The sequence below is a fragment of the Pipistrellus kuhlii genome, unplaced genomic scaffold (genome assembly GCF_014108245.1).
Source record: "Pipistrellus kuhlii isolate mPipKuh1 unplaced genomic scaffold, mPipKuh1.p scaffold_m20_p_5, whole genome shotgun sequence".
Lineage (NCBI taxonomy): Eukaryota > Metazoa > Chordata > Mammalia > Chiroptera > Vespertilionidae > Pipistrellus > Pipistrellus kuhlii.
This window is the reverse complement of record NW_023425551.1, coordinates 66,005,236-66,149,414: the sequence shown is the minus strand read 5'-3', so window position 1 is coordinate 66,149,414 and position 144,179 is coordinate 66,005,236. Positions and strand designations below refer to the sequence as shown.

Genomic DNA, 144,179 nt, shown 5'->3' with positions numbered 1-144,179 from the left:
AAATACCAAGGAATACAATTGCTAGAACATATGGTAAAATTGTATATTTAATCTTATAAGAAACTGACAAACTCTTTAAAAATGGCTGTACCATTTTGCATTCCCACCAACACTGAGAGTTCCTGTTGCTTCATATCCTCTCTGTTGCCAGTGTTCTGTATTTTAATAGGTGTGTAGTAATATGTCATTGTTGTTTTAATATGTATTTCCCTGATGACATATGATATAGAACATCTTTTTAAAAAATATATGTTTTGATTTATCTCAGAGAGACAAAGGAAGAGAGAGAGATAGAAACATCAACGATGAAAGAGAAACATTGATCAACTGCCTCCTGCATGCTCCCTACTTAAATCTTGGGCATGTTCCCCGACTGGGAATCAAACCAGGGATCTCCTGGTGCATGGGATGATGCCCAACCAGTTGAGCCACACTGGCTGGGCTGGAGCATCTGTTTATGTTCTTTTATAAGGGACCGGGCCAGGGTTGCACCAGCCAGCTGGCGCAGCCAACAACAGGACGTCCTCGGAAGATAGAAGGATATCTGGTGGGCGCACAGGCAGAGGGGAGCACCTTGGTCAGTTGGGGAATGTATCTTATCTTTTGCAAGGGCAGGCCATTTGCTTCAAACTTTGGAAAAAAAAAACTTCTGACAATATATTCAGAAAAAATGTCCAAACAGGAGAGGCCAAGGTAGTGTATCCTAACAGTTAGAGCATTGTCCTGTGCAGCAACTCTAAGGATGTCTAGGAGGCAAAGGATTGATGTTTCTCTCTCATATCAGTGTCTCACTCTCTTGTCTCTGTCTCTGTCTCTCTCCCTTTCCCCTTCCTCTCCCTCTAAAATCAATACATATACCTTTAGATGAGGATTAAAAAAAAAATAAAAGAAAGAAAAGATTAAACTAACCATAAACCTTTCCAGGGAAGTTTTATGAATATGAAGATGGAAAGGTCACTTGCATCTGCATAAACAAACAATATCACAATCTTTCTTATCTCCTGTTCTTCTAGGAACATATTTGAATGATCCGTCTGATCAAATGACGGCTTACTTCTCGAGGCTCTTTGTAACAGTCATCTCAAATTCTCTCCTTGCTGTGTCCACCACTTCTAAAATATATCATGATCTTCATGCAACTCTAATCAAGCCTCTGCAATGAAAGACCTGCCTTCTACCTAACTCCCAGACCTCATCCATACCCAGCGTCATCACCCTCGGAGCTCCAGGACTCGGTCATCATAGAACACTCTCCTCTTCCCTTATTGTGGTAAAAATGCACTCAGCTTTGTCTTATTACTAGGTGTTTCTCTCATATTCTCTGAAAGCCACTGTTTGATAGGGGAAAAAAGTGCTTTTAAATGTAACTGTCAAGTAGGCTTCCTTAGAAACATGGTATTTAATAAAGACTCAGAGAAAGGAGTTTCACCCCTGGGATTTGGGGGAAGGGAAGAGTATTCCAGGCAGAGAGATCAGGGCCAGAGCAAAGGCCCCAATGGGTGGCAGCCCTGCTCTGTCTCCAGCAGAGTGAGCACGGGGAGGGGTGAAAGACAGGGTAAAAGATACGTGTGTGCTTGAGTGAGGGATATATGCACATGCATGCATGCATGCGTGTGTGCCTCTGTGTGTGTGTGTGTGTGTGTGTGTGTGAGAGAGAGAGAGAGAGAGAGAGAGAGAGAGAGAGAGAGAGAGAGAGAGAAAGAATGTGTGGTTATGGAGAGGCCAGTCCTGTGAGTCTTGTGGTCAAGTATATGTTTATTTGTATTATCCTAAAATTATGCCTGAAAATAGTTTAGCCTTTTCCGGAGATTACTAGACTCAGGGATCTTTGTGTTTGCATTCCTCCCAGTATTTTGTCCCATTTCCCACAGGCTGAAGCTCCTTTAGAATCCCCATTTCCACCCCCACCAATCCCTCATTCTCTTTCTCCATTTTCTCAGTCCCGTCCCCAAGGTCATAGCAGTTCTGTCGCTTGGGATGTACTCACAGAGGATGAGAAGTAACTTTAATATGAAGAAAATGGTCAGAGTGAGGTTCATGATGCAGGACTGTGGAAGGGATGTGACCTAGCATCCTTGGTTATAGATGACAGGAACTAACTGACAAGCTACACTTCTCTGAACCAGGACAATTTCATTAACTTCAGAGGAATGAAGACCGATGAAGCAATAGATGAAAAGTAGAGAGCTAGCTCATATGGAATTAAATGTTTTTGAAAAAGCTCACAGAGAAATAAATCTGAAATGAAAGGAGGATGGGCAGCAGTTGAAAAGGACAGCAGGGCGAAACATTTTTTTGAAAAGGTGATTTAATCATGTCTAAAGTAAAATAAAAAGAGGCAGATGATCAACAGTTTGGAAAATTAGAACGAAAGGATCTAGTCTTAGGTGATGATTAAAAACTCCTTTTTGACTGATAGATTCATTTTGGTCCAGTGAAATCCTAAGAGGGTCACTGTCATTTCTAAATATGCTGACCTGGAGCATCTCCAATTTGGGTAACACAAGGCTCAGCCCAGAAAGTCCAAGGGGGAGAAGCCTAAAAAATGATGCAAATTAATTAACTGTCAACAAGATCCACAAAGGTTCCAGGCAGAAAAGCTAATCCTATATCATCAAAGGCTAATATGCAAATTGTCCCCTGGATCAGGAATTCAACCAGGAGTTTGACCAGGGGGTGGCTCTAGCCCACTCACTGCCCAAGGCCCCTCCCCCAGCCAGCCTTGCCTGTGATCGGCCTCCCACCCCATCAGGGGTGGGGCCAGCTGGCCAACCTTCTGCATCCCCTCCTCCTGGCCAGCCTGGCTTGACTGGCCCCAATTGGGGCAGGCTGGCCAGACCCTACCAGTGCATGAATTTGTGCACCAGGCCTCTAGTTATATAGATAAAAAGGCAGTACCATCCAGAAGAAAAGATTATTTTCTTTTTTAAAAATATATCTTATTGATTTTTTTACAGAGTGGAAGGGACAGGGATAGAGAGTTAGAAACATCAATCAGATGCCTCCTGCACACCTCCCACTGCGGATGCACCCACAACCAAGGCACATGCCCTTGACCGGAATCGAACCTGGGACCCTTCAATCCGCAGGCTGACACTCTATCTACTGAGCCAAACTGGTTAGGAACAAAAGAAAAGATTCTTTTTTTTTTTTTTTAAGATTTTTTTTTTTTTTTTTTAGTACATTTTATTGATTTTTCACAGAGAGGAAGGGAGAGAGATAGAGAGCTAGAAACATCCGTGAGAGAGAAACATCGACCAGCCGCCTCCTGCACACCCCCCACCGGGGATGTGCCCGCAACCAAGGTACATGCCCTTGACCAGAATCGAACCCGGGACCCTTCAGTCCACCGACCGACGCTCCACCACTGAGCCAAACCGGTTTCGGCAAGAAAAGATTCTTAACATCATCCTCTATATATATCATATCACATGTATCAACATATTTGGAAATATAGCTAAAGCCTTTGGTACATTAAAACTTAGCAGATTCCTTTTGCCTTATTTAAATATATATCTCTATCTATCTATCTATCTATCTATCTATCATCTATATTTAATTTCAGAAAGGAAAGGAGAGAGAGAGATAGAAACATTAGTGATAAAATAGAATCATTGATTGGCTGCCTCCTGCAGGCCCCTCACTGAGGAATCAAACCCATAACCTGGGCATGTGCCCTGACCATGAAATGAACCATGATCTCCTGGTTCCTATGTCGGTGCTCAATCACTGAGCCATACCAGCTGGGACCTCTTGCTTTAAAAGAACAGAAAAAAGATCGGTAGTTCATAAATACTGTAAAACAACAACAGTGTGAAGAATGGAATGCATCTAAGGACTATACACAATGTGGTCCTGTGTGCCTGCCTAGACAAATGGCCCTTTCTGTGTTCCTCTGTCAGGAACACAGACATGGCTCTCCCACAGCATGAGCCACATTATACTGACTGGCTTATTCACATGCTCGTTTCCCTAATCAGAGTGTAAAGTCAAAGTCAATAGCTATCTTACGATGTATTTATCAGTGCCTAGCACAGTGCCAGATACACAGTAGGCAGCCATAAAACAGGATGAACTGAAGTGAGCAATACTGAAAGAGGTAGGGAAATGCTTCTCTTTGGTCTTCTCTTGAACCAACATGATTATTACCCTACAGATTAGAAGCACTTATATAAAAATAAACTTGCACCCATTATGTTTATCTTTCTGCTCTTCTTGGAGTTAATTGATTCTGATGCAGGAAACCTAAAAATATGGAGGCGTTCTAATGTCTGTTAAGCATAAAAAATACATTCCAGACATAATGAGCAGAATGGGCCACTGAACTTTGGATAGCAAAATAATTAACGGTCAGCGAGGCAGTCTACAAATATTTATTGAGGGTCTACTATGTGCTGTTCTCAGTACTAGGGACACTGTGACAAGATAAATCAACTTAATGAACTAATGTCCTTAATTGCAGATTATACAAGCTGTGAAAAGAAAAACAGGATAAAATGTGACTTGAAGTTAGAGGCTACTTTACTCGTGTGTCGTAGGTTTCTTGACAAACTGACATTTGGCTGAGACCCAGAAGAGTTGGCAGTGGCATGAGGATTGTGAAAAGAGCATTCCAAGGGAAAGACTCAACAATTAGAAAGCCCCTGGAGAGTTTGAGGGATTGCAGGAGGCCAGTATGGCTGAAGAATAGTAGGTGAGCACAAAATAGGGTTCCTACTTCCTCGGTGATTTGGGAAAAGAAGGCAGAGTCAAGTCATAAATCATGCTAAGAATTTGTATATTATGAACACATACTCAGAAACCCATTGGAAGGGTAGTGGTTGATTTAGCAAATATTTAGAAAACATCTCTTAGATTGCCATCCGAGGGAGGGGCTGTCAGGAGGGCAAGAATAGAAGCAGGAAGAGAGGACACTGGAGAGGAAGTTCATGAAGCCTAGAGAAGAAAGAGTTTGCAGAGGAGGGGGTGTCCAGTGTTGCCAAGTGTTGTTGACTGGCCCAGTAAGATAAGGACAAAGAATAGAACACTGGCTTTGGCAAGAATTAGGTCATTGGTGACCTCAATAAGAGCCATTTAGTAGAGGCGTGGGTATGGAAAGCTGACTGGAGTGGACTGAGAGAAAAAGGGAATGAGGATGTGAATAAAGCAACTACCATCAACTCTTTTGAGTTGAGTGGAGTCCAGGGAAGTGCCTAGATTAAATTTAAGATTCATAACGAAGAACTTACTTTTATCACGCTTTGATGGGAGCCAATTACCTCAAACCATATTGAAAAAGATAGCTACGTTACAATATTATCTAATTCTGAGATTGCCAATAACTGGCTCTGTAATACTGGCAGTCAGCACTTGGACAAGGAGATCAAGCTACCGAGAGAGTCATCTTCAGTTTCTCTGACTCCTTCAAGGAAGCATCAGGACAGAGAAGTAAAGACCAAGTTCTGAGAGTAGGTTTGGGGAAGATACTCCCCTGCACTCAGACCTCTTAGCAAAGCTTCAGGGCAGGCTTGGAGAGTGATAGAAATGGCTTGGCCCTGAAGCGGTGATAAGGGGGTGACCTTAATGATGTCAGTGAAATCTTTATCTGGTAGAGAGTAAAGAAGACAACACCATGTCTTTTTTACCTGAAATGCCCGAGAGAGCTAGAAAGGGACATTGAAAAATATTTTTTTTGTTAGGATTATGGGCTTATGTACATGGTGAGAAATTTCAATTAATAACCAGTATAGTGGTTTACAAAAATCAGGGTTTCAGACATAGGCTGAAATTAGAAGGCAGTATTTTTCTGGAAAAGTACTTTTAGAATAGGCAGGGCCCACTTCATGGGTCTGCAAGATTTGCTGTTGATAGGGCTAACCACTTGTTTTGATGCTTTGCTTTTGATTTCTTTAAATTCTTAACTTTTTAGCAAGATTCTCTGCATTTTCATTTTGCAATAAGCTCCATAAATTATTGCCTAGTAGAGGATAGGTTGGCAGTCATCTTTAAGGCAAGCATTTTGCTTCCAACTATAAATCAATTCTGACACATTTTAGTGTCTTGGAATGAGTTAAAGAAGGCAATAGCGCCGAAGCCGGTTTGGCTCAGTGATAGAGCGTCGGTCTGCGGACTGAAAGGTCCCAGGTTCGATTCCGGTCAAGGGCATGTACATTGGTTGCGGGCACATCCCCGGTAGGGGGTGTGCAAGAGGCAGCTGGTCGATGTTTCTTTCTCATTGACGTTTCTAGCTCTCTATCTCTCTCCCTTCCTCTCTGTAAAAATAAATAAAATAAAAAATAAAAAAATAATAAAATGTTTAAAAAAAAAAAAGAAGGCAATAGCAATGGGTTGGTGGTTAGTTACCTACAAGAGAGTGTGCATATGACTGTCAGCTGATTTCTCAACATAAACTTTGCAGGAGTGGTGAGAATATTTAAAGTGATAAATGGTAGGGACCTACAATCAAGATTACTCTACCCTGCAAAGCTCTCATTTAGAACTGAGGGTCAGAAAAGAAGCTCCAAAAAACAAGAAAAAGCTAAAGGAGTTCATCACCACCAAAGCAGTGTTACATGAAATGTTGAAGGGTATTTTAGAAGAAGAAAGAGAAGAAGGAGAAGGAGAAGGAAAAGGAGGAGAAGGAGAAGGAGAAGGAGAAGGAGGAGAAGAAGGAGAAGGAGGAGAAGGAGAAGGAGGAGAAGAAGAAGGAGAAGAAGGAGAAAGAGGAAGAAGATGAGAAGGAGAAGGAGAAGGAGAAGGGGAAGGAGAAGGAGAAGGAGAAGGAGAAATACCGGATCCAGCTCGTATCACGGGTCCTGAAGGTAGGGCTAGGAGGTTTAAGAGAAATAAAGACAAGAGAAAGCGGGGCTTCAGGAGGACTGCTAGTCCATGGTGAGACTGCAGCTGCTTTATTAGTTGCAGGCGTACATTTATGCGGCCTTTCTGGGTGTTTCTCCAAATGCCCCTTTCCCAGGACAAGGCCGCCCATCAGCTTTTTAAGGCATTCTTGGAAAAAGATACATAGAGCAGGCATCTGGCTAGATATCATTGAGAACAGCTTAGCTGAGAACATCCAGATAAGTCATGCATCACATGCACTCCCTAACAATGGGGCTATGGTCTGCCCTGTCCCTAGTTGACCCTGAAGGCTTAGGGGAGAGCAGGTAGGCATCCCTACCCTGTGCTCAATCCCCTGTAGGAGAGCAGGTAGGCGTCCCTACCCTATGCTCCATCCTTGACCTCGGGCCCCACGGAACACGGCTTCCCACAGAGGAGAAGAAAAAAAGGAGGAGAAGGAGGAGGAGAAGAAGAAGAAGAAGAAAAACAAGAACAGGAACAAGAAGAACAAGCTGAAACCAGTTTGGCTCAGTGGATAGAGCCTTGGCCTGAGAACTGAAAGGCCCCAGGTTCGATTCAGGTCAAGGGCATGTACCTTGTTTGCAGGCACATCAGTGGAGGGCGTGTAGGAGGCAGCTGATCAATGTTTCTAACTCTCTATCTCTCTTCCTTCCTCTCTGTAAACTATCAATAATATATATATATATATATATATATATATATATATATATATATATATATATATTTTTTTTTTTTTAAAGAGGAAAAAAAAGAACAAGAAAAAGAAGGAAAAAAAATGAATAAAATGGTAACACCCTCTTGGAAGACCTCTTCTTGTAACACCTCTCCCCACCCCTTGGTCCATTGCTTGAGGCTAACCAAGACTAAGTGTCTACTGGACTTCAGGCAGAGGTTGATCTCTGGAGGCTTTGAGTCTTTGCCTGATCTCCTTCTGGGCCTGGGGCTAGGAAAAGCAAACCCTGGTGCACATCTTGCTCCTTTCCAAAGGCACCTAGCCCCAGCAGAAGGAGTCACAATCTGTGGACTGCTGATAGCTTTGAACAGGGTACCAGTAAAAAACAAGATCTGACATTGTCCTGCACTAGAGATTGGGAGCCATAGCAGATCTACCTAATACAAACCCAAACACATAGCCAAAAATACCAATCCCCCAAATGGAAAAACAAGAGAATTTCCAAAAGAAGAGCTAAACAAAATAGAGATAAGAAATTTATCAGACATAGAGTTCATAATAATGATGGCAAGGATGCTCATCAGCATAAGAAAAAAAAAATACAGTAACTATGAAAAAATAACAGTCAGAAATAAAGAATGACATAGCACTAACAAAGAACACATTGGAAGAAATACACAGAAGATTAGAGGAAGCTGAAGATCAGATTAGTAGATTGGAAAATCAGAAAAAAAATCACTCTATCAGGCAACCAAAAAACTACTAGATTTCATAAATAAATTTGGCAATGTAGTAGGATACAAAATTAACACCCCAAAATTGATGGCTTTTTAATATACCAATAATGAATCCTCATTTGAAAAACAAACTAAACAAACAATTCCTTTTACCATTGCAACAAAAAAAGTTAAGATACTTAGAAATAAACTTAACCAATGAGGAAAAAGACTTGTATTTGGAAAACTATAGAACGTCGAAAAAAGAAATTGAGGAATATATAAAAAGTGAAGGTTATACCATGTTCATGGATTGGTAGATTTAACATAATTAAACTAAGGCAATCTACAGATTCAATGCAATCCCTATTCAAATATTTCACAGATCTAGAACAAATACTTCACAGATCTAGAAAAAATACTTAAAAAATTTATATGGGACCAGAGTAAGACCCTGAATATCTGCAGCAATCTTTTTTAAACTTTAAATTATTTATTGTTTAAAGTATTACATGTCTTCTCCTCCCCTGTCCCCCCAGCCACTCTCCCCAGCCCAGTCTGCAGCAATCTTGAGAAAGAAGAACAAAGTTGGAGGAATCACAATACCAGATATCAAGTACAAAGCCAACATAATAAAAACAGCCTCATACTGGCATAAGAACAGGCATATAGATCAATGAAACAGAACAGAAATCTCCAAAATAGACCCATTTATGCTCAATTAATATTTGACAAAGGAGGCAAGAACATGCAATGGAATCAAAACAGTCTCTTTAATAAATGGTGTTGGGAAAATTGGACAGAAACACGTAAAAAAAAAAAAAAAAAAAAATGAAACTAAATCACCAACTTAAACCATACACAAGAATTAACTCAAAATTAACTCCCATGTAAGTTGGGAAACAATAAAAATCTTAGAAGAAACCATCAGGCAGAAAAATCTCAGACACATCTCATAGCGATATGTTTATGGATACATCTATTAAGGCAAAGAAAATGGAGAAAATAAACAAATGGGACTACATCAAAATAAAAAATTTCTGCACAGCAAAAGGAACCATCAACAAAATGGAAAGGGAGCCCGTTGTATGGGAGAAACTATTTGGTAATGGTAATGTATAATACATATGATAAAGGGTCAATATCCAAAATATATAAGGAACTCATAAGGAACTTAACAAAGGAAGGGCAAACAATCCAATTAAAAAATGGGCAAAGAACCTAAATAGATACTTCTCCAGAGTGGACCTAAATAGACACTTCACCAAGAGACATGAAAAAATGCTCAAAGTCACTGTTCAGCAGAGAGATGCAAATTAAAACAACAATGAGTTATCACCTCACACCTGTCAGAATGGCTATCATTTAACAAATCAATAAATTACAAGTGTTGGTGAGGATGTGGAGAAAAGAGGACCCTATTACACTGCTAGTGGGAATGCAGACTGGTGCAGCCATTATGGAAAACATTATGGAGTTTCCTCAAAATTTAAATACAGAACAGCCATTTGAGCCAGTGATCCCACTTCTAGAAATATATCCTAATAAACACAAAAACCAAGCAGGAAGAGTGTATGCATCCCTATGTTCATAGCAATGCAATTTACAATAGGTAAGATCTGGAAACACCCCAAGTGCCCATCAGCAGATGAGTGAATAAAAAAGCCGTGATGAATTTACAACATGGAATGTTATGCAGCAGTAAAAAAAAAAAAAAAAAAAAAAAAAAAAAAGAAGGATCTCTTACCTTTTGAGAGACCTGGAGAGTATTATGCTAGGCAAAATAAGCCAGCCATAGAAAGATAAGTATCACATGATCTCACTCATATGTGAAATGTAAAGAACAAAATAAACTGATGAACAAAATAGATCCAGAGACACAGAAGCATGGAGCAGACTGTGGAATCTCAGAGGGTAGGAGGGGGGAGGTGGGTGGGTGGGTGGGAAGAGATCAACCAAAGAACTGGTCTGCATATATGCATAACCCATGGACACAGACAATAGGGTGATGAAGACCTGGGGCAGAGAGGGGGGAGGTGGAGAGCTAGAAGAAATTAATGTGGGAGGAAAGGGGACCTATGTAATATTTTCAACAATAAAGATTAAAAAGGCAAAAATAAAATATGGATAGATAGATAATACTACTGAAAATGCAGATACAGAAGTGCTTAGGTGCAACCTAGCATGTGTTTTCTTACATGTTGGAAGAGATCGGAAGTATGAGATTTCTAGGTGGTTAATGAGAGTTTAGTGTCACAAAAGACAGATTTCAAAGGCTCAGCACACTAGTTCATCTTTTTGCCTCCAAAGAACTACATTATATGAACTACATTATGTTGTTCTGACTTTACCTAAGTGTGGTTTTTTGTTATCTTGATAACATTTTATCTTGTTCTCTAAATAAACATTCTTTTAAGAGCCTACAATGCACAAGGCACTGCCCTAGGCAGTGGGCACACAGATTCACCTCAGAGCTGCCCTCACTGGCCCTAAGGCTCCTGTGAGGGAGACGGCTCATCACATAACTAACTTGTCATGAAGCCGAAATTCAAGAGGCAAGAAGAAACTACAGGGATTTGAGACTTAAACTGGAGGTCTGGGAAGGCCACCTGATTGTGTAGATTAAAGATGGCTTCAAATTCTTCGCCCTTCCCTCCAGAGATGGGGGTCTATCCTCCCCCTGAATCTAGCCTGGTCCTGTGTCTTGTTCTGACCAATGCAGTGCTCTGGAAGTAAGTCCCTGTAACTGCTGAGGCTGGGCCCTAAGAGATCTGTAGTTTCTATTTTTTTTTAAGATTTATATCTTTTTAAATATATATATATATATTTTGCCGAAACGGTTTGGCTCAGTGGATAGAGTGTCCGTCTGCGGACTGAAAGATCCCAGGTTTGATTCCGGTCAAGGGCATGTACCTTGGTTGTGGGCACATCCCCAGTAGGGGGTGTGCAAGAGGCAGCTGATGGATGATTCTCTCTCATCGATGTTTCTAACTCTCTATCCCTCTCTCTTTTCCTCTCTGTAAAAATTAATAAAAAAATATTTAATATATATATATATATATATATATATATTTTATTGATTTTTTACAGAGAGGAAGGGAGAGAGATAATTAGAAACATCGATGAGAGAAAAACATAGATCAACTGCCCCTGCACACCCCCTTCTGGGGATGTGCCAGCAACCAATGTGCATGCCCTTGACCAGAATTGAACCCAGGACTTTTCAGTCTGCAGGCTGATGTTCTATCCACTGAGCCAAACTAGTTTTGGCAATGCAGTTTCTATTTTTGTTTCTTGGAATGTTTTCCCCTGAAAGCCAGCTGTCATATAAGAAGTCTTACTGCATGAAGACCACCATGTTGTGAGGAAGCTCAAGTTAACATGTGGCCAGAGCAAGGCCACAAGGAGGAGCACCCAGGCACCAGCCATATGAGCAAAGCCTTCTTGGACCTTCCAGTCCAGCCATCAGGGGAATGAGGCTGAATCATCGACCCAAGCTAACCCCAAGCTGAGCTGCACCTGAATTCCTGTCTTATAGAATCACAAGCAAATAAAATCAATGCTGTTTTGAGCCACTATAATTTGGAAGTTTGTTATGTTGCTATAGCTAACCAAAACATGGAGGAAGTGATCTTTGAAACAGAAGTGATGTTTGAGCTCTAGCATATAAACAAGAACCCCAACACTGCACCATGCTAGTGGTTTTCCAATGGTGCTTTAGAGAACCATTTTTGGAACCCCCTAGGAAAAGTGGGGAGAGGAAAAAGAGTCCTGACAGTTCACAGTAGCAGGGGGTTGAGAGGCAGTGGATGAAGTAAAATTTACTCACACAATGGAGATTTGCTTTCTCTGAGATTCATGAGTGTAGTCATCATGGGATGAATCTGAAATCAAAGGGATTTGAGAGTTGCTCAGGAGGGAATAAATAAACATACTACAAAGCGTTCTCTGGTTTTGTGTCACCACCCTATCTATACACTTGAAAGCTACTCATACTTTTTATTATGTCTCCTGATCTCTGGCATTTGTCTCTTCAACTCATATTCCCTGGTGCTGCTACCTGGCCACCCCAGAAGCCCGACTGCAGGGGACAGGCTGTTATACCCACAGGGAAGAATCTCCTGGAAGGCCTGAACCTCTGCTTCTATTGCATCAGCAGCCACAACACCTGCAGGGCTCAAATCCCTCCAGAAAGAAGGGCCTCACAGGTGTGGTGGCTTGTGAAACCACTTACTAGCCAGACCTTCTCTCTCCATCTTTCTCAGGAAGGGGACCTATGATGAGAGGAGAGGGCGGACAGTCTCTGTACGAGTAGTAACCGCATCTACATCACGCACTTGCTGTGTCCCATGTAAATATCACAACCACCCCATGAAAAAGGAGGTATTATCCCTGTGACATAGATATTCAACCTGAGGCTCAGAAACTGTAGGAGCTTTGTCCACATTGCCACTGCTAGTATGTGTGTGAAGGGAGGGAAAGGGGGGACCCTTTGAAGAGGGAGAGGACTTCCCACTTGGGCTCTAAGTCACTGGACAAGCGAGGCCTGAGTTCCTGGGCAGCCTCTCTGGTGGTGGACACACATATTCTTCCGAATAAGGTCTTTGTTTAGGGAATGCTAGTACTTGAAATTCTGCTGTCTTGGCACAAATAGCCTTTTCTGAAATGATAAATCTATTTATTGATGGAAGTTGTCCATTTATAACTAGCACATGTTTTGCATGCGGCAATGAGCACAGAAGTCTTCATTATGAGTCAGGAGGCATAGCTCCACTTCCTATATGAGCTGGAACTCTGTGACAAATTGCTATAGTATTCACAATTTTCAGACCTCAATTTCTGTCTCCTTCACTGGACTGAGAATAATAATTCAAGGGCAGGGAATGTTCTGGTCCTTATCATATATTTAGCATCTAGGTCAGGGCCCCAAAATGCTTGAGGGTGGAAAGAAACAGGAAAGAGAAGAAATAAGGAAGGGATATATCCCCATGTGACACCAGTCATGGGGTCAGCGATGTGAATTAAAACAATTGACAGGATTTGTTGAGAAGAGAGATCCGTCTGGGTGGCCAGCTTTTGAGGAGGAAGTGGGAGCTGTATCAAGGGCCTCTTTTGCCTAAAGGGCACAGAAAGTGAAAATGCTGGGTATGGATAATCCACTGTCTTAGCAACTTTCCCCTGCCCTTGTTCCTCTCAGAGCAACTGATATCACAAGAGGCCAAGGGGCCGGAGCGACAGGATGGCTAGCAGTGACAGCGAGACCTGGCGGCTCCCTTTTCAGTACCCTGGTGCAGAGCAGCAAGAGTGGAGAGCTCAGGGAGCCCCTCACACCAATGTGAAATTGCAACTCGTTTTGTGCCACCAGCTATAAGTTCTTTGGTGCCCTCCATGCTTTTGACCTTAGCAGAACCAACTGCCATTTTAGGACTGAAACTGGCATGGTCAACGGCAGAGGGCACATGAGTCAGCTAATAAGCTCTCCAATTCCACTTCTTGCAGACTGCTTCAGTTTTGAAGGAGAAGGCATTATTTTTAGAATTCCCCCTTCCTTTCATCCTGTACCCGGAATGATGAACTCCTAGTGTCTCCCTTCACCTTAACCCATGTTTCCTCTCCAGCTGCTCCTGGGAAGCAACTGCTTTCGACCCAGAGAGGGCTCAGAGGTCTGCCTCCTCCTCCCTTCCCTCTCCATCTTCTCCCCTCACCCAGCCCTGCCACTGCAATCATCTTTATTATGTTTTTAAACTATATTTTTATTGATTTTAGAGAGGGAAAGAGATAGAAACATCAGTGATCAGAGAGAATCATTGATTGGCTGCCTCCTGCACACCACCTACTGGGGACCAAGCCAGCAACCCAGGCATGTGCCTTGACCGGGAATTGAACCATGAACTCCTGGTTCATAGGTCAATGGTCAACCACTGGGCCACACCAGCCAGGCTATATCATCTTTATCTGATCTTCAGGACCATGGCTTGTTTGGGAGGCAGTAACCTTGTGAGATAAACCTTTAATACTGTTTCAAGCTCAGTTTAACTCTTCTGGTATCTCAAAAGGCAACTTCTTTGGATCTTCAAAGAGATTATAGCATTTTTCAACTTATATCATTAAAATATGGCGTCTGGGGAAGAGATCAGGAAAGCACAAAGCTTGGCATTTAGGGAGTCTATTTAGAGCTTACACAGCCTTCCATCAAGTAGGCCAATGAAGTCACTGTTTATTTACAAACTAGAGGCCCAGTGCACAAAATTCATACACCAGGGAAGGGGGGTTTCCCTTCAGTCCAGCCTGTACCCTCTGGGCCCCTCAGGGAATGTCCAACTGCCATCCAGGACCGCTGGCTCCTAATTGCTCATCTGCATGTCTGCCTGATTACTCCTAATCAGTACTCTGCCTGCCTGCCCCTAACCATTCTGCCTGCCTGCCTAATTGCCCCTAACTGCTCTGCCTGCCTGATCATCCCTAACCACTCTGCCTGCCTGCCTCATTGTCCCTAACCACTTGCCTGCCTGCCTGCCTGCCTAATCGCCCCTAACTGCTCTGCCTGCTGGCCTGATCACTCCTATCACTCTGCCTGCCTGATAGCCCTAACTGCTTGCCTGCCTGCCTGATTGCCCCTAACCGTCTCTGCCTTTGCCCCCACCACAGTGGCTTTGTCTGGAAGAATGTCCAGAAGGTTGTTTGGCTGTCTGGTCTAATTAGCATATTATGCTTTTATAATTATAGACATACAAAATACTTTTAAAATGTAGCTGCATTCTATGTTGTTTTTGCTAAATTATCCTTTACTTCAAACATATTCAGACAAAAAAATTAAACATTTTTCCATTAACTTAAAATCTATGAGCCTCTTTCAGAGAAATTTCTTTAAGAAATTTGTAAATATTCACAGCTACTTGCATTTGGGGCTATTTGTGCCTAAAACAAAAGGACATGCTCTGTGTGAGTAGCACATAGTTCCTAATATTGTCTTATCTGATTAAATGTATTATTTGTGTGTTTTTAAAAAATATGTTGTTATGGTGACCAATAAAAGAGCCAAAATAAAGTGTTTGAGATGACATGCACAATCTAAAGTGAATTTGAACTTGCAAGGAAGAACGCATGCACTGGTGACCTGCCAAAATTGGGGGAAGTGCTTTTCAAGTTGTGCTGAGCCTCACTATGGTGACTCTTGAGATGTAATTATTAAAATTTTTAAATAAACATAACTTGTCCTTTAATTCCCTTGAGCAGGCTTTAAACAAAGCCTGAATCTGATAGGTAATCTTACTATGCCTTCTTTACAAAGTTCCAACTGGTCAAATCATAAAAAAGAATTTCTCGGTTTCTTAGGTATGGCTCAAGCAAATGACAATTGGTATCAGAGATCTAAAGTACATGGTGTCAGACTCTGAAACAGAAATGGTTCAGGCAGAGGCACATCTGGGTGGGGGGAGGGGAGGCAAGGGAGAGATTTCGCTCCTAGAACACAGTGTCCCCCCACAAATTGTTTTTTGTACAGTTTTTAAGGTCACATGTTGATACTACGGCTGTTAAGAGTTTGATGAAAAAAAGGTTGAGAAAGCCAAAGTCTGAAATACAGCGAGAAACTTGCGCAGTAAAAGTCTTAGGACATATAAAGAAGGTCATCGAAGCTCGGTGTCTCTTTTCTTTGCTCCCTCTCACGAAAAAATGTCTGTGCTCTTGTGTTAAAGACAAGGAAATAACTTATTGAGAATACATTCATCCTAGTGTACTGTGTGGATGAAGAGGATGTTGCGATAGTGTGTGACAGAATGTACTAGTTCCTTTGATCTCAAATGTCTCATATTGTCTTTTACTAAGCTTAAAACTTGTCTAAATAATCTCTCTCTCTCTCTCTCTCTCTCTCTCTCTCTCTCTCTCTCTCTCTCTCTCTCTCTCTCATACACACACACACACACACACACACACACACACATACACACCCCTCCCCAAGCCTTTAACTTTTAGTAAACACCCAATAAACCTGATCTGCTTGAAATGGTTCTTTCAGTTGTTCCCACTATATACCTTCATGAGCTGGCCCCTAGCCTGTCTGCATCCATCCACCTTCTCCCTCCCTGCCTCCCTCCTGACACCTCCATCATACCAACTTGGAGGTCCTTGGACCTGTCTTGTCCCTCTTTGCACCAAAAGCCATTGCTTTTCCTGTTCTCTTTACCTCCATCTCTGCCTAACCCTGACACATCCTTCCGCATTCAGCTCAGATGCCTCCTCCTCCTCAGAACTTTCCTGAGGATCTCTTTGCTCAAATCAGGATTGGTCCCTCCCCGGTGCATTTCCACCCTGCTGTCCAGGTCACCATCTGGCATTACACTGAATTAAAACCCTTTGTCTTTTTCTATTTACTATTTTTTTTTTTATCATAGCTCATAGCATGGTCCATAAAAGTGTCCAATGTATATTTGATTAATAAATCATTTAATCAGAGTTTGTTTCTAATCTTGTTTCAGCCCACATTCACTTGCTCCACTTGTGTGCATATTGGGTCAGGACAGATAAATCTTAGTTTGCTTAACTACTAAGAATGTTTTCCTGAGAGTGGTTTGGCAGCCTGAAAATTAGTGAAGGATGGAACAATGGTTACTGAACAGACTGCCTTAGATTATATTCTGTGAACCATTTATTTAACCTATGAATGCTTTCAATTATTTTTGGGGTGATAACAATAATGACTAAAAATAATGAAGATTACATTTATTATGGATGTCTGTTAAAACACTTCTTTTTGGTTCCAACTGCTATAATTGTAACTCCAAATTTTATCTTCATCTGCCCTGTCCCCCCCAACTCTCTCCCTCTCCCTTGAACCCCCTCTCTCTCCTACAGCCACCTTAGCAGGTTTTATCTTTCTCCATTCCCTTAAGGCCAATGTCACCCATTTCCAAACTCACAATGGGTCTTGTAAAGGGAAGCTATGGCCAATGATGGCAAGGAGATGCACTCAGTTGCTAGATGAGGCTCCCCTTTGACTTCTTCATTCAAACTAAGAAACCAAGTTGAAATTTCATCTAGGAAGCAACATTTGGAATGTTCTCTCAACACCATGAAGCCCATCACACCCAGTGACAGGGATCTGTGTCAAGCACAATGTCAGTTCTTCAAGTCAGCTGGCAGAGAGAAGAGTTATATTAGAAAGATCATCGCGGGAAGCTTGTTTATACCCTCTCTGAAATAATGAGTACAGTGAACTTCTGAACTGGAGAGTTCAAGTGCCTAATTTTTGCTGTCACTTGGAAAGAATTACTCTTGAAAAAATTCCATGTAATTTATTGAACGCCACAAAATTATTTGTTGTACTTTTGAACTGCTTTGGTAAATACTAGATAAAATGTCTTAATGGAGCTTGAAAGTCTAATTAGTCACATTAAAAATGCATGTCTTGCCTAGCTGGTTTGGCTCAGTGGATAGAGCATCGACTGCGACTCAAGGGTCCCAGATTCAATTCCAGTCAAGGGCACATGCCCAGGTTGCAGGCTAAGTCCCCAGTGGGATGTGTGTGGAGTCAACCAATCAATGATTGTCTCTCATCATTGATGTTTTTCTCTTTCCCTCTTCCTTCCTCCCTAAAATTAATAAAAAATATATTTTTAAAAATGCATGTCTCAATATCAAACATAGTTTGCACTTTCAAATGGACATGAAACCCAGCAATTTTGTTAGGACATTTCCCCAGCAATTTTGTGTTTCAAAAATAAGCTTATGGATCTGGAATGAAATCTTCCACAGGTCATGAAGAAGAGCATTGAAGCAAGAGACAAGATTCAGTTTCAGTTTCAATTCTGCCTCTGTGACCCCGGGCAAGTCACTTCAGCCTGAACTTGGCATCTCACAGTTACCAAATAAAGGAGTTGAACTTTTTGTTGTGTTATTAATCCTCAACCGAGGATATTTTTCCATTGGCTTTGAGAGAGAGTGGAAGGGATGGGGAGAGACACGGAGAGAAAAACATCAATGTGAGAGAGACATATCTATTGGTTGCCTTTAACACGTGCCCTGACCAGGACCAGGGACCTAGCCTGCAACTGAGTATGTGCCCTTTACTGGAATGAAACCCAGGACTCTTCAGTCTACAGACTGACGCTCTATCCACTGAGCCAAACTGGTCAGGGCAGGAGTTAAACTTTTGGTCCCTTAACATCTGTGATTATCTGGGTTGGATGATTCCATAGCCACTTAAAGGCAGCCAAATGTTTTTGGTGACACCAACTACCATTTAAGCAAACAGCCCTTTCTTGCCTTAATGGGGAAGGAGGTTATACACATGTCCTGCTTGCTTACATCCCAGAGAATACAGATGAATTCCAGTCAGCAGCCACCAGCCAGCCCACATGTCCACAGTCTGCTTTAGGTCCTCAGGCGAGAGGCTTTTGGAGGCAGCTGGGTTATGCCAGTGGTTGGCAAACCACGGTTCTCGAGCCACATGCGGCTCTTTGGCCTCTTGAGTGTGGCTCTTCCACAAAATACCACATGCGGGTGCACACATACAATGCAATTGAAACTTTGTGGCCCATGCGCAGAAGTCAGTTTTCGGCCTGGGTGAGTCTGTTGTGAAGTAGTGGCGTTAGAACACTCAAGGGGCCAAAGAGCCGCATGTCGCTCTCAAGCCTCGGTTTGCCGACCATTGGGTTATGCCACGCGACCCAAACTGGCAAAGTGGGAGAGCGGTCAGATGTGCCAATACTTACGTAACCCAGCCTGGGGCAGGAGCATGGGGCAAGGGCACACAGTTCTAGGGAAAGTCTCACTCAGGTGGGCCATGATCCACCTGCCCCTGCCTCTTTTTTCTGCCTTTCCCCACTCCCCTCGGGGTCTTTTCTCCTTCTCACTAGTGCAGCTGGCTTCTTGCTGGCTCCCCTGTAGAAGCTAGAGTACCTTGCACCACCTCAGCCCTTCTCCTGCACAGTCCTTGTTGCAGGACCTTGATTTGGCTGAAGAGTGCTCCCAGCCTTAAGGAGAAACCTGCCTGGTGCGAGCCAGTCACTGGCTCTCATGCTCCCGCCGCCCTCTCGGTGATTGGTGTAGAAATGGGCATGTGCTGCAGAGCTGGTCAGTGGCAGGAAGCCCACTGAAAGGTTTCTGGGGAAACACACACTGTGTGCTCGCAGTGCCTCCAATGCCACAGCTGTCTTTGAAAACCAGAAAGAGAAGCAGGAGGCTGGGTGAGCCTGGCTGGGAAGGGACCCGAGATATGCCCCCGTCCTTGGTGAGTCAGCCACGGCGCCTGATAAACCCTGGAACCGGATTCTCTAGCTCTTGAAATTTTGTGATGCGAGATAATTTTTTTCCTACCGTTTGAGCCGGAAGTCCACAGCAGCTGAATACGGCACCTGGGGGTCCACGGGAGAGGCGAGGAGGAAGCCCCTGGGCCTCAGGATTACAGGGCCTGGTTCCAAATCCCAGACCTCCACCTGGGGGTTGTTGCAGAGGATGAACTTCCTCTGGAATTTAGTGACTGAAAACAGCAAACACCACCATGCACCACCTCTCATTTCTGGGGGCTGCACATTTGCTCAGACGGACGTTTCGGGCTTGGATTCTCCCTGTGAGCTGGCACACAGGTGTGGGCTGGGCTGCCGTCAGGGAGGCGTGGCGGGGCTGGTGGGTCTGCCTTGCAGGTGCTCCTTCCACCTGGGCTTCTCCACAGGCTGCTCTGTTCTAAATAAAGGTTTTATTATTATTTAGGTAAGACAAGCCAACGGATCAGGAGAGGACCACCAATGAAAAGGTTGTTACCCTCACTGATCCCAAGGCCACACGGGGAAGCATCAGGTGGTCAGGAGGCAGAGGGAGCAGGAAACAATTTGGGTAAGAGCCTCTGCTGTTTCTTCATTAAGAAGGGTCGGGGCCGAAACTGGTTTGGCTCAATGGATAGAGCGTCAGCTTGGGGACTGAAAGGTCCCGGGTTCGATTCTGGTCAAGGGCATGTACCTTGGTTACGGGCACATCCCCAGTAGGGGGAGTGCAGGAGGCAGCTGATCGATGATTCTCATCGATGTCTCTAACTCTCGATTCATCTCTCTTCCTCTCTCTACAAAATCAATAAAATATATTAAAAAAAAAAAAAAAGAAGGGTCGGGGGCATGGGGCATGGGGCACGGTGAGCAGGCGTAGGGGTTGGGTAGTTTGAATAATGTCCGTGGGCTCTGCAGCCCAGTTATCTGGCCTGGCCCTAGTTATCTGGCTCCTGGCCATGGGCTGATCCGGGCAGGGTGGCTGGTGGGGCTCTGAGAGGGAGAGTAGACGGTAGGAGCTCAGTCTCAGCATTCACGTGCTGGACTCCTGAGGATCCCATGCGGTGTGTTCAGGTGCTAAACCCACCACAGCACAGGTGCAGGGCCCAGAAGGAATGGAAAGGCCCTCGGCAATAGTATTTCTGTTGCCTGCTAATGGGTGTCACATGCCAAGGCCAAGCTCTGGGCTAGGATGCGTGTCCTTCTGCAGGGCTTCCGAGGAGCTTATCATGAGTAGGTGCGCCAGGACGTTCCCGGGCAGGGGCAGCTGTGCTGCCTGCCAAGCAGAGCTTTCAGAACCTTTCCTGGAGTATCTCCCCAGACTCAGTTCCATGGGACTTCTTTCTCCTGCACAAATGAATAAAGATGCTTAATTTTATTTTATTTTATTTTTGTTAAATATATTTTATTGATTTTTTACAGAGAGGAAGGGAGAGAGATAGAGAGCTAGAAACATCGATGAAAGTGAAACATTGACCAGCTGCCTCTTGCACACCCCCTACCGGGGATGTGTCCACAACCAATGTACATGCCCTTGACCGGAATCAAACCTGGGACCTTTCAGTCCGCAGACCGATGCTCTACCACTGAGCTAAACCGGCTTCGGCAAGATGCTTTATTTTGAATCATCAATGTCATTTTATTTATTTCAAAATTTTTTTTAATTACAGTTTACATTCAATATTATTCTGTATGAGTAGCTCCATGAGACTTTTGCCAGGAAACCATGGTCTGTTCAGTATCAACGATCAGTATGGTTCCTGAGCCCCTTACGTGGGCAACGCAAGTATGCTCTCTGAGAGTCAACGGGCTGGTCTAGTTATTTTTTGAGGAAGGAAGTGAGCATGGGAGCAGCTGGTGAGTCAGGACATGGGGGGCGGTGCCTGCCTGCTGTTGGGTAACAGCGTGAACTTGACAAGCCCTCGGCCTCCCCTGAGTTTCCCATTCTCGTTTGCAGAATGAGGCTGGTAGGTCATCAGGCTGCATCCCTACGGACTAACAGCCTGCAACTTCTCAGCTCCTAGAAGCAATAAGAAGGGTTGTCTGAGTAAATCTTTGCTAATGGAAAGCAAACAAAGGAAATAAAAAAGGATGTTTAAGACTTTTTAAAAAAGCTTTTAGAAGTCAAGAACAGTCTTAAGAGGAAAAATATCTTAATGAATATGGAGGATGGGAAATATGGGATTGTATTAATTTCCTCCGGCTGCCTTAACAAAACACCACAAACATGGTGGCTTTAAAAAAAACAAAAACACGTAGTATGTTAAGTTGTGGAGGCCAGAGATCCAACATGGGTCTCATCGGGCTCAACCAAGGAGTCAGCAAGCAAGCCGAATTTATTCTGGAGGTTCCAGGGAAGAATCTACAATACTTGCTTGCCTTTTCTAATTTCTTTTCTTCAAAAAAAAAAATTGTTATTGATTGATTTTAGCAAGGGAGAGAGTGAGTGTGTGAGAGAGGAAATTCAGTTTGTTGTTCTACTAATTCATGTGTTCACCGGCTGCTTCTTGTATGTGCCCTGACCAGGGATTGAACCCAGAACCTTAGTGTATCAGGACAAAGCTCTAACCAACTGAGAGACTCAGCCAAGAATGCCTTTCCCAATTTCTAATGGCCACACATTCCTTGGCTCACAATTCCCTTCCTCTGCTTTACAAACCAGTAACATTGCATCTCACTGACTTTCCTTCCCTGTCATTTCTACCTCTCTGACCACAGCTGGGAAAGGTTCTCCCTCCTTGGGTTGTTTAAAAAAAAAAATAACCCAAGGATATTTTTTCCTTTGATTTTTTTTTTTTTTTTTTTTTTTTTTTTTAGAGATAGTGGAAGGGAGGGAAGAATAAACAGAGAGAGAGAAAGAAATATCAATGTGAAAGAGACACATCAATTGGTTGCCTCCTGCAAGGGGCTTGAATCTGCAACCCAGGTACATGCCCTTGACCCAGGAATTGAACCCATAACCCTTCAGTGTGCAGGTCGATGCTCTAATCATTGAGCAACACTGCCATGGCAGTCCTCCCTTTTAAAAAAAAATCTTTATTTCTGAAAGTATTACATATGTCCCATTTTTTTTTTCACCCATTGACCCCTTCTAGCCCACCTCTGCCTCCCACCCCAGGCCTTCAGCATCCTATTGTCTGCCCATTTGTGTGCATATACGCACACAAATTTCTTTGGTTGTTCTCTTCCCATCCACCTACCCTCCCCTGTCTTCCTCCTGAGGTTCCACAGTTTGTTCCATGCTTCTGTCTCTGGATCTATTTTGTTTATCAGTTTATTTTGTTCATTAGATTCTATATATGAGTGAGATCCTGTGATACTTATCTTTCTCTGACTGGCTTATTTCGCTTAGCATGATACTCTCCAAATCCATCCATGCTGTTGCAAATGGTAAGAGTTTTTCTTTTTTACAGCTGCATAGTATTCCATTGCGGAAAAGTACCATAGCTTTTTTATCCTCTCACCTGCTGATGGGCACTTGGTCTGTTTCCAAATCTTAGCTATTGTAAATTGCACTGTGAGGTCCTCCCTTTTTAAGGAAGCACGTGGTGAGGTTGGGGCCACCCAAATAATCCAGGATTACTCCCCCTCTCAAGGGTCTTAATTTAACTACATCTACAGGGTCCCCTTTGCCATGTAAAGCAGCATATTTACAAATATGGCGATAACACTGGGAGTGGGGGCATCATCCTGTTACCATATGATGAACTCTGTTCTTAAAACAAGTGCAGGTGTAATGTAAGATATGTACACGTATAATAATTTAATGAAAAAATAAAATAAAAAAGTGCAGGTGTGCCTTAGCCGGCTTGGCTCAGTAGATAGAGCGTCGACCTGCGGACTGAAGAGTCATGAATTTGATTCCGGTAAAGGGCATATGCCTGGGTTGTGGGCTCAGTCCCTGTAGAGGGTGTGCAGGAGGCAGCCAATCAATGATTCTCTCTCATCATTGATTCTCTCTCTGTCTCCAGCTCTCCCTTTCTCTCTGAAATCAATTATTGAATAAATCATATTTAAAAATAAATAAATAAAAATAAGTGCAGGTGTGGAGAAACGAAAGGATGTGATGAAAAATTGAAATTAGCCTTAATAATTCATGAGGTACAAGAAGGTAGAGAGGGTGGATATGGAAAAAAAAAAAAATCTAAGAAAGGAGATAAGTTACAACAAAAATAGCACAATACTAGTTAACAGTGCTAGAAGCACATTGATCCTTTGCAAAGAGCAGAGGCTGACTAGGGTGTTTGTTGTTGGTTTTTCTGTTATATATCAGACCTTCTCAAAACCAAACTAAAAATGTAATGCACACCATTTAAAAAGCAAGATTGTATTAGCATCGACTAAGTTGGTCCTGTAGGGCCTCTCTCCTCATTTGGGGGTGGAAGGTGATGGTGGGAGCCTGATTCCTTGCAGAGCCCCAGAAGATGTGGCAGGAATGGAGGGCACCCTCGCCTGTTTGATGGCTCCTGGTTGAAGAGCAAAAAGAACAGGGCATTTGTATCCTTGCCGAGAGTGGGCTTGGGTCCAGGAGAGGCCGGAGCATCCGTCCCAGGGCCAGTAACGCAGAAGAACCTGACCAAGGTACAGGGGTCCAAGCGAGTGCACCCTGAACTGTCGCAGCCTCAGCACTCTCTCTGCATTTTGAACCAGATAGAGTTTTGCTGTGGGGAGCTGTCCCATGCATGGTGGACAGGTTAGCAGCATCCCTGCCCTCTCCCCACCTGATGCCAGTAGCATCCCTTCCCCCTTGTGACAAACACAATGTCCCTTGAGGTGAGGGGCAAAATCGTCCCGGTTGAAAACCGCTGGGAATCCCTGAGCCAGCAGGTGGAGCCCAGGAGCCTGCAGAGAATCTCTGCAGCAAGGGCAGGACAGGAGGGACCCTTTTGTGGGGCCTTTTGCTGGAGCTCTGGGCTGGCAGGGAGCCAGCAGGATGGGCGGGCCCGTTTGCCTACTGGCCTCTGACTTGGCTGTGGCAGCCAGCCTCCAGGTCAGCAGAACTCAGGCACAGTTCGTTCAGGGCTTGCACCCTGTCTATTGTCCAGTTGTTATGCAAGGCTCTGGAAGGCAGCTCACCTGGGTAGGTGATATGCTTGTTTGCAGGATCAACAGCTTGGGTCCTATATCTTGTTCCACTTCATCTAGGTTTACTGCCAGCGCTGAACACTGATTTGCAGAGGAGGGAGGAAAGACATGCCTCCACCAGCCTATACAGGCCGGTGTATGCAAATTAGACAAAGGGCATGCCTGGTGGATGAATTAGAAAAGGTGTCCCTGCCGGTGGGGTTCAGGGGTGTGTGGTCAGGGTGCGGGGCTAGGAGAGCAGAGGGCACTCACCTGCAGTCCTGGCCCCGCTCAGCTGGGCGCTGTGAGCATCTTGCACATCAGGGGAGACAGAGGCTTCCACCTGCAAACCTTGGGGGTCAGAGGTGCCACTGGAGAGCCTCAAGCTGGGAGAGGTCCTCAGCTTTCTCACCAGCGAAGTTTCCATTTCAATACAACACGTGGTCAGAAACAAAGGCAGCAAGTTCGGTAGGAATGAGTAGGAGGTGGTTTAGCGAATTCCAAGGGAGGAAGAGACAAAATGGATAGCTAGGAGAGGCCGTGCTGAGCTGCCTCGGTGTGACTGGCTGGAGAAGCCTGTGTATGCATTTACAACTTGAGGATCTAGGTGGTGAGGCGGGTGCAGGGATAAACAAGAGAGCTGCACTCCGGAGAGGGAGGGCGGACCTCTGAGAGTGTTCCCATTTCCAGCACCAATGGTCCCAGCCAGCCGGGGCTCCCGTTCAGGACATGCTGCTCCCCAAGGCAAGTCCTGATTTGCTGCGTGCTTTCCCGTGGACTTTCTCCGGTGATGCGGGAACACCAGCGATGCTGACCCTCTTCCCAGGTGGCTTGGATGTCATCCTGCCAAGGGATAGAGAATGAGATTCCAAATCAAGAAAACTCCCATTAGGCTCTGGCCCCAGCTCAGTGGGTTAGAGTGCTGTCCTGATGCACCAAGGTTACGGTTTAATCTCTGGTCAGGGCACATACAAGAATCAACCAATGATGAACAACATAGACTGATGAAAAAGAACAGACACAGAGATAAGGAGCCATGGGTCAGACTGTTGTACCTCAGAGGGAGGGTGGGGATAAAAGGGAGAGATCAACCAAAGGACTTGTGTGCACACATATGAGCCTAACCAGTGGTCAAGGACAATAGGGGTTGGGGGCATGAGTGGGGAGGAGTGGGGGATTGGAATGGGGGGTTGAGGACAAATATGTGATACCTTAATCAATAAAGAAATTTAAAAAAAAGAATCAACCAATGAATGCATAAATCCATTAGTTGTTCCACTAACACGTCTCTCTCTCTCTCTCTCTCTCTCTCTCTCTCTCTCTCAAATCAATAAAACAAACAAACAAACAAACAAAAACTCTCATGAAGTGCAGGCGTTCCCTGTTACAGATGGAGACTCTGCAGCAGCAGCCGCCCCTGACATTTGCAGGCCTGGGCAAGAGTATGAATGGAGGCCCATATTCTGATGTCCAATATCCAAATATAATTTCCTCATCCTTGTACTTGGGTAAATATATATATCTTCATAGCAACAAAGCTGGGGGGAAAAGTGAAAGCTATGGCTTTATGTAACTGAAAGTTGGCAAAAATTTTGAAATAACTGGATTTCACTATTATTGTATGTTTGTGGGGCATTCTATTAACTGGATGACATGTTTAAATGAGTAATGAAATAAATACCTACACAATTCATGTATAATTATATACTTATCCATAAAATTAATGTTCCTTGTCCTGTTTTAATTTCAGCAAAATCACTACTTATGTTGTTATATTTTCACAACCATTGGGTCCTATTGATGTTAAGGCCAAACAAGATTACCCTTCTTAAATCTTATTTTAATTTTTTAAATTTCAGTTTGGAGAAATACTGTTCTGTAGAGGCAGCAGTAGTTGAAATTATCAATAATATTATTTAAAAATATTTTTTATTGATTTCATAGAGGAAGGAAGAGGAAGAGGGAGATTGAAACATCAGTGATGAGGGAGAACCATGGCTTGGGTGCCTCCTGCATATTGAACAGACCCTTTGGTCCACAGGCCAGCCATCCATCCACTGAGCCAAACCGGCTAGGGCTCAATAAAATTCTTAAAGTAAAACTTTAATTTGGGGAAAAGGACCATGAATTTTATATATCAGACATTGTAATTAGATCTCATAGGACATACTGCCATCACAGACACTGTTACAAATATTTTAATTTCATCCTAAATCACTATAATGTATATCAAGATCTTCAAAATCTCTTCACACTATATTTTTAAAAAATCTAGTTCCACATAGTATTGTAATGAGGTGATGTCATGTTTCATGCGTATTATGTGTGTACCTACACATACAAAAATTTAAGAGAACCATGAGCCCTGGCCAGTGTAGCTCAGTTGGTTGGACATCATCTTGTGCACTGAAAGGTTGCTGGTTCGATTCCTAGTCAGGGCACATCTCTGGGTTTTGAGCTTGATCCCTGGTGGGATGGAGTGAGGGGGCATGCAGGAGGCAGCCAATCCATGTTTTGCTTTTACATAGAAATTTTTCTCTCTCTCCTCCCTCTCTCTCAAAAATTTAATTAAAAAAAATTTTTTTTTAAATCTGACAAAAAAAGGGGGGGGGGGGAGGACATGAACTGTTGTAAATACTGTGGTAATTCATGAATAATTCCAAACCATACATTGGAACTTGAAGAGAAACCAGAATCTATTGCCTACAGGCGGGGGATGGGGGGTGGGTTTGGAGCACTAATTCTCTCCTCCCTCCCAGGAGCTTCAGCTGCCACAGCCCCCTCCCTCTCCAAGGAGGTGTCTATACTTCATGTCAGCTCTAGCACACCCTTCACACCTTGGTTACCTTTTGTTTAGAGAACACAGGGCAAAAGGCAGAGGAGTCCTTGGAACCTGAAAGATGTTAGTCGCTGCAGATGGACACTCAGGGCTGCAAGCTGCGTGTGCACGAGGGCCTTCTAAAGTGGGCCCAGGACCCCTGTGCCGTCTGCAGCCAGTTCTGCACTGTTGATCAAATAAGCATGTATATAGTGCGTAGTCTGTGGGTGAATGGCGTCCCCCCAACAGATACGCCCAGCTCCTAATCCCCAGAACCTGTGAGTGTGACCTTGTTTGGAAAAGGGGTCTTTGCAATTGTGTTACATTAGGAATCTTGAGTAAAGGTCGTTCTGGATCATTCGGGTGGGCCCTAAATACAATGACAAGTGTCCTTTTGAGAGATGGAGGAGAGACAAAGCGAGAAGTGGAGAAGGCCGTGGGAATGCGGAGGCAGAGAGTGGAGTTCTGTAGCCACAAACCAAGGAATGCCGGCCGCCTCGGAGGCTGGAAGAGGCAAGAACAGAGCCTTCAGAGGGAGCACTGCCTGTTGACACCTTGATTTCAGACTTCCGGTCCCCAGAACTGTGACAGAATCCATTTCTGTTGCTCTAAGCCACCAAATTTGGGGTCATTTGTGATGTCAGCCTTGGGAAACCAGGGCCAATTACAATAATTAGTCATAATGTTAAACACTTATTGAACATGACTATGTGCCAGGCACCCTGCAAAGCCCTTTTGATAAGTAGTATCTTCTTTAAACCTCACAACAGCCTCATGAGCGAGGTACTGTTCTTATCCCCGTTTTATGGGTGAGCAAAGTGTGGTTCAAACAAGCCACGTCGCTTACCCCAGGCCATGGCTAGGAAGCTGGAATTTGAACTCAGGTCTGCCTGACTCGAAGATCTCCTTTAAGCACCAGAAGCCTTCTGCCCAGTTATGCACCCAGCTCCACAGAGACCAACTCCATGTTGGTGGTTTCTAGCTGTTACATGTTCTTTGTCCCCTTTACTTAAAAAGAGGCCCACTTCTTTCAGCAACTTCTCTCCTGGTCTTAAGCAGTTTCCACCACCTCTGAAGTGAGATATGTTACAATCGGACATTCCTCTGACTGACTCAGTAGGTCCGGGGAACACGTTTCTGTCGGAAGGAACATTTTTGGCACACACAATCACACATTCTTCTTCACGTCTGCTCGGCCTCTGGGCCATTTGGTCTTATTTGCAGATGTTGTCAAGATGAGTCAGAAATCTAGAGAAACTGTGTCCTTGGGGAAGGACAGCGGTCAGGATGGGGTTTCGCTTCTGCGGATTTTGAATTTGTGTAAAGACTAACTCACTGTCCTGGGAGAAAGAGAAGGAAACGTTTGTTTTCTCAAGACTTAAAATCCATTCTCTGAGCTCACTATGTTATCAGAACATCAACTGGATGCTGGCGATGGCCCTATCTCTTGGAGATTAGAAGGGCTTGGTCTATTAATATATATATATATATATATATATATTTCAGAGAGGACGGAAAAGAGAGAGAGAACTAGAAACATCAATGATGAAAGAGAATCATTGATCAGCTGCGTCTTGCATGCCCCACACTGGGGGTCAAGCAAGGAACCTGGTCATGTGCCCTGACTGGAACCTCCCAGTTCATAGGTCAGCACTCAACCACTGAACCTTGCCAGCTGGACTATTTATTTATAATCTTACCCCCAATTACAGCTGACATTCAATATTATAATAGTTTCAGGTGTATAGTACAGTGGTTAGACATTATATAACTTAGAAGTGATCTTCCCATAAGTCTAGTGCCCACCTGGCACAGTATATAGCTATTATAATATTATTGACAATATTCCCCAGGTTATACTTTACATGCTCTGACTATTCTGTAACTTCTTAATCTACAAGGGCTTGTTCTTATCTGCTGACAAGCCCCAATACTCTGTGTGTGGGTTGGGGTCTAGGCTGGATGTATTGGTTACTTCTATTTTTCTAGCCTTTAATTTTTTTTCTTTCAAACAAAAACTAACCCATTTTACAGGTGGAAACATTGAGCCTTGGTGAATCGGAAGGGTTTTCTTCAGGAGAGCTCACCGGGCAGACTTCATTACAAATGCCGTGCCTGCCGCTCAAAGCACCAGTCCAATGAGTGGAAATCAGGGCTGTTACACAATGAGTTTGGAGGCTACTTTTAAAGCAAGTCACGTGTCCCTCCTGTTGCTCTGACCCAAATATGACACAGGAATTCAAAGTTGCTCACAAAGAAGTCCAGAATCGGTCGGGAGGCCCTCCAGGCAACTCGGTTGATTACGGGGCTGCAAGCCTCATTTTCTCAACCACAGTGAGGCTGCTTCACTCGGGACTCCTGTGCTGTTCCAGTTGGGGCACTGCCCGCTGACCTGAGGCAAGTGCCAGGCCTGGGACTGACCCGAGGGCATTGTTCTCTCTGTCCCCAGGCTTCCAGAGCAGGAGAGAGATGTGGATCTCACCTCACTCACAAAGAGGGCTGTGTACTGTGCTGGCCAATGACAGTGAGCAAGGTTGGAAACCAGGACCAAAAGCATCTTCTTTTCTCTTCGGGCCTGAAGGGGAAGGTGCAGGACGGCGGGGCTGCTGCCAGTCCTCAAGGCGGCCCGGGGCTGAGAAGGGTTAGTGCAGGCAGAAGGCTGGCCTCGTAAAGTGGAAGTTTGCCCCAATTTCGCTGTTTCCTGTCCACAGTCCAGGGGCCCTTGGAGCTCCCCATCTCATTTCTCTAAACCAAAACCTGCTCCTGGGATCTTTCACTCACATCAAGAATGGACAAATCTCTTTTTCCGGGAGCCTTTGCATCTTGAAGACTTACAGGAGAAGTAATGGGTCTCTGTGCATGCTCAAATGCCAGCAAAGTTAGGTGAGAGGGGTGGGATGGGACCTGCCCTCAGGGGCAAGGATGCCAGGGGCCGGGCAGGAAAGTTCGGGGGGAAAGCAGGCTGGGCATTTCAGAAAGAGGCAGAGTCATGGAGGCAGGCTTAGTGGCGGGTGAGGGAAGCACTGGAGTTAAGGAGGCAGCAAGCAGAAAACTCTGAACTGAAAACTCATGTTGGAAGTTATCTGCCTTTTCCCTCAAGTGAAAGATTCAAGAAAAGGAAGTATGTATGCAAAACACACTTATACTTCCAGCCATCCAGCCACCATCCATCCACCCACCCAAATGAAATTTTAATGATCATATTCCTACTACCAGAGAGATAGCTAGGAACAAGACTCTAACGTTTCTCTGTGCGTAGAACCATGGAACTTTCTATTTGACTAGTGAATGAGGCTAACAAGAAATATATACCGCCCTGACTGGTTTGGCTCAGTGGATAGAGCATCGGCCTGCGGACTGGGGTGTCCAGGTTCAATTCCTTGGTTGTGGGCACATCCCAGTAGGGGGTGTGCAGGAGGCAGCTGATCGATGTTTCTCTCTCATCGATGTTTCTAACTCTCTATCCCTCTTTTATCCTCTCTGGAAAAAAAAATCAATAAAAAATATATTTTTAAAAGAAATATATATCTTCATGTGGTTGTTGGTTTTCTGGAAAAAAGAAAAAAGAAAAGAAACAGGGTAAGGAGATAAAAGAGCAGAGTGTGAAAGCGAAAGGCCGTTGGGGTGGGGAGTGTGTGGATGAGGTGATTAGGAAGGACTTCCCAGGCAGGGCTCACAGATTTAGCAAATAAAAATATGGGGCCCAGGTGAATTTGAGTTCCAGATAAACGACGAATACATTTTCAATATTTGTGTGTTCCAGGCAATATTTGGAACACATAGGTACTAAAAACTGTCACTTATCTGGAATTCAAATATCACTGGTGCTCTGACCTGGTCCTGGGACTCCTGTGGGCTCCCCCTCCTCCTGGAAGCGAGGGGCAGCGTGTTCCAGGAGCGGGGGCGGAACGTGCCACGCTTCCCAGGCAGAAAGAGCTTGGCTTGTTCAGGAAGAGCCTTGTGTGGCTGCATTAGAGGGAGGCGGGAGGGCATAGTTATGACCCCACAGAGGTGGGTAGTGGCTAGATCACGTGAGGCCCCAGGCCAGTGTTGAGAGTTTGCTTTTTATTCTGCCCCGGGGAACTTATGGCGCACCTGCACTACAATCACTCATTTCCATGAATATTCTAGTTTAGTATTGGCTCCCCCAAAGCAGGTACCATTAACGTTGCTTTAAGACCAGACGAGGATGGGCGGGTAGGGGCCCCTGCCCTGGGGGGATATGAACAGTGTTTCCTCTAAATTCACCTGATCTTTCTCATCTCCTTCCACTTGACTCACTGTTATCTTCTGTTTTCCTAGCACTGGACAGAGCCATTTTCATTGTACCAAAAGAAACGAGCTTACAATGCTTCTGGGAGAGGAGACTTAGGGATTCCAATTCTTACTAGTGTGTAAATGACTAGCAGGCAGTATTTTTCAAAGTGAAGAAGAAGAAGAGAGCACGTGGGTCAAGGGAAGATGGGACAATTAAAAAAGGGAAATTTGGGGTGCTGATGCCAAGTGTTGGCAACTTGAGGAGTTTGCCTAGCTGTGACCCTAAAGCTGAATGTTGGCTCAACAAAAAAACCGTCCTCCCCCATTTCTGTGTTGAGATAGCCAGGAATCTCTCATGGAAGAGAGATTCAGAACCAGGCTGGCTGCAAAATGATACTGCCAGATGGCAGAGCAGTCAAAATATTTAGCTGCAAAGCCCACGCAGTGTTTGGGAAGAGGCTGAACTTGCGTTCCCGCCGCAGACCTCAGCGGGCTCCTTTCTGATAACGTTTGGCTCCTGTGCCATCGCCCCCGTGACTCACAGTGACTCACTGCTCATCTCCAGCAGTTTGCTCCTTGCAAGGATTCATCTGTCAGAAGCAGTCTGCCCTCAGCTTTCTGGTAAAAGATCCCCTATGTCAAAAAGAGCCTTGACTGTATTTCTGAGAGAACGCCCTACCTTACTTTCCATGCAATGTGGGGGTCTTTGGACCCAATACTAATCCTGTTATAGGTGGGGGAACTGACCGAGAAGGGGCTGCCTCACTCAGGTTCCAAGGGGCAGAGCATGAACTTGGACCTTTGACTTGTTAATTCATTTCAAAATTATTTGCCCGGCCGGTGTGGCTCAGTGGTTGAGCGTCAGCCTATGAACCAGGAGGTCATGGTTTGATTCTGTCAGGGCACATGCCTGGGTTTTGGGCTAAATCCCCAATATGGAGACTGCAAGTGGCAGTCAATCAATGATTCTCTCTCATCATTGATGTTTCTCTCTCCCTCTCTCCCTTTGAGTGTGAAATCAATAAAAATATATTTTAAAAATTATTTAATGACTTGTGCAAGACCCCACGGCTACTTGCTTCCCTCTAAAATGAAAATATTTCCTATAAAAGCATTGTTTAGAAACCAGGAGCAGCAGTATCTACAAGGGGAAAAGGTTCCTCACATTTTTTGAAAAGAACTCATGAAAGGGAGATTGAACCACTGGATAATTTTGATCCTTTCAAAAAAGTTAACTCCCCTCCCCACTATATAAAATAATGTTTATTGCAGAAACTTTGGAAAAGTTAGAATAACACAAAAGGGAATATAGAAGTCACCTGTAATTCTTCCACTGATATAACTGCTGTTGACATTTTGATATGTTTCCTTCCTTCCTATCTTTTTCAGACATATATGAACATGTTTTAACAGACTGGGGAAAAAATGTGGTATGAATAGATTGACAACTTGCTTTTCCATGTAACGGTGTTTCCATTTTCTCACATCAGTAAAAGTTTCCATGGCATGTTTGATCCACAGCATACTGTCTGTTAACCTAAATGTAAAAGGCCAAAGGGGAAGGCCACATGCAGCTGAGATATTCCAGGAAGCATTGACTCAAGCAGGAGCCCAAGTCCTGTTCCAATGAGGAGACAGGGGCAGGGTGCTGATGGGAAAGGGAAGGGGAATAAGAATATCAGTAGAAGGAAGGCATTTCTATAGTTGCAGATAAGCCAACACAGTGACGCTAATTCTAAAGAATGTTTTACATTTTCCTGTCTAGTAGTCATCAGTCCAGTAGTCAAAATATCTGCTTTCGTGCTATCCTTGCAAACCCTGTCCAAAGGTTATTTTGTCATTTTTAACATTCCTAAATTTTCAGGCCTAAGATGTGCAAGGCGGTTCCTCGGGCTGGCAGCTCTGGCTCCGTTATCAAGTGGCTCCATGTGCATGATTGTTCACATATCCTGTGAATGATGGCCCAATGGACTTCAACCACTGGGACTTTCCAGTTGTTACCAATGTTTCAATGGTAAACACCACCACACTGGGTGTGCTTTGTGATGCTTCTAAGTGAGTTGTCTGGGCCTTGGTTTGAGGAAAATTAAAAGTAGGGGAAGAAACAGAAAAAGTGCATGGGCATTGGTGTGACTTGTCTGTGGAAGGGAGAGGGGTGAGGCTGTGATTTCAAGCGTCTCCTCTGCAAAGGTTGCTTCCTCCCACTGTGCTCTCACTCTGTTCCTCTCCCTGGGCTCCATTGTGAAAGCTTTCTTAGAATCCTGCAACCAGTCAGATGTTTTCTTCTAAATCTGAATGGCACAGAGCGGCAGCATTTATACATTGCTCATCAGAGAACAGACTGCTCGTTAATCCTTAACATCGGTGGGATGTCACTGCTCACCATCATACCCTCCTTTCCGAAATACAGCTGGGTCCGCTTTTCTGAGACTACCGAGATGTCTTATTGATACACTCAGGGCTATTAAAAAACAGTGCCCTTCTTGTGTGTGACCACAATACAGCCTCCCCCTCCATGGGGAACACCATCTGGGAGGAGCAGCAGGACAGAGGCCCCTAGACTGGAAGGGCCCCGGGAGAGGTCCAGCAGAGGCGAGGGCGGCTGAATGCACTGAGCAATCGAGGGACAGGGAGGCAGACCTGAGGGGGTCTGGGGCCAGCCGTGGGAGGGCGATAGGTCATGGAAAGATGTAGGACATTATTTGTGATAAAGCAATTATCTAGAGGTGACCCCAAGGCGGGAGGGAAGCTAGTGGCCCCAAAGGGTCCATGCCCTTTCCCATGTACCGCTCACAACAAACTGGAAGTATTTAGGGCTTCGGGGTGAGTCTCTGGGTCCTATAAAATGGTCACACAGCTGCAGTCCCCCACTCTTGGAGGTTCTACAATTCAGATGAGCCGTTCTGGCTTCCTAGGTCTACTAGGATGAGACTTTTAATGGCAGCTGACTTTATCCCTGCCATACACCACCTCACATCACCATCAACTGTGATGTGGGGATCACTATCCTTTCTGCCATGAGATCTATATGTATTTTCTCCAATCCCAGAGAACCATGCTGAGTTTTAGGTGAGGAAATCTGACAAGGTCATACTGTGCTGTAGTCAGATTGGGATGCAGTAACAAAGTACCATAGACTACTGGCTTATAAAGCATGGACATTTCTTTCTCACAATTCTGGCTGAATCTGAGATCAGGTGCACGCATGCTCGGGTCCTGGTAGGGCTCTCTTCTGGGTTGCAGGCGTCTGACTCTCATTGAATCCTCACAGCAGCGATTGAGAGCTCCTGTGACTCATAAGGACCCTACTCCACCCTCCTGGCCTCCTCTAACCCTTATTACCTCCCCAAGCCCATCTTTTAATATCATCACATTGGGGGGCAGTGTTTCAACATATAAATTTGAAGGGGACACATACATTCAGTACAGGACACATGGTTATTAAGTGATGGTGGGGTTTAAACTCAGATCTAACTGGCTGGAAAACCTGTTTTCCTTGCACCAAATTATATAATCCTTTCTTAGGACTTCCATTCATTCATCAAAACATTTATGGATCAGCTGCTGGGCACACATTAGGGATGTAGACACAAATAAGAGGCAGTTCCTGCCCTCAAGTGTCTTAGCCTCGAGTGGGCTGCCTAGTCCTACTACATCTCCCAGAATGGCGTGAGGTTATAATGCAGACACACCCTCCCAACACACACACATTGTTTTAGACTTTCTGAAATGGAGATTTGCCTTATTCTCATGAAAGAACCTTGCCAGCTGTCAGGCAGGGTGTGCCATCGCCATGTATGAAAAGCATCCATTGACCTACTTGTCCTCGGTTGACATTAGTACTAACATTCACAATTGAATTTCACTTACATTTGGATCCTTGTCATTTTAAAAAATCATCTAAGAGATAACTCTATGATGACACGTTAACATGACAGGTTATGAATGTCCAGGCCTGCCCATCATGCATGGGCTGTGCAATCAAGGGTAGCAGCAATCGCCATGTCCCTGAGTGCCCACAGTCACCAGAGCCAAGTGCAGGACCCACTCATGCATGGCGAGGGGCTGTCCTTTGGGTGGAAAACAGTCTATACACAGCTTTCCGATGACTTTCTAGAGAAGATATGACACTTCCAATATCTTACTCAGTTCAAAAAGATGAACTAGCAACTTAAACACATTCGTGAAAATTCCAATGTCCTTTATGCCTCAAACTAATCACTAGGATTATTCTCACTGTTAGTATCCTGGTTGTTTCCTTTGGAATAGTTCCTAGATTTATAATTATTTTGTCTTTCAGAATGAGGTTATCTTTTCATTGTTGTTTCCCCAGCAACAGTTACCAGGACTCCTAGGGCAGAGGGCCGGAGCTCTGTGAACAGTACAGTGAGCAGCCAGTGGTCACATGGCCTTCCACATGACTGGCAACCTTAGCACTTCATGAGGGAGTACGCGAAGGCATGTGGTTGGCGGGACCGGGCCTTGATGGTTTGCTACAAATAGGCACTTGTCGGATTGGAAACATAGTCAAGGGGAAGGCATACAATTTGCCTTGATTAAAAAACACTGTCAAATTCACTGACCAGGGAAATCCATCTCTATGCCCATTTTTAGGGTGTTTTATGTTTTCCCTTCTTTATTAAATTTATTGGGGTGACATTGGTTAGTATGGTCATTCAGGATTCAGGAGTGGGTTTCTATGAATTTCATTGTGTTCCCACCACCCAGAGTCCAATCTTCTCCTGTCACCTGATATTAGGACCCCTTCCCCCTACCGTCTTCAACCACCGCACTGCTGCTTGGGTTCACGAGTTTCAGTTTTATATCCCACATGAGTGAAATCATATGGTTCTTAGCTTTTTCTGACTTATTTTACTTAGCATAATATTCTCAAGCTCCATCCATGTTATTGCAAATGGCAGTATTTTGTCCTTAATGCTAAGTAGTATTCCATTGTGTATATGCCCATTATGTGAACCAAGAATGCCAGTGGTGATATGTGATAACAAAGTGTTCCAAGTTTTCAGACTTCAGATGCCATGTGAGGAGGGATTTTCAGAAGGGCTGAGGCCCCCTTTGCACCTGCCTGTCGGGCAGAGGATTCCTGTCTATTCATAACTCAGACGTGAGTCCCACATCTTGGCAAGTCACCTTCTTGCTCCTCCTTAGCAGGAGGTGTTGTTAAGGATGAGTCTGCAAGGCATAATGACTACTTCCCCTGGGGACTCTGAGCAACGTTCTCCTCGTTTCATCAATGAGAACACCCAGATTTCACCCTCTTCCTCTTTACCTAGTTTTAAAAATAAGCACTTTCCCCATACACTCAATAGTTCAGTGACATGTGCTCGCACTGACTCAGCCTTCAGCTCCTTCACTCAGGCCTGCAATGCTGTTTCCCAAGCAACCTTCTGTCACCAACTACGGGAACCCAGACTGGCTTTGCAGGTTCAGATCAAGCCCATGGCCTTCACAGAGCTCTTCTTCGTACCTTGCTGGCAGAGTTCTCTCTCCTGGACCCTTCTAGTTGGCTTCTGTCCATTGCATGGCACTCGCCACAAACCATCCGGTGCTGAAGGTGCCTGTGGGCATGTTTGATCCCAATGTAGCAAAGGCTCCTGCGGGGACTGAAGTCGTTTCTCACAGACCCGGGTTTGCTCCATACATCTGGTTCCAAGGACTCTCCCAGGGGAGCAGGCACATTCTTCAAAGGTCTGGTCAACTCAAGAACATATATGGGCAACAGAGGGGACACTAAGCCCCGTTCAGGAGAGTCTGGATGATCTGGAAAAGGGGGTAACTGTGTGCTCAGACCTCTGCCTCCATTGCATCTTCCATTACTGGGCTCCTCTTTGCTTGTTCCTGCAGCTTCCAGTTGGGAGCACAACACATCTCCCATGACCTTGAACCACAAGCCCGGTACAGGCATCTCACACAAATTATGGCAAAAATCAGCCTAGGATCCTTCTCCCCTTGGGTGAGTGCCATAAGTAGATTGGAAGAGAGAGAAGACATCCTAATAATGTCAAGGATGACAGAAATGCATTTTAAATGTTCGGAATGAGAACTAGTGGCTGGTGAGAACAAAGGCAAACACCTTCTTCCCCATCAGACACTCTTTTCCAAATAAAGAGTGTGGAGAACAACCAGGTTAGCATCTGAAGTCTCAGGCTGAGGAGGGGACAATAGGAGGCATGTGTTTGAAAATGAGTTCAGAGTAAACACATCCAGACACGGAAACAACCTGTGGGTGGTGGCTGTATCGCTGTCGAAACTTGGGGAGAAATAATGAAAAGAAGACCAGAGACTGAAGACACCACCCTGTTTTCCAAAGGGGAAATGAAGTAGATTCTGGACACTCCAGAATGGTGAGTTAATGGTAAACTCTGGCCAAATCTAGAATATAGAGGGTGAGCATTTTGACTCCTAACGACTGCTGGTTTCTTTCCAGATCCTGATTCAACAAAGAAAGTGTCATACCAAGCTAACTTCCTTCCCTCTCTGATAGGATCGCTAGAGCAACCAGCCAAGGAAATACCAGTAAAACACTAGCAGAGAGTGCAGAGACCAGTGAGGTGGATCGAGCAGAACACAATCTTTAAGGTAACAGATAACACTTTCAATAGTTTACTCTGTGCTAGAGGAGATGATTCCAAGGGCTTTTTGTATCCTTTATCTATTTAATTCCCCATGATGTAGGTACTAACATTATTCTCATTTGGCTGACGAGAACACTGCGGCAAAGTAAAAGCAATGGGTCTCAAGGTCATACAGGTAGGATTCCAAAATCAGGCAATGTGACCCCCAGATCCCGCTTCTCACATCAGGCGATCCTGCCTTTCCACATGAATGGCAAGGCCGATAAAGAGGGGAAATGGGAATATCCCTTTTCCGTACAGGTGAGCGAACTTGCCCTCTCTCTTGCACACAGGAGAGGGAAAAGTGTGGGCGCACATCTTGCCTTTCTCTGCCCTCTTACCCACTCACTTCCCTGAGGGGAGGAGGGCGATGTTCTGTTTGCTAAGACTGGGAGAGGCCACTGAGCGCACACTCTCGGCATGGCAAGGTTATTGGGGCAGAATTTGGCTACAAGGGGAGCTTGTAGTTTAAGTGCGTCAATTCCAGGGCTGATAGTCAAAGTATTTTCATTACCAGTTCATCACCAGACCAGCAAGCAGAAGAGAGGCAGGACATGAACCACCGATGTGGCTGGTCCAGTCCTGGTAAGCTTATGCTAACAGGGCTGTGAGTCAGGGTACTTAGCCCTATTGTGATCTCAGCTTCATCAATCCAGTTGTCTCAGTAAGAGATGAGCTATCTTGATTTCCATTAGTTTGACTTCTATGTCCTGTTTTCTAAATTTGTTCTGGGCGTAAAGAGGGGAAAGACAGGATATGATTAATCATCACCAGCAAACCTCCAATTGTCCTTTGTACTTTTCAGATAATATCCCAAATACCAAGTGCAGTTTCTGATTTTAACCAGTTAACTGCCATGCGTCCAAAACAGAAACCATCCAGCGTGCATCTATAACACGCTTACGGAGTACAAAGGGTTAAAGGTGATGCTGACAAACTAAAAGCCACTCAGGAGCCTGGGTCAAGCCTACACAGGAGTCTGTGTGGTATGAAGTGGATAGAAGGAAGAGGGGCCCCTCATGTCATTACTCCCTCGGGGGACATGGATGGACATGGAGGTCCACAGTGGGGTGGGCTGGGAGGGGCCAGGATCTGGGACAAGAAATGGTCTTTGGCAAAGAAAGTGATACAACTTTGGGACCAAGATGGGACCTCAGTACTTTAGAGTAGGGGGTCAGCAAACCAGGTATACTATCTGGCTCTCTACACTAAAAACATGTGAAGCTCTGGTCTTGACTTAGGAAAGTAACTTTAAGTGTGAGGAGAGGGAGTGGGGAGAGAAGGAAGGAAGGAAGGAAAAAGGAGTATTCTCAGAGCCAGGACCTTTGTGGGAAAAGGCAGAGAGGAAGGAGTTAGGGAGGGACCACCACCATGTCTTTCTATGTGGCCATCCCTCCTCATCATGTGAGCTGGGCAACGTAACCTTTCACACCAAATTACTGACATCTATCTGTGTGAATTCTGAGAAGGTGAAAAAAGTGGTCTTTTCTCCAGGCTTTCATAATTGGCAGCACAAAAACAACGTAGAACGCAAACACAGGTAATCAAAAATGTTTTAATGATTAATGTTCGGACTTTTTGCAACAGTGTGGGAATATCCAGATGAGCTAAGCACACTTTGACAGCACACTACCGAATGTTATAGTTTCTGTTTGAAATATGTAAAGACTTTCGCAAACTAGTACCTAGGAGGACATACATTTACAAATATACACATTCTAGATTTGATCAGGTAAATGTAAACAGATGCTGTTGACTCCTTCCAAACAGAAAACCCACAAGACTAAGAGAACCATGTGGCTCCCTAAAATACGAATGTGCAAAATTAAAGCATGATATTTACATAAATACCAAACCAACAATTCATTTATACATTGTCAATGACTTTCTAAGATGGTCACAAGTGGTTCAAGTCTCAATGGAGAAGACTGAATCCCAACACCTTAAAATGACACACACAATATTCCATATCTGTTTGACCACTGCCCCCTCTCAGAAGTGAGACATGACTTTACAAGCACTCGATTCTTTTTAAACAAGCAGTTCTGAACAAACCTTAAGATTCCAAGCAGAAAAAAACAACAGGTGCTGTTAGATTTACATTAAACAAACGATCTCTAGCCAATTTCCCAGTTCTCTTGTGCTATAAATACCTGTTTAATTTCATCTTACATTTTTCTTTTTTTATGGAAGTCCTCCCCCCACCCCCTCTTTCTTTATTAATTTTGGTAAGCGAGGCACATTTTAAAAGGAAGTTTGTGTCAAAACAGATAGCGGTACAGAAATCAATCTGTGTCTGGACCCTGGCAGCCATTGCTCACCTGTGGGAGGCTGTCAAATGGCACACAATCAGTCCTCCCGCTGGAAAAGCTGATCTCCTGCTCTCAGCTTGAGTGGAAAGCAAAATGGGCTCTGTTTCCCACATGAAAACACTTAGCACTTCAGAAATGACACACGGCCTACTCATCCTACACACTTCCGAAAATCTTGAAGATAAAGAATATATATTTACGTTTCATCAAGGCTGCTTTAGCGCCCCCCTCCCCCTTTTTACATTATTAATAGTGGCACTCAAAATAAAAAAATAAGATCTGTTAAAAAGTTAAACTGACTGTTCCACTAGATTTGAGTCTGCCTGATTTAAAGCCAGTATTACAAAAGGTGCCGTTTCTGATTTCACACACACAAGTCACCTGAAAATGTGTCGCACGCTAATTTCATCAATCATGGTCTTTGATTTTTTTCTAATCAGAGCTATGGAAAATGAATCACAACTTGAAACGTATCCTAATTTAAACTAGTAAGCTTTGGGCCCTGCTTTTTAAATTTTAAGGCATGTGTGTTTCTCTACTGTAACATTGTACAAATTTACAATCACATGCATGATCTACAGTAAAAATAAAAACACAACAGTTTGGATTACAGTGTTTTCAAATTGTGAATCACAATTCAGCACCTATCATGTTATAACTAATAAGGCAACAGCAGTGTCATATACTACAATAACACTCCCTCCGCGGCGTGGCGCAGGGGTCGGCGAGAGCCCAGAAATGTTAAAAATCTTATGCCTACTTGTCTAAATCTGTATACATTTCCTAGGGGTTTTGAAGTGGTGAAAGAGGTCCTACGTGAATCACGCTATTGTAGGCTGGACTAGTTACAGCAGCTGTTAACGAGCATCGGGCACAACTCATACTGTGCTTACAATCAGACGACGTGGTGGGGAGGTTTGCAACTCTTCGACCTCAATCCTTCCGTTGCTTCCTCAGCTTCACATTGTTTTCCAGGGATGAAAAGCTGTTGGTGTGTCCGTTGGCGGCAGTCAGGGACCCGTTCTGGTGGTCCTTCAGGTGCTCTTTCCGCCGGGAGGCTCCCTGCTTGTTGTAAGTCTGAAAGACACAGGGCAGATAGCAGCATGTGTCCGTGCTATGCGAGGCCGGCACCCTAACATTAACCTCGTTCCCCTCCAGGTATGTGCGAACAAGGTACAGGGGAGCACGAGGAGGCGGAATCATGGCTGAGCTGCCAGGTGGCTGCTAGACACGACCAGGTGCTACTGCCCGGGCATCTGTGGCCTCTGCCCTTGCTCCTGATCTCCTGTGCCTGCCCTGGAACCAGATACTGCCTCCGGGAGCGGGTAATGGGAGGCAGGAGAACCGGCAGTGGCTGTAAAGTGGTCAGACTCCACCGGAGATAATTGGCCCTAAGTGGACCCCTCTGTGAGCAAGGACCTGCATTACCTCATGCCCTTGGAAATGAGCTGAGCTGCAAACGAGAAGTGGATGTGCAAGAAAACTGGGACAAAGGGCAGATTTCTATCTATAGCTGATGGACTGAGATGGAGATTTCTTCGGACATTTAATTCAGCGGCGAGGTTCAGAGCAGCGGGGCTGTGAGACTTCTGGCTGAAAATCACCTACCACGTGTCTGCCGCAGGTCTTAAGGGAAGCGACACAGGAACCTGCTGAACAGTTTTGCTTTCCCACATAAATCCCAAACCTCCCTTGCCCAAATCTAGAACTCGGGAAGTCCGGGACAGATTTAGCGTCTTCTACATTAGCAGGGACCCTCCGCTCCCAAAGGCAGGGGCTGCCCTGCCCCGTGACTGTTAGTGCCCACTGCCCAGAGTCTACCCGCCCCCCTTAGATAAACAGGCGACGGCCTCTGCTGATAAAGCCCACAGCCCCACTGCCACCGAGGAGGGAGACTTACCTGAATGTAGAAGTTTGTGAAGAGAGTAATCAGGGAAATCATGTATCCGATTTGGAAATATAACCAACCAAGAGGGAACGAACATGGCCAGATGACCCCGCAGGTGGTCTGGATGATTGTCAGCACAAACTGAATCTGGGGGGGAGAGAGGACACAGCTGAGCGTGGGGCACAGCCGTGGACACGGGGCCATGCCAGCCTGGCTCCTTCCCCTGCACCCCCCACTTGCCAATTACACTTATCTGCCTTTCTGTAGGGACCACAAACACGAAGCAGACATCAAACTCATCCCAAACTACCCAAACTACTGCCTTTCTGTCTTATGTACATTCTTCCTCCCCTCCAAGCTATTTAAACCACCTTTCCTGCAATTCAGAGGATAGTTAACAACACTGTCTCGTGTATTTGAAAGTTGCTCTGAGTACTTCTTAAAGTTCTCATCACAAGAAAAAAACCTTGTAACTACACAAGGTGAAAGATGTTAACTGGATACACTATCGTGATCATTTCATAAAACACACATATTATCAAATCATTATATGTCAAACTCGTGGCCTGTGGGCTGCATGTCTTGGTTATTTGGCCTGTGTTAGTCTTTGAGTTTGACATGCTTGCTGTACACCTTTAACGTATACAATATTTTATGTCTCAATGAAGCTGGAGACAAAAAGAAAATGTTAAAACAACAACAACCACCACCACCAAAACACACACGGAAACTTGAGGGACAAATAGAGAGTGATGCAGGTTGCTTCTTTAAGGGAGGAAGGAGTGGGGCGCATGCTTAAAGAAACCAGTGATGTCACTGCAGAATGTCCCATCCCGCTGGACACAATCCTATTCCTTGTCTCTGTTCCCTGTAGGTTTGAAGGCTGACAAGAAGATTTAAACTCTTATCAGGACACAATGGGAAGTCCATAGCATGTTTTTGATGAGTAAATCTTGAAAAGCATGTGCGAGTGCTTGGGAAACGGAGGCAGGAGTGTTTGAATGAAGTGTGGCTGCTGGAGGAGGCATCTTCAGGAGGAGTAACATAGAGGGCGAGGCTCTGCCCGCTGGATTTCGGGCCCAGCTACCGGTGTTCCTAAATAAAAGCTGGTTCCTTCTTTTTCTGCTTCTCCTTTTTAAGGTAAGAACTCTAGGCTGAGTCATAACTAGGAGAGGTGCTCAAAATAAACCTCAGCAAACTGCATGTGACCTTCTGCCCCAAAGGGCAGAGCCTCCTAGGAGGCCGCTTCCCGGATCCCGTTGGTTCTTTTACATTCTGCTTCTGCGGGCCTGCGGCTGTGTGGTGCACGCCAATCTCCTCCTCCTCCTCCTCCTCCTCCTCGCTGCTTAACGAGAAGATGAAGATGAGGAACAATTATCCCTCCTGGGGAGGGGGGCGGGGAGAGGAAGAGCTCACAAGGACTGCAGAGCCACCGGCAGGAGGTGATAATGAAATGCCACACACACCAAGGGCTCAGCTCTCTGATTTGTTTTCCCAGATTGTTATTTTTAAATACTGAAAAATCTCAGTTTTTGGAGGGATCTGAATCCGCTTGGTTTCTTCAGAAAATTGTTAACAGGCAGGGCTGCGGGTATAATGTCTAAGTCCACCCCCCTCCTCACCTCCCCCCAGCTAGTTATTGCTTCAGGGCCCCTTTCTGCAAAATGGGGGTATTAACGTGACATCAGACTACTGGAACAATCCATGCCAAACTGCTCACTTAGACTTAGTATGAGTGCCCGACGTAGTCGATTCCACAAATGGCAGCGTGTATCCTTAGTAGCGATAGTATTAATGATGAGATTGTGGAAGAATTCAGGAGGGGACAGGAATAGGGATCTATAAGATACTGACACTAGGGAAAGTTTGAGGAAAGGATGGTGAGAAATAAGCAGCAGGTGTGACAGCTGCTGGTGTCCTGGGCACAGCGAACCCAAGGAGGGGCTTCAGAGCACAGCGGGTGTCATTCTCACCCCAGGCGCTCCATCACCCAGGAGCTGCGGTCACCGCATCTGCCTTAGCAAATACCCTCGCTGCCTACTAAGCTGCAAGCACCCTGCATTGATGCCACTCCACGCTCCTTCTCAAACTCCTGGGAACACAGACAGCTTTCACTTTGGATTCTGGGTTACATTTAGAAAACACCTAGACACACACACACACACACACACACACACACACACACACACGCTTTGTGCACAAACTGAGAACACAGGACTGAACTTGAAGTCAGAAAATTAGCTTCTGGTCCTTATTATGCAACTCAACTAGCTGCACACCCGCTCTGCCTCATTTGTTTAATTGGAACCAATGAGGAAGGGTGGGAAAGGCATAGGGTGGGTGCTGTTAACATCAATCAGGCCAGGAAGGCAGCAAGAGCACAGGAAGAGCTCTGTGACCCCGGCAGGGAGTGCTGGGGACAGAGGGTCACTCACCAGCTGCCCCTGCGTGATGTACTTCTTCCACCAGAGGTACGGGCGCATGGAAGGGACAGAAGACAGACCGTAGTATGAGTACATGAGGACGTGGATGAAGCTGTTAAGTGTGGCACCAAAATAAGCTGCAGGGACAGAGAGGGTTTGGAGGAGAGGATGCATCAGTGTTTTATACATAACAAGCAATACAACAAAACCCAAGGTTCTTTTTAAATCTGGAAATCAGAGGATTCTGAACAGGGGCTAGCAAACACTGCAGCAGCACTCCTCAGAGGTGCAATCGGAATTCACCTTCCACGTGGCCGGGCAGCCGTCAGGGGCTCCAAGCCCAGGCTCAGCTGTCGCTTCCAGGTGAGCATCTAACAGCCGCCATGAAAGCACCTGCCCTGCTGAGATACCAGAAGGCTTTGCCGCCAGAGCCTCACCCACTGCCCACTGCCCACTGACTGCGGGAGCTGCTGCTCTCTGCGAGCCCAGGGCCCCAGGCTGCTGCGTTGAGGGCTGGGGAAGACAGTGAGGGCGCTGTGCTCAAAGCTGTCTGTCCCTGAACATGGCTGAGCGTTGTGGAGGCCTTTGAAGTCGCTTCCTAATTATTCCCCAGGACTGCAGCACTGAGGCCATATATTTTTATTGCTAACACAGATAAGAGTCTAGTTCCTTAGAGATGAAAGGCCCGCCTTTATCGCATGATTTTTAATTTCCAGTAGGATTCACTTTTTTTTTTTTGATTCTCTGTTCTCCTCCACAGCAGGAAACCAACAAAGCCGCCTGGCTTTTCCCTGTGCAGTCGGAGGTGAACAAAGCTGGAATCAGGAAATGAGTTTGTATCCCTGGCTAAGACAGCACCTGGCTGTGTGACCCTGGACAAGTCACATTCGTTCTCTGGTTGTTTCTCCTGGGCCAGCTTAAAATCTGTCATCCTGTAAGTTCTTTGAAAATGTAAAACACTCTTCAAAGGTAATGAGGTGCTGTTTCTGCGAGAGAGTTAAGTCAGTTAATCCTCAGCCACAGAGTATCGATGGTGAGAAAAGCAACAAGACTAGCGAGGGTTCTGTACCAACCCTCCTACCGTCTGTTTTCTCTTCAGCTGGAAGGAGCTGTATGTGGAAAGCCCTGTGTAGTCCTAAAATTCTATGACTGTGTGACTCTTGGTAAGCCGACTGAATTAAGGGCAGTGCTATCCCAGGAGGGAAAAAAAAAAAAAAAATGAGAATCGGCTTAAAGGTTCTCAGTCAAATCTGGCAGTGATGGATGACAGGAATTGGGACATTTGTGAGAACTCCCATGCTGAGCCCGAAGGTGACAACTTACTCTCTGACAGTAATAGGAGAGTCCCATCAAAAACTGTCCAAAGCCACCCACACCCTGCTCAACGTGTTTCATAGAATGTGAGGGTTCATGACATTAGAAAATGTGCGGATTCCCTGATGCAACGCATAGCAAAAGCTCTATTTCATAATCAGCCTTGCTCTCTGGCGCTCACTCCAAGGTGTGACTGCATCCTCCTGGCCTGCCCGCCAGTCAAACATCTTCCACGAGGCAGAGAGATACTAGAAATGACCTGGAACGGCAGCCCTGCTTGGCAGAGAACACTGTCCCTGTCTCTTAACATGCCCCAGGCTGGGGATTCATTATTTCGCTCCTCCTACCCAGATCAGCACAGACCATTCACTAAACCAGGAAAAGCTCCTGGCCGCGTACTGAGCACACAGGCCACACAGACTCTTGTGAGAAGCACCCCGGACACAACACTCGAGTGCTTGACCTAGAAATCTACGGAAACGGCTCCTTGTCTACGACCCTTCGGTTCAACCGGGAGTTTCTGCTCACACCTGTCCCCAAGCCCCCTCCACGTGAGACTCACAGTGGCCGCAGGGGACCCAGTTCATCACGAACCACCAGATGTTCAGCATGGAGGCGTGGTGGTAGACGTGCAGGACCGTGATCTGGTGGTTGTTCTTGCGCAGGATGAAGAAGAAGGTGTCCATGAACTCGATGAGTTTGGAGAAGTAGTACCACCAGAGGACACGGATAATCTAGGAGGAAGGCTGTCAGTGTTTCTCTGGGACATCTCCCCTGACACCTTTCCCGTCGCCCCAGAACCCCATGTTGGCTGGAAGAAGCCCGAGCGCCCTGCTGGCCCCTACAGACCTTTGGTTAAAGCCACTTGCCGGTCTCTCAGAAGTGGCTTTAACCAAAGAGCACGGCGTGGGCAGGTTTGAAGTAACGGCGGGGGAGGTTTTAAAAGGGCCACTGACACCCTTTAAGACTCAAAAACAGGAGGCTTCATAGTTCAAAACACTGGAGTTGGCCCGTTGTCTTTGGAGTCTGCAGAGCCATCGGGACCGAAAAGCCACCTGAGAGGGACTCCTGATTTCAGAGGCTGTTGTGGGGCGGGGGACAGGGCATGAAGCCAAGAAAAAAAGAAATTGGGACTTCCAGTGTCAGGTCCCCGCCCACTTGAGTGTCTAAGGAGGTGGAACCAGACTTTTATGTCAGAACAAACACGCAGTGAGGGAGTCAGGATCTGCCGGCCACCACGCAGAGGACGCTCAGAGGAATAGCCGTTATTCTATGATCTCATTTAGAGAAATAATGTATAACTATGGATAAATGCACGCATTTCCCCCCTGGAAAGTGTTAATAGGGCTTACTTTTACAGAGAAGGAAACTTTAGTATTCATTTTGTACCTTTACATGTTGTTCAAATTTCATTATTATGTGTACACGCTGCTTTTTAAGGGTCTCTTAAAAATGTCAACAGGGAAGACCTGGACAGTGAGGTTATAAGCTGTTTTGTCTTTTGTGCAATTTTTTTTTTTTAATTTGAAAAACGATTTAAAATAAAAAAAGACGGACAGTACCTTCATATCTGCTTCGCCCGCACTCCGTGTACCCTGACAGAAGAAGTTGTATTGGCCTTCCCATACTCCTGTCACTAACTAAAAAAAAAAAAAAGAAGAAGAAAAACCAATTACCAACACTATCAGAACATTAAAGCCCTAATCAATGAAAGTTCATTAGTTTCAGAATCACTGAAAATTGACCTTGGGCTGGCTGAGGCAAGTTTGCTCTGAGCAAAACACATAATGACAGGGGAGTGTGAATAAAGCTTAAGTTGAAACGACTTGAGCCTCGATTTCACAAGGGGTGGACGGGGTGAGAGGAGGAGGAGTGCACCCGGGAGCGCTCCTGGCTGCAGTTCTCCAAGCTGCTTCTCTGCGTCCAACCAGAGTCACCCCAAGGGCTTATTACCACACAGATCGCTGGCAGGGTTTCTGATCCAGCAGCAGGCCACCTGGGGCGGGCTCTAAGAATTCTGATTTCTAACAAGTGCTCGCACTTCGGGAACCACTGCTAGAAGTCTAGGGGTCATTTAGTTCAGCCTCATCATTATTTCCTGTGGCTGTGTCATCTGCTGGATCCATGCATTAGACCTCTACAGACTGAGGAAGCTGTGCCCATTCCTCAGAATTCACCTCAGCACAGTGGGCAAGCACCCCAGAATTGGGCTGCAAGCTCCAGTGGCAGCTCACTGTGGGGGGCCTCAGTGCCCTCTTGTGCACACAATGAGGACACCTGGCCTAGAGGAGACCCACAGACCCACTGCAGTGTTCCAGAGGAAAGGCCTGATTTGCCCACCCTGTGCATGTCCACTGTCCGCTACGTTCTACCAGGGGTCCTCAAACTTTTTAAAGTGGGGGCCAGATCACGGTCCCTCAGAGAGCTGGAGGGCCGGACTATATGAACTACTAATTCCTACTGTAACACCTCGGCTGTGCTCACTGCCCAAAAAACCTGGCGGGCCGGATCAGACTCCTCTGTGGGCCACATGTGGCCCTCAGGCCGTAGTTTGAAGACGCCTGTAAGACAAACACTCTTGAGATGCTCCTCTTTGTCCAGGTAAACTGCAGGTCCCTGCTTCCTCCTAAAGCCTAGGGCAGTGGTAGGCAAACTTTGGCTCTTGAGCCGCGGTTTGCCGCTCTGTTGACTAACGAGTTTGCCAACCACTGGGATAGGGGCTTAATCACAAGAAACAACAACAGCCTGTAATTATTGGAATCGAGAGTCTAGGTCAGTGGTCGGCAAACTTATTAGTCAACAGAGCGGCAAACCACGGCTCGTGAGTTGCATGGGGCTCTAGAGCCACAGTTTGCTGACCAGAGGGAAGAGATCTGAGGTGGCCTGCCTTGTGCCTGATCTCATCCCAGTGTCCAACCAAAGGACTGGCCCTGGTGCTCAAAGTGTGTCCCCCAGTCCGCTGCATAAGCATCACATGGGAACTTATAAGACACGCAAATTCCTGAGCCCACCCCAGACTTTCAGAATGAAAACTCTGGGGATGGACCATGAAGGCAGGGCCTTCAAGTCCTGGGTCACAGAACCTTTGAAAATATAATACTGTGGTTTGCCGAAACCGGTTTGGCTCAATGGATAGAGTGTCGGCTTGGGAACTGAAGGGACCCGGGTTCGATTCTGGTCAAGGGCATGTATCTTGGTTGTGGGCATATCCCCAGTAGGGGGTGTGCAGGAGGCAGCTGGTCGATGACTTTTTCTCATTGATGTTTCTAACTCTCTATCTCTCTCCCTTCCTCTCTGTACAAAATCAATAAAATATATTTAAAATAAACAAACAAACAAATAAATAAACAAATAAAAAAGTGCAGTTCCAAGCCAGCAGCAGCAGCATCACCCAGGAATTAGTTAGAAATCACAAGCCTCACACCACACTTCCTACTGAATCAGAAATTTCTAGGTGTGAAGCCCGGCGGTGCAGTAATAGGTTGGCTGCTTCCCATGTGATCGGATGCAATTAGGGGTAAGGACCACTAGGAGGAAGCTATAGTTCCCATTCTAGCTGCATAACTGGATCACCTGGGAGCTTGTAACAGTTGCTAACCTCTAGCCTCCTCCAGACCATTAAACTAGAGTTTTGAAGAGCCTTTTACACAGCTCTTGAGTTAATTCTGATGTGTAACTAGGACAACTGGTTTCGAGCTCCTTAACTTCAAATAAGAAAGGATTCACATCTCAGTGCCTTGAGAAAGATGCAACTGAGAACACAGGACTCCAGAGCCTCCCCCACAGGGAACAAAGGATTGCAAGGGTCTAGACACATTGCTAAACCTTCCCCAGTCTGACCTCAGAAGTAAATCCTGGCAGTGGGTGTACCTACTGAACCCCCTGCTTAGAATCTAACTGTTCTATTCACTTCTTTTTCGTGGCTTCCTTCTACTTTGTCATCTTCTATACACAAAAAAGCATTAAGGGCTAACACAGTTTTCCATGGACATAGGTCAACACAGAGATTTTAGGAAAGTCTGAAGCATGAGCCGACACAGGCCATTTGTATGGAAACTAGGACCACTGGTTTCGAGCTGGGAAGTCATCATTCTGTGATGGGAGCACTCGGATCAGGAGGCAGAAGAAGAGTGCCAGGGCCTGGAAAGCAACCTTCTCCATCCAGGCATCCCAGGACAGCTAGTCCTTGGTTGTTTTTTACTGTAAAAAAGGTTGGACTAAATATCTCTAAAGGTTCCGTTCCAATTTTCTACAATCTCTATGTTAAGATTTCTTCATCTGGTCTTTGAAAGACTAGCACCCACAAGGTAATTTATAAGAAGGTATATTATCTTTTTGATCTTATACCACTCTCTAAAGTTACGGCCAGATAAGCATACTACATTCAGCCCTATCAGAAGTCCCAGGAATCAAGATAAAAAGCCTGAGTCCAAAGTGCAGTTGGGAGAGGTTTTACAACTAAGGATAGAAAGAAGCAGCCACATCAAGACTGACAGGAGGGGCAGAGGCATCGAATGGGTTGGTCTCACACCTATGTGTGGTGGATAAAAATCAGGAGGGATAGCTTGGCTGCAGAGGTCCCCCCAGAGGAACAAGGGTCCCAGCCCCACAACAGTCCGTCCCCCCGGCCCCCCCCCCCCCCATCCCGAGGCTTCAGAGCTGGGAAGAGAAGTCCCCATAACTTTGGGATGTAAAAACCAGCAGGGATTGAGGCTGAGTGAGACGGAAGGCTTCTGGAGTCCCAGGCAGTTCCTCTTAAAGGACCTGCCCACGGACTTACTAAGACTCAACTCCCTCTGAGCTCCAGCTCTGGAGAGCAGCTTGAAAGGAACTGGAGACAGACAGGGAGGAAGTGAATTGTCTGGCTTCAGGGTGAGAAGCAGATGGGCAGCTTTTTCCCAGACAGAAGTGCAGATAGAGTCTGTTGCTCCTTTGCTGAGCTCTTTCCTCACAGAGCTGGTAGGCAGGCACCATTTCTGAGTCTCCAACCTGGCTCACACTGTTTGCCCACCCTGATGATTTGCTGAGACCCCACCCACCCAAGCTGTTTTCAGTGGCTTTTCCATACAAATGGCCTGTGTCGGCTCATGCTTCAGACTTTCCTAAAATCTCTCAAACAAGTATCTGGCCTTGGTGTGTCCAGGACCTCTTGCTAAGTGGCCACAGGCCCAGCACTAGCAGCAGCCAGCCTTGATTTGCAGCTAGGCCTCCCCTGCAAATCTGAGAAAAGTGGCAGCCATTTGCAGGACCCTCATATCTCTGTTCTTTTTCTCCTAGACTCGAAGGTACATCATGAGACTTGAGTCAGGAGAGCAGTGGGCAGCAGCACCTCATCCAGGCTTACTCCCTGAACCTATCTCCAAGGCCTCCCTTTTTCTATGTCTCTCTCCTACTGCCTCTTCTACCTTAACTTATTCCCTATAATCCCACTGACATCCCAACCTCAAGTGTGGACACACGTCATTTGAGGGGTCTGTTAACTCGAGCAGAAGGTACTCTCTGTCACATGCCTTCTTTTAAAATGTCTTTCACAAGGAATCCAGGTGGGGCTGCCTCAACTCTAAGCTAATTAACCTAAAATCCTATTTGCTCCCCTCATAAATGACAACAAATCTGCCTAAAACACCTGTTGAAGGCTAAAGAACTCAAACTTTGGTCTTGGGTGGTGAACCGAGCATAACGCAAGTACACAAACCAGAAGCTTCTCACCGGCCACCTCACTGCCGAGCACACCTCGCATCTACCTCAGAGGCTCCTGCAGGCATTCCACCAGGCTTCACTGCAACACTCCCTGGACCGATCACTGCTGCCCTCAAACCAGAGAATTCTGTCTCATAACCCACTGGTGACTCACCACGGACTTCAGAATGAAACCCTAAATCCTAGGCACAGTGTTCAGAAATACATGTTCTTCCACAGTGATCCTCCACGTTAATCCTTCTCCCTGGCCAACAGCAGGCCGGACCCACCTCCCTCCTCCAAGCCTGCCTCTCCTTAGCCATTGCACTGGACCAAGGGGAAGAGCGCAGGTGTGGGCACTAGCCAGAACAAGGCTAACTTCTCGCTGAGCTACTCCGTTTAGCTTGGGAAGATCTTTTAATCTCTTTGGGCCTCAGTTTCCTCACTGTTCAAAGAGGATAAAAATAATAGTCCCGCCTCTTAAGGCTGAGAAGTTAAGGGGATAGAGTGAGCAATGCTTCTCTTATCCCACCTGGAATGCAGGGTAAGCACAATCAATGTAAGCAACGACCTTTCCTTTCTTTCTTAAAAAAAAAAAAAAAAAAAAAAAAAAAAAAAAAAAAAAAAAAAATATATATATATATATATATATATATATATATATATATATATATATATTGATTTTTTACAGAGAGGAAGGGAGAGGGATAGAAAGTTAGAAACATTGATGAGAGAGAGATATTGATCAGCTGCCTCCTGCACACTACCCACTGGGGATGTGCCTGGAACCAAGGTACATGCCCTTGACCGGAATCGAACCTGGGACCTTTGAGTCCGCAGGCCGCCGACACTATCCACTGAGCCAAACCGGGTAGGGTGACCTTTCCTTTCTTCCTTTCAGCTGGGATGCTCTGCAACCACGAACCCCATCTGTAGCTCTCAAAATCCTTTCTACCCGTCAAAGTTCAGTTAAAACTATTTGCTTCCTGACTACTCCCTTCAGCCCTTCAGGCTGCTGTCCATTCTTCCTCCAAGCTCACTCTGCGTGACTCGTGCTTACTTGCTCACATGCTCCCTTTTAAGCTCTAGTTCATGGGTCTGTTTGAAGCAGCTGCGCAAGAGCTCAGCAGGGCCTGTGGCTCCAGCCTCCATGGAAGCCAGTGCAGCGCGGGCACTGTACACAGAGGTGCCCAACAAGTATTAGCGGACCTACTGGCAGCAGCTCCAGGTGCTGCTCTTGTCCCCCAGATCCAGGTCTCATGTTTAATTTATAGGAGGAAAAAAAAAAAAAGGTGCTGTTTTTGCTTTGCAAATGGAGGAACTGGAATACAAGAAAGTGTCTCAATGAGGTCTGAACGTGACAAATTTCTGAATTCTGTTCACAAGATGAAGACCAGTGGAAAGTTCAATTCTTAAGTATCTGTGGCTTCAGAAGGGTTAGAATAGCAACACCCGAGGACCAACCCCTGAGTTAAATTTTACTCATCTAAGAGTCTCAGAACATCCTCCATAAAGTGGCCGGTATAGGGTCCTCTCCCCCCATTCCCGTCAGAAGAAAACCACACAGTTCAGGGCTTTAAGACCCAGTGGTGACTCATGACTGTGAGTAACAGACCCCAGAGGCTTTCCCAAGCAAAGAGCTGGCCTTCCCTCCAGCCCTGAGAGCATCTCCAGACAACATCTCATCCCTCGGCCACTCTTTCCCTCCAGGGCCCAGGCCAGGCTTCTTTCCAAAGAGCTGCCTTGGTGGGTCCCTGGAAATTCACCGCAGGGGGGAGAGGGCCAGGAGACTGCACAAAGGTGAGGCTTCTGCACATCAGCTCAGAGAGGGCAGAACCGTGCTCCCATGGAAGAGGCCACAAGGAGCAGCTCCCACTACCTGCCCAGGTCCCTGGACACCGCTGACCACTCTGGGGGAGCACCCCACTCTCCCTGGCTTCTCCCAGGTAACTGAGATACACAGCATCAAACAAACCACATGTGCTCTCTCCTTCCTCGGAGTAAATAAAGCAAGCATGAATCAGGCCACAAGCATGCGGAGAGCTATGATTAACGCCCGGCGAGAAGCTTTCTTCTCTTTGTGAGAAACACTCGGTAACCAAAGGTGGTTTCAGGCACCTTGTCAATTAAAGGAGTTAGGCGGGTACCACAGCTGGGTCTGGGATGACGCAGTTCATGGAGTGAGTCATTTCTACTGCTGAGAGTTGACTTTTGTCAACGGACACCATATTTAACCACAAAGGAGGTATAACCTTTAGCATGATAGATATCCATTTCTATGGTACCTTCCGGAATGCTACCAAAGCAGCTCCAGGAACAAGGTCATTTGAGACACTTAAAAAATCAGCAGGAAAATGTCATCCTGGGTGGCCCTTATCAGTCATTCCCTACAACACCCCAAAATGTCAGAGCAGCAAGATAACTCCTTAGGTGATAAGGCTTGGTGAGCTGTGTGGGGATTATCCCCTACATTAGGGGTGTCGAACTCAATCAGAGAAGGGGCCAAAATCTAAAATCCAGCCTAAATCGCGGGCCGAATGGTTTACTGAATAGTCATAAACTGTCATTGTGATGGAAACGCAGCAGAGTGCAGTGATGACAGCTCGGTGCGGGCCACATTGCAAGGCCTGGCAGGACGGATTTGGCCCGCGGGCCTTGTGTTTGACACATGTGCCCTACACAGAAATGCAACAAGAGGCAACGAGACAATTCACACTGGAATTCAAATGTATCAAGGGACATTCCTAAGCAATACCACCATGTGTGTGGGGTTGACAACTGGTTTCTATGCGAACTTCCAAGTGTATATTTTTAGACCTAGTAGAAGCTGATGTTTTTATAAGGAAACGGAGGCAAGAAAGGGGTGGCCTGAAGTTAGACAGCTTCATGGAAGCACTGCTGGGACCAGCACCCAGGAATCCTGATTCTCAGCCCAGATGCAACGTCACACAGTGGTTCCTAGCTCCCTTGCTTTTCTCTGTCTGAATATGAACCCTTCATGCACACAATGTGGCTACTCCACCCATGAACAATTCTGTGGAAAAGTAGACCTTTAGCTGCATCTTTATCTTCAGCAGATGCTTGGTTTAAAATTAACCATCAGCTCCTCCAAAAATTAAATGTACCTATTCCCTCTAGGGTTTAGCTGGCCAATCTCGGCAGTGCCTATGGAAGAGGGTCAGGACAAAGGATGTGGTTTTGAATTTCAAACTGTTCATGTCCAGAGCATAGGATGCTCAGTAAGATAATTTTATACCAGTGACCTCCAAAAGTGTGTCACTCCCCTTATGGCGAGGAACACCACTGGGTTAAAGCTGAATGGAATAGTCTTGGTTAAGTCATAAGGAGAGGCTCTGTATACTGGAGAATTCTTTAGAACAAAGCACAAAGAAACAGCTTGTCTTCAAGCCCAACCTGGAACAGGTATGTCTGGCATCTCTCCCTGAACTCCAGGCCTGGCCCTCTTTGCTGGCAGTCCTTTCCTCCCTGCTCGGGCCTCCTGATAGGTGGTTTCAGGCAGGTTGCTTCCACATACACGGCAAGAAGCACTTATTTTATATTGCATGGGGGGTGGTAGTGGCTGGGGAGAGAAAAACCTCAAGCGGAGACTTAACTTTTTGAGGCAGAGCTGCCCAATGGTTTGGGTCCCAGGTCCACCCGGGAGCTTTCTCTCTGTAGAAACGGGGTAATAATAGTGCGATGAACATTAAATGAGTCAGCCCAGCACCTGGTCTGAGGCAGGCTTTATAGAAGTCTTTGCTAGGAGTCTAACCAAATGATAGCAAAATAGCTTTCAACACTCAACAGCCCATGACTAGGTTTGAAGTGGGACTGCTCCTTCCGTGGCCAGAAGCCTCAGCCAGAGCATCCTTTGAATAATTTAAAGAGAGACCTCCAGCCGGGACCGGTTTAGCTCAATGGATAGAGTGTCGGCTTGGGGACTGAAGGGACCCGGGTTCGATTCCGGTCAAGGGCATGTACCTTGGTTGCGGGCATATCCCCAGTAGGGGGTGTGCAAGAGGCAACTGATCGATGACTCTCTCTCATCGATGTTTCTAACTCTCTATCTCTCCCCCTTCCTCTCTGTACAAAATCAATAAAATATATTTAAAAAAATAAAAAAATAAAGAGAGACCTCCAGCCCAATGACAGGCTTTGCAGGCTGGGATTGCTTCTTCTGAGGGCTGAGGGTTTGCAGAGTGATGTGCTCCTGTTACAACAGCCGCACAGCTGTGTTACCACAGGTTTGCAGGGTCAGTTTAGAGGAGTCTGGATGGGCTTTGGACCAACCCTAAGCTGCTCTCTACGGGAAGGCATTCCTGACTGTTCCCCTGGGGGTGAGGGGTGAGGAGAAAGCTGTGGGGGCCACAACCTTCTTTCCATTCTCCCCGCGGGTATGGCATTCCCTCAGGGCAGACCCAGGCTCGAGAAGGGGCAAGCACAGTGGATTCTGCTACTCCCCGGGAGGGTTCTTTCTGAGCAAGAGATTTCAACTGTTACGGGAACTGCGAGTAGGAAGTATTTCAGGCAATGCTCAGGCCTCAGAAGTATTCATCTCACCAGATGTTTCAACTTTTCTGTACCTCTCTTACTTGGGAAAAAAGCAGAATAATAAACATCTTTTTCATAGGATTCTGGCAAACAAAATTAATTTTTTTTTTATAAAACTCAATAATCAATTTTGCAAGGTTTCTTCAGTGTTTTTCCAAATGTCATTTTCCCACAATAACGTATCTATTTTAGGAAAGCCTGAAGGGAAAGAAAAACAAGACCCTTCAGAATGTAATGTTTCCAGAGTAACTGCTCTGTGGTTCTGTCGCGGGTGCTCAAAGCCTGGGCACTGGGAGGAACTCCTGTCAGGTGCCTGGGGAGCTCCTTTCCCAGCATGCATCCCCAATTACAGAGGCTAGGAAGCAGAGGCAGAACACTCAGCCCCTCACACACTCAGCTTCTTTCATCTTGCCAATAATGCAGCATCAGAAATCTTCAAAAGGATCTCAGAAAACCCTGAAGTCTGGTCCTAGCAAGACGGCAAAAGGAACAAAAGCAAAACCAACTCCCCCACTGTTGACACAAACACAGAAATGCTATGTGAATCACCAAAAAACACCAACGGCATTGATGCCTAATTACAAGGTGATGTTTTCCCCCAAAAAAATTATTCTGTAAAGAGGAAGTTAGTCCTTTCAAAATCTTTCTTTTATTTCGGAGGACACATTTACCTGAGATGACCCCAGCAATTGCTAGTTTGAGATGCTTAACAGAATGCCCAACAAACCATTTTAAATGGTAAAGAAATTTAATGTCGATTTAATATTTATTACCAGAGGCATGGCATCACAAACATAGCTGAAAGAAACTTTTTTAAAGAGTATTTTTAAAAGCAATATAGCAATGGTTCAGTTTGGAGGTCACTGTCTTACATCTCTATCATGTAGAAAAACAATGTTTCATGTTATAGAATGAAAAAAGAATGAGAAATGAACTTTTAGAAAGAAAATATAGTCATTGAAACTAAAGATGAATGAAATAACAGATTAGACAATTGAAAGCATGAGTAAATTAGAAGAATGCAGAAGAGAGATAGAAAGCTACAAAAAAACACAAAAGAGAGGGCATGTGGAGTCTGAGTCCCACACGTGGAGCTGGAGGAGGCACTGGAGACGAAGGGAGAAAGGTGGCTAAGGAGAAGATGCTGAGTACTTTCCCAAATTAATGAAACACAATCTCAGACTTCAGGCACACAGCCCCGAATGAGGTAAATAAAAATAGGTGATTAAGCACACTATTTTACTTTTAAATGCAATTTTAAAATACCTGGAAAGAAAAAGATGACCTACAAATGTACAAAAATGAGACTGCAGCATAATTCTCTGGAAAGTGCTCAGGAAAAATGATTTAGAATTCTACACCCTGCTAAACACATAAATACAAAGCATAAATACAAACAAAATGATGTCAATTAGAAACTCATAGAATGTATCCTTTACAAAAAAAGAAATACTTCAAAAGGAAACTGAACCTCAAAGTAAAGAATGGACTTCACAGATCAATAGTCAGAGGGAAAAAAATCAGTAAGCATTGATTGTGATGATGATGGTTGGTTAGGACCTTAGGAAAAGGTCAAACTAAACACTTGCTAACGATAACATGGAGGATGGGGAATCAGAGATGAACTTTTCTAAGCTTCTAGTATTATTTAGGAAAATAAAATCACTTTAGACTTTATTAATTTAAGAATGCATGTTAAGGCCGGAACAGTGTTACGCAATGGTTAGAGCACTGGCCCACATACCAAAGGATCGCAGGTTCCATTCCCGGCCATGGGCACGTATCTGGGCTGTAGATTTGATTCCCAGCCCCAGTTGGAGTGCATGCAGGAGGCAACTGATCAGTGTCTACTCGCGCCCCCTCCTCCATTTTCCTTACACTCTCTCTCTCAAACAAACAAACAAAAGCAAAACAAAACAAAACAAAACAAAAAAACCATAAATCAATGGAAGAAACATTCTTGGTGAGGGTTAACAAAAATTAAAAAAATATGGGTAACTAATAGGATTAGATGAATAACTTTTAAATCAGTAAAATAAAAAATATATAAAATTCAAAAGGAAGCAAACCAAAAAAGGAACAAAGAAAATATGTACGCACACACACAAAAGACAGAAATTATTCCAAATAATTTATATGCTACATGAAAATGGACTAAATTTCCCCACTAAGTCAAGATACTGACAGAATGGGTCATTAAACTCCCATATGAGTATCTGGTAAAAACAAAACAAAACAATCACATTTGCACAAGGAGACATATCCAAGGATATTCAACATATCTTTTAATTGGAAACCTTATGTCCATTAAAAAAAAAAAATCAGATAAAATGGTATAAGAAATTCTAACACTGAAATAACAGAGAAGTTAAACCAAAAATATAAACCTTAAAATTCAACATGGATTGATCTCAAAATATGTCAAATGAAAAAAGTTATTTGAAAAAGAATATAAACAATATACCATTTATATAAATTAAAAAAACTATCTCAGAATATACTATATATTGTCATGTATACATACATATATAGAAAAAGCATAAAAATATACCCAGAGAAGAAACATATGAACTTTAGAAGAAAGATAAATGCATTTTGTAATGTTTTCTTTTACAGACAAAAAATTCAAACCAATAAGAAAATGTTAATATTTGTTAAGTGCATAGATTATCATTTATGTGATTTTATTTTCCATATTTTAAAGTAGTTCCAAAATTACAAATTAATGTGAAAATTACAAAGAGAAAGAAAGAATAAGTTTTGGATCTGTGCCAATCTAAATGCATAGCTGTCAATCACTGTTTTAAAATTACACTTTAAAAGCCTGAATGTGTGTGTGTCAGAGAATTCTCACAACAAACACTTCTAACTGCAAGGGAATAAACACATATAAATACTAAAAAAATAATCTTTTTGTAATCTGTGATTTGTCTTTGTTAGATAAAGTAAACTGTGGTTCTGGCATTTGCTTTCTTCTATCCCTGTGGTTGGCAAACTGCGGCTCGTGAGCCTCGGTTCGCCGGTCTATTGACTAATGAGTGTGCTGACCACTGCTCTATCCTAATGCTTAGGACACAGTAGGTGGACCATACCAACGAAGGAAGAAAAGATGTGGAATAAACATTGTCAGGACGGTCATCCTGCAAGCCTGTGATCTGTGTGAGAGGACTCTAATGGGCACACCCACCACAGCCTTTTAATGGAAAAATGTGTGTCACATTCCTTGGGAATGGGAAAGCAAACTACGTTGAAAAATCATGCCTGTAGCCAAGTCCCCTCACAGCTTCACAGAGGAAATGATCCTTGAATCATTCTCAAAAATGAATCGAGTTCTCAAAAATGAGATAGGGCTGTCAAACTGAGATGGGCCTAGGTCAGAAAGGAGGAGGGGGTTTTTAAGGGGTAGGGACCAAAGAATTAAAGAGGCCGGTGTTGGAAGGGGCAGGGGCAGTCGAGTAGAGCTGGGCATAATGGACAGGTTGCGAAAGCTCAGTGGTTCCTCCTAAGGAGAGGTTAGCAGGCAGTTCTCTCGGTTCAAAGTCATGTGGGCTGGGCAATACTAACCCCCACAGCTATGGAAGAGTCCCAGGATCAGTGCAGGGAGCAGGCTGAACAGGGACGGTCCCTCTTGGACTGTAACAAATCAAGCACTGAGTTTCCCTCTGCTTAGTGGTGAGGACGTGGCAAAGAGAAGACAGCAGACACACCAAAATGGTTCCACATCAGGATAGAGCGGATGCCTAAGTGGGAACCTCATGCTTGATATGTGTGCACAAAGGAGTCAGAAGTATCTCAGACAGCTTGCTGGGTGGGCCACGGGAAATGCAAGTGCTGCCTCGTAATTTGGAAAAGCCACAGTTCCCTACTGGGTAGGTGGGGATTCCCAATCAGAGTTTGGGACAAGGGGAAAGACAAGTAGATAGTTAAACAAACAAACACATATTTTATTCACATGAAATATGCCCTGACTCTCTGAGAATAGAAAGGAACACAAGGTTTTTATGTTTGCTACGGGGGAACTTTTACAAAGCTGAGTTAACGCAAACTAAGTTGTTGGTTTTTTTTTTATAACTTCAATTTTTATTTCTGAATAAGAAATAAGATCATTATTGATTGCATCTTAGACAACCCCTAATTTAACAAGTAAAAGCTAAAAGTCTTGCTATAAACTCCTATACTTTCAATCTAAAACATCTCGCTGTTCAAATATACTTCTAATCAGGGATCTATGACCTTTTTCCTGGAAATAAGCACTAAATTAATGAGATAAGTAAAAGTAATGCCACAATTCTCTTTTTAATTTTCTTCCTAACAAATGCATAAACTATAAACAAGTCTCCTTTCTACATTTTAAACTCAGTTACTCGATTTTAAAACTGTTATGTATTTACCTTGTTCTAGAAATTTTACAGTTTCTGTGATTACCCACCATTTCCTTTTTATCTCTTTTCTTTCAAGATTTCTCCTGGTCTGCTTTAGTGACAATCCTTTTTGTCTTAACCTAGAACTTGCAAAAGCAGCTGTGAGTTTACGCCACAGGATTAAATAAACAAAAATATCAATGACTAAACATTTATTTTTTAAATTCTTTACAGACCCAAATATGTAGATAAGCAAGAGGGTCAAGATTAACAATCATGACCATGTCAATTGTGTGGCCACAGGCAAATGACTCTAACTCTTGAGATACTTCTCTGAAACCAGGGCCCGCTGGGCTCCACGACCAGCTTATTCTGTTTTACAGCTCCCTGGCTGCCCTCCTGCTTTAGTAGTCCCTAGAATATAAGTACTAAGCACAAAAGGAAAAACCATAGCGAAAATGAAGTGAAAAAACCTGACAAACGATATGTTATAGTATTTCTGATGAGTTTATGTTAGTACAGAGGGGGGAAAAAGCCAAGTGTAACTATCGTTTACGTTGGAGTACCAGGGCTGATTTCAAACTAAGGCATATCTGATCTGGGTACAGTTTATAATCTTAATTTGATTTAAGAAATTATTGCTTCTCTATGTATTTTAAATTGTGAGTTAAATTGTTATATTCCGTCTCTGTATACTTCTTAAACCTCCATAGTCAATGCACAGGCACCACTCAATGCCTTCTATTGTGCTCATGAAGCTGTCAGAAGAAAATCTATACTTATTATAATGCTTCACTCATGTATACAAAGCAGCAATTTATGCAGCACTTCCCCACCCCCCCTCATCAAGAAGTGACCTGATTAAGAGAGGTTACACGATGAAGCTACTGCTCTATCGTAGGGTCAGAGAAACATTCAAGGCACCAGGTGCTTATGTTCTATAAGACTTAATAATCTTACATATTTATTTTCTCTAGACGATTGCTGTATGTAGTAAGAAACCCAGTGAGAGCTTTCTTAATGAAATAGCTTATGCATCTATCAATTATGAGGAAGTAAACGGTTCAGCCTAAAAAGCCTGCCAGCTGGCTGCGGTTGTGTCCCTGGGACCCAGAGATGTGCGGTGCTGGGGCCTGGAGTCCCTCCTGCGCATTGGCCCTGCCTCCAGGCCTACTATCTCCACCTTGCAGGCGAATTAAACTGCCTCTGTTCTAGAACAGGACAGAAACAAAGCAAACGAGGAGTTGCACGCATCTGACAGAGTCTCCAGCATAAAAGTAATGATAGTAGCAACTAGCGTTCTAGTCACAAAATCGTTACCATGGCTTATGAAATACGTGTGGGAGAACAAGACACAGACCTCCCACAGCTACAAAACCTTTGATGATCAAATGCAATGTTTCCCAATAGCTTATACACCCATATCCATTCTCATACACAGCCAGCCACACGCAGACAGGGAGACATCACGGCCTGAGGCTGACCCCAAATTTATTCTTTCTCTAAACACTAATTCTAAGATTTGTATTCAGCACTCCCTTCCTTTCCCCCTTTATTTTATTCACTACTCCTTGGAGAATTAAAGTCATAATAAAAGGTCAAAAATATGGACAGGACTGTTTAAAAGTGTCTGTTTTATGTATGGCTTAAATTCCCACCCCACAGATGTAGTAGTTCTGTGTTGTAAGCCTGAAAGGTGTAGTCCTTCCCCTAAAATTGGGCTATTGTGCTTACCACTGGAGGGCAGCCCTTCCCCCCTCCCCCCATCCTTCCCCAGCTTTTAAAGGCTGTATCGCTATACCTTGCAAAATAGGAAGGACATAGTATCGATTCTGGTTTGTCTTTCATTTTTATTTAAGCTACATTTGACTTTGAGATCATCAATGTGGTCTCCAACATTCCAGTTATATAGAAGAAATAATTAGGTCTGAATATATGCAGACCATTCAAACCTTAACACAGATCTCCTATCCACTCTTCTTAGCTTTTAAAAAATAACTTGTCAAATCTCAAGCCTGTTTACAGTTATCAGATCGGGGTGGAGGCTGACTTACCACAAACACAACCAAACGCTGGTAACACCCACTTCCTTCCTCCCCACCCCCAAACAAGAACCATCTATTAAATACTTATAATAAAATGCTCACAGATCTGTTTTTCACGTTCTGTTCATTTTCCACTCTGTATTCTGCTCACATAAGAGTAGTTCTGAAATATTTATTTTACTTCTAAATATAATAGGAAACATGAGAATCAATAGCAAAGGCTTCTATTTCACATATTCCAGAGGGCAAACAATGCTGGCATTTGAAATATCAATTTCAAACATACTCAAAGTGTACTAATGAACTTGCTCTCCCAGGTCCCCTACCACCTTCTTCATTTAGGAGCATAATTCAGGATAGCAATATGAGCAGAGTTAAGCTAGAGGAAGCCCGTGGTAACCTCAGACCTACCTCACAGAACATATAGAGAGACAGCAAGGTGAGCCCAAGGTTATACACCACTAAAATTTTTCGGCAAGCGAGCGGCTGCCTGTTCTTCATGTATTTGGGGCCCAGCCACACAATTAGTAAGTATATGGTGGAGCAGATGAAAGTAGGTATATAATTGTCCAGAAGAAACCATCCTTTTACTCTGGTATCTGAAAAATAATAAAGGTACAATAGTAAGTGATCACCACATTTTTCAAATATCAAAAAAAAAAATTTTTTTTTCTCTAACCACAACTTTATAATAGCTCCCTAATATGAATGTTCCTATTACCAACGGAGCAACAAGAGGAAGCGTTGGGTTTTCAGTCTGTGTCATCCAAGATGAAGCTCCCTGGTACATGTTCTGAACGACAATGTGTATGTTACTCATGATTTTTGCTAAGTAAAATGATAATTTAAAAAATCCTTTCCAAAACACCTTAAGAAGAAAAGAGAGAAAGCTAAATTGCCCATTAACTGGATTTATCAACCTGGTTTGTTAAATTATGCATGGGGTAATGAAACCCTAGACAAGGCAGTCTTTGAACTCCGAAGTCCTCCTTCTCAGCCAAGAGTCAGCAAGCCCTCCCAGCATGCAGACTCAGAGGCAGCGTGCCACTTAGCCAGCTTAATGACAGTCACTGATTCGACAGGCAGCATCTGCTGGGAGCGCAACGGTCACCAGCACAGGGCAGGATGGTTTTTTTTAAAGTGAGGGTGAAGCAGCAATGACCAGTAAGTGACTATTTAAGAGGTATTAAGGAACCATGTGAAGAGTAGAGGCTTAAGAAGACCTACATGGTTTCCAGGGAGCTAGTAGGTCTAGGAGAGAACTCCCTCGCTCCCACCCCCTTTCCTAGGCAGGAATGAGGAAGAAAAGAAAATTAGTTCTAAGTAGCTGCCAGCAGCAAGGTGACCACCTTTTCCTGGGGTGGGAGTCAACTCCCTGGAAGCCACATCCCCTAGGTGTTATATGTCTGCTGCAAGATTCAATTTCCTCTTCTGGCCGACTCCCAGAAAGCCACCTCTGCAGCCTGTTCCCCTTGGTATCCTGCCCTGGAGAGCCCCCAAATCTGGTGGCTTCTCCAAGGCTCCCTTCTCTGGAGCTCAGAAGCACACGCAGGTTTCACATCCTGGGTTTTCTGAGTCACAGCAGCTGAAAGGGACAGCCTCAGCTCCTTCTCTGACCTCCTGGCAACACCACCTTGCTCTTCTCTCCAGTGCTTTTCCCTTGACCCCATAGGACAAGCCTGTGTGTATTGGGAGGACCTACTGTCAGTCTGCTTTCCTGTAGATACCTTAAGTTCTCCCCCAGGTTTCCTGGCTTTTCTCCTCTACCCTCTCCCACTAGAGTTGGGCTAGTGTGGTAGAAGGGAAATGGCCGGCCCCAGTGAGCCCAGCAAGGGGATTCTTAACACCTTTGTTTTCAGCTGCCAATTCTGAGAAAACAAGTTCCCACTTAGCAACTAACATCAGATGTTTGCGTGTGCGTTATGTATCACAAACACAATAAGCGCACACACAGAAACCTCCCATTTCCTTTTACAGTACTTAAAGCTCTGTCTGCACCTTGCTTTTTAAGTGTTATAACAGATCTTCATCGTTTTATATTAGCAAGTATCCAACCTCCTTCCTCAGAGCCTGTACTTCCCGGGCGGCTGGGACCTGGCTAATCATGGTTATCCTCACCCACTCTCTGGTGACTGGTACAGACATGGGCATGTGAAGCGAAGATGGCCACTGAGCTTTGAGAAGATGACAGCTAGTGAGGGGCTCAAGGAAGGGATTCCTTGTTTGTAAACCCATGCGGATGAGATTTCTGACTCCTCTGTGCCATCCCACCACGACGGGTGGGGGACCTGAGCTGAGGATAGAGCTGCTGCTGTACTGAGAATGCAAAATAGAAAATGACAAGAACAGGGATTACTTAACAGAACTCAGCCCCTGAAATACTCAGGAGTTGATGATCTTATAATGCAAGCTAGTAAGTTTTATTATCATTTCAGCTAGTGAAAATGGAATTTTGGGGTCCCGTAACGCTGAAGTGGGGCATCGTCCCAACACAACATACAGGGGGATCTAACTCATTCTTTTCCGTGGGGCTGTACACAAATGTATTTAACCCGTCCCCTATGAATGGGCATCTAGGTTACCTCAGTTTTGACAAGCAATGCCATAAGGAGCATCCTGATGTTCATCTTTGCATAACTGATCAGGATTAGTTGTAGGATAAATTCTTAGGAGTCAAACAGCTGAGTAAAAGGGCATGCACATTTTATTTTCAATAGAAGACACAACTACCCTCCAGAGAGATTACACCAACTTAGACTCTCTCTCCACACCCTCACACTGTCACAAATGGCATCAAACATGATTTCATCTCTGCCATACGAATAAACTGCTTTATTCTGTGTTTTAAAACTGCAGTTTCCCTGTAAATTATTTATGTGAACCTAAAAAGTTCCTTTTTTATAGATCAGACACTGAGAAACATTTTTGATGACATTAAAGGAAGGCAATCGAGGAGCTGATTTACTTCCTAAGAGATAATAAAAGATGAAGAGATATGAGTGCAGTAAAATGTGAGTGCATGTGTATATATTTACTTGTTGATGTGACACAATGTGGCAGGGCATTAAAAAACCTGACAATCGTCAAAGGGAAAGAGTTTTAAACTCCTAGTGCAGTGTTTCCCAAACTTCTCTAATGGTGAGAATCACCTGGTGGAGTTGTTAAAATACAGATTCCTGAATCCCAACTTAGAAGTGCTAAACTAGAATTTTGGGAACATATAGGTAAAATTGTATACTTAACTAGACAGATTCCTGAATCCCAACTAAGAAGTGCTAAACTAGAATTTTGGGAACATATAGGTAAAATTGTATACTTAACTAGACAGATTCCTGAATCCCAACTAAGAAGTTCTAAACTAGAATTTTTGGGAACATATGTTCCCAAAAATTCTAGTTTAGAACTTCTTAGTTGGGATTCAGGAATCTGTATTTTAACAATTCCACCAGGTGAATTTCATCATGAGAGAAGTTTGCGAAACACTGTCCTAGTGCAATAGTGCATTATGGAAGCCAGTTTCAGCTGGAGACTCATAAGAATTGAGGAAAACATACAGGTGATAATGGTGAAATCTTGGCATTTTCAGGCTACAAGCCTGATAGCATAATTTGATCTCCTGCTAAAACAAGCAGAGGGTCACAAGAGCTATGTCTCTGCTCCAGCCCAGGAGGCGGCACCATTTCAGTAACCATCAGAGGAATTCTCCAAGCCCCTCGTTACCCAGGACAAGGCATTAGTCTTATCATAGAAAATGCTAATGTTTTCTAGAATATCATCACACAATATTTGCAAGTGGCTGTATCCAGGAAGGGGGGAAGGGTAGGGAGAAGAAAGGACGCAAAACCAAAAACCACCTTACCTCGGGGGCCTAGCAATGCCTTGAAATAGGTACTAAGTGATGCATCAAAATGTTCCATTTTAAAACCTATTAAGAAAAAAGAAAAAAGACATTGATTAAGCTCCACTCAAAATGTAGTATATTTCCTAAAAGAACAAATTTTCCAAGAATATGCTATAGACAAGGTTAAATTCCTTATGTGAAAATGTTTTTTTTTTTTAAACTCATAAAGGTAACTTATGTGTTAGTTCTAATTTGAAAATGAAAAGACACAACCCCGTGAATTCACTTTAGAAGTGCCGGACTAAACTCTCAGTTCCATAAAAACACCCCGTGAAGCTGAAATCTCAGTGGGGAGAAGAGTGAAACTGGAGGGGAAGGTGGCAGACAGGAGGGGATTCCCTTCCAGGCAAGAACAATGTGGAGTCAAGAGGACAAAGACAGGAAGTGCTGTATTAAAGGAAGGAATGCCACAGTGAAAAGGTGATTTTCTCTGCTTGCTACTTTTATTATTATTATTATTATTATTATTATTATTACTTTAGAATATATTTTTATTGTCTTTTTACAGAGAAGAAGAGAGAGGGATAGAGAGCTAGAACCATCAATGAGAGAGAAACATCGATCAGCTGCCTCCTGCACTGGATATGTGCCCTCAACCAAGGTTCATGCCCTTGACCGTAATCGAACCTGGGACCCTTGAGTCTGCAAGCTGATGCTCTATCCGTGAGCCAAACCAGTTAGGGCTAAATTTTTAATGTTATTGTAGCATATTTCTAGGTATGATGTACTCAGCTGTGATGTAAAATATATTCTTAAAGGGGGAGAGGGTGTCACAGAAAAAAAAAAAAGAAACTTAGAAAAATACTGTTATACTGAGAAGTAAATACAGTAAATCCTCACTTAACATCCTCAGTATGAACTATGGGAAAATGAAACCAATTTTTACCATAGGCTAATTGACAAAAACAAGAGTTACGTTCTCATGGCATCTCATCAACATTATAACGAAATTATTTTATCCGAGGACTTGCTGTATATATTACTTGTTTTCACTTAATAAAACATCTTGAGGATAGTATCAAATCAATAGTTACATCTCTAACTCCATCTTCCAAGATTTCATAATTCCCTTCATTTCCCCCTTATTCAAGATTGACATTTATAGGGCAGCTAAGCAACTTTTTATACACAAATTGTCTAGATTTTCTATATTAACTACAGGAGACATACATTTTCAACTTTCCTGGCCACGACTCTTACAGATAGAACCACAAACATTTTACCTTCCAAGAGCAAAGGCAAGCACCAGTTTTATCTAACCCAGCTGTTAATCATTTAATGCTACCCCTCTTCCTGGCTCAGCACACTGGAGCTTTGTGTGCTTTGGCTGATGTGAAGTTTCCTAATGGGCTATCTCCAGCCCAGCGGTGAGATAAGAGATAAGAGATAAGAGATAGGCGAAGCCACAAGGACACTGCAAGAGTAGCTACCAGGGTGCTGGTCAGGGAGGTGACCATGGCTAGAAACCAGCAAGCCACCACAGAGCCAGCAGTTAGGTATACTACCTTTGTCCCTCAACCGTTATACACCAGGCCACTAGGTCACTTCTGACATTTAAAAAATAAACTGCTCTTTAACATACTGCATCCCTAAGACCATTCTTACCTTGAGTCACATTCCTCCCCCAGACTGAACCTCTTCAAGGGACAAAATTCTAGAGCATCTTAAGAAGAATCTGTGAAACTTCACATTTCCTCAGCAGAATTTTTCTTAAAAACGTTTCCATGCTTAAATAAGAAATGTTTGATCTATTAAAGGCTGCTAGCAACACTGCCATTAAAAAAAAGATAACGGTATCTATGTTTTCATAATCTATTGAAAATCATCCAGAAAATGCAAATTTTGGAAGACATCCATCATGTTTTTGTGCAACTGAACTCACTCTGACACACAATTTAGCTTCGTCTGAGATGGAGTAGGCCCTGCATATGGAAGGCACAGAGTCCCCTGCACCTCAATCGAAAGCAAATAGAGACTGCTCAAGGAGGAACAAGGTCATAAACACCACAACTATTGGGAAACTAACTGCTGATGGACAAACTGTCTATCAGGGACAGACTTGCCGCCTTCCAAGACATTTCAAATCTAGACCCTGCTATGACTGGATGGGTATACCGCTTATTGGTACTCAGCGTGAAGGAGCTGAGAGCAGGCATACTAACCAGGCTGCAGGTGATGAAGTGGTTCAGTGCTGCCCTCTCATCAGACAATCTGGGTTTGAAACTTATTTTTCCACTTACTAGCAATGTGACTTTGGACACGTTATTTAAAAATGTATTTTATTGATTTAACACAGAGAGGAATTGAGAGGGACAGAGAGTTAGAAACATCGATGAGAGAGAATCATTGATCAGCTGCCTCTTGCACACCCCCTACTGGGGATTGGACACGTTATTTAACCTCCTAACTATAAAATGGGAGAAACACCTAATGCCTCTTAAGGTTAAGAAGGTCAAATAGTGCCCTTAGGGCAGTGCCTGGCGTGCAGGAAGCCCACCATAAAGGCTTCTTACTGTGTTTGCCACAGGCTCAACTCTGTGGCACTGCTGGCACTCTGTCCCTGGCCTGTCCATGAAATGCCACCAGCAAGCCCCAGTTCTTGTGATAACCCACAATGTCCACTTCAAGTCCTATCACCCCCAGGGGTACAGCAACAGAGGTGGAGGCATGCTAATACCTCGGAAAACATTCTCTAAACAGGAAAGACGGGGCTAAAATGAGCATGCAAATTAGATGCACACATACCAAACACCTAAGGTGTACATGATTGCCAAACCGGAAGAAACAGAAAGGAGCGTTCCTGGAGACCTCAAACAAACCAGACGTGCAAGATGCTGTGAGCCAAACACAAGATCCAGTTTGCTAAAGAGCAGCTGTTAGAATGATGCATATACATGTTTGATACCATGCTGTAAAAATAAGGTTTACGTAACAGTATCCTGGGATCTAGCACCGGAAGATCCCTGACAAGGGACAGACTTGCCGCCTTCCAAAACATTTCAAATCTAGTAGTAGGCCCACCAGTAAGCGGTATACCCATCCGGGGATCATAATGATTTTTAACTAAGAGGCCTTTCAGAGAGTGTGACCAGTTTTGGTTTCCATACAAGGTTTCCAGAAAAGCTGGAAACAGGAGCACAGAAATATTTAAAAATGATAAAAAACAGACCTGTAGTGTGGAGTTGGGGAGGAGGGAAAAACATGAGTAGACTTAAGAAAAAGGAAAGAAAGTGGTACAAATGCCCTGTCATTACCAGGACAATGCCCAGGACGAAGCTGAACTTGAGAAACTAGGCTAACATCACGGCCACAGAAAAACAGCTTGATGAAACATACGGCGAAATTTCAGTCCAAGTGTACTGAACCCAGCAGCAGGCTGCCAGAGTGTGGAACTTAGTACTGGGAGGCACTGAAGAGTTCTGTTACAACCATCTGTCCTGAATAATCCAGAACTAAACCCATCTCGAGCAGAGGCCCGTGGAAGCGGGTAGGCGCAGGAGACTCCTGTCTCTCTCAGAAGGAACATCACACAAAGCACACTCGAGAGGTGGTTGTCAGCAACAGCACATCTTCTCACACTGCGTTTCTCACCGCTGGAGAACTTTTCACAGTCAAACTTGGGAGCACATAAAATAGCCAGAGAGCCCGGCCAGTGTGGCTCAGTGGTTGTGGGCTGGATCCCCAGTAGGGGGCATGCAGGAGGCAAGCCGATGAATATTTCTCCCATCCTTGATGTTTTTATTCTCTCTCCCTCATTCTTCTTCTCTCTAAAAATCAATAAAAACGTAATTTTTAAAAAATCTAGTGAAACAGTCTCTGAAAAGACTTAAGTGGGAATATAGTTTTCAGAGAGAGAGTTGCTGAAACGTCTGTGTTGAAAGGAAGGAGGATGCACAGAGCTGGGCGTATTGACCAGCAGAGTCCTGATCCATGGCTCACAGGCCTGCTTCTGTGCTGGGCTCCGCCGTGTTAAAGGTTTTCCCCAAACTGTGCCCCTACCACGCCCACTGCCAACATGCACGGTAACCGTCTTAAACAGGTTTGTTTTTACACAAGTCACCAAGAGACATCAGCACCAAAGGTTTTCTTCCATCCTTCACTCCACACAATGCCTTTTCTGTCTAGTCAGCTACACACTTCCCACCCCTCGCTCCCGTGTGCACATTTCTTCATTCACATCACACACTTCCTGGGTGTCTCCTAGGTGCCAGGTGCCTTACTAAGGCCCGAGGGAACAAAGAGTCCAGGCTGGGGTGGAAACACACATACAAAAGGTTATGTAATGTAACTGACGGCAAGAAAAAATAAAGCAGGCTGAGGGGTTGGGCTCACAGAGTGGGAATTTACTTTGGATAAATTCTCGCAGTTAGAGAAGGTGACAACAGAGCAGGGACCTGATGCAGAGCGCGAGCACCTATCAGGAGAGGGACCGGTGGGTGGCATGGTCCCAAGGTCAGGGCTGCTTGGCATGTTCAAGGACCCCAGGCCAAGCCAGGGTTAGAGGGCAGGCTGCAACTTGGGAGGCCTGTCCCCCACTCTCTGCCAGGTGTCCCGACCTCGCTCAGAGGTGGTTCACAGGTAGCAATCACGCGGCAGTGTGACCTGCAGAGAGCATGTGGCCACAGGCCGGGAACAGAAAGACTGCCAACCCTTATCGGCTCACTGCCACCATCCCCTCTTGCTCAGGCTGCAGACTGCCTGACAGCACTGTGCCCTTTTCCTTCTCGTTTCCCTCGCTGAGCCTATCTGCTGTGCCATAGGAACAGCACAAAAGGTGTCAGCAAGTGAATTCTTCACTGCCAGGCTGGCCCGGCCCACCCCGCTGGGTGAATGAGGCACTTGCTGAGCGGCCTATGGGCTGAGCCACGCTGTTTTCTACTTTTCTAAAGGAATGGGGGAGGCACGGGGCCCTGCAAAACCCTTGATACTTTGCCTATTGATCCAGAATCATGGGAACAGCATGACCCACTTTGCACAAAATGTCAACCACACGCTGCAGCCTGCCTGCCTGCTACAGTGCTCAGCTCCCTAGCTGCACGGGGACCAGTGACATCACTTCTCAATAGCCTGTGTCGCACTCCAGGCAGCTCGGCGACCTGGGCCAAGTGGGAACACAGCTGCTCTGAGCAACTGTACCGGCAAGGACCAAGCCCAGGCGCTGGGACCAGGGCAGAGGAGCTGTGGTATGAAATGCAGCCGAAAGAATAAGCCATTCTGTGATCTGGCTGGTTCCCCACATGCAGACAGGAACAGGGGCGGTCAGCCCCTCGCAGGAACCAGATCATGCTGACACCAAGCCAAGCATGGCATTCCCACCTCATGCTAACACTAAGCCAAGTGTGGCGTCCCCATCTCTAACACCCACTCAACCTACGGGTCTTCCCAGCCCTGTACGTGGTGACAGGGAGTAATAGGATCCATTAAAAAAAAAAAAAAAAAAAGTTCAAATCACATCAGTATCCAAAAGCTATTAGCTCACTAGTTCAAGGGCGACACACAGAAAATGATGACTATGAAAACGGGATAAGGATAGAAAACAGAGACAGGTGAGTAAATGATAACTGATTTTAAAAGAATCCTCTTTTATGTACATTTTTCAAAAGCCACTTCACACTATCAAATTCAGGAGTGTTTTGGTAACTATGCAACTGTGCTATAATGGTGCCTCACTGTAAATCTCTCACTAAGAAAAGCCATTCATTGGGGTTGCTCATTCCCTATATTAAAAGAGGATATGAGTGAGAGTTCAACATACTGTCACCTAACTCACGTATTAGTACATGTGCTAGGAACTTGCCCCGGACACAGAACTAAGTATTTTAGGGCTGAGGTGAGCATCGGGCCTCAATTCAAAAGAAACAGTGGAACTACCACAGCAACGATACAGAGACCTGGAAATACTGACGCAAGCAGAACACAAAAGGGCAAAAACCAAAACCCCGAAGGGAGCAGTGCTCATGCGGAAAATCCACCTGTCTGTTAGTTAGCTCTCTGCGGGAGTGGCATGGCCAGGTGAATCATCTGCATGAGGTTAAGCAAGCATTAGTGTTCACTTTGATCCAATATCAAACGGAGTCTGCTGGGAGGCTTGTGGGGGGAAAAAGACACTGTAATAAGCTTTATAGCATTCCCTTCCCCCTTTCTTTCCATTTGGCTCCCAAAAGGGACAACAAAATGTGAGAGGATTGGGGGCAGGCACCAAAGGAAGAAGGTTGCTGGGGTTAATTAAGGAGAGACGGCATGGTCAGTTGCTTCTTAAGATCAAATTGAGCCGAAACCGGTTTTGCTCAGTGGTAGAGCGTCGGCCTGCGGACTGAGGGGTCCCGGGTTCGATTCCGGTCAAGGGCATGTACTTGGTTGCAGGCACATCCCCAGTGGGGTGTGTGCAGGAGGCAGCTGATTGATGATTCTCTCTCATGGATGTTCCTAGCTCTCTATCCCTCTCTCTTCCTCACTGTAAAAAATCAATAAAATATATTTTACAAAGGTGAAGTTGAGAGAATTATTATTTAAAATCTTTATTGCTGAAAGTATTACAAAGTTTTTTAAACTTAAACTATATAGGTAGGTACATTGTTATTAACCTAATTAGTGTACTTCTAAGCTGGCCTTTGCTTAAAACGTCCTCAGTCTAATTGAGGTTCACTCAAGGGGCCAAAGAGTCGCATGTGGCTCTCGAGCCTCGGTTTACCGACCACTGGGTTATGCATATATGCATTCAAGTTGTTTGGTTGATGTGGTCCTACCTACCCACCCACCCCTGCTTTCCCTCTGAGATTCCACAATCTGTTCCATGCCTCTGTGTCTCTGGATCTATTTTGCTTATCAGTTTATTTTGTTCATTAAATTACACATATGAGAGCATTGATACTTACCTTTTTGTGGCTGGTTTATTTTACTTAGCATAATTATCTCCAGGTCCCTTCATGGAGCAAAGGGTAAGGGATATTTTTTTTAATACTGCATAGTATTCCATGGTAAAATATATCACAGCTTTTTTATCCACTCATCTACTGATGGGCACTTGAAGTTGAGAATTATGATGGGAGCAACATATGAAGTTATCTGCCTTGATAAAAAGGCAATAATAGACTTACAAATCCAGGAAGCATAAAGAGTGCCAAACAAGAGGAACCCAAGGAGGCCCACACCAAGACACATCATAATTAAAATGCCAAGAGTTAAAGACAAAGAGAGAATCTTAAAAGCAAGAGGGAGTGCCCATACATGTCAGCTGACTTCTCAACAGAAACTTTGCAGACCAGAAGGGAGTGGTAAGAAAAATTCAGTGATGAATAGCAAGGACCTACAACCAAGATTACTCTACCCAGCAAAGCTATCATTTAGAATTGAAGGACAGATAAAGAGCTTCATAAACAAGAAAAAGCTACAGGCGTTCACCATCACCAAACCAGCATTACATGAAATTTTGAAGGGCATTCTTTAAGAGGAGGAGGAGGAGGAAGAGGAGAAAGAGAAGGAGGAGGAGGAGGAGAAAAAGAAAAGATAAAAAACATGAACAACAAAATGGCAATAAATACACATCTATCAACAATTGAATCTACAAATCAAAATAAATGAACAAGAAATCTAATGTACAAAATAAACTGATAAATAAAATAGAATCAGAGGCATGGAAATACGGAACAGACTGATGAATCTTAGAGGAAAGGGAGTTGCAGGTGGCAGGAAGAGATTAATAAAAATCGTATATGCATAACCTATGGGCACAGACAATAGGGTGATGAAGGCCTAGGGAAGGATGGGAACTAGGTGGAGGAGGTCAATGGGGCGGGGAAATGGGGGACATCTGTAATACTCTCAACAATAATGATTTAAAATAAATAAAAAATACAAAAAATGCTAATGCTAATCATTCTGGCCATTTATATCTGAAGCAGGAGAAAGCTACTTGGCAAATGATAAGTACTGGGATTTTAAGGTAAATCTGCTTTAAAGAATATCAAGATTAAAAAAGAACATTATGGCCGAAACCGGTTTGGCTCAGTGGTGGAGTGTTGGTCTGCGGAGTGAAAGGTCCCGGGTTCGATTCCGATCAAGGGCATGTACCTGGGTTGTGGGCACATCTCCAGTAGGGGGTGTGCAAGAGGCAGCTGATCAATGTTTCTCTCTCATCGATGTTTCTAGCTTTCTATCCCTCTCTTCCACTCTGTAAAAACTCAATAAAATATATTAAAAAAAAAAAGAACATTATAGTACAGAAAGTTAATTTCCTAATCCCACAAGTAGGCTATTTGCTGACTCCAAAGCTGAACAGTAGAGACCTTTCCATTTTTGCTGCTAAGGTAGTGGTAGTAAGGAGCAGTTAGTTTGCTTTGAGAGCTTCCTTCCTGAGAAATCAGTCAAGTCACGTTGCTTATGGTTTTAAAAATGTATTTACTGCAGACGTGTACCTACTGTTTAGCATAACTTTCTCATCACATCCTGTTTTATGAGTTTATGTTTTGAATTGTCGCAGTTCATCTAAAGATAAGTCAGCTGAGCTGGCCTTGCAAGTGACAAGAGGTCAGGATGAACTTTCCCTCCCTTTTCTGTCTTCTCCAACCATCCATCCTTTTCAACAGTCAGCTTGTGTTAAGCAGGCATGGGAACATTCTCCAGACTGGCTGCCAATAACACAAAAAATTAAATGGCACTTTAACTTGGCAGTCACAACAAGGCTTGAATTTAAAAGGGTTGTTCTAGGTTGGAGAAAATCAGCTCAGGGAGTGAAGGAAATGTTAAAACATAAAACACGGTCCTAAAGACCATAAGGGAAACATCTAAGGGTTGGCACTCTTTTAGCTATGGAACCACACTGACAACAGAATCCCTTTAGAATGTGGGCATTTAACCCGATGGCTCCAGATTAAATCTTGGGTGGAGAGAAGTACCTGCCACATCAACAGCGGTGTACGGTCATTCTGACACTCCGGAAATCTAGGCTTATTTTTCCCCCTCATAGAATTCTTGCTCCATTCTAAGGCCATAACAAACTCTTGTTAATAACGATTCCCTGATAAGAGTCATTTTCCCCGCAGCATAGATCATATATGTAGAGAAAGAACACATCCCTATTTGGGGCCTTAGATAAGTAACTGCAAAACTTGGGCACTGATAGGCACCATAACGTACTGCTACGGGATAGCTCCAAGGTCAAAGGAGGCCGACCAACCTCATTCTGGTATAAGGAACATGTGGGGGACATTTTTTAAATGTTGCAGTAAAAATAAGATTGGACAAGGTTAGAAGATCAGCCCCCACCTCCCACTCCTTGGTTGCACCAGTTAATTAAAAAGTCCTCCACGCTAGCGATGTGGAACTCTAACAATGATATTCTACTCCTGTCTATGACATAATCGGTAAGGGCATTTTACAAGGGTGAAGAAACATCAAAAGAAAAACACACACACACCCTTTAAACATTCCAAAGAATGCTTTATGCTTTCCCTACTCAGAAAGAGGGAGATATATTTTTCTACTTTGGAAGGTAATACATAAATATATGTGGTCTAAGAACTCAGATGTAGATAATTTTTCAGCAGCGGGAAGAGGCAGAGTAATATGATATTAAAGCTGTATTCTTGGGGAATTCTCACAGCCAAAGAACAGAATGTACCATCGAATTCAAAATTCTTCCTCCAGTTCTCAGCAGGGGGAGAACCCACACCCCCATTCCCTTAACCAAGAGAGGGGCTCACTGTAGAAAACTACTCCTGTAGAATTTCATTGCCTTAAAGATGATGGCCTAATTTTCATCTGAAACAAGAACAAGAGAAGCCATAATGACTTTGCTCGGGTTGAAGCACACTGTCGTTTGGGGGGAAAAAACAACAACAATGTTAATCCACACACAGAATGCTCCTTGCTGGTGGATGAAGGCCAGCTTGCCACAGATGGACTTAGATCTCAGCTCTCACAAACAGCCTGCTGACAGTAACTAATTAATCCCGGTGAGACAAGGCAAAAGGTCCACCGAGTGCTGGCATCGTGTCATCGCCTTGACTTGTTTTATTTCTATGCTCCCCCGACATCCTCCGAGTCACTGCCCTTCACTCTATCAGTCATGCGAAAGGCAGTGACTCACTAAATTACCAAAGACCTTATGAGTGCCTACTATGTGCCAGGCAATGTACTGCTCATTAGAAAAATGACAATGACAGGGACAGACATGACCTACAGAAAGCAGTAAAACCTGTGGGTCACTCTCTTTTGGGTAGCAGTGGTTAGGAGCATATACTCTAGACTCTAGAGCAAAGGTCCTCAGCCTTTTTAATGCCACGACCCTTTAATACAGTTCCTCATGTTGTGGTGACCCCTAACCTGACGGGTTCGTATCCCTGGTCCACAACTTACTATAAGTGTAACAACCTCAGGAAGTTACTTTGCCTTTTCCTGCCCTAATTTACTCACCTGAAAAATAAGTAATGAAGTACCTTCCTCATGTGATTAAATGAGTTGATGGATGTAAAATACGTAGACTAGGGCATGACACACAATAATTGCTGCAAGCATATTTATTCCTATAACTATCATCATTACAAAGGTCTTTGACATTGACCAGCTTCCCATCCATCCAGTGATTATGGAAGAGTTTTTTGCTAAGCATTAATCTGAGTTCACTGGAAAATCCACGGGCAATGAAACTTGCCCACCCCCACACCTCACAGTTGTTATTCTCTACTTTGGATGGAGTCATACAGTAATACTTGTGAATCCGGGATTTTTTTTAAGAGTCACTGAATACATTCCTCTAGAACAGCGATTTTCAACCCTTTTCATCTCATAGCACACGGAACCAATTACTAAAATTCTGTGGCACCCCAAAAGATATATTTCCTATCTATCAAACAACATGTTACCACATATAACCAGCTATTTGGTGTTGGCTGTGGTCATTTTTTAATTTGGCAATCTAGGGAACAGAGGTCAGTGCCCCTGACTAGTCAGATATTGCATGCTTTAAAATTCTTGCAGCATTATCGGTTGAAAATCAGTACTCAAGAACATGACGGAGATGCTGGTCATTGACTTCTTTGTGAGTAGAGGAGAAGATCAGTGTTCAAACCAGGACGGTTATCTGATATGGCTTTTTTATACTCCCAGCACCTAACACATAGTAGATGGCCAATGAGTTTATTCACTTACTGCAGTTGGAGAGGTGGCCGAGTTGACAAAGGTCACAGAGCGTGTCACAGAGCATGGACAGAGACAAAGTTTGAGCCCAGGTCTCCTACTCTATGACCTACCGTTCTTAAAACACCCCATTTGTGGCTTCCCAAGAAAGCATCTTCACACCGTTATCATTAGGAGGATGGTGACAATATGTATTAGTAGTGTTTGAATTCATACAGTTCTTTTTTGGGGGGTGCCCTTGACCGGAATTGAACCTGGGGATCCTTTGTTCCGAAGGCCACCGCTCTGTCCATTGAGCCAAACTGCCTTAGGCGAGTTCATTCAGCTTTAACCATGAAGTAACTTAATTTTAATTGACACTATCAAGGTAAAAAAAAGAGCAAAGCCCAATTGCATTCACCTTGGTAATAGAGGCCTTAGAAATTAAGACCTATATGGGAAGACGGCGGAAAAGGGTGGCAATCCATCTTGGCCTCATTTTCTCATGCCCATCATCACTTCCATTATCTCAACCAGTGATAAAATTATAGGCTTATTTTTTAAGTGTCATAATTATCAGTTATGCTGTAATTATCTACTCATTTGTTCACAATCCCCATTAAGCTCTAAGCAATTCTTCTAGGGCAAAACCTCTGATGTTCCCATTTGTATCTCCACAGAGCCTGGATCCAGGCCTGGCAGGGTGCCAATTACTGGTTGGAACCACGAATGAATGAGTGTAAGAATGCATGCCTTCGTGCCTTTCAGCTTCATATCTGTCAGCAACTCAACTCACCGAGGCGCTTCAAACAACAGATTTCTAGAAATTCTGATTCAACAGTATGGAGCCTGAGACATCTGTCTTTTTGCAAAGTTCCTTGGGTAAAGCAGATGAGCGGCCTTCTTTGGGAACCACTGCTGTAGATGTAAATTTCACTTTGGGACTCGAATAAAAATCCCCTGCAGCTCTTGAAGCTATGTCACTTGGACAGTAATCATATACTGATAGCACTACACCCCCAGAGTCTAGACTGGGTTGGTGGTCAAGGATAAAATATTCTTGCCAAAACCGGTTTGGCTCAGTGGTAGAGCGTCGGTCTGTGGACTGAAAGGTCCCAGGTTCGATTCCGGTCAAGGGCATGTACCTTGGTTGCGGGCACACTCCCAGTAGGGGGTGTGCAAGAGGCAGCTGGTTGATGATTCTCTCTCATCGATGTTTCTAACTCTCTATCCCTCTCTTCCTATCTGTAAAAAATCAATAAAATATATTTAAAAAAAAAAAAGGATAAAATATTCCATTCCTACAAATTTGGTTATAATTCCCTGTTTGTGTTAACTCCACTATCATTTCCTTTCAAAACATCTCTCAAACTGAAATAAAGCCCCATTAAGTTAGAGACCAGTTCTCCTATCTATCAACACCATGTTACATCACACATACCAAGTATACCCAGTATGCATGAAGCAGTGCAAGCTCTTTCTCCATTCTGGAATGTTGTTGGAAAGAATACCATGTCGCGGCAGGAGAGATCCCTAACAGGCCGCTTCCAAAACCAGGTGTCAGTGGCCACTTTTGCAACAGCTGAGTGAGGGCGGGGAACATATCTGTCTTGTTCCCTGTGCTCCCCAGCAGCTGTTCTTAGCACACAGGAGGAACTGAATTAAATCCATATGTGAGGTGTCACTTCCGGAAATCATGGCACACACGTGGCCACAGCCAACTGGACATACTGGTACTCCTTGGAAGGAGATAAGGTGAGCAATGGGCAGAAATCTGGACACTGGCTGAGATGTGGACTCTGGCTCAGGCCTTTTTATCATCAGTTCCAAACTGAGCCACTTTCTACTAGCTTCACTACCTGGATTAGAGGACCAAGGTTTCAACTGAATTTGGTATCTGTGGAAGCCAGCCTCTAAGCTGGTCCCCAGTGATCCTCTCCTATACTGAACCAGAGTTGCGTGAGCAACCAACAGAGTATAGCAAAGGATGGTATCTCCCTTCTGGGATCAGGTTATAAAAGACACTGTGGTCCTAACCGGGTTGGCTCAGTGGATAGAACATCGGCCTACGAACTGAAAGGTCCCAGGTTCGATTCCAATCAAGGGCATGTATCTTGGTTGCAGGCACATCCCCAGCAGGTGTGCAGGAGGCAGCTGGTTGATGTTTCTCTCACCAATGTTTCTAACTCTCTATTCTTCTCCCCTCCTCTCTATAAAAAAATCAGTAAAATGTTTTTTTGGTTTTTTTTGTTGTTTTTTTTTTAAGACACTGTGACTTGCATCTTGGTCAGCAGTATGTTTCTCCGTTTCTCAGATCATGAGCTCTGGGGGAAGCCAGCTGCCCTGTTGTGATCGGCCCTTTAAGAAGGCCCTGTGCCAATGACCCCCTGAGTGAACCTAGAAGCTTCAGGTGACCTCGGCCACAACTGCAACCTCAATAAGGACCCCGAGCCAGAACCACCGTGCAAAACCTCTCTGGACTTCCTCACCCCAGAGCCTGTGTGACAATAAATGTTTACTGTTTTAAGCTGCTAAAATTTTGCAGTAATCTGTTACTCAGCCATGGATTACAGACTTAGAAACTAATGAGGTCAGTGGGGGTGGGGAAAGAGGTTCTTAAAACTCAAGTTTCCTTTCCCTTGTTAGCTTTCCTTTTGGTTACTGCACATAATCAAGGCACCAATTAGAAGCATGGCCCTAAAAAAATAAATGTTCCCTTTTTGATTTAATTGAAACTGAGAAGGAAATAAAAAGTATAGAATTTGGTTATGAAAACAACTCAACATATTACTGACCCGAAGCTTAACAGACAAGGGAGCTAACATTTATCATCTATTGTATACCTAGCTTTTCAAAGGCTCACTAAGGAATTATTCTCATTTTATAGATGAGGAAACTGAAGTGGAGATTTTAAGTAACTTGGTCTAACAACAAACAAATGGAGCCATTGAGTTACCTGCAGGTTTATATCACATATAAACTAACCGTCTTGGTTTATTGGAATTTGGGAGTTTCCCAGGATGTGAAAAATCAAGGAAAATAAAAAATCAGGAAAGTCCCAGGGACACTGGTTACCCTACAACATCCAAATATTGTACTCTTTAAAAATCACCACACAGTTGATTTTTTTTAAAGCACATTTTAAAGCTATCATTTTGGCAGTTTATCATCCGCAATCAATTTTGAAATGTCACCTATGAAAATGAAAACCACAAGCTTTTCTAGTCTTTATCTCACAAATATCCAAGAAAAACTTTCTTGGTTTTCTTTGAAAGAGCAAAACAATTGCTGTTGTTATGACACAAACTAGCACGAACATTTTTCTGTGTAAGAGACTCTGCAAACTTCTGTTTTAAAACAGCGATCCAGTGACAAAGCACAGACAGGTACGCCCCCTGGGCCTCCACTGCTGGCCTGCCCAGCACAGCTGGCTCCAAGGGCTGCAGCCCATCGGGCGGGCTCCCTGCAGAACTGCACACCATGTCAAAGGCTCCCGCAGGAGGAGCAGCCAGATGCACAATCTTCTACAGAAGCCTAGAGACAGCCAGCTAAAGCCACCGGGATCTCCAACATTAGCATGCACAAGTGGCCTTCATACCTGCTAGGTCAGGAAGGCCAACTATCAGCAAGCTGGCGCAACCCAGAGAGCTCTGGCCCTTTCTCTTTTAAAAAGACCCACACAGCCGAGATCGGTTTGGCTCAGTGGATAGAGCGTCGGCTTGGGGACTGAAAGGTCCCGGGTTCGATTCCGGTCAAGGGCATGTACCTTGGTTGCGGGCATATCCCCAGTGGGGGGTGTAAAAGAGGCAGCTGATCGATGACTCTCTCTCATTGATGTTTCTAACTCTCTATCTCTCTCCCTTCCTCTCTGTACAAAATCAATAAAATATATTTTAAAAAAATAAAATAAAATAAAAAGACCCACACAATACCCACCAGGATGGTGATAATCATGAGGACAGACAACAACAACTGTTGGCAAGGATATGGAGGGATTGGAATGCTCATACATTGCTGGTGGGATTGCCAAATGACACACGTGCCAGGGGAAACAGTTTGGCTGGTCCTCTAAAAGTAAAACAAAGCTGGAGGATGGAGGTGGGAAAGGGTATAGGAGGGATCAATGGTGATGGGGAAAAATAAACTTTGCCAAAAAGTGAAAACGAACCAACTATCTATCAACCGATGGGTGAACAAACAAAATGTAGTGCATCTATACAATGGAATGTTATTCAGCCACAAAAAGGAATGAAGTATGGCTATAGGCTACGACATGCACAAACCTTGAAAAGATTATGCTAAGTAAACAAAGCCAGTCACAAAAAGCACACATTATATGATTCCATTTATATGAAATGTCCATAACAGGCTGATCCACACAGACAGCAAGTACATTAGTGGTTGCCCAGGGCTGGGGGGAGGGGCGATGGGAATTAACTACTGACGTGTATGGAATTTTGAGGTAATGAAAGTGTTCTGAAATTAGATCCACTTAAAACATTTAAAAATAAACTTTAAAAATGGAAAAGTACTTTTTAAAAGGCTAAAATACTGCATGCTGAAGTCCACTTCTAGAAATTCTTATACTAAGAAGATAAAAAGCAGATGCGCAATAAAAATTGACCTATAAGATTGTCATCAGGGATACAACAGCTGGAAAATGGTGGTGGTGGTGGGGCACCTTTAAATAGTTATCTAAAAGTTATCTGCTAAAATACATTATGGTATTAGGTATAGGCATGCACTTAAATATTATCATTAAAGTTGTTGGGCATTTATTCCAGAGAAATGTTCACACAAACACTTGTACATAAATGCTCATAGCAGCTTTATTTGTAATAGCCCCAAACTGGAAACAACAAAGATGTTCACCAACAATGATGACTAAACTGTGGTACATCCATACCACGGAACATGGTTCAGTAATGAAATGAACACACTACTATACACTTAATAACATGGATGAATCTCCTGAGAATTATGCTGAGTGAAAGAAGCCAATCCATTTATATAATAGGCCCAATGCACAAAGATTCATGCAAGAATAGGCCTTCCTTCCTCTGGCTGCCGGCACCACCTTCACTCTGGCTGGAGCCGCCTTTCTGCCTTTGCTGGGGCCCAAAGCTGCTTTTCCCTTTTCCGCCATCCCACACTGCCCAGAGGCCTGGAGTGACTGGGGCAGTGCCGATGCCTGCGTCCTGCCCCTGGCCACTCAGTGCCTGTGCATGCAAATTAACCAGCCAGCTTTGTTGGGTTAATTTGCATAGTCACTCCTGATTGGCTGGTGGGCGTCACAAAGGTATGGTCAATTTGCATCTTTCTCTTTTATTAGTATAGATTAGAGGCCCAGTGCATGGATTCGTGCACATTGAAAGGAATTTAATTAGAAGAAATATTTTAGAGGCCGGAGAGGGACTGTGGGAGGTTGGCTCCAGGGCATGTCTGGCCCGTCTCGCCCAGTCCCGATCAGCCAGAACCTAGCAGCAAGCCAAGCTACAGGTTGAAGTGTCTGCCCCCTCAGTCAGTGAGCATTATAGCGACTGGTTGAACAGTCAAACAAACGGTCAGACACTTAGCATATCAGGCTTTTATTATATAGGATAACATTTTTGAAAAGGTAAAATTATAGAGATGGAGAAGAGATTAATGTTTGCCAGGGTTAATGATGGCATGAAGGCAGGAGGAAAGTAGATGTGGCTATATATGGGCACATGGGATGATAGAACACTCTGTATCTTGTATCTCAGCTGTAACAATGTCCACATTCTAGTGGTGATATCAAACTGCGGTCTGCAGAATGTTACCATCAGGAGAAACTAGGCCAGGGTGCTAGGGATCTCTGTATTATTTCTCACTACTGCTTATGAATCTAGATACAGGGGTCTTCAAACTACGGCCCGCGGGCCACATGCGGCCCGCAGAGGAGTCTGATCCGGCCCGCCAGGTTTTTTCGGCAGTGAGCGCAGCCGAGGTGTTAGAGTAGGAATTAGTAGTTCATATAGTCCGGCCCTCCAGCTCTCTGAGGGACCGTGATCTGGCCCCCACTTTAAAAAGTTTGAGGACCCCTGCTAGAATTATCTCAAAATGAGAAGTTACATTAAAAAAAAAACTACAAAATTGAGGAAATCAAATCAATGATCACAAATAAGCCTTTGATTTTTAAAAAATTCAACTACCAGTCCCCCCTCTCCCCCCCCCCCCCCCCCGACCCAATGACACATGGTTGTGATTTTGGGGCATCTGTAAATATTGTAAAGGAAGTAGGTTGAGGCTGGAAAGGAACAATCTAAACTATGAGTCCATTCATGAAACATTAACTCTTCCTTCACCTACATGTTGGTGTTTTCACTGCTTACATTTTCACTGCCACCTAGATTCCCAGTAAACAGTTATCCAGACAAGTCAGGTGATGGGGAATATGTTTTGATCCATTTAATGTTCTGATTCACTTCAAGGGATCATATATCTTACACAGGCCAGTCTTCATAGAACAAAACAAAAAAAAAATCATTAAATATATCAAATAACATCTTTCTGAATAAAATTTGATCTTTGATGATTTGGAGATATTTTGGGATCTTGAAGGGTTTCAGTGTCAGAATTATGAATGCCAAGACCTATTTTACAGAACGGTGGATGAGTAGGCATAGATAATTGAGATAAATCTGTAAATCTGTGTTTTTATGCTTTAAATCATAAGTTCCTGCAATCAGTTGTTCCCTTGCCACTTTCCATTCTCATAAATGACATGTAGAAAACTTTAGGTAAAGAATACTGGGTTGTGAGATTTGAGATTTTTTTAATTGAATTTACTGGGGGTGACATTGGTTAATAAAATTATATAGGTTTCATGTGTACAATTCTATAATGCATTTTGTTCACCACACGAGATGTTTTTGATAACAAAAATATTAATAAAAGCTATTTGCACTATAAAATATAAAAACTGTGCTTTCTTCTATCCTTTGGGTCATTTTCTTGTCAATCTGCTGGGACAACCACACACAGTGGTTGAAGCAGCATTTTTGTGATATGGAGGGGTCCTGTCGTTGTGGGACCAATGTGTCTGCAGTGGCCTTTGCTGCCTGTCAGCACGAAGGAACCCCTCAGCTCCCACGGCTCTGCAGACGACAGTGGACACTTTCCAGAAAAGGCTGAGATGATGACTTCTGTAACCCTTGCTGGGAATGGCCCAGCAAGATTAGATCTCCTCTGAGCAAAGCTTTTTCTTCTTTTCACCAAGTGCCACTTTCAACAAATGTGCCACTGTGTTTAACCCCCTGACAACTACTAAAAGTGAAATATGGTGAATTAGGCCCTAAGGTGATTACATTTTAGTGGAACTGCAAGTATTTTAGCAAGTCATATTCATGTAATTGAATATTCTGACTGGCAAATAACAAGATTTTCCCTTCGTTTCGATTCTCCCCAAGTACCAATATTCAACTCCAAGCTGTCAGGAAAGCCGTCTTGCTGTAACAAAGTGAAGAAAGGGAAGCCAGGGATCAAATTAACATGAAGCCAATTAGCTGCCTACCTATAGCCAGAACACCAAGGGAGAGACAGGTCCCAAAATGAAAATGAAGGACATAGTTAAGAGACAAAAAGAAAATTAACTACTTGTGTATAGGCCTTGTAAAAATTTTTTCTTGGAGAAGTCAATCAGGTGAAAATCTTAGGGAAGAGTTAGGTTGTAAATGGCATATATCATTGTTTAACAACATGCTTTTACTGAGCAAAAAGTTTACTTAAGGCATTATGGGAGGTCGTCATGCAGATGGAATCCATAATTTTTAAAATAATTTTTTAAATGTTATTTATTGATTTGGGAGAGAGGAAGGGAAAGAAAGATCAATTTTTGTTCTACTTATTCCTTGGTTGATTCTTTTTTTAAAAATATATTTTATTGATTTTTTACAGAGAGGGAGAGAGATAGAGAGCTAGAAATATTGATGAGAGTAACATCTAACATCAACCTACTGGGGATGTGCCCACAACCAAGGTATATGCCCTTGACAGGAATCGAACCTGGGACCTTTCAGTCCACAGACCGACGCTCTACCACTGAGCCAAACCGGGTTTGGCCCTTGGTTGATTCTTGTTTGTGCCCTGATCAGGAATCAAGCCCATAACCCTGGCATATCAGGACAACACTCTAACCCATTGAGCCATCCAGCCAGGGTCGGAATCCATATTTTTAGCTCATTTCAGAACACAGAAATGCAGCACAAATCCGTAACAGCTCAACACACATCCCCCCTCTGAAAAGTAAGAATGTTTTATTGGTGGGGGACGGAAACAGACACAAAATGACACAACCTATCCTATTTCGATTTGGAAAAGCTTCCTATGCAGAAGCAAAATGAAAACAACTACTTGAAGAAAATTAATGTGACTACATGTTTAAAGTATATTATGGTTTTTCTGAATATATATGCCACCAGGTGAGAGAAGGGAAGGGAGAGTGTCTTAAGTCAGCTCAGACTGCATTACCAAAATACCATGGACTGGGTGGTTTCAACAGAAATTTATTTCTCACAGTTCTGGAGGCTGGGAAGTCCAAGATAAGGTGCCAGCAGATTCAGCTCCTTGTGAGGGCTCTCTTCCTGACTTGAAGACAGCCACCTTCTTACTATATCCTCAACCTCATGAGAGCCCCATTTTCATGACCTTATCTAAACCTAATTGCCTCCCGAAGGCCTCACCTCCAGATACCATCACACTGGGGTCAGGGTTTCAACATACGAATTTGGGATGTATAAACATTTGGTCCATAACAGAGAGGTAGTTCTCCATTTAAGATATAAAGGGAATGAATCACTGTTTATAGTCTAGAGAAAATTGCTACTTTTTAAAAACCTTGTCTGTAAAGTGAATCATTTTCATTCATTCATTCAAATTATCAAAACACATAATCTGTACTTTACAAAAGGGTTGTGTTTCCAGATGTTACTGTGTAAACTAGTCATCTGGCCTTTGGAAAATTCTGTTTTCTGACTCTGTTTCTATAGAAATTGTTACATTAGTTCTTAGCCTCTTGGGGATTCTACACTAATTGTAAAAATTGATTAAAACGAAAGAGATCTCTCTATCCCCAAATGACAAAGAGGACGGATTAAAACTGACATTTAGAGTCCCCAAAATTCTAGAGTCCCTCAGTCCTCGAATTAAGAACTATATCTACATGTGGTTAGATCTCCAGGTGAGCCCTAAACTACTTAATTCATAATGAAGTGGTACCTATGGGATTACAGATTCTCATTCTTTATACGAGAAAACAGAATCTACTGTATATATAATTTGGGCTACACTCACCTGAGCTCTGATAGAACTCTGTAATATAATCTTTGGTTTGCTGCTAAACCTGTATAGACCTCAGTTTCCTGGTCTGTAATCATGTGCATAATAATGCCTACACCATATATCAATAGAGTTGTGATGAAGATTAAAAGTGTGTCTATAGCCGAACCCGGTTTGGCTCAGTGGTAGAGTGCCGGTCTGCGGACTGAAAAGTCCCAGGTTCAATTCCGGTCAAGGGCATGTACATTGGTTGCGGGCACATCCCCGGTGGGGGTGTGCAGGAGGCAGCTGGTTGATGTTTCTCTCTCATCAATGTTTCTAGCTCTCTATCTCTCTCCCTTCCTCTCTGTAAAAAAAAATCAATAAAATATATTAAAAAAAATAAATGTGTGTCTATAACATACCTAGCACCATGCATAAGCACCTCAATTCACAGTTGCTCTTTTTCAAATTATCATCAGCACCTATCAGCAACTGTTTGTGGTTTAATCCACTGTGGTAGGTGCTGGGGCACTGAAATCCATAAGACAGCCTAGCAAGAGAGAGAGAAGTGATAAAGGACTACAACAAAGTGAGGTGCTTTGACAAAGTATGTACAGGGGAAATGGGGGATAAAAAAGAACAATCTATTTTACATAGGGACATAATAATGTTTGAGTTAAGGCTGGCCAGTGGGGCGGGGCTGGACAGGAGAGAAAAATGTTGGAGAAGTGGGTAAGGGCCCTAGTGTTCAATTTTAAACAGGGGAGGGGCCTCAGAGTGGGATGTAGGGGAAGCCAGAGAGAAAGTGTGAACCAGATCCAGTCCGAGAACTATTGCAGCAGCCCACATGCAAGATGGAGAACATCTTTAAGGCTATGGCAAAGGAGGGGTGGGCCAGGTGAGGGACAGAAGTCCAAGCTCCTGGCTTCTCACTCTGCATCCTGGAGAGGATGCTATTTGATGAATCAGGGAACACAGGGGCAAGCGGGCTGGAATAAGGGAACAAAGAAAGTTCAGAGTCTAGAAACGAACTGTTCTGCTATTAATCTTATCAATTATAGATGTTACACAATTTCATATATGCCTGTTGAATTAGGAGGTAGGCCATATGTTTTGAACTAGACGCCCAGTGCACGAATTTGTGCACCACTGGGGTCCTTTGACCTGGCCTGTGGGATCAGGCCAAAACCAGCTTTCTGACATTCCCTGAGGGGTCCTAGATTGTGAGAGGGTACAGGCTATGCCAAGGGACCCCCACAGGTGCACAACTTGGGCCAGAGATGGATATGGAAGGTTGGTCAGCTGGGAAGGGGCTAGGGGAGGGCTCCAGGGTGTGTCTGGCCCATCTTGCTCAGTCCAATCGATCAGCTGGACCCCAGCAGCAAGCTAACCTACAAGTCAGAGCATCTGCCCCCTGGTGATCAGTGCATGTTATAGCTAGCAGTTGAGTAATCTTAGCATATCATTAGCATATTATACTTTGATTGGTTGAATGGACAACCAGTTGACCGGACACTTAGCATATTAGGCTTTTATTATATAGGATTATTAGTGTGAAAATTAGTAAAAATTCACTGTATTGACATGCTCACTTATAGGGGGAATTTGTTAAATATAAGAAGTTCAAGCCTAAGCTGGGACCTAAGCCACATATTTATTTAGGACTTATATACTCTTGTTGTCCTAAGAAAACATGAAGCCAGCTATGCTCTACCATGAATTACATATTTAGAGGGGTTGAATTATTAACAAATTCCTATTTCCCTTCACTAAATGGGCTGCTAATGGCTGAGTGTTACAGGGAAGCTCTCCAAAGACATTCTATCAGATTAATATCTCTCCAAGAGAATATAAAAACCGTTTAGAACCTCATCTAACCCATTTTAAATAATGATTAAAAATTTTTAAAACCTTTTCTTTGAAGATCATAATGGTTATAATAATAACTAACACTCAGTCCTTAATATGTGCCAGTAGTCTTTCTGCTATAAATTTACAAGGATAATCTTGCTTAATACTCATGCCAGTCCTGCTACACGTCCCGTTTTCACACATAAGTACACCGAGGCAGAGAGCAACTAAGTCACTTATCCAAGGTCACACCAATGGCATGCAGAGTGGCCCACAGCCTGCTCTTTAAACCACTACACCTACTTGCTTTCCCAAGTTACCCTAAAATTTTTTTAAAAAGATGTCTATTACAAAAAAATCTAGAAAGTAGAGAAAAGCTTTTGTTACATTTTCTCTCTCTCTCTCTCTCTCTCTCTCTCTCTCTCTCTCTCTCTCTCTCTCTCTCTCTTTCTTTCTTTTCTTTTTTTCCCCAGAGAGAAAGGGAGAGGAAAAGAGAGAGAGAAAGAAACATCAATGAGGAGAGGGAATAACTGGTAGGTTGTCTCATGCATGCCCCCCTACTCGGGATCGAGCCTGGAACCCAGGCATGTGCCCTAACCAGGAATCAAACCATGACTTCCTGGTTCATAGGTTGATACTCAACCACTAAACCATACAGGCTGGGCTGTGAGTTTCATTTTAAAGTAAAAGCAACCAAGAATGCGGCAGAATCCACATTCCCCCTTCTACTATGCACAAGCAGAGTGATCTCGGGCAAGTTAAGAAAACCTCAGTCTCCGCCTCACCTTGAAATGGGAATGACAATAATTTGAGTTCTGGAGCAATAATTATAAAAATGCTTTAATTATTCCCCCATTACTAGTCATTTAATCTGTTTCCAAGATTTTACTATCCTAATAATAAAAGGGTTATATGCAAATTGACCCTAATGGTGGAACAACCAGAACAACTGCTTGACCAGTCACTATGAGGAGAGCTGACCACCTCTTGGTCCCTTTCCCCAGCCAGCAGGCTCCCATTGCCTGATGGTGAACAGGGAGCCAGGGGTAGATGACGGATGATGCAGGTGGCACCAGACCAAGGCCCTCACCCCACCATGCCCCATACATAGAGGGCAACCTGCAGCCGGAGCGGGGCCAGTGAGAGGGGAGACCTCTTGGTTCCTCCCTCCGGCCGGCAGACTCTGATCACCCAATGATGAATGGGGAACTGGGTGGTAGTGGGGGCCGAGCAGCTGGGGAAGATGGCTCTGATCTCAGGCCAGGCCTAGGGACTGTACCCATGCACGAATTTTGTGTGTCGGGCCTCTAGATCTTAAATAATACTGCAATGAACATCTTTGCATACAAAACTTTAGCTGTGTATTAAATTATTTCTTTGGGTGAGATTCCCAGAAAATGGGCAATTAGGTCAAAGGGTCTTAATATATACTGTGAGATTTCCTTTGACAACATTTTTACCTACTAATGTTCCCACCAGCAGGGCCTACACAAGCAACAAATATAACTGCACCGTGACCAGGATTATGTAATCTCATGAAGGAAAAAAAAACGTTTTCCTCCCATTTAGTTTAATATAAAATGCTCTTTGAGTATGTATATTAAAAATACAAATCATACAGAAATCCCAATGACTGAATAAATAAACACTGCCCTTTGCACTCCGAACCATTCTGGACATTGGCTACCAGCTACTCGACGCTACTTTGCGGCGGAAACATGCGTTGAAATAACTCAATTCCCCGTAATCACTAATAAACTGCAACGTCCCCTGAGAGGGGACATCCGAGTGGTGATATGCTAGAATTCCGATGTCCCCTGAGAGGGGACAGCGGAGTGCAAAGGGCTGAATATATACACAGAAAATCTGTATAAATACAGGGTTAATATTCAAGATTTATAAAGAACTCATACAACTCAACACCAAAAAAATATCAAACAATCCAATTTAAAAATGGGCAGAAGGCCTGAATAGACACTTCTCCAAAGAGGATATACAAATATGGCCAATGGAAAAGATGCTCAACATCACTAATCATTAGAGAGATGCAAATTAAAACCACAATGAGGTATCACCTCACACTTGTCAGAATGATTATCGTCAATAAATCAAAGAAAGTTGGCAAGGATGTAAACCAAAGGGAACCCTCGTGCACTGTTCATGGGGATGCAGACTGGTGAGCCACTATGGAAAACAGTATGGAGAGGTCACAGAAAATTAAAAATGGAACTGCCTTATGAACCTACTTCTGGGTACATATCTTGAGAAACCCAAAACACTATTTTGAAAAGATATATGTATCCCTATGTTCATTATAGCATTATTTACAACAACCAATATATGGAAACAACCCAAATGCCCATCAACAGGCAACTGGATAAGGAAGTTATGGTACATATATACAATGAAATATTACTCAGCCATAAAGAAGAAATGAAATTTTACCATTTGCCACAACAGCGATAGACCTTGAGAGTATGATGCTAAATGAAATAAGTCAGAGAAAGATAAATACCATATGGTTTCAATTATATGTAGAAGTTGGGGGGTTAGAGGAGTAGGTGAAAAAGGTAAAGTGATTGAAAAGTACAGACTTGTAGTTACAAAACAGTCACAGGGACGTAAAGTTCAGCATTGGGAGTACAGTCAATAATACGATAATAACTATGTATGCTGTCAGGTGAGTACTTGAATTTTGGGGGAGGGATCACTTTGTAAATGATATAATTGTCTAACCAGTATGCTACACACCTGAAACTGATATTTGTGGCAAATGCATGGAACAGAAAAATGAGTAATAAATTCTGTGTATCTTCCACTTTCTAAAGGATTAATTTATGAATATAAGCTGGTATTTGTTAACTGATCACTTATATTAAGAGCATTTTTTTCACTTGGGTTATTAGTATAGGTGTACCCCAGTTTTAAAAAGTTTGTGTTCTGCCGAAACTGGTTTGGCTCAGTGGATAGAGCATCAGTCTGTGGACTGAAAGGTCCCGGGTTCAATTCTGGTCAAGGGCATGTACCTTGGTTGAAGACACATCCCCAGTAGGGGGTGTGCAAGAGGCAGCTGATCGATGATTCTCTCTCATTGATGTTTCTAACTCTCTATCCCTCTCTCTTCCTCTCTGTAAAATATCAATAAAAAATATTTTTTTAAAAAAGTTTGCATTCTGTCACTTGGCTTTAAAGTACATCTATTTCAGTAATCGGGAGAAATCTGAAGAGGAGTTACATTTTTATGAAGAAAAGTAAAGTGAAGTGAAAATCGTGTTCAGGTTTGTTTTGCGGCGAAAGGAGCCACACTCAGCATCTCAGCATCAAGGCGCAGAAGCTTTGCTCTTTGTCTGTGAGCATCTGTGCTGTGTCTCAATTCACTTTGTGCATCTGTTAGCAAGATGTGTCCTATGGCATCAGGGAAGCCTAAGAGAGCTCGTAAGGGTGTTATGTTTAGCGTAAAACTGGACATAATTAATTGTTTCCATGATGGTGAATGAAATAAAGACATTGTGTGTGCTTTGAATTTTGGGTCTGGGAACAAAAAACAAAAAAAAATTTTTTTTTCTTCTCATATAAATCAGTGATTGCTTCTTTGCTCCACCCCATCTCAGCCTACCAAAGGTTTCATAGGAATGCTTCACTTTCGGATATCGAGGGAAACCTGTAAATGGAACTGCCTGCATTCCACAAAAATCCCCCCTCCAACCAAGGAACTAAGTGTAGTTACCAATTTTTAAATACTTAACAGAAGCATTACATTTTACATAAATAATAATGGTCCTTGAGAGCAAGTATGGATTTTCAAATGCACAGTTCAAGCATTTGCTAAGTACCTATTTTGTGTAGGGTCATGGGCTGTTTTTTAAAACACCGAATCTACAAACCCAACCACAAACAAGCCCTGAAAAGTAAATTCAATTCTATTAAAAGAGGCTCTGAAAACCGACTTTAAAAAAAAAAAAATGTTTTATGACTTTTAGAACTTGAAGTAAGAAGACTCTTTCAGTTGGTTTTTTTTAACTGTGTACATAATATTTTGCAGAAGATAGGTCAGTTTTGCTAGTCAATAGCCAAGTCAGCCATATTTGGTTTATGTCGTTAGTATAATTGTCAATAAAGCATCATAAAACAGCTTGATTTTTCCAATCCCATGTGGACGCACTGAGTCATTAGAAAAATATCTGACTTGTTCACAGAGAAATTTTATATGTATTTCACAGGACCCACAAATGAGAAATCCCAGAGTCCCCTTGCCTGCTCAGTGACATAGGACCCAGCAGCTTACTTTAGAATCAACCAACTCCCACGTGGGTCATAAAAATCTTCATGATGACAAGTGGCCCACTGTCCATAAATTAAGTCACACAGAGAGGGATCCAGTAGCACAATGTTAGGCAGCACTGGGATAAGCTACCCAAGGTCTAATAGGATGAAATGGCATTAACTCTGGCCTAACTGTTCCAGCATCAAACAAATCTCACATCATTATATAGCAGGATACCACACTAATGAGTTAAGAGGGTTTCATTATGAAACCATGGTATTCTTCCTTTACGGAGTCCCCAGCTTCAAGATAACCTCATTCAAAATAGAAAGCACAGCTATAATAATAATCATAACAACAACTAACAATGAACACTTAGTATGTGCTAAAGCATCATATTATGTACTTCACATACACTATTTATTCTTCTTGGGAACCCTGTAAAGAGTTATTTTTTCCACTTCATGGAGGAAATAAAGGCTCACATACTAGAAGTTACTGCAGACAATCACTCGGCCTGTACTTGGGGATTCAAACCCTGGCTGCCTAGCCCCAAAGCCTGGTGCTCTAATCGCCTCTTGTAGTGAAATTACACTAAGTTTAACTTTGCTAGGAAAAAAAAAAAAAGTGAAGCAAACTAGCAACCTACAAATACCTGTAATACACTTCTGAGTCCTAAGTAATCATCTCAGGTTTCCTGAGAAACAAGTTATGCCCCAGGCAACCTAACACCAAGACATCATACAACATAGAGTGCCAGTGAGTCAATGGTTGCCAGTGGTTACAGTGCCTATGTGACACACACGTGACTCGGTCTTTCTTCCCCACTCAAACGAACCATTACATAGACTTTGGTGTCCTGTAAATAGCATACATGAGGCCATATTAATTCTCAGGTAGCAGGCCTGCTAAGAAATTGACATAAAAGCAAATAACAGTGATAAAGTGATTTCAGTGAGGCTGACTGAAAAACACCTCAGTGGGAAACTTCTGGTTTGCATGTACTGGAGGATAACATGATATGGGGTGAGAACTATGTCTACTGTGTCCGGTACCGGTCAATTTCCAGAGCCAGGAGAGAATAATGAGTTTTCTCAGACCCCCTGAAATCATGGATATGCAAATATAATAAAATCAGTTATAGGTCTGTCTCTCAATATTAACTATATAATTTTATATAATTAAAATACACAATTTAAAAAAACACGGGTAGGTAAAATTAAAAAATATATTTTTTAAATGGGCCTCTGGTAATGAGTTGGGATAACTATCTAGTTTAGATCAAAACAAAAAGATGAGGAATAAGCTATCATTAAAAATAAGAATTTCCCCATCTCCAAAGAGGATCACAAAGGAGAAGTATTTGCTTGAGGTGTGACTTAAGGCAGAACATTCAGAAATGTGCAAAGGCTAGAAAAGGCCTGAGGCTCACTGCCTAAATAAGTCCCATGCCTATTCAATGACTGGAGGGTCAGATTAACCCGAGGCCAAGGACCTTTTTGGACACTGATAACCCTATGCCACGTAGACTGAAAAAGGTAGAAAAGCACTGTGTTAAAGGTCAGCCAGTCTCCTGACTTTGCCCCACTCTCCAGGCCTACTTTCTAATGGGAAAATCCTACCCGATGGTTAGGTTTTCTCAGTAGTCAACTCACAACTTATTCTCCAAAATGCCATTTGTTCCAACTTCTCATGTTTAGATGTCCGATCCAAGGGCAATTTATGGATAGATACGGCATTATTCTTCAATGTAAAACACAAATTGTGGGTTATGATACCCATTTCTATATCACAAGTCAAATTATGACACTTATCCAAATGCTGTTTAAGTTGCCCATATCTTATCTATCATTTATGGGAAATTACAAAGATAACGAGCCATCTGTAGATATTTATGCATGTCAACCACTTACAAGCACTCTTCAGGTGGAGTGGACTGGACCTGAGAGTGTCTGTAATTGTCTAATATAATTGGAATCACATATACTAGTATGTAGTGTGGACAAAAAAGGAGTCTCATGGAAGGTAACCTCACAAGGTGACCTAATCATACATTTCTATCTGAGCAAGCTATAGTGGGTAGTCATGCCCCAGGCATGCCTTCTTCAGTAACAGGCTTCTTTGCTTTAAGCAAACCCTGTCTGTTGTTCCTGTGCATCTGGGTGGTTGACACAACTTTGAAATAACCACCATCAAGAGCACATAATCTTGTTAACTGTTTGGGCTCAAATAAAACTCTTACAAAAATTCTTTACAGGTTTGGACGTTATCTCTGTTAACAACAGAAAGTTACCAATACCATAATAGCGCCCAGTAAAAGTGAGGGGGAGCCAAAGGGACGAGGGGCTGTGGAGGGAGGAAGAGATGTGGAGCTGGGACATCCAAAGACTTCCCCAGAGGAGTGGGGCTTGAACTGAAACTAAAGGACTAGTGGAAAAGGGGAGGCTAAGGAGTGCAGGAAGGGTATTCCAAATCCTCAGGTGGAGGTGGGAGTCATCTGCCATGCTCTCTGAAGAACTGAGATCCTGGGTAGGTGGGCCTGCAGAATGTTTCAAATTCTCGCTTAACTTTATCAAGAAACCATATAATCTATTGGCACATGATTACCATTGCACTTTCACTAGAAAACCAAATCAGCAATGATCTGAAGCACAATAAAACACATGAAAACTCTGCAAATATTTGTTAAATGAATTGATTCTGAGCAGTGACGGGAAAGACTTTGCACAAGTGACATTTAGCCAGGTTATTAAGGATTTTACAAGGCGGAATGTTGATGAGTATTTCAAGCTGAAGGTACAGCATTAAAAAAGTCTTGAAGGCGCCAAAACTGGTTTGGCTCAGTGGATAGAGCGTGGGCCTGAGAACTGAAAGGTCCCCGGTTCGATTCTGGTCAAAGGCATGTGCCTTGGTTGCAGGCACATCCCCAGTAGGGGGTGTGCAAGAGGCAACTGATTGATGTTTTTCTCTCATTGATGTTTCTAGCTCTCTATCCCTCTCTCTTCCTCTCTGAAAAAACTCAATAAAATATATTTAAAAACAAAAAAGTCTTGAAGGCATGAAAAGATACAGCAAGGAACCAGAGCAACACAGTCATCTCAGTCTGTTGATGCTGTCTCCCAAGCACCTTATAAATATCCACTTCTTGGGGAGAAACCAAGATGGCAGCATAGGTAAACATCTAAACTGCTGCCTCGCCCAATTTCAAAACTACAACTAAAAGACAAAACAGACATCATCCAGAACCACAGAAAGGCTGGCTGAGTGGAAATTCTACGACTAGAAGGAAAGAGAAAAGCACACTGAGACTCAGAGGAGCTGCAGAAGACAAAGGTACAGAGGTGCGTGTGCAGAGAAGACTGGCAACTGAGTGCACGGCTGGCTTTCTCAAGCAGGAGGGAGATAAAAGCTCCTGCCTGCGCTGAATTCCAATTCTGGGGGAGACTCTGGGGACCCAGACTTATTTGGGGAGAAACTGGACTGTCTGGCAGCAGGCAGAACTCGAGGGCTGCTTTCTCTCAGAGGTGCTTGCAGCAATTACCACAGGACACTGATATACAAGGGCCTATCATGGCAGGGCTGACAGGAAACCAATGCTGTCTGCTCTGCCCTGAGACTCTGCCCCATCCAACCTGAGCACAGAAGTTCTCCCAGCATAGACACAGCTGATCCTCACAGCCAATTGGCCTAGAGTTCAATTCCTCCCAGTGATACCAACAACCATCAAGGCTTAACTACAATAAGACTGTACACACAGCCCACAAAGGGGTGCACCAAGAGTGTTCACCTCAGGTAACTGGGAAGGCTGAGCCACTGGGCCCTATAGGACACCTAGCACAGAAAGCCACTCTATCAACTCAGGGAAGCAGCCAAAATGTAGAGACAAACAGGTTACAAATGAAAGAAATGAAGGAAAACAAACGACTGGATACAGAGTTCAAAACCACGGTTATAAGGTTTTTCAAGAATTTTCTAAAAAAGGCCAATAAATTTCGCAAGACCCTAAAGGATGTGAAAAAGGACCAACTAGAAATTAAGCATACACTGACTGAAATAAAAAATTTTATACAGAGATCTAACAGCAGACTAGAGGATCGCAAAAATCAAGTCAAAGATTTGAAATACAAAGAAGCTAAAAACTCAACTGGAAAAGCAAAAAGAAAAAAGAATCCAAAATATGAAGATTGTGTAAGGAGCCTCTGGGACAACTTCAAGCACACCAACACCAGAATTATGGGAGTCCCAGAAGAAGAGAGAGGGAGCAAGATACTGAAAATCTATTTGAAGAAATAATGTCAGAAAACTTCCCCACCTGGTGAATGAAATAGACTTACAAGTCCAGGAAGCACAGAGAACCCAAAACAAAAGGAATCCAAAGAGGACCACACCAAGACACATCATAATTAAAATTCCAAGAGCAAAAGAGAATATTAAAAGTAGCAAGAGAAAAGAACCCCCCCTTATCGGTAAATAACTATGGGGAGGGGGAGGGGGAGAGGGGAGAGAAACAACTGTAATAATCTGAATAAAGATTTATTAAATTAAAAATAATAAATATCCACTTCTTCCTACCACCATCCCAGACCAAAGCACCATTTTCTTTCACATGAACTCCCAGCTCACTTTCCAGCAGCCACTCTTGTCCCCTCCTATTTATCTCTATACTGCACCAGAGTGATCTTTCTAAACCCATCAGAGTGATTGGGCCACTCCTACCTGAAGTCTTTCAACTGTGTCCCCTAACTCTTTGGATTCAACCTAAAATCCCTTACTTTGTCTAGAGCCCCCTTTGTACAGACTCACACTTGCTTCCACCCCAACTTCTGCACTCTGCTCCTGTTCACTGTCGCCCCAACCACACCCGCTTCCTCCCACCTTCTCCATTGCACCCAGTACTGGGAAGATCCAAGCAGGGAAAGCTCCCCTACCCATCTGCCCCACTTCCCACTTCCCTCATATTTATGTTGTAAACCTCTGCTGAAAGGTTACCTATTCCAGAGAAATTTTCCCTGACTTCTTCGCCAAAGCCCCAGGCTAGGTTAGGTCTCTCTGTTTACACTCTAATCACACCCCAAACACACAATGCCATTTGGTGGTGTCTAAGCTCTTGAGGACGAAGGGCTGTGCCTGCCTGGTTTGTCATGTGGCACCTACCCAGCCCTTGGCACACAACAAGTTCCCATTACATATCTGAGGAATGAATGGAGAATGGATCAGGCACGAAATGGGGAAAACCTTGAAAGCCAGTCAAGTCCTTTGACCTTTGCTCTGTAGGCAGTTGGGAGAGGGCAGCTCCGGGCACTGGCCTTCTGTGGACACTGCTGGCCTCCATCACTGCTCTTGGCATCAACCGGAATGGCTGACTCAGCTTTCATCAAAGGAAGCCAAAGGAAACTCAAGGTCTGCTTTCCACCACCCTATTTCCAACTGAGTAAGGAGCCCTCAGAGGAGCAGCACAGCATCACCCACCCAGCACTGTGAGACTACAGTCTCCCACCTCTCTTGCCTCCTTGGAAGCCTGGTCTGTCCCTCTGCAGTGGGCAGCTATGGGTGATGCTGATCTACAAGCAGAACCAATGGGCTCATGTGGGCTTCAGGTGAGCTCATGTTTCCACTTTCATACTATAATGTGAAAACCCCAATTTACCCTATTTTGAAATAGGACATTCCTCCACCTCTCAATACAAGTTCCTCCCCTCCCACTCCTCCTCCTCCCCAAACCCTTACAGGCAGTCTATTTGCTCTTGGAGATACCAACATCAGATCTAGACCTTTACTGCCCTATTCTCCCAGCTCTGGCTCCTGAGGATGTTCCCCTGCTCAGACTAGACCTCTTGGTCAACCATGTCACAAATACTCCACCTCTGTCGAGTTGTAGTCTAAGGTAAATCCTGCTGGATGAAGTTTTGCTGAGATTCAGGTTGCCAATATGAATGCCTTCAAACTCCCTCTCCTTAAAATGTCACGTCGCTTTTTATATGCTACTTTTATATGCTACAACTCAGTAAAACCTTGAAAACATTACACTAAGTGGAAGAAACCAAATACAAAAGTTACATACTGTATACTTCTATTGACATGAAGCATGAAGAACAGGCAAATCCACAGGCAGAAAGATTAGTGGTTGCCTGGAGGCTGCAGGGGAGAGAACAGAGAGTAACTGGGAATGGGCACAGTGTGATGAAAATGTTTTGGAATTAGACAGACGCAATAGCAGCACAACACTGTGGATGAACTAAGAGTCACTGAAGTGACTACTTTAAAAGACATTTTATATCATGTGACTTTCACTTCAAAACAATTCAAACACTTTTTAAAAAGTCAACCTTTCCCTCCCAGTTCAGAGAGTAGCTTTCCATCAGAACAGTTCCCATTTATCTTCAATTCCCTCTCTCTGCAGGGGTGGAGAACGTCCAGCCCTCCAGCTGTGTAAGGCCAATGAAATCATTTGGTCTGGCCCAGCCAAGGCATTAGAGGTGAGTTAATTAAATGTTCAAACAAATACAGCAGGCTAATTTTTAAGTTCATAATTTTGTATGGCCTGTGAATGATGTTATAAATATCCAAATGGTCCTTGGCAGAAAAAAGGTTGCCCACCCCTGCTAAGCTGCTTTTTTCCTGCTAGCAAATCCACTCAAGCCTCCACAACCTAAAATATCTTCCCTTAATCCTATTTTCCCCTCGAGTCTCATCTAGAACTGTCTCAAGAGCTACGTCATAAAAAGCAGCCAATATCAACAGCCTCCATGTGTGCAGCTCCAATATTCTAGTTCCATTTCTGGCGATAAGCTGAAATCTAGAGATAGTGAAACCTACCTGCTACACTTCTAAAATTGATAGACTCTTGTAAAAATGAATGGATGAACCCACATGAAATTCAGGCCAAGAATGAGAGTGAGTCTTTTAGACGCTGCCAGAAACCCTTAGGGCTGCAGTATCCAATAACAGGAACAGGAACCACATGAGACTAATTGAAATGTAAATTAATTAAAATTAAACTAAAGCTCAGTTGCAAGAACCACATTTCAAGTGCTCAGTAACTACCCACAGCCAGTGACTATTATATTTGACAGGGCAAAACATGTCCCTTAGAAAAATCTCAGTATCTAGAAACACAGCAGCTCAGTGCATATTAGTACCTGACTCAGATAACAGAACCTGAGAACCTAAACATCTTGACAGAATTCCCTAGAATGAACCAAAGGGGAGTATTTACTAATCTCTAAAGCACAGCTCCATATGATCAGACATTGCACAAAAAAGGCCAGAGGAACCTTTTTGTAACATATCTATCTATATAAAAGCCTAAGCAACCAACCGACTGACCAGTTGGCTGGTTTCTATAACATGCACTGACCACTGGCAGACGCTCAATGCCAGAGCTGCCCCCTGCTGATTAGTGCACTTCCACAGCCAACCTCCCAAGATCGGCCAACCTCCATGGCCCCTCGCCTCAGCCAGCTTACCCCATGGGCCTGACTGGGGCAGCCAACCACCCCCTGCAGCCCCAATCAGCCTTGATTGCCAGCCAGGCCAAGGGACCCCACCCATGCAAGAATTCATGCACTGGGCCTCTAGTGAAATTATAAAGGTTAAATAGTTAAATAGAACAAGGCAGAGAATGGGACAGGATGCAGCAAAATTTTATCAAAGCAAAGCACTGCCCAAAATCAACAATAAAAAAAGGTCAAGGAGTATTTACCAAACAGGCATTAACAAAAAAGGAAGCAGCTATTTTTAAAACTATACTTAAAAACAGCCAATCTGAAGGCCCAAAGAGAATGGATAGCCAGCAAAGAAAATGGGATTAAACAAACAAACAAAAACATCTAAAATGCTGTTTATGCTATGCCGAGACCTCAGTCTGGTACTCATTCACTCCTTTCTGGTTTGCATTTTTATTTTATAAACAGATCACTACAGTCCTCCAATAGAACATCCAGGCAAACAACCAGTGTTGTTAGAAGATATGAATTTACTCTTAGATATCATCCTACCTAGGTAGGGTACCCTGCAGATACTCTCACTTGTTACAATGGCAAAACCAGCCACTTGATGAATTTTAAGTATGAAGGTGGCAACTAGAGATCCTGTGGCATAAATCAAAAACTTACTCAGGCAGAAAGAAACAAAAGGCAATGGAAGAAAGAAGAAAAAAGAAAGAAGAAAAATAAGAAAGATTTTTTCATAGCTCAGCCAAATGGTGGTCCTTATTTAAAAGTACAATAAATAGGATCTGGTTAGAACAGAGGTTCTCTAGGTGTAGCCTTGACAACCAGGGGTCCTTGGCCTATTTTCAGAGGTTCCATGAGATCAACACTATTTTTGTAATACTACTAAGAGATTTCTTTTTCAGTACCATCTCTCTCATTGTAAAGTGTCCCAGGGGCTACATGGTATGTGATCTCAAAAGATTGAATGCAGAAGCAGATAGAAGGATCCAACTGTCTTTCATTAAGCCAGATACATAATAGATTGGTCAAAATGTCGGTCTGTTTTCACAATTTTTTTTGTTTTAGATAATATATTTTTCATAAACATATAGGTTGTGTTCTCATATAATGAGCTAGCTATTATTTTAGATGTGTTATTATTTAAAATTATTATTTTAAAATAATGTAAACATAATTTTTAATAGAGTAAAAATACCAATCCACATAAACAAAAGCAGAGGTTCTCAATTTTTGTCTTAAAACTAAAAAGTTTGAGAGCTGCTACATAAAAAAAAAAAAAGACTATGTACAGAATTCTTCCCCTCTATAGGGTTTTACTTCTAAAAATACATTATAAATTTAGCTTCCCAACTAAAAGGCAAATATCCAAACATACTAGTACTTCAAAAAGAAGTGTCTTGATATTTAACTTTAGGAGTAAAATTTAACTTGAAGTATAGAATTTAAAAAATGAACACTTAAATCCTTGAAATGTGTTGATATATAGTCATTTTGAAATCAAGATAACAATAACAAACAAAACTTACAAGAAATATTTTACTCTATGAAATAATTAAGTTCTTCCAGGTTCCCCACAAACTCAACTTATATGTAGTATGTTATTACGAGAAACTCAATAACAATGAAATAGGTTGAACTGTGTTCCCATGACTATCTATTATTTAAAAAAAAGGGGGGGGGGATTAATCTGCTAATTAGACCGGACATCTTCTGGACATCATTCTGGAAGTCCTTCCTGACCAAGCCCGGGGCCGGAGGGAAAGCAGCCCATGTTCCAGGTGTCTGCGGGAAGGCGGAGGAGGGAAGCAGCCCGGATCCTGGTTGCCTGTTGGCAGCCAAAGGACAGAAGCAGCCCTGTTCCTCCCAAGTGCCAGAGGGAAGCTGTTACTGGCAGCTGGGGGAAGGAAGGCCTACTCTTGCACGAATTTTTGTACATCAGGCCTCTAGTATGAACATAAAAACTCTGAAAGCTCCTTTAGTCAAAGCATGACACTTCCCTCTTCCCAAATGAGGCTACTCCTTGTGGAAACATTTAATCACCAAAAACTAAAATTTTAAGTCATAAATAACGAGACACAAGATTCCTGTGGCTAACTCACATTAGGTAGAACTTCAGAGAAAATGTGTACACGCTCATCAAGCCTACACAAAAGCTGAAGTGCTTGCTTACTTATACACACAGAGAGAGAGAGAACTCGAGAGCTCAGAATCAAAGTCAAAAATTCATATTCCTGATTTCAACTTGCCACAACAAGGCACCTCTTAGGAACCACACTTTCCATTTGCCATCGATCGTCTCAGTTGTCCAATTGTCATCGGGTCCCAGTTTCTTTGACTCATTTGGCTAACTAACAATGTGTAGAAAGTTTCTTAAAAATTCCTCAGGTAGTCTCCTCTGATGAAAAGCCAGCTTCCCCTGCAGGCTGCAGCCCTAGGCACTCACTATCTACACCCAGCATCAGGGGCTGGGGCCTGTGGGTTCACCTCCTTCCTTCCTCTAACTGGGGTGCCTGCTGCTGGTGTTGGCCCTGACACTGGAAAGCAGAGGAAGAAAATCAGGTCAGCAAACGTGACAGTGAAAGAGAAGACAGAATGGATATGAATACAAGAGAAAGAAAATTACATGACACTCCCACCTCCTCCCAAACAACTAAGGGACATTTCCCCTCTCTCCGAGCACAACTGTTTTGAAGCTAATTCCTTTGAAAGAAAGCTGTGTCAGTGAGAACAAATCCTGTGTGAAGCTTAACATGTACTCACTATAAAGGTACGTTACACAGGCCCGTCTGTCAGGGAGACACCCGATGCTTTTAAACCAGAGCTCAGAGCACTCACCTTGTGGTCACTGACACAGAGGAGGCATCTGCAGGGTTCTCTCTACAGACAGTAGAGTTGAAATATAATAATGGGCACTGTCGTACAGGGCTAACACCTCCTCCCTCTCCTTTTCACATGGCTTAATCATGTGACACTCGGTTTATGCTTTCAGGATGTTTGGGGGGCTTTGTCTTACAGGGATACTGATTGATGCAAATGACAACCCAGAATTCTGCACACATGAATCTTATTTTAATCAAATCAAAGGGAAAGGAGAACAGAAAGCTTAGCTGGTCAAGTTAGAATGAATGGGATCTCTTGTTTCAGTCTTATTTCCTTTCCTGGAGAAGGAACTATAAGCAACTCATTGAAACTGAAAGTGAATGTCAGGTGTAGTTTATGGAAGTCATGACTTTATTAGTCCTACCGCATATCTCTATTGGCTTTAAAATTATTTAAAGTATAGTCTTCATTAAAAAATCTTTTCAAGCCCAGCTGGAGTGACTCAGTTGATTGAGCATCATCCTGTGCACCAAAAAGTTGCTGGTTTGATTTTGGGTCAGGAGATAGGGGTTCAATCTCCAGTTGGGGCACAAACAGAAGGCACAATGTTTCTCTCTCACAGCTCACTAGCTCTCTTTCTCTCCCCCCACCCTTTCCCTCTCTTCCTCCCTCCCTCCTGCTAAACATGTCCTCAGGTGAGAATTAAAATAGAAAAAATAATAATCTTTTCACTTGCAAGTTTCAATAATACCACCAAGTAGAAGGGCAGTGACTAAAAAGAGATAAAACAACATAACAGACTGGCAATGTGGTGCCACGGGGTGGGGGATCTCTGAAGTCAATACATTCTACACAGTTGCTCTGAAAATAGTTTCTCTCCCATTTCTCAAGAAATAGACTAGAGTTTCAATCATTACAACCAAGTTTATTATGAAGAACAAAGGAATTCAGAAACCAAGAACTTCCAGGATGTAACCATGTCTAAAACAAGTCCATATATAGTTTAATGGCAAATTGGTATTTTAAAAACAGATGTGGAAGTGTTAGAGCAAACAGCATCCATTTCCCTTTTCCCAGCACAAGCCAAGTTTTGTTTAGGGCTCCATCCTCTCTGACTCACTGGGAGAGACCTGACCGTGTCAGGACTGAGAGGGAGGTGCATAGGACCCTGACTGGCCGGCTCGGTGACAGAGACCAATCAGAGGCAGACAGGCTTCTGGGAACATGACTTGCAACACAAGATAAAATATACAAAGGAGGAATGGAGTTACAGAATTATGTTATTTAGTTTATTTAAATATGCTATTTATTTAGTATTGTTCATTATAATAATTTTTAAGGGTATACAGAATTTGCCCTGGTCAGATAGCACATTTGGTTAGAATGTTATCACTATACACCAAGTTTTGGGTTTGATCTCTGGTTAAGGCACATACAAGAAAAAAGTCAATGAATGCATAAATAAGTGGAACAACAAAATCAATGTTTCTCAAAAATTAATCAATCAATAAATTTTTTTTAAAAGAGTGTACAGAATTCAAATGGCAGCAAAGGTAATTTGGATGAAACACTAGGAAAAACTTCTTAATATTAAGGACTGTGACATCTTGTATACCTGAAAAGGGTTGCTAAGTCTTTTTGCTGGAGAAATTGGAAGAGTATAGCTACATCATGAGCAATGACACCTGATCCCGTATCTCCAATCCCAATCTCTCTCCACCTACATACATGTGGTCCTTCTGAACTCAAGCTCAACAAGTCAAAAACTGAATCCAGCACACTCCCTTCACAACCTTCTCTGCCTTCTGACTCCCTTATTTCTGTGACTAATGCCACAGCCTTCCCAGGAATCCAGTCCTGAAAGCACGCACGCTCCACCTCTCGCTCTGTACTGGACACAGGGCTACTGAGGTTTCCGGTCCCGTTGATGGTGCTGCAGTGTCAGTGGCCCCCATTTCTACCTCCACCCAACCCTCTCCAGTCTCATCCTCAACACGTCTTTGCCAGAACTTTGCCTTCTTGGGACTTCTTGGCCTCGAGAACTTCCTCCTATCCAATCCAACTCATAAATGAATCTGTCATTGTGATTTCTCAAAGCACAGCTCTTACACACTCTGCAAACACTGACCACTGCATTAGTTCTCTAAGGCTGCTCTAACGAATTACCACAAACCAGCAGCTGAAAACAACACCTTTATCTTATGTCCGGATCAGAATTCCCAAACAAGTCTCACTGGACTGAAATCAAGATGCCAGGGGGCTTGTGCTCCTATTTGCAGGCTCTACAGGAAAATCCTCTTCCTTGCCTCTTCTGGAAGCTGCCTGCTTTTCTTGGTTTATAGCCCCTCTGTCCATCTTCAAAGTCAGCAACTCTGGGCCAAGTCTCTTCATGCTACCTTCTTTCCAGTCTCTTCTGCCTCCCTCTTCCACACTTCAGGACCCTGGTGATCGCCGTGAGCCCACCCGGATAGTCCAGGGTGCTCTCCTTTCAGTAGCATTACCTGCCTTGATGCACCCTAGTGCTTACTGTACTCCAGCTGCAGAACTCACAGCCCCCTGGGCTTCTTCTCCACATCCATTCTCACACTGCCTGCTTTATCTAGCAGGCCCCTCCACACCCCTGCCAAATTATACACACTTATCTTTTAAGGCCCAGCTCCAACGCCACCCACCCCCAGTATCTCTGCCTTCTCTGAGTGCCCACAATGCCGTTTCCCCAAACTGGCACATTTAGCAGTAACAAGGAAAGAGTTTAGGCAGGAAAATGGTTTCTGGTGCTGCTCTACAGCCAGCTGTGTGAGCCTGGGCAAGCCACGTCCCATCTCAGCCTTGGCCTCATCATCTATGGAGTGAAAAGGCTGACCAATTGCTAAATTCTTCCCCAGGTCTTAAGCTTTCTGAAATTGAGAGGACTTTTAATCACTTCTTTTGATCCTGAAAGTCACTACCTAGCCAAGGCCACTTTCACATCAACTAATAGTCTTCCTTCCTAACAGATCGTCCCTGCCTCCAGTCTTGTTTTGCTACCCACCCCCTGAAAAGCATCTTTCTAGGTTACTCCCCTCGTCAAAACCAGTTAAAGGCTCTTAGGAAAATGTCCAAAGTCCTCAATGTGACCCCTAGAACCCACATGATCAGGGTGTTTCCTCCTTTGGTTTTTTTCCTCATTGACTTTCTTTTGGTTCCTCACATACTCTTTCCACCCCCAGCTTCCTGCCCCCTTCACCTCAGAGCCTTTTCTTGAACTTTCCTCTTTCTACCAGATTCCTCCTTATTCTCCAGGCAACCTTTCCTGACCTCCCAATCTGATTTAGGTGTGCTCCCTGTGCTTCCTTGGCAACTGGGCTTTTGCAGCTGTCCTCCAACTTCCACATGGGTGGTGGGTGGACTATTAGCAACAACTGGTGGCTGATGCCCAAGTTCTGTAACAGGGCTTTTCAGGTGTTCACAACCACTCAGAATCAAGATGAGATTTCCCAGCCTTATGTTTAAGTCTTGGCAAGGAGACATACAGGATTGTATAGGGGCAGTTTCTGGGAACTTCCCCTAAAAGAACACAGGAATGAATCCTCTGTACTTTGTACTTTGTCTCTTCCTCTCACCTGCCGCCTGGAGGATGGCACTACACTCTAACCCTGTCATATATTCAGCTAGAAGGAGCCTATGGTTGGTCATACCAGCTCTGGACCTTCCACCATCCCCACCCTAGCCTTTTATAGGAGATAGAAACGTCAACCTTGTTTTAAGATCCCATTACTGGAGCCATTATTACTTTGAGATCTCCATCACTTGCAGCCAAATCTAAGTACAACACACATGATCATATCCACAGTACCAATAATTATCTGTTGACTCAAGTTCGTATCTCACCTCTTCAACTGGAATATAATCTCTTTGCCAATAGTTGTATTGTCACTGCAAGATCCGTGCTCCTCAGCAGAGAGCGCACACAGAAACCCTTAACAGTGAGTATGAATAATCAATGAATTAGTGAACACATGTCTAATGAAGCAGGTAGACTCTGTCCAACCTATACGGTCTGTTTCCAACTGGACTTAATGTTGTGGCCAACCAAAATATCATGGAAAAGTTCATGCTCTTCCTCGCTTGGGCAAGTGCTACCAGTGTGGTGTACTACTGGCATAGTCTACCTGAATGCTCTACAAGGAAATATGCAAATAAGAGCCTTTAAAATAAAAGCATGAGTCATCTCTGCTCCTGGGCATGTGGGATGTCTAGCAATGTGTATGGCCTAAAGGCTGTTGCTGCTCTACTCTGGAGGGGAGAATTGCAACACTGGGCAGGGAAGCTGGCCCTCCAGAGGACTCCCCATTCATGAAATATTTATATATTCTCAGGCTATCAAAGTACACTCACCTTCACAGAACCGTTAGCACAGATTACTAAATGGATTACACTTGAAAGGTACATATTTAGAGAGATATACATGCAAATAATTGCTAGATATCTACTATATGACAGATGGTATATAGGTACCGAGAATACAGAGATTAACGTGCCAGACATTGAGCAAAGAGAAAAGTACTAGTCATTCTCACTTTAAGAAGAATGAAACTGAGGCACAAGAAGGTTAGGTACTAAACCAGGCTACATAAGTAGGAAGGGGGAGAACATCTAAGTTGGTCAGAAGGATCAAAGGTCCTAGGGTATGGGTGTTCGACCTATGAAGAACAAGACTTTTCCCATTAACTTTGCTTTGATTTTGAGTTTTTGTTTTTGGTGGGAGCAACTGATGAGGAAGCATCCAAATACATGTGGAATAGAGACAGGAGAAGACAAGGTATTAATACATTCAGGGAAATAGTCTGTGGTGTGCTCACAGTTAAAAGTGCAGGTGGGAAAGTGGCAAGAAATGAAGCTGGATCAAGAATGGCCCCAAAGAGAGAGTAAATGAAGTTCACAGGGTGAAGTGAAATGATCCCATTAACCTGTCAGAAGACCACTGTGACAACAGATTAGGGACCAGAACACAGGGAAACAGAAGGCTGCTATCATCAAGGAAGGGACTGATATGCCTCTAGGAGCAGACAGTAGGAGGGGGAGGGGGTGACAAAGAGGGACAGAGAAGTGTGAATGGACAACATGTGATGAGTACAGGTGGAGGGTTCAGTGGGAGAAGGATGTGGATGATGGAAGAGAGAAGGACCTGAGTACTGCTGCTGGCTTGATGGCTTGGGAAAAGTGATGGATGGTGGTGCTCTTGACCATGTTGGCCAACAGGAGAAAGAGATTTGTAGGGCATCCAGGAGAACCTCACTGATGAAAGTTATGAGACTGGAGTTTTAGAGGAAAGAAGTGTTAGAAATAAATATCTGAGATGGGTAATGGGTGGGTGGATATTTGAATCCAACTTAGGTCACCCACTGAAATCGGTCTTCCACATAAACAAATGTAAGAATATACCATGTTCATGAATTGGAAGAAACAACATCATTAAAATGTCCATACTACCCAAAGCAATCTATAGGTTCAATGCAATCCCCATTAAAATATCAACGATATATTTCACAGATCTAGAATAAACTCTCCAAAAATTTATTTGGAATAAAAAAAAAAAAGACCCCAAATAGCTGCAGCAATCCTGAGAAAAAAGAACAAAGTTGGAAGGATCACAATACCAGATATCAAGCTTTACTACAAAGCCACTGTTCTCAAAACTGCCTGGTACTGGCACATGAACAGATATATAGAACAATGGAACAGAACAGAGAACCTAGAGATTGACCCAAGCATTATGCTCAATTACTAGTAATATTTGACAAAGGAGGCAAGAGCATACAATGGAGTCAAAACAGTCTCTTCAGTAAAGGGTGTTGGAAAAATTGGACAGATACATGTCAAAAAAAAAAACTAGACCACCAACTTACACCATACACAAAAATAAACTCAAAGTAGATAAAGAACTTAAATGTAAGATGGGAAACCATAAAAATCCTAGAAGAAGCCATAGGTAACAAGATAGCAGACAACTGTTGTAGCAATATCTTTACTGATACATCTCCTAGGGCAATGGAAACTAAGGAGAAAATAAACAAATGGAACTATATCAAAATAAAAAGCGTCTGCACAGTGAAAGAAACCATCAAGAAAGCCTACTGCATGGGACATATTTGCCAATGTTATTTCCGATAAGGGTTTAATCTCCAAAATTTATAGGGAACTTAACAAAACGAAGACAAACAATCCAATAAAAAAAAAAAATGGGCAAAGTACCTAAGTAGACACTTTTTGAAAGAAAACATACAGAAGGCCACAAGACATATGAAAACGTGCTTAAAGTCACTAATCGTCCAAGAGATGCAAATCAAAACAAAAATGAGGTGCCATCTCACACCTGTCAGAATGGCTGTCATCTACAAATCAACAAATGACAAGTGCTGGCGAAGATGCAGAGAAAAAGGAACCCTCATGCTCTGCTGATGGGAATGCAGACTGGTGCAGCCACTGTGAAGAACAGTATGATGTTTCCTCAAAAAGTTAATAACAGAACTTCTATTTGACCCAGTGATCCCACTTCTAGGAATATATCCCAAGAAACTAGAAACACCAATCAGAAAGGATATATGCACCCCTACGTTCATAGCAGCACAATTTACAATAGCTAAGATTTGGAAACGGCCTAAATGCCCATCAGCAGATGAGTGGATTAGAAAACTGTGGTACAACTATACAATGGAATACTACGCTGCTGTAAAAATGAAAGAATTCTTACCATTTGCAACAGCATAGATGGTCCTAGAGAGCATTATACTAAGCGAAATATGCCAGTCAGAGAAAGATAAATATCACATGATCTCACTCATTTGTGGAATACAATGAACAACATAAACTGATAAACAAAAGTAGTACCAGAATCTTAGAAGCACTGAACAGACTGTCCAACCTATGAGGGAAGACGGGGAGTGAGGGGGTAAGAGAGGACTTTTATGCATGCATATAATCATAACCAATGGACACAGATGTGAGAGATGAAGGCATGTGCTGGGGGTTGAGGGTAGCTGGAGAGTGGTCAATGGGGAAAAGAGGAGACTTATGTAATAATTTAAACAATAAAAATTTTAAATTTTTTTAAAAAGGGAAATAGGTCTTCCAACAGTACCTTGCATACTATTCAACTAAATCTTAAATTCTGGAAAGCCCTTTAAAATATGCCAGTCCCGCCGAAACCAGTTTGGCTCAATGAATAGAGTGTCGGCTTGGGGACTGAAAGGTCCCGGGTTCGATTCTGGTCAAGGGCATGTGCCTTGGTTGCGGGCATATCCCCGGTGGGGGTGTGTGCAAGAGGCAGCTGATCGATGACTCTCTCATCGATGTTTCTAACTCTCTATCTCTCTTCCTTACTCTCTGTACAAAATCAATAAAATATATTTAAAAAAATAAATAAAAAATAAAATAAAATGTTCCAGTCCCATTCCCACTCCCCAACCCCCACCTCCCACCTGCTGCTCTGGAAAAAAGAGGAAAAATTAAAAAAAAAATAATTTAAAAAAAAATTAAAAGAAAAAAATAAAATAAAATATGCCAGTCCTATTTCTTAAAAAGATAGGAAACTCAAGCATGAAGCACTGTGCCAGGGCTCGGAGAAAAGCATCTCCCCCACTGTGCAATGCACTCAACTTCCTTTGGGGTCACTGAGCCTATTCCAAACCCACTATTCCTTGCCAAGTGAACAAAAAGAGCTGCTCTGAAAATGAAGCACAGAATTTACAGCATTCTCTTGGGAACAGGGAAGTCCTGAGATACCTTTTTGCAGGAGGGGGTTCTTTGGAGAAATTCTGACTTGTTTCACAGGGCAACCAACCATCTTCTTGGTTGAAGCATACGTACAGAGAAGACAGTCAATACCAAAGCACTGGTCATGGGCTTCAAGATCCCAAGCATGCCTCTACCGGTTCCCTTGAAGACCTGAAAGAGCTGAGCTCCACTTCAATCATATTCCTAGCATTAAATTAGGCTGTAATTACAGATAGCTGGGAGAGCAACATTTAAAAAGCTTTTAAGCAACATTTTCTGCTATACGCAGTTAGTAATTCTTATCTGATTGCCATCTCTTAGCTGATGTGATTACTTGAATATTCAAAATACATTATCATGTTCTTCAGGCTCATTTGTACAAAATATATAAAGACAGTGTTGTTGCCTTGGCAGAAATTAAAAGAGGATGGAGAAACATAAATTCAAGCATGTGGAATATAAATAAAGCATGTGGCATAAAAACACATTTCTTTTTTAAATCTGAATCTAAACATCTACATTTTATGTTGAGTGTGGGGTGAATGAGTAGAGAGAGAGGCAGAGTTAATGTGTTTAAAAAAAAAAAAAAAAGGCCTGTTACAAATGTGGCATTTTAAAAAAAATATCCATTTATTTATTTCAGAGAGCAAGGGAGAGGGAGAGAGATAGAAACATCAATGATGACAGAGAATCACTGATCGGCTGCCTCCTGCACGTCCCATATTGGGGATCAAGCTGGCAAACCGGGCACGTGCCTGACTGGGAATCGAACCACAATCTCCAGGTTCATAGGTCAAGGCTCAACCACTGAGCATTTTTAAAAGCAAGCACAACCTAATAATCATTTATTCACCTCATTCCTAGATGTGTCTATAAAAGTTTTTTTTTATCACCTGTCATATTCCATGTTAATATATAAGCCATTCTGTGCATTTTATGAATTCTCTTATTTCAGGAATTATGGTACTTAGAGCCAATATAATGCTGGCAGACCTGTGACTACACCCAGAACTAAAATAAAAACAGAGTCTAATAACCCAAGAGAACTGAAGGTGGTGGGAAACATGTCTATCTTCAGTCTGAGCAAGTGGCCCTTAATGGGACCTGTGTCAGATGATGTTTTCAAAATACACATGACTTACACCTCCACCCAAGCGAAATCAGCCGGTCTGAAGACAGAGGCTCTCTAGAGGATTTAGGTGCCCGTCTCTCCCAGACCACACCTTTCAGGTTTTACCACTCTGTAAATCAAACCCGGTAAGGCCAGGAAAGAAACCGATGCCAGATGTCCTTGGCCAGTCATGCTAGTCCAGCCAATTGTTAACTGGGCTTTGAACACTGATTTCTTACACCAATAATTATAGAGCTCTTCTGTGTTTGCACTTCTGATTATACCAAAAGGGCTTAAGTGCAAAATCTCTTAAAAAGGAGTCAGGGGAAAAAACAAAAAGGTCACCTTTTCAAGGACTGATCATAAAGGTTATTCCCCTATTAGCTTACTTTTTCCTAACGGTTAGTTACTGTCAAAAGTTCCATATTGAATATATTGTAAACCTCTAGAATGTAATGATGAGTAATGAGAAATGAAGCTCAGCTTCATTTCCTCTAGTTCTGTATCAAAAACTGCAAAGGCAAAGATTACTGTTTAGGTCTAACCGCGTGCAGAATGCCAAGGTGGTAAAGAGCAGACTCTGCTATCTGCTGGCTGTAGACCCTGGAACAAGTCACTTAACCTTTCTGTGCCTTAGTTTCTTCATCTGCTAAACTGGGGTATCTACCTCAGGAGGTTTGTGAGGCCAAAATAAACATATAGAGAAAGGACCTCAGAAAAGTGCCCAGTATGTGGTATTGAGCAGCTGTATTCAGTACCCACAGATCAGCCTCATTCTTCTCATAAATTGCAAAGTATTCCATTGCCCAGCTGTTGTGTAATTTACTCTTCTTTAGGACGTTTACTCTACTCTTTTGATCTTCTGTTGTTATGGACAATGCTTCAGTGAACATCCTATACAATAGAGGGATCAATCCATGATCATCAAATTAAGTCAGTTCCTTAGATAACTTTCATGTGTAATACTGATGGTTTGAATAGCCTCCATAGTAGGCACAGGTAAATCACTTCCAAGTTCTACAGAGAAGTCTGAAAGAGACGGAATAACTTCTTGCCAGAGCCAACAGAGCCATAGGTGGCAGATTTGGAACCCTATCCAGATGTGTAGCTGCTAACCTGAAAGACACTTTCTTCAATCTGCTTCCCTACAGCTTAAATTAAAAAATAATTAACAATAAAAACAATAAATAGCACAGTAGATGCTCTTATCAATGAACCTCCGATCCACAGAAGAGATAAATATTCAGAATTTTCATAAAAAGTAAACTCAAGTTTTTACAGAGGCATGTATCAGCTCACAAATTGGGAAGATGGAAATGTCAAATTTAAGTATTTAAGTAATTTAAATATTAAAGTAATTTCTTTCTTCTGCCAAAGATTGAAGCAGAAGTACCCTGAACACTACCTCTAGGGACAGACACCACACTGCCAACCCCCCAGGGAAGCAAATTAGTAATTATTGAATTTGGTATCATGAGAACTATTCTTTGGGGAAAGAAAAATTCATAACAATTACTTTGTAGTACTGTTTGCTGAACCAAGAAAAAGGGGAATAGGTAATCTGGGGGTCAGACTAACTCATAAAAAAAAGGCCAATTCTCCAACATGACTTTATGAGGTCTGTTTAGTATTGGCTTATAAAAGATTCTTTCTGACAGGGTGAAGTTGTTGACAATGAGGAAAGGAAAGGGCAAAGGTAGAACTTAATAGAGATGAAACCTGTAACTAGCATGTGCTAACAATAGGGTGCTAACCCAGGATAAGGATTATCATTAGAAATTACAGTTATGTTTCAAGAAATGGTTATTCCCCTAAAAGAGAAAAGGTGGCATTACCGGTACTAAAAATCTGAAAAGAAAACAACTATTTCCTAAATCCCAGTTAGCAAGATGATGCAAGTCTAACTTAAGATATAAGGACTACTAAACACATTACACACAGCTGTACTTCAAACAGTAATGGCGGGGGAGGAGGACGAGGAAGGGTGGGAATTGGGTTTTGCTGAACACTCACCATGCACAAATATTTCACCCCCAGGCTCACAAGTCCAACAGTGAATGCCTACAAGTCAAATAAAAGTTTTCTCATGGACAAAACATGCCAGTGGGAGGCCAGTAGGAACCAAATAGTTTAGTAATAATAAAATTTGTGGGCTGAAATTGGGGTTGGGGGTATAAATGGATGGTTGGGAGTTTCTATTACAGTAATTCAAAATGAGGCAAGGTTTATCTTCCTAAACAATTCACTTTGCTAGGCCAAAACATCTCACAAGGTTATGTTTGATCATTTAAAGAGAAAACTGTAGTGATTTTGACATCTACCTTTCTAAGACCTGAGTGATCTCAACTTTCATTTCCTATCCTTGGTCAAACAGAAACAAAGGATTTGCTCTTAGAAAAAGGGAAAAGAAAATTTACTTTTGAAAGGATCTTGGAAATCACCTTAGTTTAAATGTTGTATTTTTAAAGGAAAAGAGGCCAATGCCCAGAGTTGATTTTCTTATGGTTGGTGGCAAGTTGGAACAAGAAACCATGGCAGCTTGGTTCTCTACAAGGGCAAGGCATGGGCTAAAGGAACGGAACAGATTTTAGGCAGATTTGAATGATGACAAGTTCTTAATCTTGGATGGCTTGAAGATGGTCCTTTAAACATGGGGTTAGATTTGCAAGTTACAGAGTAACAGAGTTACATAAATGGCACATAGCCCACTGAACAAATCCTAGGAGTGCAAACAACCATGCCTTCCAAAATCATGTTACTTCAGTTGCAATATATAAATATAATTTTATTGATTTCAAAGAGGAAGGGAGAGAGAGAGAAACATCAATGATGAGAGAGAATCACTGATTGGCTGCCTCCTGCACACTCCCCACTGGGGGGCGGCATGTGCCCTTGGCCAGAATCAAACTTGGGACCCTTTAGTCTGAAGGCCAACACTCTATCCACCGAGCTAAATGCCTACGGCAAGGTGATATTTAAACCCACTTCCTCAGTTCTGGGATGGATCCCAGGTTATCATATTTATCTTTTTCTAGTTTTAATTTCTTCAGGTAAACAAGGCCTAAGTCAAGGACCTTCTTTGAAAGTGGAAGGCAGTTCCCACATGAGAATATGATAACAGGAGGGTCTAAACTGTCGTTGAAAGTCATCTTGCAAAATCAGACTATGAATATAACAACATTGGAGAACACTTCAGAGAAATAAGAAAAAGTTCTGCCATTAGGACTTTTCGAGTCAGGTGCTCATTTAAGCCCATTTGAATTGGCTTAAAAATCAAATGCACAAAATCTCCTGCACAAAATCAACCTAATCAATTCAAAAGTATGAAGCACTGATGTGTCTAATATGGATAGCTATGTCATAACACTTTATCAGCAAGTCCTCCAGAAACCTACTTACTTCTTTCAGCCCAAGGTGCAGATTAGGTGTGGGTATAGCAGGATTAAAGTGTAAACTATTGTATTTCAGAAAGCCCTTTGAAGTCAACTTGTATACAACCAACCTCTCTCTCTCTCTCTCTCTCTCTCTCTCTCTCTCTCTCTCTCTCTCTCTCTCTCTCTCACACACACACCATATTCAGTAACTGACAAGTTAATGAATAAAAAGAATGAATAAAATATGGGCTAAAAGGAACGGAACAGATTTTAGGCAGATTTGAATGATGACAAGTTCTTAATCTTGGATGGCTTAAAGATGGTCCTTTAAACATGGGGTTAGATTTGCAAGTTACAGAGTAACAGAGTTACATAAATGGCACATAGCCCACTGAACAAATCCTAGGAGTGCAAGGATAGACAAAGGAGCAGGTAGGTATAATATAAGAGGAAGGGAGGGAGGGAGGGAAGGAGGGAGGGAAGGAGAGAGAGAGAGAGAGAGAGAGAGAGATGTGAATTTGAAAAAATCACTTGGCACTTCTAGGCCTTAGTTCTCATTTCTTAGAAGGAGGTAGGGATAACACTTTTAACAGGATGGCATAAGAATTATGTATTGATGCCGAAACCGGCTCAGTGGTAGAACATCAGTCTGCGGACTGAAAGGTCCCAGGTTCAATTCCGGTCAAGGGCATGTACCTTGTTGTGGGCACATCCCCAGCAGGAGGTGTTCAAGAGGCAGCTGGTCAATTTTTCTCTCTCATCGACGTTTCTAGCTCTCTATCTCTCTATCTTTCTCTCTGTAAAAAATCAATATATTTTAAAAAATAATTATGTATTGAAATCAACTATTTAAAGGAAAGTTCTCACATCAAAATTATCTGAAACTGAATGCATGTAAAGACTTAGTTATGGGTAACCAGAAGAGTTGGTAGGCAACAGAGGAGGAACTCAAAGTCAAAATAATTAAAAAATGTCTCGGGGGAGAGGAAGAATGTGGCAGAGTAGGGAAGAACTAAAATCATTACTCGAACTCTTTATTATCTACTTGGGCCTCAGAGTTACCCTAAAGGAAGGTTACCTGGTTTACCTTGACTTGTATAATTCAAGTGGGAAATAAGAAACCTAAGGATTGATATGCTCATCTATAGCAGCAAGCAGGCAACCAATAATTATACTGAGAGCAAACCAGGTGGTGGTGAAAAAAAAAAAAAATCCTGAAAGATTCTTGAAAATGTCAAACATCCAAAAATCAAGGTCTCTAATAAAAAAACAAAAACTCTATTCACCGCAGGGAATGAGATAACTTACCTCATTTCCAAAAGTGACTTCATAGCGATAATGAAATTAGTGTTCATAAAAAACCTAGTTTTGAATATTTTCCCAGTTATTTGAGATTCTCGGATGTGGTTGTTGGCCACATCCCTAAACCTCACTTCCCCCTTCCCCAAGGAATAAAAATAAGTGGAGAAGGTAACATTTGGCAGACCCACATTAGGCTCTTTCACTTGTAGTTATCTCTTGAAATCAACAATTCTGTATCATGACACCCCATTTAGAGACAGAGAAGGAAACTGAATTGGGGATGAGGACAGTCTGAAGTTATGAAGTGTTTTTTTCTTTTCTTAAAAATCTCACAATCAAATTTCTCAGCAAAGTCCTCTTTATTCCGTAAAATTAGTCATCTGTAACCATTTTCCCTTTTGCCTTCCGTTAGAAATGGAAAAGTAAAGGAAATGCAAGAGAAAACACCACAGAAAAATTCCTGGCAACGACACAGTTTATTATAACCTGGGGGTAGGAATCTCAAAGGGACACGAGTGGCATTTCTCTTTCATGTGTGGAGCTTTCCTGGAGAATCCGAGGCAGTGCAAAGCTGACCAAAATGAGTGATCCACCTCCCCACCTCCCACAGATGGAAAGTAAAAGTGTTTCTCCCCAGGCGTGGAGCGCAGAACTGGCCGCGTGCGTATCTGTTAGATTCTGCACCAAATGCTGCTTGTTGGCTGAGACGTTCGAGAAAAAAACAAGTGCAAACCAACAGGTTATCTACCGAGCGATTAGGGGAACAGTTACACAGCCTAACCAAGCAACACCAGCTCTTCCGTGCAACCCTATAAAGCACTTCCTGCCGCGGATCCCGCTATGAAAGAATTAAGGCTGCTTGGCTCCGCACCATTCTCCCGCCGGCTCCCCAGCCCAGCTCATGCGTCATGCACGGGATTCATCCATACGCACTCCCCACCCCAAAGTTGGCCAAACGCATTCTTTAAATTTGCAACCATGAAGCTGGAAGATAAGCTTACCGAGGACCGTGGGGAGGGGAAACCACCACCCCTAAAAGTGCAATAGCACAGAACGGATGCAGGATACAATTTGAAAGAACAACTCTTGCTCCAGGGATGACTCCCTTCCACCACCCCCAACCAAAGAGGGCGGGTGGGCAAGGGGGAGTCCGGGGAGCGAGAGGGGTGAGTCTTACTTACAATTCGCAATAGACGTTACCCAAGAGCTTCCCCCCACCACGGCCCAGAGCCACTCCCGGGCCGCGCGCCACCCTCTCCGCCGCCCGCTCCCGCCTCTCCAGCGGCCCAACTCCTTACAGGGCCGCCAGGTCCCTCTCGAGTCCCCGCCCCCCTCGCTTTCGCACCGGCCTCATCCCTCCGCGAACGATCTGGTTTTAATAAACACCCAAGTGGTCCGGGGCTAGCAGGCTTTTCCCTCCATGAGGGGGGTGGGGGCAGACGCAAGACAGGAGAGTCCCCGGCACTGGCGCTGCCGGCTCCGCGCGGGGCGAAGTCGGGCACGCCCTGGGACTCGGTGCCCATCAGACTGGCGATCCCCGATCCCTGAAGACTCTCCGCACTCACCCAGGTTTTGTCTTTCCCCCAAAGAAAGCTCTCCATTTCCGAAGGCGCCTCCCTGGACTTCCCTCCCTCCCTCTCTCCCTCCCTCCCGCGAGTTCATCCCCGACCGGGGCGGGCGGATCGGAGCGCACCAACCCATCCATCCATCCCGCCTCCGGGCTGGGCACAGCGTGTGTGTGCCCGCGGCGCCTCTAAGTGCACAAAACTGCCCGCCGGCTGCTTCCCCGCGCGGAGCAGGTGAGCCCGGGCCCCGGGGAACCCTCCGAGGCTCCCGCACACCCCTCGCCGCGCCCGCCGTCCGTCCTGGGGGGGCCGGGCTGGGGCCCCCCGGAGCCGGCCGGGCTGGCGGCCCCGGGCGCCTAAGTCCCCCCCGCCCCCGACCTTTCCACGGGCGGAGCGCGGGCCGCGCCGGCAGCTGTCCCTCCGCCCCCGGTTCGGGACCTAACGGCGGCTCGCAGCCCTCTCGTCCCGGCCGCCGCCAGCTCGCGCGGGTGTCATGGCCGAGAGGCGGCCCCGGGCGAAGTTTCCCGGAGCGGCCGGCTTACCTCTGCGCTCCAGGCGCCACGGCAGCTCGGAGAAGCGGCGGGGAGGCGGCGGCGGGAGCGCCCGTGGCAGCCCGAAGCCGGGGACGATGTGGGAGGGAGGCTCCGCTCGCCCGGACCGCGGCGATGGGAAGAGGAAGGCGCCGGGTATCTACAATCGGAGCGTGGGCTGACCGTGACGTCACAATGGCGCGGCCAGCCAATCGGGGCCCCGAGGCGGAATCAAGCGCTATGATGTCATGCGGCCCCGGAGCCAATCGCGAGACAATAGAACTTTCGTGATTGTAAATTCCAGACTGTGCAGCGCCGCGGGGGAGCCGGGGGCCGGGTCGGTCCCTTCTGGTTCACGTGTCTCGAGGCGATTTTTTATCCCTTTTCTTCCTCATAAGCCTGCGTGGGACGCAGAGCCTGCGCAATAGCGGCTGTGAGGTTCTGGATGCCCTGAACTCTTGATGCGCACTCCATGCCAGGCGTGGCATGGTTGGGTGGTCGCGTTCGGACCACAGAAACCCCCCCTCTCGCAGCCATCCCTTGTACCGGTTCTGAAAGGGGATCTGGTTCTCCTTGGTTGTAGCTGAAAGAGTTACATGCCCGCTGAGACCACCGCAAGTCAGGTCTGCAGTTGAGCAAGATAAGGCAATAACCAAAACCACTCAGAACTGGGTGTTTATAGCTTCACTCCCTTGTGGATAGATGTACCCTGATTTTTTCCCCCTCATGGATTCTGATGCAATTTCTACATCACAAATTACCCCCAAAGATTTGTAAAAGGAAGAACCGTGATGGAGTAAGTGACATCTTTCCAGCTATGGAAATTGAAGCACTTAAAACAAAATGCTCTGTGCTCAGGGCACAAACAGAAGATCCTTGCTGTTTTTCACTGATATTTGGAAAATTGGAGGTTTTTTATTATCCTAGTAGTATCCCACACTTTTGCCATATTAAGTCCCAGAAATAAGTCTTTCTCCTTGTGCCCTTTTGCTATATTTCTGCTTCCCCATGTCCTTGGATCCAACTTAGTTAAGCATTTAATGTAGACAGTTGTTTTGGTTTTTTTACATCTGCAATGTAATGATTATTGTGTGCCAGCTGTGTTTCAGACACTGGGCCTTTGCAGTAGGAAAGCAGGTGTACAGACTATATACAAATCAGATCATTTAAACATACACAAATGAGGTTTTTAGCACGCAATTGCCATTTGACTCCACAAACACCGAGTGACTTTAGTTTGTTAGATACTATGCTAGGTGTTAGAAATAAAAAAAATCTCAAGGACCGCTCCCCCTCTACCCCCCCCCCCCCTGTAAATTGATATGGTCAGGAAAAAACTACTGTGCAGAGTGGTAAATACTACAGTGGAAGCCAAGGTACACACAGAATTTTTTGCCAATAGCCCAAGGCCAGGGCTCTGTGTTGCCCTTCCAAATTCTATCTGTCCAGGTTTTAAATTTTTCAAATTTAACTTGATATTGCAAAAATCTCAAGTTTTTTGTGACACTCAATTGTTTTTATTGTGCTCATCCATCCAAAAGTTTAAGCCACTACAACCAAAATATCTATATTTCGAATTATGGACTTACCTCCGTGATTTTCAGCCAATGTGTTCCAATAAATTTTAAAAATATATATTTTATTGATTTTTTTACAGAGAGGAAGAGAGAGGGAGAGTTAGAAACATCGATGAGAGAAAGTCATCGATCAGCTGTCTCTTACACACCCCTTACCGGGGATATGCCTGCAACCAAGGTACATGCCCTTGACTGGAATCGAACCTGGGACCTTTCAGTCCATAGGCCTACGCTCTATCCACTGAGCCAAACCGGTTTCGGCACAATAATTTTTTTTAACATGCATACCTGACTATTTAGTTAGGGGCACTGACCTCATTTCCCTTAAACTGTCAAATAAATTAATGACAACAGGCAACACAATAACAGCCAGGGTGTGAATGCCGTGTCTTGAACCATAAATATATAGGTCATATAATAGAGTTGCATCTTATTGGTCACATTGCATAATAAAGATGTGTCTGATTAGTTAATTATTGGTACCAGAAATCTTTATGTACAAGAATAGTCACCTGATATTTTTAAAAATTACTGTGGAGACGGGAAACAAAAAATCAATAAAATATTTTTTTTTAAAATGGGCAATGGACCTAAATAGATACTTTTTGAAAGAAAACATACAGAATGCTAAGAGACATATGAAAACATGCTCAAAATCACTAATCATCCAAGAGATGCAAATCAAAATGACAATGAGTTACCATCTCACACCTGTCAGGATGGCTATCAACAAATAAAAAAATGACAAGTGCTGGAGAGAATTCGGAGAAAAAGGAACCCTTGTGCACTGCTTGTGGGAATGCAGACTTGTGCAGTCACTGTGGAGAATAATATGGAGTTTCCTCAAAAAACTAAAATTGGAACTTCCATTTGACCCAATGATCCCACTTTTAGGAATATATCCCAAGAAACTAGAAACACCAATCAGAAAGGATATATGCACCTTTTAGGAATATATCCCACTTTTAGGAATATATCCCAAGAAACTAGAAACACCAATCAGAAAGGATATAGCAGCATAATTCACCATAGTTAAGATTTGGAAACAGTCTAAATGCCCATCAGCAGATGAGTGGATTAGAAAACTGTGGTACAATGGAATATTAAGCTGCTGTAAAAAAGAAGGAACGTCTACCATTTGCAACAGCATGGGTGATCCTGGAGAGCATTTTGCTAAGCAAAATAAGTAAGTCAGAGAAAGATAAATATCACATGATCTCACCCATTTTTGGAATATAATGAACATAAACTGATTAACAGAAACAGATCCAGAGACAGAGAAGCATTGATCAGATGCTCAAACCTCAGAGGGAAGGTAGGGGAGGGTGGGAGTAAGGGGGAGAGATCAACCAAAGGATTTGTATGCATGCATATAAGCATAACCAATGGACACAGACACTAGGGGGGTGAGGGCATAAGTGGGGGAAGAGGACCATGGGGGATAAGGAAACATATGTAATACCTTAATCAATCAATCAATCAATCAAAATTAAAAAATAAAAATCAATGGAAAAATATCCTGGCTGAGGATTAAGATAGAATAAATAAATAAGTAAATAAATGTGGAACAGTTTAACACTCTAAAAAAAAGTTAATGTGAATCAAAAAGAGTAGGTAATTACTATTAATTTTTTTGGTAAATTAATAAAAATTATACCTATTTTTGTCAGATGTGCAAAAAATATATTGTTTGTTATGCCACAGAACTTTAGTAATTAGTTAATATGTGCCATAAGATGAAAAAGGTTGAAAAATCACTGGCTTATATAACTGTCAAGTCATACATTAAATTTTAAATATTTTTCTTATTTTAAAATAAAAGTAAATATAAAGTTCTAATATTTTATTCCTGTCCCCCAAGGGATACATTTTGACATATCCCGTGATATATAACTCTTAGTTGATCTGTGTATTTTGGTTTCCATTATAGCATTTTCCACTCAACACTGTAGTTGTTTCCTGCACTGTACCTCTTGTTCAATCAATGGAGTGCATATACCCCCACTTCAAAGACCACTGCTTTAGATTGTAAAGCATTGGAGGGGAATATGTTATATTTTGCTAGTTATTTATCTGTAGATCTTAGTACAGTCCCTGGTTTATAATAAGAGCTTAGTAAATATGTTTTGAATAAGTACACTCTTACTTCCCCTCCCCATTACCATCATCATTCTGGTGCTTCCATTTTCTGCTCCAGAATTCCAACCCTCTCATGATAATCATGTCCCAGGACTATTGACTCCTCTCAAACCTAAATTAGTAAGATCATGTTCTCATTCTCCCCCCCCAAAAAGACATAGGGTTCCCAATACATATATGTTAGGAGGAGTCACCGCTCCCCAACTCATCTTATACCCAACAGTGTAAACTAGTTATCGTGACCACTGGATGAATTGCTCCTTATTGTAGCACCATTACGTTCATGATAAAGCTGCAAGAGAAGCAGTAGAACTGAAATGACTCCTCAACTTCCATCGTAATAAATTAAAAAAATGCCTAGGACTTATTGCCTAGGACTCAAGACCAATGCTCAAGGAAAGTTTTTTAGTTGGCATCAGAATTAAATTCTTAGCCTTTTGGGGTCTAGACACTGTGCTGGAGTCATCTTAGTTCTTATAAGCACTCTATTGAAAATAAACCAAGTTAGGGTGCAGTAACAAAACCCTGTAACTCTTATCCATTTCTTTATAGCACCCATATGGTAGAGACCCCCTAGAAGTGATTATTGAATCATCTTCATTTTCTTCCTACTGCTGTTTCTCCTCCTGCTGTCCTTTATTTAAACTCTGGTAGCATTTTTCCTTATGCTCTTAGTTTTCATCAGTGGTCCCAAATCTCCTCCCACCACATACTTCAAAGTATATTAGAAGGTTGCTTCACTGTCACTCTTGGGAAAGAAAGTATTTAACATCCTGGGAAATTTATTCTACTGCTATTGCATCTGTCGGTGGATGAAGAAATACAATTGAAAGTTTCATTGGAATGTAATCTAATTAGTGACTATTGTATGTGCTTAAGAAGTATTTGCATGACATGATGAAATCTATCTCTTGTGATAAGATATATGCTTGTGTTGACTGACAGATCTCAGAGGGAAGAGTGGACAAGAAGAGATTAACTAAAGAACTTACATGGATACGTGCATAGCCCATGGACACAGATAATAGTGTTGTGAAGGCCTGGGGTGTGGCAGGAGGTAGGTGGAGGGGGACAAACTGGAGAGGTATGAGGGACATCTTTAATACTGTCAATAAAAAATAAATTTAGAAAAAAATTTTAAACTGAAAATAAAGAAGATATAGGCCTGTGTTTACCTCTGGACATTTGAAAATTGACTAACATATAAAGGATAAACTAGTGAATATTTTTGTTTGTTGGTTTAATCCTCACCTGAGGACATACCGGTACTTAGAGAGAGGGAGGGAGAGAGAGAAACATTGATCCTTCCTAGGATCAAACCTACAACCCAGGCATGTGTCCTGACTGGAACCAAACTGCAACTGTTCAGTGTATCTCCATCTGAGCTACTCCAGCTGAGCAAGTACAATCTAGCTTATGCTAAGAATGCTACTATTGATTTCTTTTTCCCTTTCCTGTGATCTTGCTTTTCTTCTTCTTCTCATTTCCTAGTTTGTATTTTTTGTTATCTTGTTGCCAGGGGTTCCCATTGGCTGGCTTGTCTTTGTTGGAGGCAGATAAAGGGTAAAGGTAGTCCTTTCCTCCTCAGACCTTGGAGTCAATTCCACACTCCCCTGGTAACTTTGCTGCCACTCCTCTCCATTGCTGTTCAGTAATATGTACTGAGGTTTATCTCTGCAGCTGTCCTTGAGTGTTCATGTTGGTGGATGTGAACTACTTGAAGGAACTGTGCATGCCTGGTCTGCCATGTTGTTTTCCCAATGGCCAGCAGAACCTCTGCCAAATAGCAGGAGCTCATCAATATCAGCTGAATGAATGAACAGTGTGAACTATTTCTGGGTTCTCTAGTCTTTTCTCCTGCTGTCTTTAGTACTCTATCCAGAAGCAACGGTGCTATGAGAGGAATCCGTGACCTCGGTGCTCTCTATTTTAATTTCCTTGCTAGGTGATATTATCAACCCCCTTTCCTGGCTATGGATTCCATCTATACTCTGCTGATTCCCAAATGTATTTCTCCAACTCAGACCTTTCTCCTGAATTCCAGACTTGTACTTTACTGCCTATTAAATACTTCCCTTCTTGGATGTCCAAAAGGCATCTCAAGATAAGAATACTAAAACACGAACTCTTGAATTTTCCCCCACACCTGCTCCTTTCCTGGTCTTCCCAGCTCTGTAAATGACAATTACATTCACCCAGTTTCCCAAACCAAACACTTTAGACTCTAAGGCAGGCGTCTTCAAACTACGGCCCGCGGGCCACATGCGGCCCACAGAGGAGTCTGATCCGGCCCGCCAGGTTTTTTGGGCAGTGAGCACAGCCGAGGTGTTACAGTAGGAATTAGTAGTTCATATAGTCCGGCCCTCCAGCTCTCTGAGGGACCATGATCTGGCCCCCACTTTAAAAAGTTTGAGGACCCCTGCAAGGCTTAGAGTTCTGTTTAACTTCCCTCTTTCGCTCATGTCCTACGTCCATGCATCAGCCAAATCCTGCCTGCTCAATATTCAAAACATCCAGAATCCGTTAACTTTTCACAGTTCTTAGCAAACCATGAGTTTGAGTCACTATCAGTTGTCCAGAATTTTGAAATAGCCCTCTTCCTCAACCTTTACTTCTGCTTTTGCCTCCAACCCAGCAGCTGGAGTGATCCTCTTAAAAGCAAAGCCAGATCATGTCACTTGCTGGCTTAACGCCATATATCAACCTCTCATCTCAGTAAGAGTGCAAATCAAAATGCTTACCGTGGCCCACAAGGTTCTTCATGATTTAGCACCTTACCATTTCTCTGACCTTCTAAAGCTGTTCTGTCTTCCACTCACAATGGCCTCCTTTTTATTTCTTGAGTACACCAAGTACTAGACTTGTTTCAAGGCCTTTGCACTTAATCTCCCCCAATGCATAGATTAATCAATCCAGAAAGCTCCAAGGCTTATATCTGTGGTTCATTTTGATCTCTATAAATGTCACCCTCTCAGGGAGTTCTCCTTGATCATTCTCTAAATTTGCAATATCTCCTTTCTTCCCTCCCACATTCTGGAAACCTTTTACTTTGCTTTATTTTACTCCTTAGCATTTATCACTGCCTGACATCCTATAGGTTTGTTTAGTTTTGTTTATCACCCTCCCCCCACCACCACCAACAACTTAAGCTCACTGAGGGCACAGACTGAAACACTGGCACACACATACCTCCCCCAGCACTTGCAACATTGCCTGGCACCTGGAAGAGCTCAATAAATATTTATCCAATGGCTAAAAAAAATGAACACATGAATGGAAAAATTGAAATGCAAATCAGTAAGATGTGCTTTTACTAGAAACCACTTAGCCACAAATTCAGTCTAAGAGAAAGAAAATACCAATGACAATAGTTTAAAAATTATTATTTATGGGTATTATTTTTCTGTACCTCATTAAAGTCAAGATCATAGTTTTTTTTCTGCCACTTTTATGAAATGTAAACATTTGAAAAATGAATAGGGTCCAAAGAATAGTTAACATTTTAAAAGTGCTATACAGGAAGCAAGACTATACGTACAGTTATCATGGAGAGAAATAGTTGTCTTAAATTGGGATATCTTACTCTTCTATAAATGTAGTAGTTATCTTGAATATTAAGCACTTTCTCTTGCAATAGAACTGTCATATTTATTTCAAGATGAATCAAATTTAGTACTAATTTTTTATTTTTTTATTACTCAGAAATGTCTAAGGCCTTTCCCAATACATTCTAATTTTATGCTTTCAGCAACATAATGAGATGACAAGAGTTAAATGGCATGCCCAAGGTTGCAGAGCCAGTTAGTGCAGAATTACGATTGAATTCAAGTCTCAGTTCTCAACTTCTTCAGAGCTTAGCTATGCTAAATATAAAATATTATACCAGGACAGATTCTCAATGTGTCTTACTTTGCTGATTATCAAAAGACAAATTTCATAATTGATTTGCATCCTATAACATATTAAAGAGTTAAAGCCCAGCCAGAGTGGCTCAACGAATCAATGAAAGCTTGTTGGTTTGATTCCTGGTCAGGGCACATGCCTGGGTTTTAATTTGATTCCCAGTTGGGGCATGTATGAAAGGCAACTGATCAATGTTTCTCTCTCACCTTGATGTTTCTTTCTCTTTCTCTCCATACCTCTCCCTAAGCATGTCCAAGGGTGAGGAATAAAAAAAAATTTTTTTTTAAAAGGCTAAAGATTTCTAGGAAGTAGAAACCAAACTTCTAACAAAAAGTATGTGCAAAACAGAGTAGTATTGTGGTTTTTGTTGTTGAGAAGTATGTTCTATATGATTTTGGAAAAGATGATATAATACAGAATATACTTTGGCTAATTCTATTATTTATAAAACAAGCTTTCCAAATATTAGCTGTAGAGATTTAGTCATTCTGGGTCATAGGATGTTTTAGTTATATGCATACTGTGTTATAAAGTGCCTTGCTTCTATAGTCTTAATCTACCTAATTTTTTCATTTTTCTTTCCATCTCCCCCTATACTTTTTACTTCTCTAAATATGACCTAGAACAGAACCTTTCTTTCCTATTCTCTCCATAATCAGAGCACTCTGTTTTATAATTTATAATATTAATATTATAATTATTTGCTTATACTTTTTCCCAACTCAAGGCCAGAAAGTTTATCATTTATTTTTGCTGCTTTAACATTGTGCTATGCCAGATACCTAGTAGGCATTCAACAAATATTTATTGAACTAGACTCTCAAAAGACTATTTTATTTATGATAAAGAAAGCAAATTAAGACATAGGCTGTTTCAGGATATGCAAGAAAGACTGTTAGAATCTCAAATTTATTTAATTAGTTAATGTTTTGATAATAGGGTAGGTAGCTTCTGAAAGTGATCTCTGGTGCCTGATACTCATGTAGATGTGTTGGACCTAGTCACTTGCTCATAAAGGTTAGAAAGAATCTGACAAAAATAATGGAATGATTCCACCCTCCACCCTCCACCCCCCTCCCCCCCAACCCCCCCAAGATCTGGTAGAAAAGAAGTGACTTCTATCTTACTGGCACTCTCTGTATAGCTGCTTGGCTTCCATACTTGGATGAAGCAAGGTGCCGTATTGGAAATGCTCATATAACTATGGGTGGCCTCTGGCTAATAGACAACTAGAAATATGACAGCCATAAGGAACACAGGTGAACTTGGAAGTGAACTTCACAATAAAGCGTTGAGATGACTTCAAACCCAATCACTATTTTGATTGCAGTCTCTGAGAAATGGCGAAGCAATGTCAGGATTCCTCAAATACAGGAAATTTGAGATAAAGAATGTTGTTCCAAGCCACTAAGTTTTGGGATTTGTTACAAAACAATACATAACTAATACAAATGGCATCAATAGTTTTACTTTTAAAAACAGAATCAGAGACAGAAGAATTGAAATAGTTTATTTACTTTGTCAGAACAATCAAGATAGGCCTAGTATTTTGATAACTATGTCAATATTTCAGCTATAGAATTTGTTTTTCCCCAATATAGTTTTCTCATATCACAGGAAAACATTTACATATATGAGTAAGTTGTCAAATTTCAAAAGGAGGCAATAGATAAGAAGGCAGGCCACTCTGTAAACATATTAAGATTCCGTTTAATTGAATGAAGGTTTAGAGGAAAGGGACCCTTATTTCCAAGCCATCAATAAACATTTTCTCAACTCAAAGGGCTAGTCAAGTAACCTCAAATATTCATTTCATTTATTACTTTAAATCAAGGCACTGCAGGATACTATTAAAACACAAACATAAAAATGAACACAAACATTACATGGGAAGAATAATGCATTGTACTTTCATTCACTGATGGCTAGGTCCAATTAGTTTACTGGATAAGCCAGTTAAGAAGTAACTAAGCTCTGAAAGCATAAAAGCCTTAAAAGTTGGGTTGTGGTTATATAATAAAAAAATTCACAAAGTCTGGGGATAAAGAGTGACACAGTGGATGTCTAGGATAAGCATAAAAAGACAAAATTAATATTCGGGAAACATTCATGAATGCTCTATTCACTTTTTAATTTTTAAATTATTTTTAAAAAAAAAAAATATATATATATTTTTAATCAATTTCAGAGAAGGGAGAGGGAAACATCAATTGACTGGCTGCCTCCTGCATGTCCCCTACTGGGGATTGAGCCCGCAACCTGGGCATATGCCCTGACCAGGAATCGAACTGGTAACCTCTTGGTTCCTGGGTGGACGCTCAACTGCTGAGCCATTCACTTTTTTTTTATTATCCTGGGCACCTAGAAGGGTATCTAGAAGTCAGTGGATGCTAAGTATATATTCTTTGGAGACCTGCTATGTGCTAGGTATTGAGATAATAAAACTATAGTAATTGGCGTAAGAAATGCTCTCTTCTGCCCCCCCCCCCCCCCCAAAAAAGTGCTATGGGAATTCAGATGTAAAGGATGAGAAAGGGGGATTGGAGTAGCAGGGCCTTTGCCAAGAATCTAGCTCTACAGAAAACTGCTTCTCTCTCCCTTTTTGAGCCTCAACTTAAATCACCTTTTCATATTGGTCTTTCCGATATGACATGCTCGCTTAAAGCAGTTTCTCCTCTCTACTTCCCCTTCCTCACCCACAAGTTCATACTTATTGTAGAGCACTTCTCACAATCTGTAATTGTTTTACTTATTTTTATCCCTACTTCCCCAATCATCTAAACGTCAGGATTGCACAAACAAGTCTGCCTGGTTCACTGGGTATGCAGGCATGAAGTCTACGCGCAATAGATAATTTCTGCAATGACCGAATATATTATAGAATGTTAAGTCCCAAAGAGTACTTGGTGTAGGGATGGGAAGGGGGTGGGGGTGGGGGGCGGGGAGAGAAGCAAAAAAAAAAAAAAAAAAAAAAAAAAGCTGAGTGTCCAAACGTGAATGTCCAGACGCGGATTCCAATACTAACTAGCTCTTCCCAAGAGCGGGGCCATCTTTGCACTGGGAGCGCCCAGGAGGGATCCTCAGAGATGGCTGAGGCTCGCTCTCGCCTCCCCGCCGCTCGCACCGGAGTCTGGACCGATGCCCCTCCAGCGCTCCTCGGCCTGCACACCGCCCAGCGACCCCTCCTGCACCAGCGGGGCTGGGGGACCTTTCACCGCCTGCGGAGCCGCCTCCCCCAGCCTTCCGGCGTCCCCCCCAGGCCTGAGTCCACCCCCCTCCTCTCCCTCTCCTCCCCGCCGCGGTCACCCCATTCATCCCGCGGCCGCACCCGCCAATCGCCGCGCACGGGCGACGCGGCATCTGGCGATGGGGCGGGGCCTGCGGGCGCGCTCGCTCTTCCCCGCCCCGAGCTCGCTGCGGGGCCGGGTTATTCCCGGGCAGTGACCGGCCTCGTCCCCGCGCTGACCCCGCCGGGGCCTGGAGATGATGGGGATGGAGGAGGCGCTCAGCGGGGGAGAGCTGTGTGATCCCGATTGCTGGAGCCCCGGGATCCGAGGGTGGCCGCGGCCTCGGGGAGAGATTGGAAGTGGCCTTGACTCGCCGCGGCCCCGCGCCCCTCGGACCCGGAGCTCAGAGCATCCAGATCCGCGCGCAGGACTCGACTGTCAGTCCCCGGCCGCGCGAGTGGAGAGGAGGCAGCCAGGAGATGATGTCTCCGTGGGCAGCCCGGCCCAAGTCTGCTGCTAGGGAAGGAGGGCCTCTGGAGAGAAGCCCTAAATCCTCACTCAGCTTTCACAGTCTTCGTTGTTTATAATTCGCGAATTAGCCCTGCACTGTACAGTTTGTTTCATGCTCATCCAAGCTGCCGAGAGTGAGGGCAAAATAAAAGGCTGCTCCTGTGCATGTGAACATTATACTTACTTTTTTTGTATCATAAATTGTGTGATATTGAAAATATTTATCTTAATATGTTTCATAAGTGGGCTTTCCCCCCCCCCCTTCCGAGATAATTTTCATAATGTCTTATTCTCCAGGAAGAATAAGAGGAAACCTAGTAGCTTTTCTATTGGCTGCAAAGGTCACTCCCCACTTCCTCCCACACCCCCACGAAGTCCTAAAGGCACCCAAGAAAGCAGTTTGACCACAACTCAGGGTACGTAGATATTTTCACTTCTTTAATCCTGCCAACCTAATCTGCAGAGGTAGGCATTATCACCCGTTTTGGATGTCAAAACTGGCTCAGAGGTCACAATTTGTAAATGACAAACTTTGGGCCCTTTCCACCCTTCTTCCCCTCCCCAAGATCATGAAATTTCAATCCATTGTGAATGGAAGGTGGAAAGGAATCCAATGCTTTTGCAGTCCATCGCTAAGGATGGTGAGTAGCCAAGTGCAAGCACCTCCTGGAGACGGGTTTGAATTTCTTGAGAACTCTGTTAAGTGCATAGTTTTCATGCCAGGACTTTGAAGGGTAGGAGGAGAGTTCCTTGAAGCTCTGAAAAGCTAGGTCACTTATGGGCTGACGCCTTCCACAACCCTAGCCTGACCTGAAACAAAACCCCTTTTCGTAATTCAGTATCAGCAGCCCACGTGCTGGAGGGCTGCCCAAGGCCTGTTCAAGGACTTCAGTCTTGGTGGCAAGCGGAGAACAGCAGAGTTGGATCAAAGACAGAGTTAATTAGGTCATAGAATGCTTTTGGGGGAGAGAAAGTAGCAAACTATAAGCAGACTTACCTCAATCCAATTGAACAGATTGGCCCAGAATATCTGTTCCAGGCTGTGGGCACATAAGGATAGGGGAGAAATTTTTCCTGCCCCCTGGAAAAGATTGCAGTTGGGGTGAAGTGCATTAGTGAGTAAGGGTATGAAGAACAGCAAAGGAAGGCAGCACCTGAAATGGCAATAAATACAAGGCCAGAGTGATGGTGGATGTGATGAACTTGGACTCAGCAGTGTGGTTTCCAACCTGGGGCACCCCCCCCCACAGGGGGCAATTTTATTTTTAAGGGGGGCAATTTGAAAATAAGTTATTAACAGTGAATTTTTTGCATTTATTATGGTTGTAGGGGCCTCATATACAGTATATAAATATATATATTGTGACATATTCATACATTTCAGTTCATTATTATGTTTTGAAACTTTATTTGCTATTTTTTATATCACTTCGTATTATTATTATTTTTTAAATAATTTCTTAGTGATTTCTTCCTCAGTACTTCAACTGTCCTTAGGTTCTTTTATTTTTATTTTTCATGATGCCATGTTCTTTGGAAGCTTATTTAGACCAAGTTAATGGCCTTTTAGGCTTTCTCCACGCGAATAGTCCACTTTCTGAATAATAAGAAGTATATGTCACGGGGGGTGGGATGTGAGGGGTATCAGGGTTTTAGAGATGCTTAGGTGGGCATGGCCACAACAACGGCTGGGAACCACTGGTCCAGATGCAGAGGCAGGAAAGGAGGTCCCTTTAGGCTCCAAGCTGAGGAGTCAGGGTTTTTCTCTGCCGGGCAGCCAGAGTGGTCTTTAAAAAGAAATGCCAACCGAACACCTTAAACATCTTTTAATAGCTTTCCCCTGGCACTTGCTACAAAATCCCAAGTCCTTAATAAGAGGTGAGGAGCTATAAGAGCCAGTCCTGCTGACCTGCTTACCTCCTCTGCGGCGGCAGCACCGTCTACACTGGCATTTACTGCTCACCTCTGTGCTCCTCAGAGGTACACGTTTTCTCACCCGAGACTTTCCGCACATGCTGTCCCTTCTGCCTCCTTGTCATTTCACTACCATGTCTGCCCCCTTCGGTCCCCCTTTCCCCAGTTCATCTGTTCTTCCACCTCAGCTCCCTCTGAGAAGCTTTCCTTCTAAATAAAGGCCACCACCAGAGCTCTGCTCTCCCCCCCCCCACACACACACACATATTCTCGTATCTGTGAGACACTGTGTGGTCATCTTTTTCATACCCATCTGTCCTGTTATTGCACCCTTTCCCACCACCGGGCTTATAACAGTCTAGTATATTTTACTTGTGCAGTTACTTGTTTTTAGTCTGTTGGCCCCACTGTTTTGGAGTTCCATGCAAACATAATTTTGCCCGCCATTACATCCAGGGGTGGCACATTGCCAGCGCTCCATACAGATGTGGTGAATTGATGGTCAGGATCAGTTGATCTAGAATACATGTTGGGGAATAGAGGGAAGCAGGTTGAGAAAGAGAGGATGGAGCCTGACTGGAGGGCCAGAGAGAGATATTTCTACCCAGTCGGTCAGTATGGAAGCCTCTAACCACATGTGGGCATTGAGCACTTGAAACATAACTAAGGAGCTGAATTTTAAATGTGATTTCATTTAAATTAATTTACACATTCTAAAGTATATTTGGAACCTGATATGTAAATCTACTTTTCCAACTATAAATTTTATGAAATCTAAATACAGATCAAGAATTTTTGGTGAATATCATTTGAATTGGGAAGTACTGTATGTACAATGGATTTTAAAGTAACATATTCCTTTTTTTTCTATTGACCACATAATATAATGATAATATTTTTGATATATTGGGTTAAGTAAAATATTTTTTTAGAAATAATCTGACTAATTCTAGGTTTATACCTAAAGAATTGAAACAGGGACTAAAACAGTTGCTTATACACCAATGTTCACAGCAGCATTATTCACAATAGCCAAAAGGTGGTAACACCCAAGTATCCATCAACAGATGAATCAATCAACAAAATGTGGTGTGTATGTATAGAATGAAACATTATTTAGCCTTAAAAAGGAATGAAATTCTGACATGCTATGGCATAGATGAACCTTGAAAACATTAAGCCAGTCACAAAATGATAAATAATTGATCATTTCACTTACATGAAATATCTAGTATAGGCAAATTCATAGAACTGGAAAATAGAATAGAGGTTACCAGGAGCCGGTGGGAGTGGAGAGCAATGGGGAGTTACTGTTTAATAGGCACAAAGTTTCTGTGTGGGATGATGAAATGCTCTGGAAATGGATAATGGTGATGCTTGCACTGAATGTACTTCATGCTACTGAACTGTACACTTAAAAATGGTTAAAATGTCAATTTTATGTAAATTTTACCGCAGTATGTTTCCACTCAAGAATATATTTTTTCATTGAATTTGAGAGAGAGAGAGAGAGAGGGAGAGAGAGAAAGAGAAAGGGAGAGAGAGAGAAAGAGAAACTATTGATATGAAAGAGACACGTCAATTGATTGCCCCCTGCACGCACCCTGATCAGGCTGGAGGACAGAACCTACAACCTAGATGCATGCCCTTGACTGGGAATCAAACCTGAGACCCTTCGGTATGCAAGCCGAGGATCCAACCATTGAGCCTCACTGGCCAGGGCCAGAATATGCCTCTTTAAGAAATTCCACTTACTATCTTTTCTTTTTTTCATTGTGTCTACTGAAAAATTTAAAATTATACATGTGGCTTTTTCATTCTATTTATATTGGACAGCACTGGTTTGGGCAACTGGGAACCCTGGGAGAGGGTGAGGAATTGTCTGTGATGAAGGTTTCCCTAATGTCTGTGGCGCCGGGAGGGCAAGAGGGTAGCAGATGGTGGTAAACCCAAGAATTTAGGATTCGGTGGAATATGCTTTGGAGAAAGAGGCATGTAAGGAAAAGCCTGGGTGAAAGGGGCGAATGCACAGTAGCATTCAATCTGGGAAGGGCTTTATTTCCATCTGAAGTGAGAATGTTCTAGAGATAGTGTGTTCCCTACTGTAATGGGATGCCTTGGCAGTAAGCCCAGCACGGTGTTCCTTAATTGTCGAGGGATCAAATGAGTACCATGTGTGAAGGAGCCTGCTAATCTGAGATGAGAGGCACAGGTTTGGTGAGAGGCACAGGTGAGGCACAGGTAACGTTGATCACAAGGACGGGATTTTCCAGTGTGTTCGTGGCGATGCTTTCCATCGGAAGCTCTAGCTTTGGGAAGCTTTCTACCAGTGCCACACATTTTATCTTTTATATAGAACAGTGAGAAGGCTCCTCCGTTATAACTCCCCGATCCAACTATAGAAACCCACTTCTCCAAAATTGCACCGTTATCGCTTTAAGAATGTTGCCCTTGGAGAATGATTGCCTCCACGTGTTCAGCATTGTCTTGCTATTTGTGAGGGTTTCCACCAGCCAGAAGCCAAGCAGGTACTGACTCAAGCTCAGGAACGTGCGCCGGGCCCAAGGACAAAGGTATGTGAGAAGGTGTGGGGACAATGGTGGGAGACAAATTCAACTTAGTCTGTCGCTCAGGGAAGCCAGTGTGAGATATGTGATACAGGGCTAATTTTGTGGGTTCTCGGGGATTTGGGCCCCACTGGGCACCTGCCCCCTCTGCAGCACATCCTTACTGCCCTCCACACAGTCTAGGTAACGGACATGTCTTTGGCCTTGCCTCAGATTAAGAATGGTCAAGGCTGGAGCCAGAAAACCAGGTCCACCCTGCTCAGAATGATTATGCTTCTTTGTAATTAAAACTTCACCTAAGTTCACCATAGGGGAAAACACACACACACACACACACACACACACACACACACTCAGAATATGTTTAGTATTCTACTAAAAAATGCAGGGACATTCTCTGCCCAAATGAAATTGGGAGCACAGTAGAACTGCTAAAAAATTTGCACCAAATAAGTTTTTAGTCTATTTCTGTTTATTGCTATTTTAGATGATTTTAGTGTGGCTTGGTGTTCTTTTTTTTTTTTTTTTTTTTTAAAGATCCCCATAAAGCCTGACCTCTGACCCTTCTAATAGTTATCAAAAGTCAGTTCCTGGACCAGCTGTCTACAGCATGGTTGCTGATGTGGGATGAAGGAGTATGGGATTTTAAATACCTTCTAAATTCCTTCATCCTAGGCGTGGTGTAAACAGTATCTTCGGTGGGGCTTTCTCCTTAGCTCCTCCGGTAATGGCCACATCACCACTAGGCTGCATAACATTTCAGTTAACACAAGTAATTGAGTTAGTAAACTGTTCGTTTTTGTCAAGAAAGGGATTTTGAGAAGAAAGCAATTTCTGGGTCCCATACTATCTAAGGCTCCCATGGCTATGTTTGCCATTGACAAGGTAAGAATTAAAGATAGTTTTCTGAGATTAAAAAAGATCCACTTAGGCCTGAATCTCTTAAGTAACAGTTGATCTAACTTGACTTGGTAATGATCCTGGTATCCACAACTTCCCTCTTCACTGGAAAATGTGAGCATCGCACAGATTCCCAGAAAAGGAAGAGGTATGGGGAAGAAGTACTCATCTAAGAAATGCTTTAATTGCCCAAGATGAACTATTAAGACTTGGAGACTTTTAACTATTATATAAATTAGCAAGCGCCTTGATTCATTTCTTCTTGCTTATAATGCCAGCGAATGCATTTCAGCCTCAGGTGCTAAGGGATTAAGAGGTACCTGAATATTGTAATCTAGCAACACTATGTCAGATAAATATCTAAGTTCTTTAATCTTCGGGATGGCTCTGGGAGAACCACATGGGGTTATACCTAATGCGATTATGATGTCTGCCTGCTAAATTGTCGTGGTGTGAACATTTCTGGGTTCTAAATTTGTGGTAGCAATTACTGTAGTGTTTTTTTTTTTTTTTTTTTTTTTTTTTTATGAGAGAGTTTAATGGTTATGGTCCTGTATTATATCTTGTCCCCTTGTCCTCTGACAAATCTATTTTTCTAAAGCCATGCAGGTGTTTACTCACTATCATTAATTAGAAGTGTTTGTGGGAAGGGCAGAAACCTTTCCCTGGGGCTTTTTCTGTTCTCTGAAGATTTCAGCAACTCCCAAGTCCACAAATTGCTTTGCCTGAATAAGTACAGATTTTAACCAGTTAACTACCACACGTCCAAAATGGAAACCATCCCCATACGCCGTGATATTTTGAATTTAATTTTAAAGAATATTATAAAAATAAGTATATTACTCACAATTCAGGTGTTCTTGAATACTTCAGTTGAAAATTTTCATAAAAAATGATTTTAAAGTTGGTCAGGGATGCCATTTAGGGAAAAAAAATTGTTTGTTTGTTTTATAGATGCACATGGCATATGGGGAAGGTCCACTGCTTGCATCTACATACGCTTATGGTGTACAAGGGGTTAAAATCATCTAAGCAACATTACAGCTCGTTGGCCCCTTGAGTGTGGCTCTTCCACAAAATACCACGTGCGGGCGCACATGTACAGTGTGATTGAAACTTTGTGGCCCATGCGCAGAAGTCGGTTTTGGCTCTCAAAAGAAATTTTAATCGTCGTACTGTTGATATTTGGCTCTGTTGACTGATGAGTTTGCCAGCCACTGGTATAGGTATGTATTAGGGTAATGTTGAGCGTGTCTGCTTTTGGCTTTAGTTTGTCTGTGCTCTTAGTGCTAAAGAAATGCATGATTGCTGATAGGTAAAGAACTTTCAGGTGCCTTTCTTTTACTTTTATCTGTTACACTAGACTTTGCATAAATCTGAGCTTCAAATAGAATTTTTGAAATTTTAGGGAACTGTCGAGGCAAAGACACAAAGTTATGAAAGTGTGTAAAATGCTGGGAGCTGGTGAATGGCCCATGGGGCCAGAATGTGGGGCTTGTGGACCTGGTTAGCTAGAAATTAGGCAGAGAGTTGGCTTGAGATTAGGGTAGAGGGCCTTGGGAGAAGCCCGTTTGGGGGTAACTGAGAATGCTTAGAGGTTCCATCTTACCTGTATCAGGAAGGTTCCCCTCATAGTAGTGAGGATGCACCAGATGGGGGAAAGACAAGTTAGGAGGGTCTTACACAGAACCTAGGTTACAAAATACTGAACCTATAGTAAGATAGAAAAAATGAGGAGAGGAAAGTGAAACTTCAGGAGTAGAAACAACAGACGTGCATTGGCCAATGAAGGAGAGAATTCATGAAGGTAATAGGTATCTGGGAGACTGTTGGTGATGTTAAAATGCAGGGCAATGAACAGGCTTTTGAGTGATGGAAGTGCACGTTATATAATTAATGAAATTTTTGATATGTTGCATCACTTATCTAGAACATATTGTTTATGCCAAGTAATTACACTCAATTCAACTCAATACATATTTCCAAAGTTTCTACTACTTCCCAGCTGTTAAGAGATCAAACAAAGATGGGTAAGATAAATCCTGCCTTAAATAGCTTTCAGCCTCATGAAGGAAATAAATACAAACACTAACAATAATGAAAGACAAAATACAGTATTCTGTAAGAGGTGTATCAAGACCCAAAGAATAAAAAGAATATAATCCTTTAGGGGTCAGCTGGAATGGTTAGAATACGATAGGAAAACTATTTTTAAAATTACAAATATTTGTGAATGCCAAAAATATCCATTAAAATAAATTCTGAAACTTCTAATAAATATAAACTCAATGTGCTCTCTAGTATAGTGAATGCACTATGAAAATTATAATGAATTTCTTCTAAGTGGATGGCACAAAATCTGTCCTTACAATCAGCTAAGAAAAAGAGATTGGTAAAGATGGTTTGGGATATTTCAACTTAATGTATTATGTATTTATAGACTGGAGCTATGCACACTTTGGCGAGTTTTTGCTGCTGCTACCAGACACTTTGATTGGAGTATGAGTGTGTAGGTTTTCTCTCAGTCTGTTCCCAGGGAACTTGGCCAATGAGGACAGCTTTCTTACGCCCAGTAGTGGTCTTTGTAAACACTTTTGGAGCTCACAGATTTTTCAGTACTACTTTCCTGAGTTTATTTGATAAAAACATATATGCCTTTTCTTCCAAAAACTGTCAATAAATTCTTCAGTAAGGGGTATGTGAAAACCAGGTTGTGCCACAAACTCCTTGGTAACTGTCTCTTTCCCCATGCATGGGTGTCTCTGGAAGTTCATGTCTGGTTGAGTCCGGTACAGTTGCAAAGAGTGTCTTTTTAAATTTTCCTTAAAATATTCAAACATGCCCTGGCCAGATTGGCTCAGTGTATAGAGTGTCAGCCAGAGGACTGGGGGTCCTGGGTTCAATTCTGGTCAAGGCACGTACCTTAGTTGCAGGTTCGATCCAGGCCCTGGTTGGGTTGTGTGTGGGAGGCAACCAAGCGATGTGTGTCTCTCTCACATAGATGTTTCTGTCTCTCTATCTCCCCCACCCCCTTCCACTCTCTCTAAAAATCGATGCAAAAATATCCTCTGATGAGGATTAACAACAGCGACAACAAAAATTCAACGGTTGCCTCAGAGGAGGCAAACACTTCAGTGCCTATCAAATATTACATCAGCTCTTGCTCTTTCTGAGCAGGAATGTGTTTCAAAGTATGTGTTTTCTCCTCGTCCTTTTGTAGACTTTCCCCTTTGCTTTGTATAGTAACTAGTTGCTTCTGGTCTTCCAGCTGGGCAATATTTTCCCACATCTCTAGTATCAGGAGAGTTAGGAGTATTGTGCATGATTCCATTTGCACTTTTTCTTTGTTGTAGATAATGAACCTGTTTTATTTTCAGAATCTTTGTTGTATGTAATCACTGTGAGGCTGCCTTCAAATGGTACTGATCCTTAAATGCAGCCTGAGACAGATCCGGAGGTGTGATTCTGTGTTCTCTTACTAGAGAGATCAAGTCATTGTTTCCAGTTGGAGTGTTATCTGACCACCAAATAGGAACACCTGTACTTTCTTGCCTTTTGTCTTAGGACTGGGAGAGTTATCGGAACCACCTACAGACTGCCAGGATCTCTCAGCCAAAGGCTTTGCTGGTCTCAGGTAGGATGCTAGAGGCAGCCTCAGCTGAGGATCACACTCGGGTCTCTTCAGCAGGGATGCTGGTTATATCAGCTTTTTTTAAAAAAATGTATCTTTATTGTTGAAAGGATTATATTGTAGATATCTCCCTCTTTTTCCCCCCCATTGATCCCCTCCACCCTGCACCTGCCTTTCCCCCAGGCCTTCACCGCACTATTGCCTGTGTCTATAGGTTATGCATCTATGCATATACATTCTTAAGTGTCCCCATTTCACTCTGAAATTCCTCAGTCTATTCCAGGCTTCTTTGTCTCTGGATCTATTTTATTCATCAGTTTATTTTGTTCATTAGACTCCACATATGTGATACTTGTTTCTCTGGGACTGGTTTACATCTTTTATCATACTACTCTTCAGGTTAAATCTGCTTTTAAATGTGTGATGGTTCCAGCTGTTTGTGTAGAGAGTCTGTTTAGTAAAAAAATAAAATAAATCCCACTGTCTTTTTGTATGTGTTTTTGCTTATAAAGATAATATAGAGTTATTGCAAAAAACTTGAATTGTAGAATGCTAAAGTTTGAAGAGAATAATTCAAACTACCCATTATGCCACAACTCACTATTAATGTTTTATTGCCTTTCTGTCTTTTTTGTTTATAAGAACACAATTTATACATACATTAGTTAGGAATGTATATGTATATATACACACACATACATACACATACACACATTATTTATGTATAAATATATATATACATGTATATATATTTATATATACAAAATTAAAGTTTCTTACTTTAATTTTGTATATATATATTTACATACAAAATTAAAGTTTAATTTTATATATATATACATATATATAAGAAACTTTAATTTTGTATATATATATATATATATATATATACACACACAAAATTAAAGTTTCTTACTTTAATTTTGATGAACAACTTTTGTAATTTTTGTGTTTGAACAAGTCCTTTGTACCCAGGTCACTGCCTTTGGAGTTGTCTTTGTTTCCCTCTTACACATTTACTGGACAGAAAACAAACAAACCCTTTTGTCTGGTCATCATGGGATCTTTGGCCAAATCCTATATAATAAAGAAGTAATATGCAAATTCACCCTTATGCCCTTGCACAAGATGGCTGTCCCCATGTGTCAAAGATGGCTGCCACAAGTTGGCTGGCAGGGGAGGATAATTGTGGGTGATCAGGCGTGCAGGGGAGGGCAGTTGGGGTTGACTGGTCTGGCAGGGGAGGGCAGTTGGGGTGACTGGGCCATCAGAGAAGAGCAGTTGGGGGTGACAGGGCAATCAGTGAAGGGCAGTTGGGGGTTACAGGGCCAGCAGGGGAGGGCATTTGGGGGTGATGGGGCTGGTAGGGGAGTGGTTAGGAGGTGATCAGGCTGGCATGCAGGCAGTCTTAGATTGTGAGAGGGATGCCCCTGTGGGATCGGACCTAAACCAGCAGTCGGACATTCCCTGAGGGGTTCCAGATTGGAGAGGGTGCAGGCTGGACTGAGGGACACCCCCATCTTAGTGCACGAATTTCATGCACCAGGCCTCTAGTTTCATTAATAACAGCAAATGCCCTGGAGGGGCAATTATGCAACTTTCCCAATAGAGTAACTCAGTGCATATGCTTTTATTTTAACAGCTATGACAGTGGTCGGCAAACTCATTAGTCAACAGAGCCTAATATCAAGAGTACAACTATTGAAATTTCTTTTGAGAGCCAAATTTTTTAAACTTAAGCTTTTTCTAATGCCACTTCTTCAAAATAGATTCACCTGGGCCATGGTATTTTGTGGAAGAGCCACACTCAAGGGGCCAAATAGCTTCAGGTGGCTTGAGAGCTGTAGTTTGTCAACCAGGGGCCTAGTATTAGGTCTAGTAATAATTAATGTCGTTTTCTAATACTTTTTTAAATCGAATTTATTTAAACAATACAACAAAATTTAATGAACAATATAGTTGCCGTTGTTTTCTACTACTTGTGCCCAACGCTCAGGGAGCATTTTAATCCCTCTGTTGTAAAATTCTTGTGATTTTGATGCAAAAAATTCGGTCAATGCATTTTTGAGGCATTCTTCATTATTAAATTTTTTCCAAGAAGAAAGTTTTGCAAAGAACGAAACAAATGGTAATTGGAAGGGGCAATATCAGGAGAATATGCAGGTTGAGGGAGAACTTCCCATTCCAACTGCGCAGTTTTTCAGCAGTGATTCTTGCAGTATGCGGTTGTGCGTTATCGTGGTGAAGAATTACGTCCTTCCGATTAATCAGCGCGGGTTCTTTTTCTCTTAAAGCTTGGGCTAACCTTTCCAATTGGGCACTATACACTGCACTTGTAATGGTTTGGTTAGATGGTAAAAGTTCATAATGAAGAATTCCTTTAAAATTCCACCAAACACACAACATCACTTTTTTCGCATGCAAGTCAGGTTTTGGTGGGGGCTGCGGAGCCTCATTTTTGTCCAACCATTGAGGCCGCCTTTTCAAATTAACATACAGCACCCATTCTTCATCTCCGGTAACAATTTGCTCTAAAAACGGCAAACGGTTTTGACGAGAGAGGAGCGAACTGCAAATTGTGACTCTTTGATTACGGTTGTTGTCGGTCAACTCATGAGGAACCCATTGTCCAAACTTTTGGACTTTGCCAAGTGCACGCAATTGATTGGAAATTGTTTTTTGTGAACAATTTAAAGTTGTCGCAAGCTCTTGTTGGGTAATTTGAGGATTTTGCACCAAAAGAGCTTGAAGAGCTTCTTGATCAAAATTGGACACACGGCCTCGACCACTCTTGTCATCTAACGAAAAATTTCCCTCGCGAAATTTCTCAAACCAACGCTGGCATTTTCTGGCGCTAACTGCATCTTGACCAAGAGCACTACAGATGTTTTTTGCAGCCTCACTTGCTTTTCTTCCTAATTGGAACTCGTAAAGCATGCAGTGCCGAATATGCTCTTCATCCGCCATCTTCTTAGCCCTAGTTTTGCAACAAAAACCAAACCAAACACAAACTTTTTCAAGCAAAACTTGTTAATTGCACTTCACACGTTCTGTAGATACCACGTGTTTGAAGGTTATGTCAATACAAGTCAACGCCAAGCAAGATTTTAAACGAATGTTAACAAATGACATTAATTATTACTAGACCCGATATATATAATTTGGTTACTCTTATGCAAAGCAGGATAGGAATGAGCAATCATAGGTTGTGCCAGGAGCTGTGTAAATTTCATATTTGTCCTTCTGGGTTACATTGTTTAGCATACTACTGCTGCCATTTCCTTAAACATATCCATACAATCATCTGTACAGGCCTTAGAAAATGATTTCCAGAAAATTTATCTTCCTTTGGTCATAAGCTCAGCATTTCGAATTGCTGCAGACACATTTTTACAAACCCAGTGGTCTCTAGGGTCCTGATTGGCTGTAAATAATAAAGCATTTAGGAATCATAAATTAAGAAGGAATCAAATACCATCTCCATATTTTTTTCTTTTTTAAAACTGTACACAGCCACTTCAACGGAGCCCAGACTTGAAACCTCAACTGTGTTTCTGGAAAGTATCTGTAAGCAGCCACTGTGATAAGTTCCTGCCAGGTTCAGCTGGAAGGAGAGAAATGTTTCTGAGCTTTGCTGACTTTCTGTGGAATTCACTAAGCAAGATGGGTTAGTCATTACAGACCCACCTTGTATCTGAAGTATCTGTAAGTTCAGAAAAGACTCCATTTTTTGTCCTAGTCCTTAAGTACAGCCTAACTGGCTGAAACTGTCAGCTACCACCATTGCCAAATCCATACCCCATGCCTACTCAATTGCCAGTTGTAGATATAAAGTACTTTCACAGTTAATTTAGGCAGAGAAGCCTATGGATATGTTTCAAATTTCTTGTTTTCATCACTTTTGTTTTTCGGTGTAGTGTTGGCCCAAAGTTGCTTCAATTTCTGAAAAAGAATGCTGTTGTAATAAAGAATAGAAAATATCCATGTTTTCTAAATTTGTAAGTTTTCTGAGTCAGAATGCCTTACTAGAGTTTGAAACTGTGACCTGTGACTTTGTGGTATGGCTAACCAAGGTTAGAAGATGCAGGTGTAAGCCTTTCAGTTTAGGAGAACCTACAGCATATGGATTCCAGAGCTCTTCAACTTTAGAGGGTTCTGAAGGAGAGCAGCGATAACAAACTATTAACCAATAGTAGTAGCTAAATTAATTGAACATGTCAACACACTGGGTGCTGTGTTAACCACTGGAATGTGTTATCGTGTTTCACCTTCATCAGCGCCCTATGAGGTGGTTAGATTGATGATCTCCATTCTGTAGACCACAAAGATGTTAATGGCTTTCTCAAAGTCATGGAGCCAGAAATGACCGTGTCAAGACTGAAAATCAGGTCAGCTTGACTAGAAACACATGCTGTTCAGCTGTAAGCTTTGTGCATTACTTCTTAGTGGTTAGCCCTTACATCTTGGCAAATCAAAGGCTAGGCTGTTTTACTAAGCTCATTGAAAATCTTGTAGAACAACATTAAGTCAAGATTTCAAGTAGAGGGTGTAAGCCTCCTCCTGCTGTTAATTCTGTTTGCTTCTCGATTTGGGATCCTGCTGGCACAAAAACACAAAATTTGATGTCCTTTAGTTTCAGGGAGTGCATACTTTTCT

General features: G+C 43.1%; 1 protein-coding gene across 4 annotated transcripts; it reads right to left on the bottom strand.

Moving 5' to 3' along the window:
- Positions 1-39,797: 39,797 nt before the first annotated feature.
- ELOVL5 (ELOVL fatty acid elongase 5) lies at positions 39,798-119,320 on the bottom strand. 4 transcript variants are annotated; one of them, XM_045573340.1, is made up of 8 exons: positions 119,168-119,320; positions 66,691-66,756; positions 63,243-63,430; positions 47,758-47,835; positions 46,758-46,929; positions 44,894-45,018; positions 42,471-42,605; positions 39,798-41,647 (listed from the first exon to the last, which is right to left on the bottom strand). In XM_045573340.1, exons 2-8 carry the CDS (start codon positions 66,746-66,748, stop codon positions 41,504-41,506), a joined length of 900 nt encoding a protein of 299 aa, XP_045429296.1. In that variant the 5' UTR covers positions 66,749-66,756; positions 119,168-119,320; the 3' UTR covers positions 39,798-41,503. The 4 variants fall into 4 exon arrangements, with proteins under 4 accessions (XP_045429296.1, XP_036269540.1, XP_045429297.1 ...); XM_036413647.2 differs by lacking the exon at positions 119,168-119,320 and adding an exon at positions 84,951-84,955; XM_045573341.1 differs by lacking the exon at positions 119,168-119,320 and adding an exon at positions 67,956-68,015.
- Positions 119,321-144,179: the final 24,859 nt, after the last annotated feature.

Bases quoted from the DNA above. Each gene is read 5' to 3' on its own strand.
- ELOVL5 (XM_045573340.1), bottom strand. From the start codon at position 66,748: ATGGAACATTTTGATGCATCACTTAGTACCTATTTCAAGGCATTGCTA. The intron at 47,836-63,242 runs GTAGGTCTGAGG...TTTTTTTTTTAG, and splicing joins CTCTCTATATGTTCTGTGAG to TTAGTGACAGGAGTATGGGA. The intron at 45,019-46,757 runs GTGAGTCTCACG...CTGTCCCTGCAG, and splicing joins CTGGGTCCCCTGCGGCCACT to CTTATTTTGGTGCCACACTT.